Source organism: Scomber japonicus, chromosome 16, assembly GCF_027409825.1.
Source record: "Scomber japonicus isolate fScoJap1 chromosome 16, fScoJap1.pri, whole genome shotgun sequence".
Lineage (NCBI taxonomy): Eukaryota > Metazoa > Chordata > Actinopteri > Scombriformes > Scombridae > Scomber > Scomber japonicus.
This window is the reverse complement of record NC_070593.1, coordinates 25,393,352-25,527,249: the sequence shown is the minus strand read 5'-3', so window position 1 is coordinate 25,527,249 and position 133,898 is coordinate 25,393,352. Positions and strand designations below refer to the sequence as shown.

Genomic DNA, 133,898 nt, shown 5'->3' with positions numbered 1-133,898 from the left:
GAAGACCGGGAAACCCGCAGCGACCTCTCTCTCTCTCCACATCTCCTTTAAGCATATTAACTCAGTTGAGCCACAATACCAAACGCTATTTCATGGTGAATTAACGTGAAGTCTGTTTTAACTGGAAAGCATTATAATGCTACAGTAACAGTATGATATCAAGGCACATTTACATGGTATGCTAAGCTAACTAGCAAGTCACTAACTAACATCACACATCACGTCTTATCACTACAACAGTTAGTTACAGCACAAAAAAGAAGGCACACACCTATTTACCTTTTTTCGGATTACAAAAAAGTTACTATCAGGACCACGAATAGTCGACTTTGCAGATAAAACTTGAAATACTCTCTCTCTTCTAGCGAAAACCCAACACTGCCCTGGCCTACGCAACTTGTCCCGCCCCTTACCGAGGGAATGGCTTTGGTTGGCTGTTAGTTTGTTAAAGCCCAAATGACAATACAGAAACAGATTGACTGACATTAAACTCTAACATGTTAGGTTGCACGGCTGATTACACAGACTTTAGATCAAACAAACTCCTTTTCTCCTGAATAACGGATTTTTAAAGAAACATAAATCTTTTTACAAATATTTATTAAACTTTTTAAACTATAAATAGCATATTTTTTAAACTGTAGGTACACATGATATTATGCATTTTTCCAGTACATATTTTGGCCAGTTTTAGCATAATGATATTTTGGGTTTTTATACAACTATTTATATGCTGTGTTACTGATTTTATGCACTGCAGTCTGAATGATTTTAGCCAGGGCTACACCTGGAACTGTTCAAACTGGATGGACACAGATATGTTTTTTCAGTTTAAAGTTTTGGACAAAAGAACACACCAAAATGTCCATCCATTTACCCCTCTGCAAGCAGTTAAATATGTTGAGAAGTTGAAGCAGCACTAATCAATATTTTTTTATACTAGCAATGAATCAAATGAGTACTGTAAAATGTGAAATATTGCTGCAACCTAAATCGTGTACTTCTGTACTTGCACTTAATATTTTGAGTGCATAAGTGTGTTCACACTGAGACTTATGGGAAAATTCAGTGCACTATGAGTACCTGGATGTTGCACTCAAAACAAAGTTGAGTGTGGAAGTATGGACACTTCTCGCCCTCAATGGTTGCCATCTTGGTTATGGGAGGAATCACTTTTCTGGAAGTGGTTGTTTGATTTGAGACTATTTGTACACAAATAAGTACATAGTGTATACAGTGAAGTGTACTAACAGAAGTGTGTGATTTGAGATGTAGCATATGTCTCATAAAGATGAAATCATTGAAAAAAGAGCCAACTCTGCAGTTCGCCTCAGCTCAACAAAGCTTCTCAACCTCATTGTTTTGTTTCTCTGACCTGCCACTCACCCCTCATTAACCTTGTTTACAGCCTGTTTACAGTGAAAAAGCCTCTGATAAATGTGCTCCACACTATCTGGCCAGAACAAACAATAGCGTGTGGAGCACTGAGCAGCTAGAGAACCAGGCATTTAGCTATTTTCATGTATTACTCAACCCACATCTCAAACTAGTCTCAGGACAATGAGACAAGAGCCTTGGTATCAAAGCTGCATCTTATCAAAACCCTCCAGAAGTTCAATTTTATAACAACACTCATAACACAATTTTATATTTGGGAAAGGAAACAACTTCAACCTGCTGAATTTTGATAAGGACTGTTACTGCTCAACATTTCAGCCTCATCACCTTTGATATGACCAGGTGTCATAAATCATTCCAAGCTGCCAAACCACAATAAAATGGATTGTTCAGGTTTCTTTGAGGCAGTGACGAGAAGATCTACACATGCCCAGTGGAAAAGTCGTGATCAACAAACCTGGCAACAAACTCATTGGCCTAATTTGCAGTAATTGTCTCCTCAGGGGGTCCCTCCCTGGTGGTGGTGCAGTCAGTGAGCTTCAGATCCCTCCAAACAACCTTTTGTTGTCCTGAAAATTCCCTTCTATTTATATTCCCCTCTTTACCTGTCAAAAAGGCTTTTTCAAGTCTCTGGGTAGAGATTTAATCATCCTGTCAGGACCAGCTGCCCTATTTGTCCCAAATAACAGATGCTGCTTTTAAATAGTTTTAACATTTGTGGTAACCCATAGAGACACATGTAACGGATGCACATAGATACTAGCACAGAGATTCATCTAACATATTACTCTGTCAGATTCTTTGTCCACGTTATCCTCCACATAGAATAATGTTTGATTTAGTTATAAGAGGCTGCTGGATATGTGTTTTTTTATGTATGTTAAACATGCGAGACTCAAATATTCTATTCAGTCTAGTTAGGTAGATCACAAAATCAGTTTTTGTAGGCATGGACAGGATAGAAGATAATATGTTAAGGCTGAAATCTCCACTAATGATAATAACATAATGACATTTGTGTTGGTGGGGCCATTACAGCACTGGCTGACAGATAGCTGAAAACGACCAACAATAAAAAAGAGAATAAATTCACCACAGCCCTGCCAAAACATGTTTCATATGTCTTATTAATCGATTTAACTGTATAAACTTTACATTGTATCTCCATACATAATGGTCACCACACCCTCTCCACACTTCTATACTATTCTGTAGGAGAAATATTAAATTGCTTGTGTCTATTAACTACATTTAATATTTTATCCTAAAATTTTGAAAAATAACTCAATTTTAAAGCTGTTCTAATAAATATTTTTTAAATGAACAGCAGATGAAATGACTTTGTGTAATGTGAAGGGAGTCGCTGCTGGTATGAACCCACAGAGAATTATCACCCGGCTTCCCACAGCTGTGTGAAAGATTTTACTGTCTTTCACATTGTTGTTTAGGTTTTATCAGCCAAAAACATTACAGTTTGGTTCAGCCTCACTGCTTCCATCAGCAATGTTTCCAATCACAGCAGGCTGCTGTTTTCAGTGAAGAAGTTCTGATAAACCTGTACTGTACACCACATTCCCAGGCACAGACAGCTAAAAACAGAACAAATATTGTCCAGAAACAAGAGTCCAAATGAATATTAATGTTGCTCCATGTTGCTAGAGCTTTGTTAATAAGTTCAGGATATAAGGTGATAATACTGCATGTGTTGAAATGCAGCCATAATGACCAGAATGCAGGTTTTAAGTAGGTATTTCAATACTTTTCCATAAAAACAATGTATTAAATGTCATTGTGTAATATAAGAGACGTTAAGAGAATTATCAGTGACTCTGCAACTCCTCTTGGCTTTATGAACCTTTACAGCCAGTCTCAGCTCATTGTTTAGCTGTCTTACTGCAACTTTTCTTAGTTGGTTCACTCTTGGTGCTCGCATACCACCAAAAAACTCAATGTAGACTGCCTGCACAGCACCAAACAGCAAACAAAAAGCTGTAGACTACTCCGAAGCTGAAAAAAGAGTGAATATTGGACTTACATTCACCAGATGGACAGAAACAAGACTCTAAATGAATGATAATGTTGCATTGACTTTAACTGCTGGATGTGGGAATAAGCAACTTATTGCTAACAAGTTCAACATATCAATCCTAAACAGCCAAAGCAGACCACAAGCTACTAGAATCTGCCTTCACAATCACCATTTATTATTTCTGTGTAAAAGCTTATAAAGTGTCCCATTCCTCAAACAGCATTTGGAGCCTTCACAGACTGTTGCAGCCAGGATTTTATGTTGACATGAGTTAAAGTGAGTGAGGGTTCAGTGCTTAGAGTGGATGTTGTTATAAGGTTTATGTTGTTTGCTTATACCGACACTTTGGTAGTATGGGATATAGCCTCGAAGGGTCGCTTACAAGGTTTTGAAATTGTTTTTGAAGAGAATTAGTACCACTGATATGATTGATCTTGTTGACTTCATGATAGATGTACATTCAACTACAATATATCTGCTTGTGCTTATGGTTTAGCCATTAACAGAATAACATATTGTGTAGTGTGTTGTATAGTGTGTGTGTGTGTGTGTGTGTGTGTATGATGCATCGGTCTGTAGTTGAGCACTTGCTAGACTTCCACACCTGTGTTCCTCTTTCCCCCTTCAGTCCCTGATGTCATTCTCAGCTTTTGTTGTTTCCACCTCCCAACGTTTAAGTTACACTAATGCGATTTACGGCTGTAACTCAGCGCCAAATAGAGTGCTACATTTGACCCCTCTCCCCCCTGGAGGGACTTTCTCCCCCGTATGAAAATACCAAACTCCTTTCCCAGGTCTATTAATTGTAATTGCCAAAACAGAATGTATCCTGTCGCTGAAATATAGACAAAACAGGTCAACAGATAAGAGGAGTCATCCAGCATAGATCATCTCGGATACAGTGTGTTTGTGTGTGTGTGTGTGTGTGTGTGTGTGTGCGTGTGTGTGTGTGTGTGTGTTATCAGACTGAACACAGGGGGAGAGCAGGGCAGTGGGCTGAGAAGAACACACAGATCCCACCAAGTAATTGTTGCTGATAGGAAGCCGAGCTAATCTCATATGAGGACTGGCGGAGCGCCTTGCTGGCAGATGACTGACTGGCAGATGGGATGACTCAGTGCGTGACCGACTGACTGGCTGACTGACTGGCTCGCTGGTTGATTTGCCTGCATTCCTTGGTGGACACCAGCGGGGTACAGTCTGACCCAGCATGATAATCCCTTCGCTGCCAGGACCCCTAATCAGCTCTCCTGTAGACCCGAAATGAGCTAGCTAATGGGGGGAGTCGTCCTGACACATTAAAGGAATGTATGTTCACACGCACACATGCACACACTCCCACTACGACGCCAAATAGGCTATCAGTCTGCCAGGCAACTTTAGTATCTTTCTAAATGAACACAATCCTGAACCAGATAAATGAAGTTGAGGAATTTTCGTGTGAGGTGTTGAGGTTAGGGTTAGGTTAAATTAACAGAAACCCCAAGCAAGACATTGATGCTTTGAATACACATCTTCATCCAAACATGTACACATTAGTTTTTATTGGGGGAATTCACCTAGTATGAGATATCACTCAGGAAGGCCAAGCCAAAGCTACCGCTGTGAGCCAAACACCATCAGGAGTGTCGGGTTGATATCAGGCACAAAACAAAGGAGAACTTGTTTCTGTTGTTTTATTAAGGATTAAAAATGAAGTCTTTCAAGACTGCTATGTGCTCCTGTTGCGTGTGCATGTCTGAGTAGCATCTTAAATGTCCAGCTAGTTTCACAAGATGTCATCAAACAGAGTCAAGATAGAATCAGGCCCAGTGAAGCTCAACATTACCTCTTGTTGTTTCTACTGCCAACCTAAAGACTATAAAGATTGCTTGTACTAAAAACCAAAAGAATTTGGGTAGGCAGAAGACTGCTCTCAACATGTAAAACTCAAATCAGCCATTAGATGTCACTAATGCTACAGCTAGGGCAAGATCCCTCACTGACTTCCCATCAGCAAAATTGTATAAATCTTTTTGTTGGAATGCACAATCAAGTTTGAGGTACAGCTACAGAGAATCACAGCCCATGTCCAGGCAGTGGTGGATAAGTATGTAGTATGTATTTGTATGTGCCCTAAATACTTTAGCTTTAAAATCAAGCTTCTAAACTGCAGAGAGAGCAACGTCTACCAGACAGTCAGTTTCTAACCACTGAGACTTAAATCAACACCTCCTGGAGCAGCTGTATATTAAACGACTTCCAGTGGTTTAAGAGTGGTAATCCTTCCAGGAAACTCCAGGAAGGGTTTTGTTCATTTTGACAGAACATTAACACTTTGTTACAGCTGTTAAAGCACAGTAAAAGGGAGCAGATTATCAAAAATAGAGTTAAATAGAGCTGGGTATCGTTTAAAAAATTATGATCCCAGTACCAATCCAAGTTAAATTGAATACAATTCCACAAATGATCAATTCCAAACGCTTGCATTGATTGGCTGCGAGCAAGTCCATACAAATAGTCATATTTTCTAGCTCTGGGTGCAAAAGGGATTGATTGCAGGTATCATTTGACAGGAGACGTTCCGCTACTACTCTGTATCGATTTTTGACATTGTCGGTTGATACCTTAAAAGTATTGAGTACTGATAACACTAAAAATTAACATGGTGTGTGTAGTGTGTAAAACCTTCTTTTTTACTAACCCTAACCCTAACCCATTACAGCATGGGTGAGGACAGGGACCATCTATAGTTTGCCCTGCTTCTAAGCATAAGTATATATTGCTGTTACCTGTTGCTGTAAAGGTGCAGTCTTCTGTTGCTGAGAGTACTGGAAAATGACAGCTTTCTTTGGCTCTCTGTTGGGTCTAACATCCACCACAGGCTTGTTAAATGATATAGCTGGCTTTATATGGCTATATGTAGTGTTAACAAATCTAATGTGCAGAAATAAACCAGTGATGAATTAGTCTTACTTAGAAGTATTGTGTGTGCATCCAAACTATGAAATGATCTTTTCCTCTGTGTCATAGACTTCCCTTGTTGTCCGAAAAATATTAAAAACATGTCAGTAAGATACACCTTTGCACTGTTCATTTGAACTAAACATTTTTATCAGGCAGAGATATTTTGAAACAGACTCATCGGACATTATCTAACCAAACAGAAAATGACCAAAAAAAAGGCAGCATGAAAACTTTCCCCTTTGATGGTTTCCTTATCAGCACCAGCACAAGTTGGGACAAGTCAAACAATTCGACTTCTACATGCTATTGTTCACAGACATCTGGTAAAGACCTTGTTTTTGCACACAAAAGAACTTGGAGCGAATACATACACACACATCTATTAAGACAATACACAATGGTGCTACAGTAAAGCCATTCAAACGGTGATGACTCTTGGGAGAGTGAATCACAAGCTAATTGTGGTTAGTCAAAGCAGTGACTTCATTATCAAACACCAAATGTTTAGCTGACCGTACTCAGACATGGTTAAAATAATAACCCTTATTAAAAGCTCAAGAATCCTCTTCCAGTACATTTATCCTCAATAGAGGGCCCCTTTTAGTCACTGAGGCGCCAAAGATGACATCCAGTGCTACCTTGTTATAGCATGTCCATAATATGTAAAAGTGAAAGAGGGTTATATGGAATGAGCCTGGGGCTAAAGGGTCTCTAAATCATCACAGTAAAATGGTCTTTTACAAGGTGTCATTTCTCTGAAGGTAAATGGATAGCTATATATCATCTCATACCATAATTCCTGACCTGAGTTCAATCTACTTAACCTTTGACTGTGGATTTGTAGGCATGCTTGTATTATTTGACTGTCTAGAACTTTAAAGCTGCACTTATCAATAGTTACAGTATAAAGAGAATTCTACATGTCCCCTCAGCTCTTCAGAGCATTTTAGCCTATTTTAACTTGTTGCCTTGGTTTTACAGTCTATAATTTGCTTGTTGTGTTTTGGCTTCATCTCACTCTTTCATCAAGACTGTTTCCAGTCACAGCAAGCACCAGTTTTAAGAGGAAAAAGTTTTAATTAACCCACCATACACTACCTGCCGTGCAAAGCCGCAGATACGCTTGTTACTCGTGATTGAACATGGCAGCACATTTAACAGCTAACAGATATCTTCTCAGGAGTTGGAGGAGACCAAAACAGAACTAACAGGAGGAATATTGGTTTTGCTTCTTTGGAGATACAAGGAAGTGTCTTTACAAACCTACACCGAAAAGGGTTTTGTGGGTAACTGTACTGCAGGTCAAAGAGGCTCACAGAGGAGCTGACGCACACACATTAGAAAGTTGAATAGTTGATCTACTGTCTGTCTGGAGGTGGGTCTGAAACAGAGACAAAAAATCCAGGAATTACATAATTCCAGTCTAATAAAGAGCTAAGTAGGTGACTGGTTCAGGAAGAAACTCAGCAAATGGCCAGGTGAGGAATTACAGAATGCAGAATTATGGGATACTACAGAAAACACCCCAAAACTGTAGAGATTATGACACTATGTCCGACATATTTCTGTGAGGAGCTAACAAATCATTTTGTTCAAAATCAAACATGTAATGGGACACCTGAATGGGACAGATACATCATTAATGTCATTGTCATGTCATACATATGTGGCAAGTCTGTGAGAAAGGCTTATAGTGTGTCAACACACGTTCTGATATTTGAATACATTGCACAAAGTTGTACATTATAACATCTGTGTTATTATTTGTTCATCTCTAGTGTGTGTGTGTGTGTGTGTGTGTGTGTGTGTGTGTGTATGTGTGTATGTGTGTGTGCTGGCAGTGTTTTGGGGCCATAGACAAAATCTTGTTTAGGGCCACCAAAATCCTAGAGCCGGCCCTGCTGCTAATGAGCAAATAAGGAACAGCTGCACAGGCAAGTAATGATGACTCACAAGAGAGGTTAGGTGGTGTGTTCCTAAGAAAAAAGACAAAATAGTTTTTTAAATCCTAAAATTTGGCAAATGTTTGTTTAAATTACCAGCATGAAATCAGTGCTTGAGATTGCAAAATGTGTATGGTGTCAGTATGTGTACAGTATCCCATCACGCCAATCAGGCCCTGTTCAGACCTGTTATCTTGTCTCTAGATGTATCCACAATGTGCCTGGATTGAGCTGAGTTTAACTGCAGTTCACATCTGGCATCCGAATGTGTCTTAAATGTGTCTCGGGTGAAATACCAATATGATTGAATGACTTCAATTGCGTCATGTCAGATCTGGAATTTCATATATTTAACCTGTGTGACTAGCTGGCTTAACATTAACCAATGCCAAAAAGACTGATTGGGGACGACTTGTGCAATATGGGACACAAGTCATATCCTCAATTGAGAAAACACACATTTTTAGGTCAGTGGTTAAGGTTAAGGTTTATGCAAGCAGTGGTTATGGTTAGGGTTGGCTTAATTCTCCTGGAAATCAATGTGTGTCAAAGTAAATACCCCAAGAGCAATGTAAGTAAACCTTTGTGTGTGTGTGTGTGTGTGTCTGTGTGTGTGTCTGTGTGTGTGTCTGTGTGTGTGTGTGTGTGTGTGTATGTGTGTCTGTGTCTGTATGTGAGGCAAAGAATCAAGGGAGGATTGTCTGGATGTTACAGGTTAGAGCAAGCTGCAAGGCAAACACAGCAGCAGGAGGGAGGTAAACAGAGTGGGTGGGGTTGTCAGGCAGATATGTGGACAAAACTGTTGCAATTAGCAACCAGCAACTGGGTTTCTTTGCATAAATCATACAGAGCACAGAGAGAGGTGGAATGGAAATATTTTATCCATTGAGTAAGACCCAAAAACTAAACAAAGCTTGCTGAGGACATCCAGTGGATGAAAAAGGAGCCTGTTCACATACATTCTATTACTTTATAGAAGACATATTTCTCTGTGTTTTGCTGCATAAGGATTTTGTCACCATTAATTTACTATGTGTGTCGTGATAACATTGTGCTCTGTTTTGTAAAAAAGAAAGAAGTAGACCTATAAGATATATACAGCTGTATCTGCACTACCCATTTCCTCATGTGCTACTGTGGTTTATTTTACCACATCTTTGCATGCTGTTGTTGTGTGATTGTGTCTGTTGATCCAAATGTAGGTGTGGACACTATAGGTTCTTTTTTTTTGTTTTTGTTTTTTACATTGGCCAGCTGTGATATAGACCCGCACAGATTTGGGTGGAGCATTAAATAAAATGTTGTTATATAGCTGCCAGTGTGTTATGCTGTTTCTGTATGGCTCATTGTGCTATTTAGTAAAATGCTTCATGATTCAGTTAGTGTTTCTCAGATGAGGGTGGTTTTAGCTCGCATATGCACATAACCACAGATAGTGTCAGACAGGAAAACAAAACCCACCTGTGCTTGAGATGATTCTGTTCTAGAGGACACACGTGGGGGGATCAGAATGGCCACAATTTGAATTTCACTGCTCTTCTACAGTGTCTTCTTCTATGTTTCTTAATATCATTTTTCACCAGTCTTGAACCTAAAGAGCGTTCCAATAAATTAATCTATTCATAATAATAATAAGATACTCAGCATAGATGTGACCAGATAAATTAAGTAGTAAATATCTAGGTTTTTTTATTTATTTACTCAACATGTTTTTAAGTCAGAAAATGTAATATTTTAGGGCTTTGGCCAGTTACATACAATGCTGGTATCTGTTAGAATGAATTAGAGTAACACAATCGTTGGTTTACCTTTGATGGCTTCTGGTTTACCTGTTTACTTTGGCTACTTGTGGTGACATTTATCGGAATTGACATCTACACCCACCAAGAGGAAGTTTCTTAAAACTGGTATCCCACCACACAAAACATTAAAGACTGAAGAAAAGTGTGTTCATTCTTGAATTGAATGAGTTATAAATTTGGGATTTTGCAGTGTGTGAAGTTATTTTTGGATATTGGAGACCAGAAATCTGGAGTGATGGAAAGATCCTGTTCCCACTTTGAGGTTGAGAGAAAAATGTATATATCCTTGAGAGTAATTCAACAAGGTTGGAAATCTTTGAATAGTCATCTATGATAATTGTTTGATCTTGCGTGTTAAATGTATTGTTGATTTTGGGGAGAATGGTGGACTTAAGCTGTAAGTATTGGAGATATTAATTGTTACTAATGTCGAACTTCTAGATTAATTCTTGAAAATGGATGATTTTGGAATCCTGTACAGTATGGTGGAGATGTGTGATACCTTTGTATTTCCTGTTTATTGTAAAAATCTGGGTTGTTCCAAATTGGTGAACGAGTGGATGGTGCAACCGTGGAGCCGAAATATTTTCCACCAAGCTGTCAGAGCTGAGGCTATGGAAATATTCTGAAAACAAGTTTCTAACCAGTGTGAATCATGATGTGAAGAGGTGAGCCATTGTTTTAAGTATTTTAACTGACTTGACAGGTGATCTTAACCCTATCTCTAAGGCTGAGTAGTGTGATCCCCCGATAGTTGGAAGACACCCTCTGGTCCCCCTTTTTAAATATGGGGACCACCATCCCAGCCTGCCAGTCCATGGGCACTGTCCCCGACCTCCAGAATGTGAACTCTTATACTAGGCTTATAATGTTTACCACGTTCACATTCATAGTTTTGCGTTAGCACACTAACATTTGCTAATTAGCACTAAATACTTAGCAGGTTTAATGTTTATCAGGTTCACACTCATAGTTTTGTGTGTTAGTACGCTAATATTTGCTAATTAAGACACACTACTGCTGAAGCTGATAGCAATGCCTCTTTTTGGTGAGTGGTTCACCAAAGTTATAATAATTAATTCTGTGGGGAATATCAACATCTGAGCCAAATTTAAAGGTAATTCATGCAATGTTGAGATATTTCACTCAGTCTACAAATTGAATGGTGACACTAAAGGAAGTAAGAGGATGATCAAAGTTAGTTGGTATGAATGTCTGTACAAAATCTCATGGTAATGCATCCAGTTTTTTTCTGCACACTTTCCTACCTGACCATCTTTATCACTGACACCATCTACTTTCTCAATTCCGTAAAGCGCTACTGTGTCAAACATTCAAAGATTATCTTACATGAGGGTTCCTGTGTTGTGTTGTGGGAAAGCTGTAGTGTGATTGTGTGTTTGTTTCACAATGCGTTGTCACACTTCTCCTTTCTGTCATCTTATCTAGATGATCAGTAACACATATTTCCCTGAGAGTCGATGTGCAAAACAGATTTATGTGCCAAAGTTATCAAGTATTCAAGTATAGTTACAATTTAATTATCATGTAATGATTTAGATGATGATTTACTAAAAAATCAGCAACTGCATATGTTCAATGGTAAAATATGCATTAATTGTTATTTTTAAAACAGTTACTAGTTAACAGTTAACAGTTCTAGTCTAAATACCACATTATAATGCACATTGGTTAAATGTTAATGTTTATTCGCTATTTAATGTTTAAAAACACATGTTTATAGTACTATTTATGTAATAATTACCTTGTAAATATTCAGTCTTGTAAGTATTATAAATGCTTTTTAGACCAACTCCAAACATACTGCCTTGTCTTTGAACTAACAATGGCTCAGTTGTACTAAGGCCACATATGTGTAAGAATGCACTTTATGAGACACAGTTTTATTAAATTTTATTACACACTGTAAATGATACAAGAACATGAATAGGGTAGAAATATAGAGATGACTGTGACAGTCCAGTAAGATTAGAATTATAAAGCACTTTATGAAGCTACATATATGTTGTCATCATATTCATATACTACAGTATAAGGTAAGATAAGTCTCACTCCACATCAAGAACTAGGCTAATGTTATGAAGACATTGGTACAAGTCATTTACAAGAATGAAAATGTGTGGTACATCAGTTATACCAATTATAATAGTTTAGGTAGAAACAAATGAACAAAACCAGCCGTACGAGTTTGGATCCTAATCAACCAATCTTGGGATCTTTTTTTTTCACAGTTTATGATGCTGTGTATCAATAAGGATGTGCAGACATGTTGTTTTTTGCCCACTATAGACTGTAGAAGATTGATTCATCCGATGGAGTAGTATACACAAGAGCAAGAACAACAACAAAAAAAACAATTTCTGTGTAAAATTTGTAACCTGATTGGATAATACATAATTGACATATTTACAGGTCGTAATTTGTTCAAATTAAAGAGGTAAATTGTGACATCAGCAGAGTAGACATTTGGGCACTTTAACTAACTGCATTAAATAAGACTTCTACAATTGCTTCCTAGTTGATCTTACTAACATAACAGGGCCTTGATTCCGTCTTTGCTTGGGCACTTTTGGTAAATGGGGACAATGACATAAGATGTAACTTTGGGTCTTTGGGTTTTTAACTTTAATAATCATCCAATGCTTCATTCGATGTCATAGTATGTAGAGTGTGAGATTAGTTTCTAACATGTAAATGTTTCTTACAGCAGATATTTTAACTTGTTGTAATGGAAAACTGTGGTATTGCACACTGACATGGTTTACTGGGCTTTTTCAATGGACTAGGGCCAACATTGATATTACTAGTTACACCTGTTCTTTTCCAGCTATGACAAATCAAATCTCCGCTGTGAAAGTCTGATGGACTATATGAGATTATACAGCCTGTACAGTTTAGTCACAGAAACTGAGAAGCTTTTTAAGTAATAATATTTTTTTCTGCTTTTTTAAAGGGGAACTCCACTGACTTCCACTCACACGTAAATGTCATGGTCCTACTATAAAATGTGTTCGGGCTAAGCCAAAGTTCAGGCTTTTTTCAGAGAGTATGCATTGCTAACAGGGTCATTAACTTTGAAATAAGTGGTTTCCAGGCAAGAAGGCACTAACAAAAATATGCTTCCATTATAGGAAATATATTTATGGAGTTTGAAGTCAGGATATCTCAGCCTCTGCTGCTTTGATTTTTACCTTCTTTCTTTAAAAAAATAATCTGTCTCTTGTGAGTATGCCCTACATAATTGTCGAAATACCCTTTGTGTATTTCACTTTTAATCACGTCTATTGGTGTCATTCTGTTTTAAATCATACATATTACATTCATAGGCACTAAGCAAGAAAATGAGAAAATTAGATTTAATAATATTGTATTTCAGTAAAGGTAACTTGATAATGGTTTCTCAGCACACGTTATTTTTATAGCACTTTTTACACAGGTACATTCATCTCTACTTACGTCCATCTTCATTAAGGTAAGCTACCACTGAAGTGTCACGCACTGAATGATGACATGTTGTTTGAGCCATCTGAAGACTTGAAGGCTGAGACACAGAAATCAGATGTTGCACGTGACGAGCGAGAGGAGTAGATGTGCTTCTTCCCAAAGCACCACAGGTCCTTTATGATTTGGCAGAAGTGGCTCCTGAACTTCACCCCTATGAAGGCGTAGAGGATGGGATTCAGACAGCAGTGGAGGTAGGCTATGCTCCTGGAAAAAGACAGAACTCGCAGTTTCATCTGTTCTACGGCGCAGCCCCTCTCCTTAAAAAGAGACATAGTGTGGCTCAGCAGGGTCACGTTGTAGGGTAGGTGGCACATGATGAATACCACGACAACCGCCATAACAACACGGACAGCCTTGTGCCTCTGGTTGCTCTGTGTTCTCAGCAAGGTGTACATGATACTGGAGTAGCAGAACACCATTATCACAAGAGGCAGCAGGAAGCCAATGGCCATTTGAAGGCTTGGGACCATTACTTTCACGAGCTTTGCTGTCTCATTCTTGCTGAAAGACATCTGACACATCGCAGTCACAGTATCAGCTCCCAGACTGCTCTCTTCAAAGCGCTCAGTGTAGATGAGTGTAGGCAACGTTAGAGCCACCGCAAACAACCAGACAGCTGAGCAGATGATGCGGCTGTAGATGAGGGATCTTGAGCGAGTCCCAAAGGTGCGTCTTGCCTGAACTATAGCAATATACCGGTCGCCGCTGATGCAGGCCAGCAGGAGCATACCACTGTAGAGGTTGACACTGTAGGCAGATCTCAGAATCTTGCAAGCCACTACGCCCATTAACCAATTGTGCTGCTCGTTGTATATGATAAATGGCAGGGCTACCACAAAGATCTGATCGGCTACTGCCACATTGAAGAGATAGACATCCGTCATCGTCTTGGTTCTCTTATAGAATATGTAAGTGACGATTACAAGGGCGTTACCAATCAGGCCAAAGGCACAGATGATGGAGTGGATGTAACTTTGGGTCATGACCTCTGTGGGGTTAGGGTCAAGGTTGCATAGTTCTTCATCTGTGTAATCTTCTGCACTGTAGCTGTCTGTACTGAAGTCATAGTTTGGAGTCGATTCCATTTTTAAAAATCTGAATAAAAAAAGACCAAACAGCAGATATTTGAATGGAAAAATTACAGAAAGAGATGCAACATTTTAATAAGGCTTACAATATAAAAAGTTTATTAACTGTAACTCATGGTTAGATAATGTTTTTATTCTATAACTCATAAGTCAAACACTGTTAACCACTGATGTGGCCTTAGATGGAAATGACCATAAAGTCCTGACTAAACAATAACCCAGTAGGCAAAACTGATTCCTCTGTCACAAAAGCTGCACCCCACATGGACTAGGTACAACTCACGTCTCAGCATTCTTTCTGTATAATGTATAAAAAAAGGTGTTCTAGTTCAGCTCTTCCTCTGGTTGTCAATGACCCCATTTCTGCCACGTTAGTCAGTAAATGCACGCATAGGTAGGCTGCATGGTTGCACTCTGTGCTTGGTTGATCTTAGAAACTGATTTGATCGCAATCAGCGAGAAATCTGAAATCTAGAGTGAAAACAAAGAACAGTGTAGAAAGGTTACCGAGATGTATTAAGGTCAGTAAACACCAGGAGACCCAATGGCAATGCCAGTGAGTACCTCCTCATGTGATTTTTCAGTTTTACTTCATGAATATTAAGCTTTAATAAACATATCATGTGTACAAATAGTAGCATGTGAGAAACCTGTTGCTTGATGAAGTTACTTCTTCAAAAAACCTGGGGTAAGGAACAAATGTGGTGTAATTATATCTTTTGTTTCAGCTCTTTCACTTCTCATATATTAGCATAAAGAGATTATATATAGTATTGTACAGTAGTGCCGGTCAATGAGGAAGGTATTAGATTGTGCTCTTGGGGAAGATACAGCAATAAAACGGGAAAAGGACAGGTCAGAGGCTGCCTGTATATAGAAACACATTTTTGAGAACTTCAAGAGCTCCACAAATATTATTTTACAGAACTGTAAGTTCTGTAAAGGTGTTCTGTCTGTATGATTTTAATGTGTTAATATGAAGCCTTTTAAAGCTTTAAATCAATTTGGAGCTTTAAATCTGCACATGCACTGTGTTAAAGAATATAACAGTTTAATTGCCACGTTTAGATGCTACCAAATCAATAATACACAAAGAGTCATCAAAATACATTGTGTATTAACCAGACTGAACATTTTTGGAAAAATTATATTTTCTGTTCAGAACATACCTTCAGAATGTTGATTCTCACTCAGTTAAGTTCTTTATCCTGTGAATCTGATGTGTGCTGCCAAGTCAAAGGAAGGTTTAAAAAAAGATTAGTCCTTGGTAGTAGAACTTCACCTATCTCACAGCATTTTATGCAGAAAGAGTTCCGTGTGGGAGGTATACATCACAAATACTGTACGCTTCAAAAGTACCTGAAAGGAAGAAGATTCAGTTACGATGTCACAGGCTGCTGCTACTGTATGTTGTTTATCTGGTCTTCCTGCTTTTTGATCTCAAACTCTGTGTCTGCTGCCCACCCTTTTTTTCTTCTTAAAGATCCATCTCATCTGATTTTTCTGCATTTTGTCATTTAGCATACATATGGGGGTTTCCGACCGCACCATCTCAACCACTTTACAAAGAGGATGAGTTGTTTTTTGTTGTTGCCAGCCACTATATGCTGACTGTATTTCTGTCAGCATATTTCTTTCATATCACCACTGATATCTGATCGGTTTTCTAACCTACATAAGTCACACTTTGTATTTCATCAAGGTAACATCAAGAAACGTCCCACACACATATCAAGACCTCAAATCTCAGCTTGTTTTTCCGAGAACTAAAATTTTAAAACTGGAGCACACTAATTGACTTGCAACAGTTTGAGTTACTATGTCTTCATCAGAGTCAAATTAATTCACTCTCCTTATCCTGGTCAGTTTTGTTTTAATTTGTCCTCTTAGATCATTCTTCCTTTTATTTTTTGGTTTAAAAAAACGTTGTGTTTTCTTTGTCAATATTCAAATTAGTAGGCTTTGAGGGTTTGCTCCATTGATAGCTTACTGAGGCTACTTTTCCCAAGATGACCAGCAGATGGAGCTGTTACATCAGTAGATATTTGAAAATTGTTGGGCTTTGAGACTGAAGACACTTTACCTAGATTGTAGATGTGATACCCTATTTTGAAGATGTTATTGATGGTGATGTAGTGAAGGTATGTAACCAGCCACATTTTAGGCCTCACATCAAGCTTCATGATATGAGCTATATGTGGTATGCTGTAAATACATATAATGTAATTTCAAACTGAGTTAAGGTGCCTCTGTGGGAGAAGTTTTTTATGTTTAAAGTGCACATAAGCTTTATGACATCGGGAAGGTGGGAAGGTACTTTATTTGTAAAATCAAACCCTAATTTATCATAAGTTTCAACAAGTGACACCACAGAATGCAATGTAGGGCAGCTTTTATTGTTATGAAGTTCACTTACAGTAACTTTGGAGACAAACAGACACACACACCTACACACACCTACACACATGCAGAAGGTGAAAGCTGTATCATTTCACAGAGTGTAAAGAGGTAGCTAAAAGACAAATGAAGGTTTGCAAGAAGGTGAGACTAAATTAAAGGGCAAATGGTTTACCAGAAGGTGGGCCTGAATTGAGAAGGTTGTGTTGATGGATTCGGGAGGCGTGTGAGCTGTTCCAAGCAGGAAGGTGCGAAGAAGATGTTTGCCTTCAGAATAAAAGCATTTAAATCGGGAACACTTGAATACTGCAATGAAATGTGTGGGAATCAAGTCTATTAACATACATGCTCAATAAATTGCAACATGGTAAGATGGCCTATATTGTTGTTAAAATTAATTTCACCTTCTCCCACACAAAACAGCCGGAGCAGATCCTGTAAGCTGGACCCACACATTGTGAAACTTATAATTTAACAAAAAGCTGAAAAACTAGTCCATGCATTTGTTACTTCTAGGCTGGACTACTGTAATTCATTATTATCAGGCTGTCCTAACAAGTCTCTAAAGACTCTCCCATCTTGGCTTCACTGCATTGGCTTCCCGTAAAATTCAGAATAGAATTCAAAATCCTTCTCCTCACCTTCAAAGCTCTTAATGATCAGGCTCCATCATATCTTAAAGAGCTGATAGTACCTTATGTACCTACTAGAACACTGCGCTGCCAGCATGCAGGTTTACTTGTGGTTCCTAGTATCTCTAAAAGTAGAACAGGAGGCAGAGCCTTCAGTTATCAGGCTCGTCTCCTGTGGAACCATCTTCCAGATTTGGTCCGGGGGGCAGACACCCTCCCTACATTTAAGAGAAGGCTTAAAACTTTCCTTTTTGATAAAGCTTATCGTTAGGGCTCTTTGAGCTCTTAGCTTATGCTGCTATAGGCTTAGACATTCATGTACTATTAATGCATTCAATAACCTAAACTTCTCCTCCGGGGTTGTCTGTGCTTTCTCGTCTCACAGGTAATCTGGGCCTGTAGACGTCCGGATGACGGATTCCAGTCCCGGACCTTCTAGCTTCATTGTTGATTTTCATTGTGCTCCTCTCCTCTATCCTTCCTTTCTCTCTCTCCTCTATCCTTCCTTTCTCTCCTCTCAACCCCAACCGGTCGAGGCAGATGGCCGCCCACTCTGAGTCTGGTTCTGCCTGAGGTTTCTTCCTGTTAAAAGGGAGTTTTTTTCTTGCCACTGTTGCTCATGTGGGAATGTTGGGTCTCTTGAAAGACCTGAAGAGTTTGGTTTAGAACCTGCTCTATGTGTAAAGTGCTTTGAGATAACTTTGTTGTGATTTGGCGCTATACAAATAAAGATTGATTGATTGATTGAACAAAGAAGACATTATTGCCTAAATGTGTTATCATTGAGGTAGTAGAAGAGGGTCAGTCCTGTCAGTTCTGATTGAATAACTGGATTACATAATTAGATTACCTAGGAATTTTAGCAGTACTATACTAAAGTTGAAACTACTAATCAAATAATTGATAAGTCCATCAACAGAAAATGAATTATCAAATATTTTGACAATGGATTAATAGCTTCAGTAATTCATTAAGCCTACATGTCAAGCTTCAGCTCCTCAAATCTGAGTATTTGTCTTTGTGATATATGAGAGTGAAATGGAAATCTTTGGGTTTTGGACTGTTGGTCAGATCAAAATATGCTATTTGTATTCATCACCTTGGACAAAAGTAATCAATCCTGCTGTATCTTCTCTGTATAGATACTTGAATAATGAAAATTATCTAGCTGCAACCTTACATTATACAATAAAAGTCACATGTTATTTACACTGATTGCAGTATTTTTGAATTCAATATAAAAATAGATTTTTTTCTACCTGCTCCAAATTAATGACTCTCATCCAACATGCTATTTTCGACATTCTTCATTTTTAATAAGTGTAGAGAAAGCTTTGAAACACATTTAGATCTTAACTCGGCAAAATAAATACATATATAAATAATAGTTGCTAAGTAAATACAGTTGCTAAGTAAATACAATGATTGTATATATACAATATATATGATGTATAATGCAATTTTAGAAGAATATTTAGAAGAATATATCAACAAAAGTATGAATAAATACAATAAAATAACCTGAATGGATTTTATTATGAAAGTTAGGGGAAGTTGCACCTGTACCTGTGCTGCGGGGCTGGAGCGCCTCACAGCGGGTGTGTTGGCGTCCAACCCACAGTAGCAACCCGCTCTGCAGGTTGTCCCACTGCTTGCATCCACTGCTATAAGTAGGACAGCTCTCCTCATGGTCTGATCCTCCTGCTCACACCTCCAGACATCATGAGCAAGTCCAACTCGCTCAAAGTAAAGAACCTGTTTAAGATCAAATCTACGGACAAAGAGAACAAGGGGCTGAAATCGGGGGGCTCCTTCAAAGATGGAGTGGCGACTTTACCTGCGAACCTCGGTTCCTTCAACCCGGGAGACAACGCCACACTGCCCGGTGATGTTTCAGCCATCTCCCCGAAAGAAAAGAAGGGGAGGCGGCTGCTGCCCTTCAAGCTCAAACGGAAGAAATCGAAACGTAAAGAAGAAGCAGAAGGAGCAGAGGTCTTCTTCACTGATGAACTGGACAGCTTCAGCAGCCAGCTGTAAGATCATTCATTTCACTTGTTTGATTATTTTAAGTCATTCAAGCTGTCCTAAAGTTAAGACTCAGTACTTAAAAAGCCCATGAATTTAATCATTAAATAATTGTAAATGTGATTATGATACATTTTATGATCACAGTAGCTGTACATAAATAAACCACCAAAAATATAGAAAATATATTGTTATTAAATGTAATCTATGACTTTAATAATTTACTCTGCAGGCTGGGTGACACTAGTGCAAAACACACCAAAACAAATACATTCTCATATATATGTATCCGTTAAGCTTATGAGGCCCATAGAAACTCCTGTAGGGGCCCCTGGCAGCCCCTCACTCAGACCTCATTCCATAAACTAGTTCATCACATCTTGCGAGCTGACAGAAGTGATGGACGCAATGATATGTGTGTGTGTGTGTGTGTGTGTGTGTGTGTGTGTGTGTGTGTGTGTGTCTGTGTGTCTGTGCGTGTGTAAATGTGTTTCTGAGCGACTGTTTTACCCCTCTGGCTAACCACTGTGGCATTGAGCTGTTGGCTGAGCTCGTTTAGTCATGCATCCGTTTTTGGGTTTTTTTGTGCTGGAGTTTGAAATTTGTAGAGAGAGGTAAACGGATACAGAGTTGGGAGGCAGTGTGGGAGAGGTTGTTGCCTCCTATGTTTCCTTTTGTATCTTCTCTATGAGGGAAACTATGGAAAGTGAATGTGAGACGCAAACTGACTCCATTTTTAGGGTGTCCTTCATAACTTATCACAACAGTGCAGGACTGTGCTTGTATCAGGCAGCTCTGTGGTGGGAGCGCAGAGATCCGTGGTACTGTGAAGCAGTAAATACCCACACTGAGTCACTCTTCCCCGGATAAATTTAAGGTTCAAAAAGAAACGGGTTAACCTCAAGCAAGTTATAATAATGACAGAGAATTTTCCAGTGCTTTATTTATTCCAGATAACTCCAGCTCTCTCTTTAACGTTTCTTCAAGTATGTATTTAGATGCAGACTGTGTTCCGTGTCCAAACCAATTTGTTGGCATCTCTAGCCTGTGACTCAGGTGTTACTATGTCAGCAGGTCAACCATCACTGATTGATGTTGTGATATGTTGGGAGGCAAGCATTGCATAATAACTGATGCTTAAATTAAAAAAACAACTGCCCTGTGGGGTGTGACTCATTTCCTAGGTAGCTAGAATCACATGTGGCTTGATCAGACTGATATTGTGTTAGAGCAGGTCTGGATCTGAGTGTATTTGTCTTATACAGCCGCAGACATACTGTAGCTGTGCACACAGGTGAGAGAGGTGAATGGCACTTGTTTATTGACATGGGAACATAACAAACCTGTAGGTCACATGATTTACAACAAGCTGCACAATTAATTGCATAGTTGGTGTGATTATGTTTCTCTCACTGAGCTTGACTGGGTGTAGTATTATTGCTTTATGTGAGAGTGCATCAAATCACTGATTCCTGTCCCACTCTCCAATGCCATCCCCCACCCTTGCATTATTATGCTATTGTATTATCATTACATCAGTGGTATAAAATGATCTTCAAATGACAATAATATCGTTTATCGCGATTATTTCTAGGGCAATATATCGTCCAACAAAAGTAGTTATCGTGACATGCCTGCTTTATTTTATTAACCCTTAACCTGATGTGGATATATAAGTGCAGAGGACCTCTACAACAAGCTGACAGTATAACCCTGGCATGTTATCATCTCATTAAGTTGTTATGGTTAAGGTGTGTGGAGGTACATTGCCTGTCTACACATCCACAAACACTATCATCTCATTGTACTTGTGTTTCTGGGAACCCGGTGTGTCTTGCCACAATTCAGCCGCAATATGTTTACCTTATTTAAAACCCCCCTCCAGTCAAAAAGCTTGTTGCTGCATTACTGTGATAATTGAGCTTCACTTTGCAGAATGACTAGATGCCTGTTTTCTCATTAATCTGTCAAGGGAAAAGTTTCTTTAAGTTTCAACATAAATCTCAGTTCCAGGCGTACAGGTATGGGCATGATTTGGTTACATCATAGTTAGTTTGAAGCCATTTGTGATCCAGCATATGACTTATACAGATGTGATGTAGAAACTTGAAACCTCCAGAAGCCTACAAGAGTAATTTCTTAATGTCTTAAAACATATCTGAATAGCATATTTAAAGTATTTGATTATCAGTGAATCATTTAAGTAACTGTCAGTGAGCAGGACTGCTAAATGGTAGTATTTAATTTTGAATAGTGTTTGCATCTGTGTGGTGAAGTGCCATGATTCTTCAGGTATCTACTGGATTAGCCAAACAACACACATTCCTAACTAGTCATTTTCTACATAAACAGTTTTGTAATACATTTTTCCGAAAATGTACAATGTCATGATTCATGTTGTTATTGCAATTTAAAATTACAAATATCATGATAGTGGATTTTATTTCTATCATCTACTCATTGTGTAGCCAAAGTTAGACATTCCTTACTTTTCTGAGCCATAGAACTTCTTGTCAAGTCATTTCATGGCAAACCATTCAATAGTTGAGATATTTCAGCGTGGACCAAAGTGGTAGACTGAACCGATGGAACGTTTGACTCAGTGACGTTGCCAAACACAGAGCTGTGCTGCTAGCAGAGCTAAGTAGTACATATAAAACAGCTATTGCAATGAATAAAGTCAGTGTTGAAGATATATTCTCAACCTCTGGTTAGTAGCTCTGCATCAAATGATCTAACGTTGCCTCAGTGGTTTAGGAGGTTAAATGACTTCAGTGATCTGATTCAGAAACGTGTCACCACCACTGTGGGATTACTGATACACCACATCTTTGACCTCATGACAACCATGTTGATGTTTCAGTTACTGAAACTCAACTGCAATTGGTATCGAGAAAATCCTGCTGGCTTTCACTTGCAGTATCATTCAAAGTTTTTCAGATTTAAATTTCTCTTGCTCCAGAAGATATAAAGTCCCATGTTTTTTTGTGTGGTCCTCATGACCTGCTGACTCAGTTTGTTCACGAATGAGCAAACATACACACCTGGGACATTCAGGGGAAGGCCCTATATTCTGTATATATAGTTGGGGCATGGGAAAATATACAGCTGTACAATACTGTATATCAACGTGTTAATGAAAAATGATACAAAATAGCCTGTATGATATAAAATTAGGCCTATCTCTGAGAATGGTCTTACTATTGCAGTGCATGGCGCTGTTGTAAATGGTGGAAGTTTGTGGTCTTTGCTACAGATGAGACGGTTCTGTTGCTCATCTGATTTTAGAAAACCAAACCATTTTCAAATGACTGAACCACTGTTTTTCTTAAAGCAACATCAGACTATATTGATATAAATGGGACTGTCTCATCCTGTATGTCATTTGAAAATATATCAATTTACCATAAAGAGTCGACATACCACCCAGTTCTACATATGGTGTAGATACAGATACAGCACTGTACAGCTTATCAGTGAAAATACTATTTGGTAAGAGAATGAGATCATTCTAGACTTAGGCACGTCAAGCTAAAATGACAGATGTGAATTATGTCACAGTGCTTTTGAATTTCCAGGCCTGTGACTTGCTGGAATTTGAGCTGTACAGCACTTGAAAAGCTTCATGCGCTGAGGGAGCAGGGAAAGTACCGCCTATTCAAACATTCTGATGAAACTGAAGGACTAGAAAAGGTTCAGTTTGTGTTTGTGGTCTCCTTGTTTAAGTGTTTAGGTGTGACGATACATACTTGAGTCTTTTTTTAGAATGTGACTGCAACAATTAAAATTAAATAAAGAAAATTAAATTTAAAAATTAAAAAAAAGGTCTAGAGGTAGGTTAAAAAGCTATCCATTTCACTTGACAGGTCTATAACCAGACATAAAAGACAAATCTGATGCAGTGTTCTGAAATGAGTTAAACTAGTAGACGAGATAAACATGTCACACCCTTTCACAGAGGCTGTGAATTTCTTCCCTTAGAGTTTCTCTAGACAACCCCTAAGGCGAAGGTGTGTGGATGTTGAAAGCGAAAATGAGCAAGTCATAGAGTTGTGCATAACGCCTGTGGTTGTATAGTAATGCAAAAATTAAGACATCAGTCGCCCTTGCTATGCAAGAGTTGAAGATGATGTGAATGTGGTGATCATGACTCAAGTTTGTGTGTTACAATGTACGTGTGTACTAGCCTAGTTAGGCTTAATTAATTTCTCTTTAGATCCTTTTGTTTCCTAACAGGCTTTGATAGCCGTCATGTGTGTGTCTAGATATGGACATAGATATATTTCGATGATGATTTGGTTTACATACTAAAATATCAAGGAAAAGGAAATTTCACACAGTGTGAGACGTTCATGGAGTTTCTCGATTCAAGCAGCAGTTTTTAGGGCTGGCTAACATTAGACAATTTTCATCATAATGATACCATAACTTTTGTTCCAGAAGTAAGAAAATCTCATTCAAAATCCCATTGATGTAATAATACAAGTTGCATCCTCGGCGAATAACATAATTAGCAGTATCTTGTATCTCACTCAACATAAGATAAGGAAGGTGTTAGAAAAATCTAGTATTGTTCTATATCTGTATATCACTGTTCCTGTTTTTAGCTGCCTTTAATGAACACCATTTCCCATAGAGAAATATCTCCAGCTTGGCAGAAGTGATGAGTCATGTGATTCAATTGTCTGCTAGTCCAGATATATCTGTAAGATAACAGGGCGTCAACTCTTTATATGATCAACAGTTTTGGCACCAACACCCAAACAATACTTTTTTGATACATAACGTTGAGAAATAAAAATTATTTTTTTTAATATAATAAAGTAAGCCAAAGTTCTCATATATTATATATTGCCTAAAAACAAGCAGTGTAACCAGACTTGATGAAGTTTGATCACTCTGAAGTGTTTTCTTATATAGTTTGGTAAAATCATATGATTTAATCATGGCTACATATCAGTATACATGCAAATGAGAGAGTTTGTCCTCAAGAACTTTTGTAATAAACTTGAGCGCATAATCTGATCCAACTAATCACCAGCTGTGTGATAGTGTAATACTGAGATTAAATTCACTACATACTCGTGATTACAGCTTCTTATCAAAGTAACAGTGGAGATAGAGCTGACAAAGGATTCAGTGCTGAGCTGTTGAAAAGGTTTGCAAATAAACCTACAAACACCTGAGTCATGATAGCCAAATCCTCCAGACAGGTGCAACTGAGTTTGGAGCCCGAGACTGTTAAAGTGAAAGTGTTTTTCATGCATAACATGGACTGAGAAGCCTGAAGCTGAGTGACCTGGGCTGTGTCTCGGGGCTGTAAGTACACACCTGTTCACACCTGCTCATTCACATTCAAACAAGGACAAAACAGGTTTCCATCAGAGGAGACGTCGCACCCCTGCTGTTCTCAGACAAGCAATGACAGTTCCAAATATAGTGATGTTTTCCACATTCAATTAAAGGAAGTGGAAAGAGCTTCCTAAGGTAGTAGCTTCTACTATCAATACTCTGTATGTCCATACTTCCAGGTTGTGTTTAAGTGTTCAGATTGAACTTCTTCAAATTGGCTTTTGGAGTCTAGAAGTACATAAATTGTGTGTTTCAAAAACTGCATAAGTCTTGAAAATTTCAATACACAAGCGTTGGCATACATATGATTCAACTTTTAAAGTAAGAAATGCTTTCTCATGAATAATAAAACACACCCTTGCCTCTGGCTATTTGTAGTGTTCCTTTAGAAATGTCATGTTTGATATATCACTTAACGTAATGTTAACTTAATGTTAGTTAATGCATAGATATACAGTAGCTGTGTAGCTGACTTTATCACTCTTCTCTAATTGTGCTATTGGTAAATTATGTTGAACCAAATTCTTAAAATGTTCCCATTGTCCCTTGTGGCCACTGTCTGTCTCCAAGCCTCAGTGTGTCATCAGCAAGTGCCAACATTCATGCTAACACACGTAAACACTTAAAAAAATGAATGTTTTTTTATTAAAACTTTTTACCATATTGGATTTGAAACTGGGAATTGATAAGAACTAGAATTGATAAGCAGAATTGGAATTAATCAAATTCAAACAATACCCAACCCTTTTGATAAGCAATTAAAGTGAACAGTTGCACAATTGCAGCAATATGTTATGTGTGGATTAAAACAAACATTGCACACTCCCAGCACTGCAACCTTCATAGTGGAAATGTACACCACCTGCAGTTGAACTGGTTGCTACTTTATCTTTTACTAACAGTTGCCAAATGATCTTTTATCATTAACAGGAAGCGGCTCATCAATGAAGATGAGTTTGCGATGCACCGTAGCATCCCACTTTGCATGTTACTCAGCATGATGTGCCACACAACGAAACTGTGATCAGGGTTTATCCAGTTTATTTAAATGAACAAACCAAATAAGTTGTATTTAGTAATGGAAAAAAGCTGTTATGACAGTTAAGTTTGGTTAACTTGGAAGTCAAGTGGTTGGCAAAACAGAACTTTAGGTTGGTATACAAAGCCTGTAGAGAAACACGCAGGACCTTACATGAGCAAAATGCTGCTCTCCACGCCTCAACAGATCTACCTGCAGTCACTCTTGAGTTCATTCCTCTACCTGTTTTCTTTTGTTCTCTCTTGTACAGTCTCTCTCTCTGCAGGAATGCACTTACCCAGCAAAGATGTTGCCTAGTAGCCTTTCTGTAGCAGATCAGATGATAAGTAATGATGCCTTTTGATTTATTGCTGCAGTCTACTGTAATATTTTGATTTTTTGCCAAAACTTTAGGTGCATTAAAAAGATTCCTGTACCTAAGACAAGACAAAGAAAGATGGTTTGAAACGCAGTCATTTTTGTCACATGTTGCTGTAGCAGTGGCTCTTTATAGAGGCTTATCTCTTAAGTGGAAACATATCTACTAGTATTGGTCAGGTAGGTATTGAACGTTTGTTTTGACCTCCAGTGCAGTCCCAGAGGGTGGGAATTAGGCGAGTGTGGGGTGGGGCAAGAAAGGCATGTGCTGTAGGGAGCATTGAGAGGGAAAACAAATGAATTCAATCACATGGTGGATGTTGCTTCAGGGAGTACCTTATGCAATGTTTTATATGTTAACTGTTGAGAAATATTAGAAACAGGTTTGTAGGTTAAGAAATAGTAGTACTGTACAGAAACTGGGTTGTTAGTTAAAAATGTTTCTTTTTTTCATCCTGCATATGCCTTGGCTTGCATGTTCCATCTCCAGGTTATGCTGTTCAGTTTGATGATCTGTCTGTTAAACAACTTGCATAATGTCTAATGACTAACCAAATTTGTCAAGGTTTAAGCTTTTGTTCAGGCCTAATGAATCACATGTTTGTCTGTTCCACTGCCAACCTGCATAGTGACTGACAGGTGCAGTTCACCATCATGCACCAACTATAATCTAATTGATGAAAGCTGACAGGTCTATCTATAGCTGAATGAGAAGCAGGCCTAAAGGCACTTATATAACTTAATGTGTTCATTAATGCGCACTGTCCCTGTAACTTGAAACTGTACAAATAAATAAATGTACCTGTCATTGTCTAAATTGTGGAGACAGACCAGAGGTGTGTACTGACTCTTTAGAACATGGGTAAAGTACTTTTTAGACAATCAAGGGATGACAATGTGTGTCCACCTCTTTGGTCCAAAGAGAAAATATTCCATCAAACGGGGGAATGGATTGCCATGAAACTTTGTACAGACTCTCATGGTCCCCAAACAATCCCAAAGACTTTGGTCTTTTTGACCAGAGCTGCAACTATATTAGTCGACTAATCAGTGAGACCATTGCCAGAAAATTAATCACCAACCATTTTGACAATCGATTAAATGTTTTGAGTCTTTTTTTAGTTTTATCTTGTTCCTGCTGTTTGATGTGACTATTTTTGTTTCATTTAGTTTCCTTCATGACAGTTAACTGAATATATTTAGGTTGTGGATTGTTGATCGGGACATTTTAGGTCACAATCGTGACCGTTGGGAAACAGTGGTTGTTAACTATTGTTAACCATTTTCAATTTGCTCGAATTACTCAGCAAATATACAGGGAGAACTCTATTGTCAAAGATGCACTGATGCCTCTTTCTCAATAGACAGTAGTATCAGTAGTGGCTTAAGAGTAAAGGCATGTACCACGTCCCCAGTTTGAGTCCAATCAGGGACCTTTGTTTGTTATCATTTCACCCTCTCACCTCAAATTTCGTGTCTGCCTCCCAACTACATACTATCAATTAGATACCCAAAAGCATCCTCAGTAGAGCTGAGTGCAATATAACAGGATAACATTATCACTAAAGCACAACTTTAATAAGTAAAATTTTTCAACCAGTAAAAACTGTAGCTCTAGTTTGGAGTTTAGCCAGTGTGATTGCTCATGTCTTGAACATGTTAAACCCACAGCTGAATACAGCAGTACAAATTACAACTCTCTCCTGCTGGTCAAAGTCTGTGGTTAAAAGTCAGTTTGGAAAATGTAGGAAATCAAAGGTCTATTTCTGAAGTTTGGTAAGTATACACAGAAAACTGGTTATATATGTAGTAATTAAAACTTAATGTCGCAATCAGCTCCAGCTAATTGTTGTGCCAGGTGAAGATGATAGGTCAGTTTAGGAATGAACCAGAGTAACCTGTCTGCATTGTTTCACTTGGCTGCTACTTCAAAATTACACGCATCCTTTTGCAAAAACAGTTTTCTGCTTGGCTTGTAATTGTGAAAATGAAAATCATGAGTCAAATAGTCCTTGTAAGTGGGGAAATGTGACCATAATTTAAACTGTTTAAATTTTTAGATTTTCCATCTGATATCTGGTGGGAAAATATGATTTCTTGGCCAAGTATAAGCTTTGCTGGGTTTCTTAAAGGTTAAGTGATAGAATACTCTATATCAAATCTAAACTCTAAATCTGTGAACAAAAGCATGCAAAATGCTAATAATGACATCATTCTTTGGTAGAGAGTCATTTGACTACTGACCAGACTGCATCTAAGTCTGCTGACATTGTCCCACAATTTTAGCTTTGCTCTTTGTGGTTCACTGAGCTTTTAAGAATAAGCCTCAAGGAAAGGTTATTTCAAGTAGGCAGCACAACAGATGGTTGACAGTTCCTTCCTTAACTGATTTAAACACATGAAACTTTCACACAACTGATCAGATAAAGACACTGCTGGGTTGTTGCTGCTCTGCTGATTTTCTGAAAAAAGCAAAAAAAAAAAAAAAAAAAAGCACAGCAGCTGTTTTGGAAAAAATCTAATTTCTTTCAAATTTTCCATTGAAAATCAGTTTTGTCAGAACTTTTGGAGAATAATTGGCAGTTTAGTTGCAGGGATATTTGCCCTTTTGTTACCTACCTTTTCCAGTTTGGGTGTTTTTAACAAGGTTGCATGTTGTCAAGGTGCAGATTCACACAATCATCTCAACCAGGTGTGTCAAACTCATTTTAGTTCAAGGGCCAACTTGAACTAAACACAATTTGATCTCCAGTAAAAACCATGGTATAAAACCTATAAATAATATATATAATAACTTTACTATAACAAACCATCTATTAACAAAACAGATGAAAGGCCTGAGATGTGTAAAGAAAAATGAGTGCAATTTCAACAATATTAGATCTCAGTTTTTTTTTAGTGAGTATTTTGCATAGAAGCTGCTGATTGACAACATTTTGCACAATGTTCAATGAATGTTTTGAATATGAACACATTATGCATTCATTGTTTTTTCAGAGGATTGTTTTCCGGTCAGGGTGGAAAAATCTGTGCAGCAGCATTTTCCATGAAGTAGGCTCCACACAGTTAAACTTACTCCTGAAACCTGGCATCATACTTTGCAAATGTATCCAGTGGGCCGGATTAGATGCCTTGACGGGCTGGTTCTGTCCTGTGGGCCATAGGTTTGACACCCATGATCTAAACACTCCATATGTTGTGTGTTGTACTGTATCTAAATGGGGGCGAAACAGATTCATGTTTTAATCACACTGATATCATGTAGTTAAAGCTGTGTGGCGAGCTGTGTGTGGAGACTGCTGGAGTTAGATGATAATTTTATTAGTACAGCACATATTTTGTAAATGAGTCATACCTAAACATAATGAACTCAAAGCTGGCAGTGTTTTATGTGCACTTACTGTAAATGTGATTGTGCACACACTGCCATTTAATGACCCAGGCTCAACTAGATTAGTTGGATTCAAATATTAATCAGTGGATTATTAAAGTGACAGACTAACAACTACTGGAGCAACCAGAAATGCATCTCCTACAACAACTGTTAGCACCAGCTCAGATCACAATGTATTGTACACAGTATGTTCTACTACTGCGAGGAGGATAGAGATATTTTACTTGCTGTGTTTCTTGTGTTTCATGCTATAAAGGATGATTTATGGTCTTAAATCTAAAATTGACAGAATGTTGAAGTCTTAATTGGGGTAATTTGGTTCAGTATTACTTTTAAAGAAAGACAAGCAAATGTTGGCATTCAGATACTTAGTTGGTCTGCTAGTGTGTGTTCATGTCTGTTTGTGTTTACTTAAACTATGACCTATACTCTGCTGGCTATAAAAGCTGCTGAGTTTGTTCAGTTCTTTATTTGTTCAATTCAACTCATGCATGATATCGATAATAATTTTCCATTAATCTGTAGAAGGGAGTGTTTCATTTTGAGTCTTTCCTTTAGTTAAATTATTTGATCTTGTGTGTGCATATGTGTGTTGCATAAGCTGAGTGTCAGTATTTGCATGCTGAATAGATTTTGGTGAGTGATGGTCGTGCACTGCACATTGAATGACCAGGTGTTGACTCCAGCATGGGCATATCATTGTTGCCCTTTTGTGTTGCAGCCGACCCTCAAACACTGCCATTAAACTCAAGGTGAGGGAGCAGGAAACAAGCAGGTAGAACTAAAGTAAACATGACCTTGTTTTACACGTGTGCACATATGCACATGCATTCAGTGCTATGTTTCAAACACAAGCTGATATAACATACTGTACACATAAGCATGCACTCATGCAGAGTCACAGTTCTCACACAAACACACCTCCAGGACTGTAAAAGGAGGAGTGTTTTTTTTTTAACACAGTCCAATTGGGGTTATGCAAGCACTGTTGGCTTACACAAGTTTTTCCATGGTAAAACAAAGTTCCCATTGTGAAAAGACTTTGAGGAACATTGTAGTTCATCATCATTGTTGCGACATGCTGAACACATGGGACCGCATTGGGAAAACGAGCACTTTCATCTGAAATTCTTTGTTCCAAACCTCTCTTTTTTCCACATTGCATTTTTATTTTTGCACAAAACAAGAATAAATCTGACAGTTTTGGGAGAAGATTTTATGCATTCTGAACATGTAGAGAAAATGTAAAAGCTTGGCATCGACATGCTACATTACTGCATAATCTCCAATGTCCATCGCCAACGGACTTCAATAAATCCACTTAGAAATCGTAGAAAAAAGACACTTCAGAGCTTCTTTGAGAATCATCACATTTGTAAGTTTTCTTCAGTATTGACACAATCCAGTGAAAGTTGTCTGTACACTCATTGGTACGTTGCCAACAGGAACTGATTATCGCTAATGCAGCATACTTTAAATAGAGCCAATTTGCCAAAACATCAGCAAATATAGCGGTAAGTTAAAAACAGGGCTCAAAGAGGATACGAGTACCTGCCTTTATCTGACATAACAACATCACATTGACAAGCTTTTACAAGGTCTTGTTCTAATTTATTGTCTGTCATCATATTGGTTTACAGATAGATAGATGAGAATAAACATTTTTGATTTCCTTCATTTTAACACAGAAGTTGAGTTTCCACTTTAAAAAGGGTATTGTAGGACAACCAGCAAGTTCACAGAAAAACAGTTGGCCATTGCTGCTCTAATTATTACTGGAGTTGGGGCCAGTCATTGTCAACCCACCTTCCCTACAGAAACACAGTAAACCCAATCCTTACTTTGCAACTCGTACCTCCTAATTTGACTTCATATGTGTATCATCATATATAGGTATTGTACCAGCTGAAACTGCCACCTTCAACTAAAAGAATTTGAAGAAGCATGTATGAAATAGTGGGTGTGGAAAAAGAGAATGAGAGAGAAAATGGAAGTTGCCACTGTTTCCTCCTCATGCAAAGTCAACATGTAAGTCAAATTGTAGCTCTGTCATCTGCTTGTATTTGTACCACAAAAACTGTCAAGGTGACAGGAACAGTGATATGCTGTTTGCATTTATTACTTCTGTAGCACTTTGCAGGATGGAGTAAACATGCATTTGGCTCCATTCTTCAAGTGCAAGATAGTTTAGCTTCAGTTTCAATCAAACATGAATCATGTCTGTGGCTAGATACTTTCACAAACATGTTGGATTGGTTTCCACTGCACGCCGTAGGTTATGGGCCAAGTGGAAGTGTAGTGGCTTCAGCCTACTGGTTGTTGCAGACCCGCCCAGCATCTGGCAAACACTGGGCCCTGCAGCAGTTGTTCCGGGCACGCCCAAACGCACTCAGTCTTACAAACAAGGGCTGTTTTTTTTGATTCAGTGGTTCATGGAGAGCCACGTTGGAGCCTATTTTTTATCTTATCATTTTGTCACTTCATGTCGTTGCAATGCTTTGTTTTAAAAAAAAATGCATGAAAGGAAACTGCTGTGTTGTTGGTACATAAAACTGTCAAGTGAAATATTAGAAGGAATGCAGAGTGGGAGCTTGTAGTTGCCAGCTCCAAGCTTCTTATTGGGCAACTTGTCCTTGGAACAAATCCCTACATCAGGCAACAGTCCAACCATGCCCAATCTATTATAGCCTTTCACTTAGTCCTGTGCCTTTGCTCTTTTTGCTATGACTTTTCATTCTTATGATATTAGAGCAAGGTATCCTCCATCAACAGCCTCCTGTGACTCATTATACCCCTAATATGCCCTAACAGAGCATGAGTCAGTTGTTGAACCCCTTCCATCCCTTGTTGAAATGTACTAAGTAGCTCAGCACAGGTCTGCAGGTTCGCTGAGCTTAATAAAATCTGTTTGTTTAATCTACCTTTGTTTGTTCTTGAGTACTGAAAGATGAGTTTGTCTTGATAACCCCTTTTTGGCATCAGCGTGTTGTATCAGTGTGGTGTTAGTGTCTTACTTGGCTGAAGCTTGCAGTGAAATCAGTTGATTGAGGTCTGGTGGAAGTCGGCGCATGCCTGGGTGTTTTCCTAGTAAACAGTTAACACAGCTTCTGCGCAGTATTTGAGGTTTTATCTCTCTTACTCAGAGCCAACGAACAAGTTTTTCTAGCAAGGGCAAGGGAGGGTACCACTCTCATTCCAGGCCAACTATTTTATAGGTTTGTTTTGTTAGCTTCGCTAGCCTAGCGATTTCAAGCCAGCTTTCATGGTAACAAGTCATCCAAACTACAGCAAAAATGCCCTTTTTTCGGATCGTGACGGGAAATGAGGGAAAATGGAGAAAGAGGGTTTAACATGCACTAAATGTTTCTCAAATCACAATTCTGTGGTCAGCATTATAAATACGGACGAACAGATCTGACTTCTCACAGCGACCATAAGATACAGCAACGATTAATACAGCGTAACCTTTTCTAATGCACGTAGTTACATACAAACACGTAGGTACATACATGTATCAGCACGATCATAATTAGCATGATGTAAAATGTCATTTCCTCTTCGGTAAAGGCTGTGAACTATAAGACAGTCTAAATTTAACTAATCCTAACCCCAACCCATACTGTTCAACCTGACAGTTATCCTGTTGGGCATCTCTGCTTCTATTAGACCATTGGGAACATAGTTGTTTCAATGAGACGGGCAGCTTTATGATGATACTCGATTGTTGTAAAATGTTTGCATATGTGTGATGAAGAGTTTTAATTGATCAGAAAGTAAATATAAACTGTGAGAATCTGCGCTGGCTTCATGCTGTGTGTTTCATCAGTAAAGATGAGTTTTTAAGATGTGTGTTTGCTCATCATCTCATCATCATATTAAATTTAATTTGTAATTTAGACAACTTTTTATTCTGGAGATCACAAAGTAGTTAGATTATTAGGTTATTCAGGATAAAAAACAAAATGTATTTCATTAGTGATGGGAAACTGCTGATGTCAGTGTTCTGCAAATCATGGTCTAGACTAGAGCTGAAATTATTAATTGATTAATCAGTTAGTTGAATGACTGAAATCAGCAGCTAGTCTGATAGCTAAGTCATTAACTTCATATTAACCTATAAATCATAGGTAGGGCTGGGCATCCTTAAAAAAATACAATACCAGTGCCAATCCAAGTAGCCTCAAAGAGATACTGATACTAATTGAGTTTTGATACCCATCATGTGAATAGGAGCATTAAATTGCGACTTCACCACCACAGACGGGTTGCGTTGATTGGTTGTGAGGAAGTCCATACAAATAGTCATGTTTTCTAACTCTGGGTGCAAAAAGGGGTGATTGCAGGTATCGTTTGACAGGAGACATCTCAATACTTCTTGGTATCGATTTATTTCGGTACCTTAAAGGTATGGAGTACCGATACCCAGTCCTAGTCATAGTTGTAAAATAAAAGTCAAAATTCCTTAATTTCAGATTCTCTGTTGCAATGATTCTCTGCTTTTTGACTATTCGAATATCTTCATCCATCTTTATTCATCAGGCGATAAAGACGTTTAGCAAGATATCACCGTGCGCCATGTGAGTCATTTTTCATTTTAAAAGCCAAACAATTGCTTGATTGATGGAGAAGTTAATTAAATGATAATGAAAAAAACATTAGTCAGCTATTTGCATTATTTTTTGTTGATTGAAGTGTGGCCATAAACTACATTAGTGGGATCACTGGTTTTGCTAATGTAAAATTACAATATTTCTGTGCTGACACATTATTCCTGGTGTCACAGTGACTAGATTTACTAGCCCTCTTTGACAGGATGAGATAAAGTGGCAGCACAGGTGAGTTCGTTTTGCTGAACCTTCCTTTTTCACATTAGTCACTTCTCTTTCTTATCTGTATACTGTATCTAATATTACATCAAATCATCCATAGAACAGACGCCTGATGTCAGTTGCCATGGCATATCAACAGGAAGCATTCCTCGTTAACATCTTAATGATCAATTGTGTGCTTACAACAGTAGAGCTTTTGTCTGTGATTCAACAAAGAAAAGATTCAAACAAGTTGGAGCCTGTTCGCACCTGCATGCTGAAGGCTGATGTAGGTCGCTCAACATTTTTGATGTGTTGTTCACAGAAATGGTGTACTTTGACCTAAAAAAGTTCCTTTCATTTCGCCCACCTGGACAGTTATGTTATGTCCCGGATACTATCACATTTTGTCATGCATTATGATTAGGGCATTGTTACTAACATCACTATGTTGATTGTTGTTTTCACTGAACTCCCTTATTGATATTTTGGTGTGTAACTTTAGCTAACTGGTCACTTATCAAAAGTGTGGTGGGACCTACTACTGTATGAAATATTCTTGACAGAGCATTACAGAAAGACATTTCACCCAACTTTGCTTTTACAGTATGAGTTTTTAGGTTAAGGATATGTAGGTCACATTTTCCTCTCAAAATGAGCTCCTGCTGTTGTCAGATGGCACCTGGCCTTCAGCTGCATGTGCTTGCAGCCTAAAGGTTATGTGTCAGAGTCAAAGATCACAAAATGCATCGGTCAATTTTTCCCTTCACAGCCAGCTTTCATTGTATTAAAGATGCCCTGCCCAGTCCTTAAAGTCAGCCCTGTTTGATATATTTGTGTTAATTTTATCATTAGTTCACTTTTATTTGACCAGAAAGTTCAAGTGTTTATAGTGCAGGGTGCAGAATCACAGGCAAAGCCTTTGTAAAACAAAGCATTGGCATTGGATAATGCAATAAGAGCTCTCTAACTTAGAAACTAAAACTGTCAACATATTTCAGATTTAGGTCTCAGCAGTGGAAGCAGAGTTCATTTAAACCCTTCCCCTTTAGTCTTTATATGCTAAAATACCAAAAAAAAAACGCACATTTTAACAGTAACCTTATTAGATTGCAATGGAATGATTTTTACATGAAATTAATGGTGTGTTCTGTTTTTTTATGATGGGTTTATACTTGTGTGTTTGGGGTGTGGGTTGCATAGCTGGAGCAAACATGGACTCCTCAAAAATAATTTAGCTATGATAGAATGTGGAGACCACGAGTACTGTGATTAGTTAGCATGGGTTACTTACGTCTCCTCCTTCAAGGTTCCTATTCTGCTAGAGACTGTTGATCATGGAGAGTAGTTGCTACAGTAATTAAAGGTTAGTAATGTTCACCTTAATTTCAATGCAACTTGATAAATTTGTGATGTGGCAAAACTACAGCCTGATACTGTAGCGCACAGTTGCAGTGCACTCAACGATGTTAAATCCATGCCAAACATCAGTTAACAAGCAACAGGACTGTGGCACCAATCACAGCAACATTAATCCAGTGTAACCTTTTCTGATATGTGTAGTTCATGCAAACATGTAGGTACGTGCATGTATTAGCACAATAAGGGTTTGGTGTTATTACAATTGCCATATGGCTCCAGTCAAATAACAGCAACATGTTCATGCATATCTTTTGGGGTAGGCTGAGAAGTGGGTCAAATAAAATAGGAAATGTCAAACTCAGGTGAGGCGTGGTCCATTCACCAGGCAGCTCAGCCTGCACGTAGAATATAAACAAGGTGGAAAAAGTGTGAGCTGTCACACTAAAAACACAGCATAACCCTGACAGCTGAGATAAATCACCATATTTTGTGCATTAAACTACTTTACATTCATTCACAAATGAAGCCACTGTATCTCACTTAACACCAAACAACTTCAACGACTTCAAAGTCTTGGCACATTTTAACAGAGACAAACACCACAAAAGAATAATTCATGCCAGGTCCAGGGACTCTCTCCCAGCTGTCCCAAAAAACAGTCTGCCACTGCCCCCTTGTGGCAAAACGCAGTATTTCAAGGACTTGATAATTGTGCATGAGATTTAGGATAAATGTAACTCACTACAAGCATAAAGTAACCTCACTGTGCTTTCATATGATCTTTCTGGGTTTACAAAAATGATATCTTGGAGTACTTTTCCTAATCTAACCCCTACTGTACAGATGTTTGGATGCACTGTTTCTGCTTAAGTGAGCTCTGACATCTGGATATGATGCACTTTGGTGGCAGTTAAACAACATCGCACCTGAAGGCTGGCATTTTTTGTACCCTTCATAACAACAGCCAAACCTATTAGACTATCATGTGACAGTGCTGCCTTGTATTAAAACCACAGTATTTGCCTGGAGTTCAAATATAGCACGTCTACCGTGTAAATGAGGCGGAATGCTGTTTGGCGTGGTGTCATTGTGTCACACTGCTCCCTGCTCCCTGCTCCCTGCTCAGAGGACTGTTTTGGGTGTGATTCATCCTACTAGTTAAAAACGCTCCACCTTCATGCCTCATATGTGTTCCACAATCCTCAACGGCACTCTAATTGCTCTGCATCTGTGATTTGCCGTCGGGGAGTGAATGTTGTCCGTCAAGTGTCACATTGTCTGCATCCTATGTGTTTTTTTTCAAACAAAGGCAGAATGGAAAATGTTACAAGAGTTGTCAGTGTAGCTTAGAAACTTGTCTCAGAGCAGGCTGCAGCAGGGTTGGGTTTTGAGGTTTGAGGTTTTATTTGTATGTTGCTCATGAGAAACATAGTGTGTACACGCTGGGGATACCACCCTGTCCTATATGTAGGCTTTTCAAGTTTCACTTTATGTTGCATCAAAGGCCTTTAAAGTGTTCTGTCTATTACTTCACTTTCATTATTATTTTATGTCAGATTTGGAATTGAAAAAATGGTACATATTAATAAAGATAATATAGATCTATTAAAATTGTGGTGCATTTTTTAAAAAGTTTAATGACAATGAATACATGATAGCAATGGATCCACAATACAGTGAGATTGGAAACAAAGGCCAATGACATAACATCCTCTCGACCCCCGTTCCCCTTTATGTTCCCCATACCCCACCCCTCCTCTCTCTCTCTCTCTCTCTCTCTCTCTCTCTCTCTCTCTCTCTCTCTCTCTCTCTCTCTCTCTCTCTCTCTCTCTCTCTTCCTCTTTCCTGCCTTCCCTCCACCAGGAGTTTCGACCAGATGAGCGTTTCCACAGAGTGCAGTTTCCGGACTGAATCGGACTGGGACCCTAACTCCGAGTCCAGATCCATGATCAGCCTCGACATGAGTCAGCCAAACAGCCATTCGTCGTCCTCCAAATTCTTCAAGGTTTGTTTTTACTTGATGTATTTTTTTTTCACATTTGCTCAACTCAAAACTTCAATGACTTACAAATCATTACTCACCTTTATGTCTTAAGTGGAAGTTAGTAAATGATCAGCTGAGGTTAGGAAAGAGTTCAACTTGCAGTTTTTAATATTGCATTCTCATCTGCAAGCAGTGCCAAACATCTGTTTTAGATCTGTGTGTGTGTGTGTGTGTGTGTGTGTGTGTGTGTGTGTGTGTGTGTGTGTGTGTGTGTGTGTGTGTGTGTGTGTGTGTGTGTGTGTGTGTGTGTGTGTGTGCATATATTTGCTGATGTGATTGTGGATGTATCCGTGTGTGTGTGTGTGTGTGTGTGTGTGCATATATTTGCTGATGTGATTGTGGATGTATCCATGTGTATGTGTGTGTGTGTGTGTGTGTGTGCGTGGGTGTGTGCATGCATGTTTGCTTTTACAGTAACTGTAAAACGTTTCTGATTATTTTTCTTCAGGATAATGACTGATAGATTATTTTACAGACAGTTAACTTTGTGTTTTAATTGTTAATTGAAACAGTAATATTGTTTTTGGGCAGAAGTTCTTCATAAAGTCCAGGGCCACTATTATACTTTCTAAGAAAAGAACTGAACAATATATAAATATATAATATATAAAAGTTTAAGACTTAAGTTGACCTTAATAGTAACTATAGTAACATAAGTAATACTGTAACATGTACTGTATGTTTGGCCTATTATTGTGTTTTGAAGTTTGTTTTGGAGAGAAATCTTACATATAAAACAAATGATAAGCTTTACAAATTTGATTCATTGTCAAAGATTAAACATGATGTAAAATAACTTAAATTAGCTCCACTTCAACTGACTTTCAGAGTAAAATGCCAGTTTATTGCACTAATATAATAATCTATATAATAGTAAAACACTCACAGGAGCCATTTTCAGAAGTACTTTCACTTTTGATATTAAGTATGTTTTGTCAATGCTACTTATTTTTACTTCAGTGACACTTTGAGTGCAGGACTTTCACTTTTATTTTACTTGACATTATCTCAGTACAGATCTGAATACTTCCCCCACAGCGTTTTCCTGCTGTCAGATTTTAGATAAGCCAGTTAATAAGAATGTTGAAATGGCATTTTATTCTGCTGTTACCAGCATTTCTGCTCATTAGTATGCAAACATGTGAATAGCAAGAGTGGAAAAAACACCACTGTGACTCATAAAGAAATGTTAATGCGCCCACCACATTGTCTTTTACTGTCTATTGACTTCATACAGGACCTCTGTCTACATATCTCATGAATATAAAGCATGTTCAGCATTGTACGGCTGCACCTAGCAATTATTTTCACCGTTGATTGATCTGTTGATTATTTTCTTGATTAATTATTAGTATTATTAGTTACATAATCCATCAAAAAAATTGCTGATTCATTTAATAGTTGGCATCATTGCAACTCTACAGCACTGACCTCACAATATGCAAAGAAGGAGAAAACATTTGAATAAAAAAAAAATGAGATCATTGTCAGTTGAACGTGTTCTGATGTACGTGTGTTTTGTTTACTGTTTGTGTGTTTGGGCAAAATGAAGTTTATATCATCAGATTATTTGTTAGGTTAACAGTAGATGATATATATGGTATATACAGTAATACACATTGTATTCTTTTTATTATAGTGTTTCCTGTTCATGATTGTAACTCAAAGGAATTCTTGCTTTTTGTTATTAGCTCTTTAAACATGTGTCCCTTCGATAGCTCAGTTGGTAGAGCGGAGGACTGTAGTGGAACACCAGGTATCCTTAGGTCGCTGGTTCAAATCCGGCTCGAAGGAATGGCTTTTACCTGTAAGAGGGCCGAAAAGATATGTTGTTTGACAGTTGCTTTAAAATGATTAAAATAACATATAAATGCAAATGAAAGATTAAAATGTAAAGTGCTTTAAAAGAGCTCAATCATAAGCACAGGAGAAGAGAAGTGTTTTAAACTTAGATCTCAGAGCTCTACTGGGTTTATATTCTACTAACATGTCATTCATGTATTCTGGACCTAAAACCATTCAGTGATTTGTAGACCAGTAGCAGAACTTTAAAATCTATTCTATAGCTGACTGGGAGCCAGTGTAAAGACTTTAGAACTGGAGTAATGTGCTCTGATCTCTTTGTTCTGGTTTAAACTCGAGCTGCAGCGTTCTGAATGAGCTGCAGCTGTTTAATGCTTTTATATAAAGCACATTCACTATTGTACGGCTGCACCTAACAATTATTTTCATCACTGATTGATCTGTTCATTCTTTTCTTGATGAATCATTAGTATCATCAGCTGTATGGTCCACCAACATAGTTGTTGATTCATTTAATAGCTGGCAGCATTATAGCACTGACTCCACAATATGCAAATAAGGAGGAAAATGAGAATAATTAGATCAGTGTGTAGAAAGTGTGCTGAGGTGTGTTTTGTGTCCTTTTATTTTCAGCTACACTTCAATGGATGTGTGTCTGGGCAGAGTAAAGCATATATCATGAGAGTATTTGTCAGGTTAGCAGTAGATGACACACACAGCAGGTATATACAGCAATGCACGTTGTATTCATTTTTATTTTAATGTAGCTTTCTCTTAATTATGAGTGGAAAGTCACTCTGCATCGTTTGTATTAGTGCTTTCCACATGGTGTGTCCCTTCGATAGCTCAGTTGGTAGAGCGGAGGACTGTAGTGGAATACCAGGTATCCTTAGGTCGCTGGTTCAAATCCGGCTCGAAGGAATGATTTTTAACTGTGAGAGGGGGGGAAATGTGTTGTTTGACAGTTTATGAGAGTCTGCTCATGGATCAATGACGTTTTTTTTTTCGTACATGTGGTTTAGTCAAATTTAAAGGGGTAATAATGTGTTAAAATGTGAAAATACACGTATGAATTACTTTCCCACGTTTTTTTTTAATATTAGAAACTTATGGAAAAAATGTCTGAGTACCAAATAATTAAACTTGCTTAAAAACACTAAATTCTCAATAAAACACCATATCAACTAATTTGGCATGATCTTACATTATAACTTTTTATAATAAATAACGTTAATGGAATACAATTGTTCTAAATATTACATTTAATCTGGAGAATCATGGAGATCAGGAACCATTTAGTCATTATTAGTATAAGTCCACTTAAATACACTGTAGGTGGATAAAATATTATATATTTATCATTTTTTTGTAGTTACACCATTTGACATTTTCAGCAGCATTCAGTCTTACTTTTGGTAAAAAAAATTGTGCAAATGTCATTTCAAATGATATAAAACCAACACAAATACTAAATGTACATTTTAACAAACCTAATAATAATTAACAGTTGTGCTATCTACAGAAAAACAGTTAGTATTACAAACCCCTCCTATTTTTTATTAGATTCGTTTTATTGTGCTTTTTATGTGTACTTTGTGTATTTGTACCCTTACCAGTAAAGACATACAGTTCTGTTACATCCAGAGTACATCCATACTTCAGCCTTCATTTCCAATTGATTCTCCAAACAGCTGCACAACTAACCCTAACCCTTACCCTAACCCAACATGACGTCACTTTTCAACGTCAACAGTTTTCTCTTCTACGCCTGCAGGGGAAGGTGGTGAACGCTCACAGACTAGCCTGTCTTAGTAAGGCTGTAATAACATACACCAGAAGCATGCTTCACTTTAAAGACACACTTTAAGATGTATTTAATCCTATGGGATCCAATTGACCCTGGGCTATTTTCCTTCGACTCCTACCTGTCAAACCTGCTCGTGTGCCAGTGGGAGATGTTGAAGAAAAACACTTGAGTACAAGTACATGTTGATTTAAAGTTTTAAGGGATTTCAGCATGTTACATTTAGATTATTTAAATTTTAGATAGAAAAAAACCCCCACTTTGTTTACTCATTTGCATTCATATTGAAATATCCACTTCCCTTCACTATGTAAGTGTGATTAAGATAAGAAAAGAAGATCATTGTTCGTGTGTGTGTGCCTTCATTATTATCTGCTGCAGAGATCAGGGAATGGTGCAGAGGTTTGGCTGCCAGATAAGGAACTGGGTCAAAATGCACACAGATATTGTATTATATCTCCACCTTCCTGACATTTGTCATTGCTATGAGTAAATACACGGGGAATGCTTGGCGGAGAGCTTAAACTCATACCTTTGTGTGGAAGGACAACAGGTAACCATTCAAGAATTAAACACACACTGAGCACATCCTCTTCTTTGTACTGCTTGGATATGATGGATTTTTTAAAGGGTCAAAATGATTTGGAGGTACAGTATGACTGCTTTGACTGCTTTGACTGCTTTGAGTGAATATGAGACAAAAACCAAACATGATCTGAGTGTGTGAGTTTATTCAGGTAGGTTTCTGTACTTTCATTCTATTTAGATATGAACCAGAAAGCCCAGCAACGGACTGTCTGTACCTGCTGTTTGCTCAGTGAAATAATGTGAATGTTTAACGACACCGAAACTGGTTTTTATTACAGAAAACTTCCTGCTGAGACAGGAAATATTCATGTTTAAATGACTATATATTGGATCGGGCATTTATTTACTTACCTTTAACCCATTTGTCATCGTTTCTAGAATAGTTCCTCTCTCAGTGAAAGGTTTATGAGTCTCACCTGATACAAGCTGAATTCTTCTTAAATAAAGACGTGGTAGATAACAGATGTTCTATTGATATTTCCCAGCTTTAGAACGAGGAAGGGAAGGGTGAGGCATGTCCACACCCCTTAATTTCACTGTATTATGAATTCCTTTTCTCTTGTTGCCTATGTCAACCGTCTTTCACAATATTTTTTTTTCTCTTCATCTGTGATGCAAATGGCCGTGCCCTCAAGTTAGACAGCTTTTTTTTTTTCCAGTGTAGGGACACTTAACGACAGACGCACACAGAAAAATCGCAGCCAGTCCTGCCTGTCTGCTGGTAGGAGAGGACCGACTGATTCCTTTTTTTATGTAGTTCATAAAAGCAGCAGGATGCAGGATTTACTTTATGAGCAGCGCTGAGTTTAAGGATTATTTTAAAAGACATCTTCATCATTTCAACAGATTAGATTCCAGGAACTAAAAAATGGTATGTAACTGTTGTTGTTTTTTTCTTTTAATACTGAGGTCTATTTTTCTCGTCTGGACATGTGCTCTTTAGTCTGCCAGGTTTTGCTAGGTGTGTTCTTTTTTTATTGTCTCCTATCAGATGATTGCCTCCTATCAATCTGTTTTTGGACCTCAGCCTGTCTCAGTTTTTGGTCCTCAGCCTTCAGTCTTTCACTGCTTATTTACAGTTAGTAGCTGCGGTGAGCAACCGTTGAGCTGTGAAGTTTTATATCTGTCTAGTTAATAAATAGTGATCTACTCTCGCCTAAATATTGTCCTGGTGTGTTGTTGTGTGTGCCAGAGTGTTTAGTTTTTTATTGTGCAGTATTTTTTACAAACTCTTTAAAGTGATTGACTTCAAAAATAATTCATTAAAGGTAAAGTTAGTTTATCCCTTTATAGAGCACTCATTGAAATACATGTAAATTCAAATGTTCAACCCTAGAGAGTTATTGGGGGATATAACATGACTTTTTTCAAAATTGTACTTGTTTATGTTGCAAATAAAGGTCAATGTAGTTACCATATATGGTTCATTGTTGGTCTAGGGTAAAATATTTTCCAAAAAGTCTCTACATAAAAAAAACAGTTGGTTCTACAACCTCACAGAGAGGCATGTGGAGGCTATTTTGAATGTTTACGCAAGTTACCAAATATAGCTATTGGCCTGATAAAGGGTTATATCAGCAATACTGAACATGCCTTGCACAGTGGTGTGAAGTAACTAAGCACATTTACTCAACTGTGAGGTACTGAGATATGAGTATTTCCATTTTATTCTACTTTACGCTTCTACTCTACCATATTGTAAAGGGAAATGTTGTACTTTTTCACTCCACTACATTCATTTACATGCAAAACATATGATAATCTTATACAATATGATACATTATTATAAACTAGGTCGCGTGGCAGATCTGACCTGCTGAAGCTGTAGCGTTGTGCAAAACAATGCAGGGATTTACATGAGGTCACCAAAGTCCATGTGCTGATAAGAGGGAGAAAGTTTTAACTTTACCTGCAACAAAGATGAGATAGCTGTCAATAAAGCCCAGTCACCCCCCCCCCCCCTGCACAGTCCTGAGAAAAGGTGTATTCAGTCAAAATAAGTCCAAATACCTGTAGGCATGTAGGATGTGCAGGGAAATTAACTTAACTCAATGAGCTACATTAGTATATTGCATACATTTGAACCCATAATAATGAGTAATGCTTTAAAGTAAGGTATTTAACAGTCTGACAGGGCCCAGTCTGTATAGTGAATACTTTTGATACTGTATTTTACATTGGTAATACTAATGCCTATTTTTTTTAAATGATTTCATTTCTACTTTTATCTCAGCAAAGTATAGAATATTTCACTACTGATTTTTTAGTGTTCATTTCTCTCTCTCTCTCTCTCTCTCTCTCTCTCTCTCTCTCTCTCTCTCAAAGTCAGAGACAATAGGCTGTGCCACCTCAGCTGCTCTCCCCACCTCTTTTATTTATCTTACTGTCTGCTTCTTGTCTGTCCTCTTTCAGCATTCGTCGGAGAAGCGGGGCGTGTTTGATCGCGTCAGCAGCTTCTTCAACTCCAAGAGAAAGAAGAGCAGCAGCAGCAGCAGCAGCAGGCATCTTTCGGGTGCCTCGACCGATACGAGTTGTCCAAGTTCCCCGACGTCCCCCTCGTCTCCGCACTCACCCGAATTCGACCAGGAAGATGGGCTAAAAACTCCCACTCCTTCCCGAAAAGACTGCGAGCTATCGGAACCTCAGTATGTGTTGAAGGACCCCCGAACAGGAGCAGAATGTGGGGACAACCTCAGCCAATGCCCCAGCAGCACGAGCATAACAGATAGTTACAGCAGTGACCGATGCAGTGTGAAGGAGCTGCATGTGTGCAATGTAAGCACAACCAGCGCTGAAAGGAATTCTGGGAATGTGACACCCACTAATGTGGACACTGCAGAGACAATTCATCAGGGTGCTGATTCCACCTCTGAATTCAGCTTTGCAAAATCAGTGGTGGAGGAAGTAAGCAAAAGGTTGCAGGTCAATTTGGAGGAATGTGTTGTAAATAATACAGAAAGTTCCGGTGAGGGTGATGCAGGTAGCTCGAACACACTACCAACATTTAAAATCCCCTTTTCCAGTACAGCTGAGGCCCCAAAGTCACCAAACTTAACCTCTATATGCTTAGCAACAAAGAAAGTCTCAGTGAAAATTGGAGAGAAGGGCCACAGCACTACTTTAACAGGAATAACTTTAGGCTCTAAGTCTAAGTCCACCTCACAGCCCGTCATGTCTCAACAGCTGGATAAAAACTCTCCAGATGTAGTGAAAGAACATACTGGAGTGAGGAGGGGTCACATATTATCAGAGGAAACTGCAACCACTCCTCGGAGCCCCTCACCTGACAGAGAGCTATTGCCTGAAGGTGATTCCCCTGTCCAGCTCCACAAAGCCGTATGGGTGGAAACACACCTGGTAGAGGAGGAGGAAGGGGGGAGGGAAGGGGAGAAAGAGAGTGATATAATAAAAGAAGAAGGGGAGGAGGGCTCCACAGCGGACACGTCTCTTGTTCTGGCTGTACCTGTCATAGTGATTCCAGAGGACGACTCATTTGCAGAGAGCCCTGCTGACCAATCAGAGGTTTTGCTGTCCAGTGGCAGCTTGCCAGAGTCAGCCATCTCCTTGGCACCGTCTAAAGGGGAGTTCCAAACAACTTCTGAGCAGCCAGAGGAGGCTGACCCTGGCAAAGACTCAAAGGAAAGCTCCCAAAAGGAGAAACGCAGGTCGAGAGAACTTCGTGTTACGCGCAAGACTGTGAATCTGCCTTCGAAGCACAAGGTTTTTGCCCATAAGGTGTACGTTAGCCCGGAGCCAAGTTTGGATGGGAATGAACCAGCAGGAGAGGAGGACAGCAGGGAATCAACTTCAAAGACAGAGGGCGAACTGTGAGTATCTGTCTATTTAAATTTTCTGTGGTTATTGCTTAAAAGCCTCCTTTTGATTCTGGGAGAACAACACAAAGCAGCGGAGGTAAAGAGGGTAAAGCTTGTGTGCAACCCGAGCTCTGTGTTCCCATGCTCTATTGTACCAGAGGAGAACAATACAAGCTAAACCTGCACTGAGGCACTGAAATATTTATCTATCTAATTATACAGATAGTCAGAATTTAGAAGACATGTTACGGATGCAATTCTTGAATAGTAAATACATTATTTCACCATGCATTTAATGATAATAAAGTCAAAATTCATTCAATGTCAAGTTCCAACTGAAATCAGGTCACCTTTGCTGTGTTTACCTATGGTGTATATTCACTACCTGAATAAGTTAGTCATTACAAAACTTGAGGAGCAGCTAGTAACTACTGCCTGCATACTTCTGTTTGACTTTAGGATTATGTGGTTTACATTTAAACGCATGCCTATAGAAAAAGGGAAAAGGCAAGGCGTGTTACTCTTCTCAAATGACTGGTAAACTAAGAGAGGCATGTCCACTATTTTGAGTTACTGTGCGCTCCAGGTTATGTACGGTAACGCCTTAAAAATGCCTGAAGAATAGGACTGATTTATAGTTTTTAGAACTGCTGCAGGGTGATTCTTTTACGTAGCTGAAGTTTGACCATGCAGAGGTTTTTTTTATAGCTTTCTTCTGCCCTCCAGTTTGCAATCTAATGCAAAGTCTCAAGTTTAAGACGCTTAAAAGCTTCACAATATGAAAATAGATTTAATTTACTTTACTTGCCTGTAAGTATGTTTTCAATCCAACTCGAGATTTTAATAAATGTAGTATTTAGACTTTTCCTCCAGCATCACCATGAGGTTGACTTCTTAGTTATTTAAATACATACCTGAACAATTATTGGATGGATTACTGTAGAAATAAGTTCTCATATTCATGGTCCCCAGGTGATGAATTGTAATAACTTAATCTGGTCAAAATGTCATTTGGTCCATTTCTTTGGTTCCATCAGGCTGTGTTTTGTGCTAATAAATAAATGTTAGCATTATCATTGTGATGTCAATCAATTACAGCCTCATGAAAGGCATCAGCATGGCAGTAGACTCATAGTCTTGTCAATAGAAAGTCTGTGTGACAAACTGGAGATGTGGGATTTAAAAGAAGTGGGTATTTTAGGACGCAGAGAAGGTTTAATGAAAGACGTTATGGTGTCATAATGGAAAATGAAGAATGTTTTTGCAGCTTGAACCACATTAGAGACTTAAAGTTAGAATATTCTCTGCCTCTTCTGCTTTGATTTTGACCATTCATGTTAAAAGAAATCAGTAGCATACCCCTTTAAAACTCAAATGGGGTTATGAAAGTTATTGTGATAATGTTCCCCTCTTCCTCTTTTCTCACAGACTGCCAAGCCTCCAAAGCAACAACAATGTGGAACTCGAGGAAGCCAAACATGAGCAGCTCACAACAACAGATGAGACACACTCTGACACAGATACTCCTGCACAACTAGTCAAAGAAACAGAAACAGACTCAGAGGTCTTTGACTTAGATGATACCTCTGCAACTTCAGACATGCACAGAGTAAAACCTCAAGTTGTGGGGTCTGGGGTAAGAGGTCAGGGGACTAACCAGGCTACACCTTCCAAACGAGGGGTTAAAGCAGCAGCGGAGAGTCGGCATACCACAGTAAGTGGAACAAAGACCCCGTCCTCAGCAGCTGGAAGCAAGGCCAAAAATGTGACAACAAAGGCAAAGGGCTCCACAGAGGGCATGAAAGTGGGAACATCCAGCAATATACTACCACAAGGGGAGCATAGTTATGAGAAAACAGCTTCTATGTTACCAACATTAAAAGACCAAAGCACAAGTGCAACGGGCTTAAAGTCAAAAATCCCCAAAAGGACAACATCAGATGCTGACGTGAAATCACCAGTGACACCAGATAAAACATCAGTGGTTGATGCCTGGGGGTCAGTAGCCACTTCCAAGATTCAGAAACAACCTAGAGCCAAAGAACTGAAATCTCCTGTTACTATATCCAAAGCTGGCAAGAAACCAAGTTTTGAGGAAGCGAAGGGAGAGAAAGCCCTGCCAGGAGACATTTCTCCCACAAAAACAACCCACAAGACAGTAATAAAGCCTATTACAGAAAAGTCAGATGACATTGACTCTGTGAGCCTGGTGAATGGCATGGAGAAAGACCACGAGGAGAGTAGTATTAAAACAAGACGCCCAACTGTCAGGGAAAGCCTGGATGTCAAAAAACAGCAGCATCTGGATAGTAAGACTTCCTTGGCATCAAAGAGTTGGTTGCCTGTTTCATCTCCGACAAGAAAGAAGAACGATGAGGTACCTCAAACAAGTGGAACCAACAATAGAAAAATGACATCAGTTCAAACAGACTCCGACAGACCCAAGCCTGTCCAGAAGAGTCCAGAGCAGCAAGAACCAGCTCATGTGGAGAAACCTGCCAGTGAGGTCCCTCCTCCACTCTCTGAAAGCCCCAAGAAAGGTAAGACAGCAGTTATGACAAATGGTATGCTATACAAATTGATCAAATTTAAAATCTGAAACTTTGGCAATCAAAACTTTGTGAACACAAAGTTGTTGTTTTTTAGGTAAAAAAAAGAAGCTTGCTCATGTTTTAAAAGAAGAGTTTGACATTTTGAAAAATATGCTACTTGACTTTCTTCCTAGAGTTCAATGAGAAGATTGATATCACTCTCATATCTGTATGATAAAGATGAAGTTGGAGCCAGCAGGCGTTAGCTAAGCTTAGCAAAAAGACTCCTTTCTAACAAAATCTACATAACTGCACTTCTAAAGCTCAATAATTAACATGTTATATTTCGTTTGTTTAATCAATATAAAAACTGGAGTGTTAAAGAGACACACCAAGAGACCAAGAGGGCCAAGAGACCCCCCTCACACCCAAATTACAACCACAATATGTCCAGTGTTTTTAGCTTATTGTACAGATTAAGCTAACAAGTTAAAATGTGTTAGTTAGTGAACTTTAAAGGTGCTGGTACACAGATTTGGTTACCTCTGGAGAGAGCTAACATAAGCTAATTAGTTACACTGTCTCATTTCATATGTGCTGTACAGAGTGATATGAGAGTGATATCAATCCTTTCATCTAACTCTCAGCAAGAAAGAAAATAAGCATATCCATATCCTAAAATACCAATACAATGTAATACCCAGACTATTACTTTAACAGCTTTTCAAGATTGTTCTTTTGTTGTTTTAATGTTATGTGTATGTTTCCAACAGGAAGCATGCTGTCAACAAGACCATCCAAACACCTCTCTAAAGTCAGTGTTAACCATGACGAGAGTGACACACCTACTTGTGTGTCTGCACCTCCAACCAAGCAAGAGAAAACAATGTCATCAAAGCTCTCCAAATATAGCGACAATATCAAACAAAACCAAAAGACTCCAGTAAAGGATTTAGCTGATCCCTCTTCTCTAAGCAAACTTCCTACAAGAGGTCAGAAAAGCTCCGAAAAAGTCAAACCCAAAAAACTTCATCATTCCCCAACTAGGAATTCTACAAGCATGTCTACATCTAAACAGGAGGAAGAACACTCTCTAAAACTCACAAACAATACCAGTGAAATCAAAGTGAAAGACAAAGATGCTGTGGAATTAGAGCAAAGTGTAACCAGTCCTACTCATGAAGAGATTTCGAAAGTCCAACCAATACAAAACAATAATGTGATTATTACAGCGAACACTAAGGTAAAAGTAACAGATTCAGTAGTTGAAGGTGTGCCTAGCTGTGGGGTTCCTGATGTAAACAGTGCTCAGACTAATAGCCACAGAGAAAAAACTAAATTGGAGCCTACACCTGAAAATGTATCTAAAATTCAAAGTGACAACACCACACCAGAACAGCAAACACTGTTATCACCAGAAATATCTCCAGAAAAAGTAGAAGACAAGCTCCTTTTAGAGACAACCCAACTTATAAGTAATGCAAAACCGGATTTAATAAAGGAGAAAGGTCTTTCAGAGCCATGTTCTGCAGTGCTGGCTAAGGACACAATACCAGCTCATGAGGATGTAATGAATACATCCGACAAACCTGTTGTGGGTGACCACATTCACACTGACATAATGACCCACTTTGATCATGAAGGTGTTATGCAGGGGAGTGTTTTCCTTAAAGCAACAAATGAGCTCACCTCTAAAGAAAAGTCTGCAGGCAATAATCTTCCTACTAAACTGGCTTCAAAAGACTTTTCTCTTTTAGCTGATGGTAACATGGTCAATATAGAGCAGGGACAAGAAAAAGATACATTTGTTGATCAAACCACAAATATCACTCTTGAACATGATATGTTGCCCCTCATATTAGGCAGAGATTCAACAAGAAATGTTGAGGTAGAGAAAAGTAAAGAGGAGGTTGGCAGGGAACCAGCAGAGGCTTTGGACATTCAAACAGTCACTGTGACTGTTTGTGAATCACCCAAGAATGTTGAAAATCAGCTGGACAAAGAGCCTCTTTTACTAGAAGGAGATTCTGAAAGGCAGAAGAAAGAGTCAAAACCAAATGAAAAGCTGAATGACGCGGCTGTGGAAAGCAGGAAAGCCGAGGCTGTAACCATCGAATATAAAGCAGAGAAAGAAGTTATGAAACCAAAGAAACCAACACATCTATCATCAGTTGAAGAATGTTTACAGCCTGGCTTAGGGGAGGAACTGCAAAAATCAGTTACAAATGCTCAGGAAAAGAAGAAGAGTGAGGCAGAGCAAGCAGAAAAAATAAGTGGACTTGATAAGAATACAGCCAGTGTGTTGGATACAAAAGAGGAATGTGAGATCGCAGAGCAAGCAGAGGAGCAGATAAAGGCATTAACAAAGAAAAATGAACTGGAACCTAAAATACTTCAAACCAAAGAGAAGCAGGTCAAGGATAACAATGCAAATAAGGAGGACAAATTCAGTGATGTTAATGACAGCCAAACTCCAGAATTAAAAGCTGCAAGCACTGAAACTCAGATTGCTAAAGGTATTAAAAAGGGGGAAGAAACAAATGATTCATCAGTGAAAAGTTTACCAAATGAGATTTCAAATGAGACGGATGACTCTAAAGTTTGCAACCAAGAGAAGCAGAAGCCTGTAATTGTTAAAGAACAAGATGAAAACATGATAAAAACAGACAAGAAACTCAGACAGGAACCAGAAAAAGTTCAAACTAAAGTTCAAGAGAAGACAACTGAGAGTCAAACAGAAACTAAAGGCCTCAACTTGGTAAGCTCTGAAGGTATTAAGGCATGCAAGACTGCAACTGAGAATGCTAACACTGAAGTTAGCACCCAAAAGGTACAGAAGTCCACAATTGTTCAAGATCAACTTAAAGAGATAGAGAAACCAAAGAAAAACACTGATAAACCCACAGATTCCAAAGCTCCAAGTGCTAACCTCGAACAGAAACCAAAAACTGTACCAACAGAAGATGTCAAATTACCTGGTAAATCAAATGTTTCCACAACCAAAAGAGCAGCTTCTAAGACTGATACGAAACAGGAAGAGAACAACCTCATTAAAGATGGTGTTAAAGATGAAGTGACAATGCAAGAGGATTTGCAGATAAAGGCATCAAAGGCATCAAAGGCAGATGGCATGAAAGAATCACAATCTGATTTAAAAAAATATGTATCAACCAAAAAAGGAGACGGAGAACAAAAAGCTACAATACCCACTCATGCAGGCACTCAGAATGATAAAGACACCAAAGAAAAGACAAAAACTGAGGAGTCATTAACAGAGTTCAGTGCTATTTGTGGAGGACTGAAACAGGAACTGCTGACTGTAAGAGAAAAGAAAACCATAAACCTCAGTGATCCACTAAAACCTGCAGAGCCATTGCTCAATGACAGGTCGCCTCTTCCCATAGCAGTGAAATCACCACAAAGGCTTCAACTAAATAAAGAATCTCCATCTAGCTGGCTAGATGTGGAACATCATCAAAAACAGAAACAGGAAAACAAAAGAAGACTAGATGCCTCAGCCAGTGAGGACGAATCTCTTGAGGCTGAAGACTTGGATGATTTTATCAAGAGCATTAAGAAGTGTGGCATGCCTTTCTCATTGCCTACAAAGAGGCGCATTCGTAAAATGTCCCCATCTCCACCTTTTGCCATGCCGGCCATCAAAGAAGACCATTTTGAGAGAACTTTTGATCCTGAGAATTTCCAGTTTGGCTTAAAGAAAAATGGTCAAAGTTTGAGGGATCCTTCTCCAGCTATGGTCCTAAAACAAAAAGCTGAAAACAGGGAAGGACGCACTATGGGAAAATGTGCAAGAGACAAGTCCATACTCATGTCACTTGATATAGTAAGAGGAAAAGATGAAGTCAAAGAGGGAGATAAGGTTGATGCAGGAAAAGAAGAGAAAGAAAACAATGGAGAGGAGCTGGGGAAGCTGGGGAAGCCAACGTCACGACTAGGAAGGATATCCATTCTCTCTAGCTTACTGAGTTCCCCTCGGACCTCCAGAAAGACCAAAGAGGAAGCTTCCCCCACCTCAGATAGCACTCTCTCATCTAAACAACAGCAGGACCTGCCCTCGCTTGGAAAGCAAGCAGTTGTTGATTCACCGTTGCCTGGCACTGGAGCATATAAAGAGGGCGTGAAAGGTACAGATCCAGACGCTGCTGTGGGTGTTGGTGCAGGTACAACCACTGAGTCAGCACTTAGCCCCTCCTCTCCTCCTCCTCTGCCCTCATTCTCAGATATAAAGCTCCCTGATCACTTAGAGAAATACTTACAGAAGAACAAAACAGTGTCTGAAGTCTCCATGGATTCCAAAAAGGTGACTAAAACAAAACCAGATCCTGAGGGGAGTACTGCTATGGACAAGCCTTCGATACCAGGAGTACCTAAGGTTGATGTTGGCGTGAAAGGTCCTAAAAGTCAGCCTCCAACCAGCAAATCCATCCAGCGGACTTCTCGAAATGGACTTACCACTTCTAAAAAGAAGGTAGGCAATTGAATATTTGTTTTAATGATTGTACTTTAACATCATTTTTTTTCTAATTGGCAATCTAGAGAAATAACAACCCAAAGTTTGAATGGGTTTTGAGCGGCTAGGCTTTCAACATGCAGTGGTATCACAGAATTCGTCACATTGATATGCCGTGAATATACATGTCTCAGTACCATATCCTGCTCCTTTGTTTTGCATGGCTGTTGCAACAAAGTTATGAATCATTTGCAAGTAAGAACAGGAGGAAGCATGAGAAACAAAGCAAGCATGTCCTCTGTCAGGATAGAAATTTGTCAAGATCTGGCCATCTGAAGCTCAACTGTCACATGTCACAATAGGTTATTTGTAGTAACATGCAAATAAAGCACAAGTATGAAAGACATGATTGTGTTTTGATGGACAATGCACACAAAATACCTGCTGTACGAGAAGTGTTCATTTCTTTTTCCTTCAGTACATTGGTATGTTTCTGTTTCTTCCAGTCAAAATGTCTTACTTTATGTATTCATAAGTCTCAATGCTCCCTTATGCATTGGTGTATAATAAGTTTTTCTTATTTCTAGAAATAATTTGGTGTGATGTGGTGGCTTTAAAGTGTTTTCTGGTTTATAACTGAAGTATTGCATTTCTTTGCAGACACCTGTAGTAAGAGGGTTCCACAAAAGGCCTGGAAAGGTATAATTAAATGTTATTTATACACATTTTTTATTACATTTGTTCGGTTATGCGGTGTCACAGATTGTAATGATGTGTGTATTTCCTGTTCCAGATTGTCATACATGAACATGATGAGTTTCAAGGGGAGGCGGTTGAACTCTTCGGTGATGTAGAGGATGCCACAACGATGAAGCTGTCCCCTGTCATCTCGGTCAGAGTCATCAGAGGATGGTAAAGGGTCTTCTTGCTGTTCTAAAGACTCTGTAGGTTTAATACCATATGAATTGTGTTATTCTCAGAAGGCACAGGGGGTGAGCAAGATCCACTTTGGCATTGTTGGGTAGCTGATAAAGCACAATCATAATAACAATGCCAAACTGCCTGCACATCACTTTTTCTTGTATTCTGAAAATATCAAAAAACAAGTATCTACTTCAGACATCCACTGAACTTATGTAGCTGTTTAATTAGACCTTCAGCCATCTATCAACTAATATGAATGAGAATCATTTCTGATTTTTGGTGTAATTCTGTCTCTCTTTAGTTGGCTCATCTATGAAAAACCTGGCTTCCAGGGGCGCATCATTGCCCTTGAAGAAGGTCCCACAGAGCACATTGTGAACATCTGGGCAAACGAAGAAACACTAGACCAGACGGATCAGCCTGTTCCGACAGCACCTATTGTTATAGGTTCTATTCGATTGGCAGTGAGGGTAGGTTATTGAGCGCTGATGTAATCAACCTTGGATCATATTGTTATTGTTACTGTATGTCCTGTAATACTGTTTTCCACAATATGTCACCATTCTGTCGAGGTTTTATAGGTTGTGGCTTGAAAAAATAGGGCTGGGTATTCAACCTCAACACTCTTTTAGTGCTGACTATCCAAAATCTGTCATTTACGAAACGCTGACATGAAATTATATCTCAAAGTTGTACTCATGTTAACTTATTCTTTGATTAGACAGTTTCCAACTTAAATCATAATTTTCCCAATGTTAGACTTGTTGTCATATGCTGAGTTTCTGTATGGCTGCTTTGATTTTGAAATGTAATATTTGAAAACGGGAATCTTATCAGATACCACAGTCTTCAATCAATATATGCCTATTTTGTGATTTACAGGACTATGGTTTATCCAGAATCGACCTGTTTGCAGAGGTGAACGGCTTGGGAAGGATGTCAACTTATTGTGACGACACAGTAGAGCTCGGCTCCTATGGCATTCCACAGACCACTGGCTCCATTAAAGTTCATACTGGAGTGTAAGTTTAGCTGACACTTATGCTGAATGCTCTTTCCTGCCACTCATTTAAAGTAACAGAAAATGCAAGTAACTGGGAATGTTGCACTTTGGAAACATCCCAGTTATTTCTAATGCTAAATTACCTTGAGGCTACTTGTCAGGGTGACTGTTGAAGCATTGTGCAAACTTGTTTTTGGCATGTTGCATTTTTAAAAAGATAATCATTGTTGGCATTTTGGATTATTGTACTTTTAAAGCACACAAAGATGCAAACATTCTACAGACTGTACAGGAAAGGGTGTGTGTGCAGCATCTGTTGTGTATTTGTAAAGGAATGCAGGCTAGAACTTGCAGTTGTCACTATTTGACATAATTAAACTGCTTCTGAGGATTGATAGTCAGCACTTACATTTTTAAATTGGTTTATGGTGTAGAGAATGAAAATAATGTTATTTCTCCTTACATTATGTCAGGGTTAGGGCAGATTTGCATTACCAAACTACTGCAAAGGAAAAAGTCAATATGCGTATGTCTCATCTGCCATAACCATAATGGGCTAATGTGTTGTTTCCTCATCCTGTCTAACATGTTGTCTGTGTGTGTCTTTAGCTGGCTGGTATACAGCGATCCTGGATTTGGAGGTATTATAAGCGTGCTGGAGGAGGGGGAGTATCCCTGCCCAGAGAGCTGGGGTTTCCCTGAGCCTTTCATTGGGTCTCTCAGGCCCCTCAAAATGGTACAGTATATGCAAAATATGATATATTTTAGCATTACAGTGTGATTTTATCAATTGTGTCACTCTGACAAATGTGTCTTTTCAATGCAGGGAGCAATAAAGGTGGAACATCCATATGAAGTCAAGGTTTGTATATCTATCAATATTGACTGTTGATGGAAACTACATTTAGTTTTAGGTGTCAACACACTTTTGTAGAGTCTGGTTCAGAGGTAAGAGAAAGTTGAGGAAGGAAAAGTTGTTACAGATGAATCACAAGTTCAGCCCTGGCATATTTACTGTATCTGCTGTGATTCAGTATCTTGAGGATTTGGCTGTAATTCACACAGAACTGGGAAACAATGCAGCTGGTTCATGCAGGTTTATCACCTGCTGAGGAAATTATACAGAAACTGGCAGCAAGCTGGCATATGGTAGCAGTCTCTCAATTACTGTAGGACTCTCATTTATTTGTAAGTACCTCTTGATTCAGCCTAGAAAAAAAAAGCAGACTGAAGCAGTAATTTTACGTCATGTTCAAAATTGACATGGTGGTCAAACATAATGCTGGAGGAAACTGAGTCTTAGTCTTATGATGAACTTTTCACTGTGGGATTCCAACGTTCTTGTGTCAGGAGTTTGTAAGTTCATTAAATTAGCTAAAAAATGTTTGGCTTTAGTATATAATAGCCCTTTGGAGATCATGTCCAAACATCTTTTTACCTTGTGTCTCTGGTATGTTGACAGCTCTTAGCCCCTCGAGTCTTTACTTGTAATGTGTATACTCTATTGATGGACACGTGTGAGATATGTCAGGATTTATTGTACTTTGTGGAATGAGTGGCATTTTACCTCAGGGCGGGAATGGACCAGAAAACACATAAAAGGGCCACAAACCCATTTAAACAGCCCATTATGGTCCAATAATGCAATTATCAACATCATCATGTCTACATATTAACATGATATATAGACATTTACCTCAATTTTGCCACACTCTGCATTGCATAATTATGCTATTATATAATCATTATGTCAGTGGTATAAAATGATCTTCAAATGACAATAATATCGTTTATCGTGATTATTTCTGAGACAATATATCGTCCAATAAATATAGGGTTAGGGTTAGGGTTAGGGTTTTTGTGACAGGTCTACACACACACACACACACACACACACACACACACACACACACACACACACACACACCAGTAAGGCCTGTGTGTGCAACAGGGCCTCATCTTTAACTCCATCCTCTCTGTCTCATCCAGGCTTTAGTGTTTGAGAAGCCCAACTTTGATGGAGAGTGTATAGAGGTGAACAGTGACGTGTTCAACTTGACAGAGGAACAGGAAGAAGGAGAGGATGGGAATAAGAAAATACTATCCACCGTGGGGTCCCTCCAGATAGTCGGTGGTCTGTGAGTACCTGAGTTCATAGATGCAATTCATAGATTCAGCTGGTTGGATGATACTTAGTTGTATAAATATATAATAAGGAGGTAAAAGTGGGGAAAGTGAGGTTAAAATCCAGCATGCTCTGTTTTGTCCTTGTAGCTGGGTGGGTTATCAAGAAGAAGACTTTGAGGGCCAGCAGTACATCCTAGAGGAGGGGGAGTATCCTCACTGCAGTGACTGGGGAGGATCTGAGGATGGGTTCTTGTCTCTCCGGCCTCTTTGCACAGTAAGTCCTACTTCAAATATTCATCCTATATTCATCTCCAAGATCCTTGTTCAATCTTGCTTAAATCTTTCGTAATAAAGTCTGATTGCTGTGGTGTTTCTGCACGTCGGACCGCTTCTGTTGATTCTAAGTGAACTATAAACATAAAAGATTGAATTTCCTTTGTTTGCTTTTGCTGGAAAGCGAGAGCTGAAAAAAGGAGTGAACCGGGTTTTCACTTTCTAATTATTTCACCGTGTTATTATCTTCCCAAGGATTTCCTGTCCCCACACGTCAAATTGTTCACTGAGCGGCACTTTGATGCGCTGGGGCTCAGCATGGACTTGCTGGATCCCGTCCTCAACATGGAGGACACCAGCCATGGAATCAAAACCCAGTCCATTAATGTCATGGGTGGAGTGTAAGTGAGACTGTTACTATTTGAAAAAGACAACAACAAACAACTACAGAGAGATCTAGTTTTTCCTGTGAGCCCTTTAAAACCGTCGAGGGAGATCTTATGGTGCACGCCCTTTTAGTTTTGGGCGGGTGCTACTCACCTTACAAGCATGACTAAGTGTTCTGTCATTGCACAAACACATAAACACACACACACACACGCACACACACACACACTGCCCCAGAGGATACAATTATGCTATTAGCGAGTGTAATTAATCTGATTGTGTATTTGATTACAAAGGTTGTGAAAGGTTTCCATCTCTTGAGGCTGAGGATTTATATTGATATGGATGCACATTATTACAAACACCTTTCAAATGTCTTAGCAAAGAAAAGTGACAGAAAAAGCATACAGTAGGCAGTGGATTCAGTGTGGAAAGCCCACAGGTAAATTTCTCCCCAAACTGATGATAAAATATAGTAAAGTATCAAAATCTGTGAAAGAAAATGCTTTAAACAAATCAATGATTCATCTTGATTTAAAACATGGCTCACATGTTCAGTGAACAGATTTGAGTGAATCGGTTTAACTTTGAACACACCTTTATGTGATTGCTCCAATGTTTGCTTTACATCTGCCTCACCTGCTAAATCATTTTACAACCCCTTAAAAGCATGGACTCACTCTTTTTATGACAATGATAATGAGAGTATACAATTCAAGACAATAAAAGCAGTTTAATCAGGGAGACAATCTGGGCACCATTCCTCAAAGAGATCTTAAGGCTGATATGAATGTAAAAAATCCAATTAATAAATCTTATTAAGCTGAAGAGGTGTTTTTTCATTTAAATCTTCATTGTTTTTCCTCATTCTGAAGTCTAATCATCAACGCCAATGTCCTTTTCTTAGGTGACATTTGATATGAAATGTGTGATAATGTTAATAATGTTTAAGTTAGACTATAAAACTAAACTAACAGACGCAATTTAACTCACCAGTGGATTTGTGCAACTGTTCTTCTCACCTGATAAACATCGCTTCTAGCTTCTCTTGTGTTTATATGTATGATGTGTATGTTGTTTGCAAATGTAAATCTGCTGGTCTAATGCTGAAATGATGAATGACATTAACAATAGCCACTACTGCCTCATTTCAGTGTTAATATGAACATCTGAATAACATCTGCCTCAAAGTTTGCTTTCTTCTGCTTATTGAGAAACAGGGCCAAGATCAGTAAAAACTGTTACATTCTTAAGATTGTTAAGAGACACTGTTAGTTGTTTGTAATAAATGAGTTCTCTCTGTTTGGCAGGTGGGTGGCGTTTGAGAAGCCCCAATTCAGCGGAGAGGTCTATATCTTGGAGAAAGGCCTGTATGCAAATCCAGAGGACTGGGGAGCCCAGAACTTCAAGATAGCATCAATACAGCCCATCTTCTATGTAAGGAATTCTATCATGTCAAGCTTTTTAAACTGACTCTTAAGCCAGTTTCAGTTGTTGATCTCTCTTCCTGTCTGTTCTACAGGATACGCAGATGGGGACATCAAAATTCAAGGTATCTTCCTTTCTTTTCAGGCTTTATGTGAAACAGATTAACCCTTTGCTCATCTGCAATCTGAAGGACTGTTGAATCTCTAGTTGTATGTTCTGGCTGGGTCAGTAAGGCTGTTTGGATGTGTGTTCGTGTGCAGGTGCAGCTGTTTTCTGAGCCAGACTTCCAGGGAAAGCTGGTGGCTTTGGAGGACAGCGCAGAAACTCTGGATGAAGACTTCCTGCCCAGGTCCTGTAAGGTGCTAGCTGGCAGGTACAGTAGACACAACTGAACTTGAAATATCACATTATGTGTATAACAGATTGTGTCATGGCTGGCTGTTAATTCTAACTCAGCCAAATCCTCTTATTAAATGTCAAAAATCCTAAATCCTTATTAGAACAATGTTACATAAATAATGTGTGTGTGTGTGTGTGTGTGTGTGTGTGTGTGTGTGTGTGTGTGTGTGTGTGTGTGTGTGTGTGTGTGTTTATCTGTTAGCTGGGTGGTGTATGAAGGAGCTCAGTTCACAGAGAACATGTATGTGCTGGAGGAGGGAGAGTACCCCGACACAGAGGCCATGGGCTTCTTGTCCTCAGACTCTACCATCCGCTCCATACAGATTGCCGGACATGTGAGTGCTGTGAATATGTGTGTGTAGAAAAAAGAACATAAAAAGCTGTGTTTGTTCTATTTTATGATTGTTGGTGATTGAAAACGGGTTGATCGCCAAGTAGCTTCACACATACAAGATATTTGCCTTGGTGTTGTGGTGAACAAAATATAAAAATAGAAGGTAAAGAGAGAAATACTACTACCATGAAAGATAGGTGATATAACTGGCAATATAACTGTATAAATACAAGCATGCAATTAAAATGTGAACTATTGTAAATATAGTAAAAAATATATTATAAGTGATGAGAGCTATGGAATTGTACAAGATATATAAATGGTATATATATGATGTAATATGTACTTGTACAAGAATATAAATGGTACATGTCATCTGCAAATGTAAAATGATGTAAGTCATTCTGAATGAAATTATTGATTAAAGGTGCAGTGTGTAGAATTTAGTGACATCTAGCAAAACAGACTTGGCAGAAATTGAATATAATATTGATAAATATATTTTAATTAGTGTATAATTACTGAAAATAAGAGTAGTTGTGTTTTTGTTAGTTTAGAATGAGCGTTTATAGATATATGTAGATGCATAGGGAGTGGGTCCTCTTCCACAGAGCCCACCATGTTGCACCACCATGTTTTTACAGTAGCCCAGAATGGACAAACTAAACACTGACTTTAGAGAGGGCGAGTTTCATAGCCTCTGTAGTTCTCCTACACGCTTGAAATTTGGTGTAAAGGGGTATTCATTTAACTTGCAGCCTCACCACTATATGTTACTAAATCTCACATACTGGTCCATTCATTAACCCCTATGTTCTTATTGTGTAGGAGTTCTCTCTGCCCTCCATCGTCTTGTTCAGTAAGATGGGCTGCAGGGGTCGCAGAGTGGTGTTGACCAATGGAGCGGTGAACCTGCTGCAGGCCGGCCTGGATTCACACATACGCTCCCTGGTGGTGGAGGGAGGAATGTACGTCACCATGTTTAGTCTGACCCACAAGCAGAATAGAGTTACAACCTGCTATTAATCTAATATTAATGAACAGATGTTTCAACATAAAAATGCCAGACTTCAACACAATTTAAGTGATGTTTGAAGATTTGTTTTTTATTAGTTTTGTATGTAGTCACTCTAGTATTTTGAATTAGACTCAGCTAAGTAACACACACAATGCTGCTGTTCCATCTGTAACTCAAACTCCTCAGTTGTGTTTAAGAGAGGACTTTAACTAGAACCTAAACACACATTCAAATTTAATTATTCTTTAAATCATCTGTGTTGAGGTAATGCCAAAGTGACAGTGGCAAAACATTTATATTCCTGCAAAACGTTTGACAGGGAAGCATGAAATTCCCTTAAATGGTGTTAGCTTAGCTTTTAGAGCTGCAGTAAACATATCAGAGACGTGAGGAACCACAACAAGTCAATGAAACTGTAAATCAGGGAGTTCAGCTTGGAATATAAATATAGATTGTTCATTTGTCATTTGATTTAACCAAACTAAACTATAACAGAGCATAACTGGCTGCCTTCTGTCCAGGTGGGTGTTGTATGAAGGCAGTAACTACCGAGGTCGACAGGTACTGGTCCAGCCAAGCGAAGTGAGTGATTGGTACAAGTTCAGCGGCTGGCAGCGAATAGGATCCCTGCGTCCATTACTCCAGGTATGGATGAGATATAACAAACTACCCACACTTTGAAGTTTCTGGATTTTTTTTCTTCTTTTGTTGAACATTTGATTCCAACATTCATGCTAATAAATTCAGTCAGTCTTATAAAATAAACTTTAAATTGTTTCAACATGTATTTACAAGTCAAATCCATGTTTGTGTGTGTTTCTAATCAACAGAAAAAGATGTACTTCCGTCTGCGGAACAAGGAGACAGGATGTGTGATGTCACTGACAGGGACGCTGGAAGACATCAAACTGATGAGGGTCCAGGCCATGGAGGAGACAGGAGGGCTGGAGCAGGACTGGATCTATCGGGACGGACAGCTCACCTGCAAGGTACAATACTGTTACAACCCTGAGGATGTCTAGGGGGATACAGGGATTAACAATCAGGATAACCCGAGGGAAAAACAAAGAGGAGACCTGAAGAAAAAGTACAAAACTAGAGATTTATTCAACAACTTAGAAAAATATCATCTGAAACTCAGACATAATTAACAACCACACTAAAAATGAAGCCAAAAGTAACACACTCTGTAAATAGGAACATTATCGCAAACTCAAGCTCAAAGACACACAGCAACAGCCTCAACACTGCCGGATGGCCCGCTGGCACCGAGTCTAACTTTCCATGGAGTTTATATGCTAAGGGCGATGGCAATAGGGCACAGCTGTGTAGATCAGTGGAGGAAGGGGGAGGGCAGTGGAAAAGAAAACAGCACCAAAAACAAAAGCACTTACACCAACACCACACAAAACTACTGAAATAGTGGCATCTTGCATCTAAATTTGTCTTTTTATAGCTTCACATAATGCAAAAAATGGGCGTCAAAATTGTGCAAACAGCTCCCGCAGTGTAGTCACAACTGCAGTGTTAGGACTGAGTGAAAAGAGCAATAATAAAACTTGGGTTTCTGCAGTGATGAGAGATCATTTTGCACATATGGACCTGAAAATTTGAATTCAAAAAGTGTGATTATTTGGTGAGAAAACTGCTGTCATTTCCCTGTAGGAACTATTACAGTAGTGTGACAGCTTACAATACACACTAAAAGCTAGGTGAGCATTCCTGTGGAAGCCCAGTACTTAAGTTAGATGATGTTTTGACCTATCACAAGGCCGTGCCATCATAAATCTAGCATTCCCTACAACAGGCGACGACAGAGACTCTCTGGCGCTGTTGTTTTGTCCGAGTTGACTCTCTACATGAGAACAAGGATGTGATCGGGACAATAATCCAAAGCAGGAAATAACACACTCCCAACAGACTTCAATCAGTCCACACATGATCTGTGCTGCAGACTGTTTGTTCAGTCCTGATTGGTGTCTGTTAGCAGATAATCTCTAGACTTGTCAACAGATTGCAGTTTGGCTGAAAATGTAGCAATGGAACAAGAGCAAAATTTTAGCACAGCCACAAGAAGATTGTGACTGGCTTAAAAAAAAAACTTACGTACATATATCCAGTACAAGTATATATATGAGTGTTTTATAGGTTTGAGTTTTTCACATACAAAACAGAGCAAGAAAATTATGATTACAACTACAGTAAAACAGCTTATACATGCTAATGCTTCTCCATCTCTCTCCATCTCTCTCCACCACGTCCTTCCTGTCTCCAGATGGTGGAAGACTGTTGCTTGGGAACCACAGGCAATGTGGTGATGGCAGGCAGCCGGCTTTGTGTTACCCAAGAGCGAGGCAAAGACAACCAGCTGTGGAACATCACCCCAGATGGACTGGTGCACTGCCACCTCAAACCCGACCTGGTCCTGGAGGTCAAAGGTCAGATAGTTCTGTCTTTATCTACACACACATATTCTTGTCTAGTTACTTTTAATGGAGTAAACTGAAAAGGTGTGGTGCTGCCTCAGCTGAGTGATTGAGATTCAGCCCTGATACAACTACGCCACCTCCTGGTTTATTAGGGATGTGCAGTTTGTGCTGTTCAATCATTCCAATTCTTTTTTTTTAACCCCAAAACACGTGTACATTTTTATAATTCACTATATTTGTCTTATGTGTGCCACATGTGAGCAAAATATCACTTTTCAATTTGTCACTTTAACAATTGTTTTTAAGCATGTACTGTCTTTGTTTCACAGGTGGTCATCAGTACGATAAGACCCAGGTGATCCTCAATACTTTTGATGAGAGGAAACTGAACCAAAGATGGACATTGGAGATCCTGTGATGTGACAAGCCTTCACAGTCCTCTGCTGCAGCTCTGCAATGAGACTGAGTCCTGTGACGCAGCTCCACTGTGGAACCCACACCACTAAATACAGGGCTCTGAAGGGGATTTGGTGCGAGCGCTGCACTCTTTAGTAGTATTTTGACCCACTTTTGTTGAGGAGGGTAAACATTGACTGGACCAACATTATAACCAAACTTTGAAAAACATGCACTCTCTTTCTGTTATTCTGAATGAATAAATGTAAAAATATTGCTTATTTTTAACCACTTGATTTTCAAACACTGTATACCAAAGACTCCATGCACCCTTCTCATGTATTCACTGCATGTAGTATGAGAGTCCAGCCCTGTTTCAATGCTGCAAACCTCTTTTTACTTTTTTGGTACTTTCTACTACATGGTGTCAGTGTGTTTTCTGATCACACTGTCGGTAAATATGAATGTACACTGTATACTGAAGACTGTAACATGAAGTCTGATGTCCCTACACTCCAAACATGTATTTGTAATTACTGTAGATCAGAAATGATCTATTTTGCTTAAACTGTACTTTACTGTGTTAGGTTGTACATAAGCATCAAGTGTATAGATTTGAGTTTTAAATGTCAAAGTACAACAACAAAAAAGAACGATGCTGCCCGTTGTAAATATGTGAATGTAAAAGAGAAAACTGTTACACGTGAAATAAAATTTTTCTTTCTTGTACCTTTTTTTTTTTTTTACTCCTTCATGCATGGTGTCCACTACAGTGGACAGACGTTTTGAACCATTTAAGTTGTAGTACCATGTCCCAAACCCCATAGTGTTGTCTACAATTCCATCTGAATATCATTTTTGGTTCTTTCTCTCATTTTGGAATATTGCATCATAAATTAAAAATGGCGAAGGGGAGAGGAGATACACCAATTAACTCAGTAATACCTGTTAAATCCTTTTACTCAAAGTAAGGCTATAGCCTTACTTAGATGTAGGGGCTGTAGTAAGGCTATAACCTTACTTAAATGTAAACTAATCAGTTGTGATTTGATGAGTCATCCACACATTGATCTGATCAAGTTAAGGCTTACTTAAATGTAAGGGCTGTAGTAAGGCTATAGCCTTACATATATGTAGACTAATCACTTGTTGTGATTTTATGAGTCATCCACACATTGATCTCATCAAGATAAGGCTATAGCCTTACTTAAAATTTTAGAGGCCCCCCCAGGTTACCCCCAGGTTAGCCAGTTCATTAATGCACCCCTGGCCATGCCATTGTTAATTGAATAAAATGAGTTTAGTTTCGAAACATTATATGACATACCTTTCAAATGTCCTCTCTATTGTTGTTGTTATTCAATGTTACTATGTATATTCATACCATTTGATCTTAGTAAATGTTAATATCTTAATAAAACATGTTTTGTTAAAACTGCTGGATAAGGATAAATGTAGATACAGTAAGATTATTATACATGTTGGTGGAAATGACACCCGACTACGGCAGTCGGAGGTCACAAAAGTTAATGTTGCATCGGTATGTACATTCGCCAAAACAATGTCGGACTCCGTAGTTTTCTCTGGGCCCCTGCCTAATTTGATTAGTGATGACATGTATAGCCGCATGTCGTCATTTAACCGCTGGTTGTCGAGGTGGTGTCCAGATAATAATGTGGGCTTCATTGAAAATTGGCAGACTTTCTGGGGAAGACCTGGTCTGATTAGGAGAGACGGCATACATCCCACTTTGGATGGAGCTGCTCTCTTATCTAGCAACATGGCCGAATTTATTGACCCAAAACCATGACAACTCAGAGTCCAGACTAGGAGACAGAGCTGCAGTCTTACACGCTCCTCTGCGCTTCCATTAAAGCAGTTACCCACCCAATTACATATAGAAACTGTGTCTGTCCCCCGACCACCTAAACCAGTTAACTCAGCTTCAAATAGAGGAGCTATTCATAAAAATCTGATTAAAATTAATACCACTTCAGTAATGGATCAAAATAAGAGAGTTAAATGTGGACTCTTAAACACTAGATCCCTCTCCTCTAAAGGTGTATTAATCAATGACATAATATCAGATCATCATATTGACTTATTCTGTCTCACTGAAACTTGGCTGCGCCAGGATGAATACACCAGCCTAAATGAATCCACACCCCCTAGTCATATTAATACTCACATTCCTCGAGATACCGGCCGAGGAGGTGGAGTTGCAGCCATTTTTAACTCAGACTTAATAATCAACCCCAGACCTAAACTTAGTTACAAATCATTCGAAAGTCTTGTTCTCAGTCTTTCTCATCCAGCCTGGAAAACTCTACAGCCAGTTTCATTTGTTGTAATATACCGTCCTCCTGGCCCGTATGCCCAATTTTTATCTGACTTTTCAGAGTTTTTATCAAATTTGGTCCTGAGTACTGATAAAGTACTTATAGTAGGTGACTTTAACATTCATGTGGATGTTGATAATGACAGCCTTAACACTGCATTTATTGCTTTATTGGATTCAATTGGCTTCTCTCAAAATGTAAATGAACCCACTCACTGTTATAACCACACCCTTGACCTTGTTTTGACATATGGTATTGAAGTTGAACATTTAATAGTTTTCCCTCATAATCCTTCTTTATCTGACCATTATTTAATAACGTTTGAATTCCTATTACTGGACTATACGCCGTTAGACAAACATGTTCTTACTAGATGTCTGTCTGATGGTGTTGTGACTAAATTTAAAGAAATAATTCCATCAGTACTGAACTCAATACCATGTCTCAATACAACCGAGATGACTTATTCTGACTTTAGTCCCCCCCAGATTGACTGTGTTGTGGATAGTGCTGCAGACTCACTGAGAAAAACTCTGAACTCCATCGCCCCTCTAAAAAAGAAGGTAATTAAACAACAGAGAACAGCTCCATGGTACAATTCCCAAACCAGACAATTAAAACAAACTTCACGAAAATTAGAAAGACTATGGCGTTCTACTAAATCAGAAGAATCTCACTTAGCCTGGCAAAACAGTCTTAAAGCATATAAGAAGGCCCTCCGTAACGCCAGAGTCGCCTACTACTCATCACTGATAGAGGAGAATAAAAACAGTCCAAGGTTTCTTTTCAATACTTTGGCTAAACTGACAAAGAGCCACAATACTACTGATCCATGTATTCCTTTAACTCTCAGTAGTGATGACTTCATGAGTTTCTTTAATGATAAAATTGTAACCATTAGGGACAAAATCAATCACCTCTTGCCCTCAATAAACTCTGATTCATCTTCTAACACAGAATACCTAGACATCGCTGTTAAACCTGATACCTTAGACTGCTTCTCTCCAGTCAACCTTACAGAATTAACTTCAATGATTACTTCATCGAAACCATCAACTTGTCTCTTAGACCCGATTCCAACTAGGCTGCTCAAGGAAGTATTCCCCTCAGTTAGCACTTCCTTGTTAGATATGATTAATCTGTCTTTGGTGACAGGTTATGTACCACAGTCCTTTAAGGTAGCTGTAATTAAACCACTTCTTAAAAAGCCTACTCTTGATTCAGAGGTTCTAGCCAACTACAGGCCGATATCAAACCTTCCCTTTCTCTCTAAGATCCTTGAGAAAGCAGTTGCTAATCAGCTGTGTAACTTTCTCCATAGTAACAGTTTATTTGAGAATTTTCAGTCTGGATTTAGAGCTCATCATAGCACAGAGACTGCACTGGTGAAAGTTACTAATGACCTTTTAACCTCATCAGACAATGGACTTCTCTCTGTCCTCATCCTGTTAGACCTCAGTGCTGCCTTTGATACTATTGACCATCAAATCCTGCTGCAGAGACTTGAACATTTAATTGGCATTAAAGAAACCGCATTGAAATGGTTTAAATCATATCTATCTGATAGATTTCAGTTTGTAAATGTTCATGATAAATCCTCCATGCAAACAAAAGTTAGATATGGTGTTCCTCAAGGCTCAGTGCTTGGACCAATACTATTCTCCTTATATATGCTTCCTTTAGGAAACATTATCCGGAATCACTCAATAAATTTTCATTGCTATGCAGATGATACTCAATTATACCTATCAATAAAGCCTAATGAAACTAACCAATTATCTAAACTACAAAAATGCATTAAGGACATAAAAGCCTGGATGACCTGCAACTTCCTGTTATTAAACTCAGAAAAAACTGAAGTTATTGTGCTTGGCCCTAAACACCTTAGAAATTCACTATCAAACGACATAATTACTCTGGATGGCATTACTCTGGCCTCCAGCTCCACTGTAAGGAACCTAGGAGTTATCTTTGATCAGGATCTGTCCTTTAATTCCCATATAAAACAAATTTCAAGGACTGCTTTCTTTCATCTGCGTAATATTGCAAAAATTAGACATATCCTGTCTCAAAATGATGCTGAAAAACTAGTCCATGCATTTGTTACTTCTAGGCTGGACTACTGCAATTCATTATTATCAGGCTGTCCTAATAAGTCTCTAAAGACTCTCCAGCTGGTCCAGAATGCAGCTGCCCGTGTTCTGACAAAAACTAGAAAGAGAGATCATATTACTCCCATCTTGGCTTCACTGCATTGGCTTCCCGTAAAATTCAGAATAGAATTCAAAATCCTCCTCCTCACCTTCAAAGCTCTTAATGGTCAGGCTCCATCATATCTTAAAGAACTGATAGTACCTTATGTACCTACTAGAAGACTGCGCTCCCAGCATGCAGGTCTACTTGTGGTTCCTAATATCTCTAAAAGTAGAACAGGAGGTAGAGCCTTCAGCTATCAGGCTCCTCTCCTGTGGAACCATCTTCCAGATTTGGTCCGGGGGGCAGACACCCTCCCTACATTTAAGAGTAGGCTAAAAACTTTCCTTTTTGATAAAGCTTATAGTTAGGGCTCTTTGAGCTCTTAACTTATGCTGCCATAGGCTTAGATTGCCGGGGGACCCCCACCCCCATGATGCACCGGGCCTCTCTCTCCTCCTCCTCCCTCTCTCTCTCTCTACCTATCTATATCCATTAACACTCATGTTCTATTAATGCATTCAATAACCTAAACTTCTTCCCCGGAAGTTGTCTTTCTGGTTTCTGGTTTCTGGCTCTGCTTTCTCGTCCTACAGGTAATCTGGGCCTGTAGACGACCGGATGACGGATTCCAGTCCCGGACCATCTGGCTCCATTGTTGATTTTCATTGTGCCTCTCTCCTCTATCCTTCCTTTCTCTCCTCTCAACCCCAACCGGTCGAGGCAGATGTCCGCCCACTTCTGAGTCTGGTTCTGCCTGAGGTTTCTTCCTGTTAAAAGGGAGTTTTTTCTCGCCACTGTTGCTCATGTGGGAATGTTGGGTCTCTTTAAAGTTAAAACCTGAAGAGTTTGGTTTAGAACCTGCTCTATGTGTAAAGTGCCTTGAGATAACTTTGTTGTGATTTGGCGCTATACAAATAAAGATTGATTGATTGATTTTTACCTCCATTAATTTCCATTGAATCACTTTTCATACCGTTGATGCATGGTGTCGACTACAGTGGACACATGGCTAACTCCCTCAAAATACGGTATAATACATGATTTTTCACTTGTTTAAGAGTAAAAACAAACAATTAAAAAAATTATTACTCAGTTAATTAAGAATTCATGCATGAAAAGGTTGATAAAACCACTTGCCATTGTTTTTTGCTTGTAATTGCTGTCACCACATGCTTTGTTGTGGTGACAGCAATTACAAGCAATGACGTGTGGTTTGTGGCCTATTTGTGGCATTAAGCATTTGGTGTGATCAGCTGGTGCAATGAAATACACACTTTATATTTTGATTATTAGGCGGAAAATAAGATGATTGGCTGCCACTACTTTGTAAAATTCAGACAAAATGTGCACAAACCAAAAGCTGTTTCTAGTCTCCAACATCTAAGGTGCATAATGAGAGACAATTGGTATACATGTATGACACATTTCACAACATCACAACAAACTGTGGCTTTAGAAATAACTAGAGTTGCTACAACACCTCTCATAGCAAATTTCCATGCAAATTTGAGCAACAACAATGACAAAGTGTATTTCAGGGTGTTTATGCTGAACTGTATTATTCTGCATTCTGCATGGTGTTTTTGTTATTTTGTCCACCCCCTGTATTGTGTTTTTATTATATTAAGATAATGGTCACAGAGCTGCACAAACACTGCACTAACTTGTCAGGCTTAATCTTAAATGTCAGCAATATGACACCAAGCAGAGGTAGCAGCCACTTCTACTAAAGGCTATCATCCATCATCAGCTGTACACACACACACACACACAATGTATCAAACACTGACAATACAAGGATCAGCTCATCTTTCACACACACACACACACACACACACACACACACACACGATGAGCAAGTAACTCTTTTACCACAGGCATTTGTGTGTACACCTTACCACGAGAAAGAAGGAACAAAATATCAATATCAAGCAAAGAGAAGATCCAGGTAACTTTTGAAATGTGGAACAGTAAAGTTTGCCACAAAAGCTACAAATAATAAAAATGCTAATAATTAATTTAGTCATTGTACAGTGTGTGTAGTCATTTTGAGATCAACTGAGGTCAAGTTCCTATTCTGAGCTGCAGACGTCAAGTGAAATTGTGAAATGATCTGATGAGAGAGAATTCATGTTCACCTTTCTGGTAACATTTTACTTTAAGTGCCCATAATTAACATTTATATGCAGTACACATACATGTAATAAATGGTTTATGACACACTATAAAGTTTTTAGTATATATAAATATTTTGTATTTGTCAACTACTATGACTCATCATGTGAGCATCTACAAGTAAACACTGGTATCTAAACAGATTATGAATGGCTTAATGACAGTAATATACAGCTGTAATAACATAAAGTTCTTCTTAGGAAAATGTTTAACTGTTGTCAAATACCGTACACTAATAAGCACTTATATATCTACAACTACATTATAATGTGTTATAAACTGTTTACTAAATGTAATATCATAAATTGTATATGTAAAAATGATAATCAGTTAGTTGTTGGTGTTTTGAGACTTTTATTCAAGCCAATGTAAAAATGGCAATCATTTTAAATCATACAACAGCAGCTGTAGTGCTTTCATGTACATTTTAAGCAGCTTAATATACAGTGAAGCTGTACAACCCACACACAAGAGAAACAGAAGCTTGTTTATGTGCCTTCTCTACAGACGTGGATAAATTAAGCTGACACCTTTCATCCAAATGATCTCCTTTTACTTTTTTACAGACACTTTGTTACACATGATAATACAGAAAAGTTTCCTGAGAGTCGGTGCTATAAGTCCTCTTCCCCCTTGTTGATCTGGACCACAGTCTTTCCTCGGGCGTGACCCTTCTCCAACTTCTCAAAGGCCTTAGGAACCTGTGAGAAGCTGAAGGTCTCCTCCACCACTGCGTGGATCTGACAGAGAGCAGATAGAAGAAGACTGAGCACAGGGACTCATCTCTCAACTCAACTCAACTGAACTTTATATAGCACTTTAAAACAACCACAGCTGAAACAGAGTGCTGTAGATAAATACATAAAACAACACAGGAACATAAAACAGGACAGGAAGCTTTGTTTCACAACTATTAAAATGATAAGATCAACTGTTTAAGGCTTAACTATTTGTGCATGAACTCTATGAACAGAATCTTTTCTAAATGATTTTAAATGGAGCTTTTCCCAACAGCACTTTTCTATATTCTTTATTTTAAACCATGTTTGTGCAAGCTAATGCTGGGTGTTCTCTGCATATAAGGCACGATAAGCCTCAACTGAACTACAAGATCACCATCTTTTCATTTGTGGAGATGTCAAATGCATTCAATGATTTATGATGTATGCGACTCATTCATTTCAAGTCATGTACCTCTAATAATTACTATTTTTCACAATTCATTAGACTGAAATGTGCATAATTCTGGTTTAAAAAAAAACTAATGTGCACACAATGCTTTGAAAATTGGAGGAACAGTTCAGGGGGTAGAAATGGTACCATACCTGTCCTGCATCTACTATTTCCCTTATTTCATCCAGTGCTGGACCACTAGGTGCAAAGAATCCCCAGCGGTAGTGCACTCCTTTAACAAGGTGCTGCAAGACAACAACAAAAAGAGAAATGGCATGAAGACAACTTGTGAAACTTCACTTTTAAAGATGTTAACATGAGATTGCAAGATAGAGTTGAGGAAGTGGATAAGAAAGCTAGAAGACAGGTGTGTGGAGCCCATCACATATGAAAAATCTAAATATGTAATGTTAAATATTCCAGTTGTTCTGGCTTACTTCCTCACAACATTCTACCTGACTTTGTGCCTCTGCTGTGCTAGTTCCTGCCATAAAAGATAAATCAAAAGTAATGTTAACTGCCTGTAGCTAGAGCTAGAGCTAGAGCTAGAGCTAGAGCTAGAGCTAGAGCTATAGCGTGAATTCTTATGGACTGTTTAGAAATATCTTCATAAATGTTAATCAACGGGGTTATGTAATATTTCAGATATGTAATAATACATTAGTTGAGTTCATAAGCAATAAAATTAAAAGATGTTGCTGCTACAGCCTTACTTGGTCTGATATGACCATTAATACTACTAATATTAGCTAATAATAAATTGAGTTAGTGTTTTGACTTCACGTCTCCTCTCTGCTTGTTCTACTGTTTTACTACATTTTAGCAATCAGTATGTAATATTCAGCTGTTTAGCTAAAGCTACATTAAAAGGCTAATTGATTTGGGTGTTGCAATTGTTTCTTAGACTCACTTCAGACTTTCATTACATGAATGTGAAGAGTAGCCACAAATCTACTCAGGATTTCTGCATATTTGTATGACCGTCAGGCCACGCTAGTTACATGGGGTCAAGCTATATTGGCCTATTTCCATGTCAGTAATTGGGGTCAGGGTTGAACATTATCTACATTCTTGTTTGACTTGTATGTGGATGCTTGTCTGAACAGCTTTTCTACTCCCAGTATGGCACGGACTTTGACATCAGATATAAAGCTAAAAAAAAAAGAAGCAACATTAGCATCATTATTAATGTCAGTAGTGAAAGGTCAGTAGTGAAAGGTCATGCATTCACTGGTGATGAGCAACTTTTTGGAATAAATTAGTGCATTGAAGTGGCGATTCATTATTTGAATGATCAAGTATATGTAAGCTCACACATATTTTCTTTTTTACAACATGTATATATAGTAAACAACACAATTTAAAATCACCCTGGATGCACAGAATCACTCATTTTATATCCTTTGTACATATATACAAATGTCATTATTCAACACAGACTTATATCCAAAGGGTCTCATGTGTGTCAAGTGTCTGTATGGAGCAGCCCATTTTCCCTTACACCTTTAACAGCAGGATGCAACGCATAACAAAAGCAGAAATGAGTTGACTCTGTCTTTTGTTATGTTTGACTATATGTGTGTGTGTGTGTGTGTGTGTGTGTGTGTGTGTGTGTGTGTGTGTGTGTGTGTGTGTGTAGGGATTTTCAATATAAAAGAGTTACTTAACGTGTTTCCTTCAGGCCCATTTGGAAATGGGGGCACCGTGACAATCAAGCCAGCTGTCGGCGCTATGGTTTTCCTTTTACCAACAATGTACACAGTGTGTGTGTGTGTGTGTGTGTGTGTGTGTGTGTGTGTGTGTGTTTCAAGGAGGTATGAAACCTGGGAGGTGCACACTCTCACTTTTACTTTGAGGTGTCAACGTTCTCCTGTCTCCTGTCTGTGCACAACGAATTTTGGGTGGATTCTCTAACCTACACCTAGTCAACGTTAACAATCCATCAGCAACTGTAAAAAAAAAAACACCTATGTTGTGTCAGTCTAAATAAACTGTCTCAGATTATGGTTCTGATTGGAGGATGTGTGTGCTAATGAGGGTCTTTTTTTGTCATTTTGTCATTTGTCATTTGTGTGACCATAAAAAAAAACTGACCACACTTCTATTGAAGGGAATTCAAGTGAATGTAAACTATGGGTTAGTGGGCCATTTATTTGAATGGAAATATAAATAGAACACTTATCTAAGGTGCCATGAAGGTGTCAGACTATATGACACACTATCCTATTTGGTTACACAAGAAGCAGGAAAGGGCTTGACTGGACTGGTAGCAGAGAGAAAAGGAACTGGAGACTTTGTGTTTGCTTGGAGGGAAGTGAGGAAATCGAAAAACTAGTGCAGGAGTATTATGTACTGCGCAAATACGCACCTAATACATTTTTAGCCTATATTCACAGACAGTCTGTTTCATGTCATACTTCTGATTGTCTATTCACCTGCTTTAACCACTTGGTTTAACAGTCACGTAGCTCTATATTTAGCAAGAAAAGGGAAAGTTAGTCAGGGGATGCAAGGGGTACTCGGAATTTTCATTAGCAATTTAACTAAAGAAATGAACTAAATGACAGTTAGCGACGAGGAAGTCAGACACAAAACTCCATTCTACTGTACAAAGTGTCATTAAATTGCTTTATAATATTTACTTTGTCCACTATTTTAGTTTAGCATGTTAGCATGCTAGCAACATTAGCTAATTACCACTAACCAAAAAGCTCTGCTGAGGTTGATTGAAATGTCACTAATTTTGTAGATATTTGGTCATAAACCAATTTTGAGGATCACCCCAGTCATTGGGACACCTGCTGGACAGCCCAATAAACATTTCCATCCTTTGAACCATGCCATTTGTGAAAAATTAAAGCACCCAACTATTTAGAAAATTACTTTATAAAAATTGATCTATATATTTGTGATTGATTGGGAAAGATTTACACTTCTGGTTCATGAGCCAAATATGGTCATTATTGCATCCCTTACTGTCTGGGATAATAATTGACCTGAAGTCAGGCAACAAGCCAAAATGCATAAGTCCATTAAAAGCTTTTACTCTCAACAACTGCTGTTGTTGAATTACACTTCAACAACAGCAGATGGACTTGAGGCTTCAGGTAGGGTATGGAGGGTGGAAAGAGACTAATTGCTGGGGTTGGTGTTTTTATAGGATTTATAGACAAAAGAAAATCACAGAACACCAATTGTAAATGTTAAAGTTTCAAAAGAATTAATTGATACCTGATTCTCCATACAGCAATGATTAGCTATTTAACAAGCTGCTATTGATTCCAATTGTATTACTTTTGGTTCTTGAAAAACTTGGCAGAAAGATATTGTTTTGATTTTTTATGGTTTTAAACCAGTTTCCTTTTCATCTGCCAGTGGCTATAATTCATTTTGAAGAGTCCAAGTATGAGCCTATGGAAACTTTTGAAACTTTCTTGTGATCACACAGTAACAACTTTCATATGCATTTCCCATATTACTTCCACAGGATGTCAGTTGAATGACAGTTTCCTTGTTACCTAGAAAATGTGACTGAAGTCATTTCCAGGTGTTCTTATGTGTCTCATTTACGACTGTTGTGTACTTGTTGGTCAATGATGAGTTAAACTCCCAAACATTACAGAACTGTGACATCAAGTGTTCTTTAGAACGTCTGAACACCTATTATACCTATACTTTATTATTATACTATACATCTGGAAAGTCTGGTTGACTACATTGCCAGACCAACACTAATAAAAATATATATTGTATCAATTTGACCTACTGCAAAAATACTTCCACTGCGAAACCATGAGTTTCTTCTGGTGGATTGTGTGGTTCAAGACTAGAATGGAAAGAGGCAATGAGAGACACACGCTAGCATGCCACACCACAAATGCACTAGGGTGCAGGGTGCAAGCTCTGCATCAGACTTCACCACAGTGGTACAGACAGGATGCTTCTTACAATGAATGTACCGAGCTCTTCCACTTGTTCGTAAAGACCCTAGGGCCTAGGCCAAAATAAGCACCGGCTGTAGATAACTCTCTAATTACCTTTTTATTATTAGTTTAATGAAGAATTTAGTTCATTAGGTTATTTATGAGCATGGAGATGAGGAATGCAGTACATCAGTTAAATAAATTACATTGCTCAAGACATAATAACATTAACATGTAAATACCATAAATACCATCATAAGAATAAAGTTTTACGTTACTGTAGTGGACCTGCACAATCACAATCTGGTCATAATTCTGGCATTCACTGAAAATGCAACATTTAGTAGTCCTCTGACTGCTTTGTTGTTTAGTTAGGTGATTTATTGTAAGTTTTGAACAATAAGGATAAAGTATATAGGCAGTTTTTCATGGTTTGGATAGGACACATAGCTCATTCTAAAGTAAATTTAAATGCTACAGCATACCTCTTTTTTTAACAGGCTCCTTGATAAATTTCAATTGGGTGGTTAGGGTGGGTTATAGCACTGAGGCAGTACTTTTGAATGATATTCCTTTAGTAGCTGCCAATGACCAAACATCTGTTTTATTGTTTTAGATCCTATTACAGCTTTTGATTCAGACAACAGTGATTTTAATTGAATGTCGACATATCATGTACAGTTTTAGATTGGTTTTATTCTTATCCTTCAAATAGGAAATTCAGTGTGGCCATCGGTGACTTGAAATCCTCCACCTCTCAGCTACTGAAGGAGTATTGACTGTGCTCCTCCTCCTTGTTGCTGTCAGAAGTCTTACAGGACAGTGTCTATTGCTGGTATCTACTGCTGCATTGGCCCAGGGAAAGTGCACAACTGGAAGCTGAGCAGTACTACACTGTCTGTGTGTTCGAGGCCATTTATTATTCTCCCTTTAGGTTAAATCTTTCAGAGGTACCAGATCAGTCTCCCTCTTTATGCAGATGACTCCCTGATCTATTTCTCTTTTGAGTTCAACAACAAAACATAAAAAATACAACCGTCTCACAGCGGTTAAAAATTAGCTCTCTCAAAACTTTCTTCTGTTAAACTCAGATAAATCAGAAGCCAGTATCATAGGTCCAGACTCCTCCAGCAAGCACTATTCTCCTCACCTATTATTCATGCACTATTCTCCTGTTATCTTTGACAACAAACTTATCTTTGGCCAACGGATGATGTCACTTGTTTCTGCACCTTCAAAATATCTGATTGTTTCTATCCACTAAGAACCCGGAAACAGTCATTCAGACTTTCATCACATTCTGCTTGGATTACTGTGATCAATGCAACCTCTCTAAACATCATCCATAAAAGAGTCCACTAGATGCTTATTTTAGCATCCCTACACTGGTTACCTGATTTTAAAATTCCATTGATAACTTTTGAAACACAGTTTACAAAATTTTGTTGAGAGCCTGAAACCAGAAATGTGGAGGCTATTATGACATCACATTAATGCAAATAGGAGTGAGATGCTCAAAAAATATAACTGGTTGCAACAATGGCAGATGTCCGCCCACTTCTGAGTCTGGTTCTGCCTGAGGTTTCTTCCTGGTAAAAGGGATTTTTTTCTTGCCACTGTTGCTCATGTGGGAATGTTGGGTCTCTTTAAAGTTAAAACCTGAAGAATTCGGTTTAGAACCTGCTCTATGTGTAAAGTGCCTTGAGATATCTTTGTTGTGATTTGGCGCTATACAAATAAAGATTGATTGATTGATTGATTGATTGTCCACATACTTTTGGCCATATAGCTGGATTGATATTGAGGTTTGCATGCAAAAAGTTCCCCCTTTTCATTGTTTGTCTGTGAATTTTATTCCTGGCATGGTGGACTAAAGAGGTACAAACCCGAAATATGAGATCACACCATTCTTATAATACTTCTACAAACTAATTGAGATTAGTTACAAACTAATAAAAGCAGCAATGAACACTACTTGTGCATCCTTTTTGGATTTTCACAATAAAATTATGTGGAAAATAATCACCTTGAGGGCTTTAGTGGTCATGGTGGCAGCAGTCTGCAGCATGCCGTCAGCAATACCCAGCAGATCAGTGTTCTGGAGGAAGGGTGTCACAAGGGTGACATACTTGGCGCCGCACCAAGGCTTAAGCAGACCCAGTGCCCATTGTTCCGTGTCCCCCCCGACATTATCCAGGATCAGGTCAAATCTTCAGGTTGGAGAGCGGTAGGGTTGGAGAAAAGAAGAGACACCAGCAAAGATATATAAGTGTTGGAGATAAGTGGGTGTGAAAGACAATGTAAAGGAGAGGGAGAATAAGAAGGTGTGGGAAAGATGATTGGACAGTGGACAGAAATGGAAGAAAGAGATCAAATCTGAGGGCAATGAAGTTCGTTGGATAATTAAAGGGCTCAGATTTCCCACACTAATGAGCATACCGCAGCTACAGTGACTGGGTTGCCATGGTAACACGGGCAAGTCTGATGTACACACACTCACCATCTCCAATTAAAAAGTGATATGAATGGAAAAACAAGTGTAAGTGTCTGTGTGTTTGTGAAACTTCTCTCACTTCTCCAAGGCACTGAGAGGCTGCTCAACAGGTCCGGCAGTGTAGTCCACCACATGGTCAGCCCCCAGCCCCTTTACGAAGTCCTCGGCATTCTGGGAGCACGTAACAGTCACATGGGCCCCCCACGCCTTCAGCATCTGGACACACAAGTTCTATCAGTCCTATCTTCAAAAAGACAAGTCCTTTTTGTAATATTTATGTCATAACTACGAATAAATATATGTTCGGGTTACTGTATTGAGCAGAATGTTACGCAGTGTTTTGAGAAGCATGGAGGATGTATAATTAATAAGGTCAAATGTTGCATCTGTAATGTGAGCTGCAGTATTCAGGTCACCACGCTATGTGCACGGCCCAAGCGTGAAACCAGACAGCACAAATAGGCTTTATTTCCTGATCAGTGTTGATTAATTTCACACTGTTATCATTCTGTGTATTTTTGCATGTGTAGATAACAGTGGGGAACATTTTTTTGTGTTGAGAGAAGCCTGATGAACTTTATAAAAAAAAAAATCAGCTTGTGAATCATCATCCACCTCTTCATCCGTACCTGTATGGCGAATGTTCCCACTCCCCCGGATCCTCCGAGGATCAGAATCCTGTGAGAAAGAAGGAGAGGAAACGACACATTTCAACAATGGCGCCCGCTCTGCTTTCCACACCACCGCTTGCACAGACTCTCCCTCATTAGGATTCATGTCAAATGCACTTCAGGCTTTAGCGTGTCAAGTTCACTGCCGTGCAAAAAAAAAAGGAGCGTCTGAGCCTCTGCCAGAGAAGTAGAACGCAACGCCCCAAAAGCTCATTATAGAGCGGGCTAAGAGGGACTAAGCTTAGAGGGAGCGGCGAGTGGAATAATTGGCTAGATCAAAGAAGAGGATCTTTAGGTTGGACAGGGAGTGGAAATCGTGTGTGTGTGTATGTGTGTGTTCCCTCACCGCTTCTTTGCGCAGTTGTCTTTCGTGAGCCCCCCGGTGTTGACGAGGGCCGACCAGGCAGTGGTCGCCACGTAAGGAATGGCTGCGGCCTCCGTGTGACTCAGCGACTTTGGTTTGTGAGATATCTGTGATCAAAAGTTGCTGAGTCATTCTAAAAACACATTTGAATGTCAGAATAACTGTGTCACATCTTTACAGTTAAATGAGATATGCTTTAATCATTTGCATGCTTCAATGAGAGGCAGCCTGTTTTTTTAATCATAGAAGGAAGAAAAAATAACATGGTTGATAAGCTCATGTTGAAGCTGATGCAGTGTGCAGCTGATAGAAACTACACCAACAAAGAGGAAGCACTGATGATAAGCGACCTTTATCAAGTGTTGAACTTCCAGGCAGATAGGAGCAAAACTAAATACCTCATTGGCACTCAGCACAACAAACTCAGCCAAGCTGCCCTGCTTCCATGGAGGGATGGCTGCCCACACCTAAATGAGAAACAGGAAACACACACTAATAAGAAGGGTCTTCATTTCTTAAATGGTTTCATTCTACAAGACTAAAATAAAATGACCTGCTAAAACAGGATTATTTAAAGCTCCTGTTTGCCTTTCACACAAACACACACACTCACATATACAGGGTCAGTGACCACAGAGAGGTAAACGGGGTGTGACCTGAATTGAAAACATAAATAATTACTTAGAATTTTGATATGTCTCATTATAACAATGGTGAGGTGATTGGGGAGAGTTAAGGGTTTGACTGGAAAAAAAACTCCAACAAGAACTGAAACTCAATACTGAGTGAAACCAAGTGTGTCTGTCTAATAATACATATACAACATAAAATCATATTAAATGATTAACCTTTACATACTGTTCACCCATTTTTACATTTGAGAGCTGTAAAAAAAAAAAAACACACATTCTTTTAGCTGGACTTTTGTTAATGTGAACCACGGTATAAAACATGGAAATAAAATACATAATTGTTGTTTTTTGCGGGGGCAGCTGATAAACATTTTTTTTATATGCAAATGTACAAAACTGATCTGTGTTTATTAAAAATAAATAAATCAGCATTCAAACATGCTGCTGTATTCATCATGAAATAGTGATTGTGAATGTCTTTTTTCCATAAGATGAATCAAACAGAATGATTAATCAAACATTTATTATTGACTGATTTACGAATGTGAATTGGCGTAGAGACTAATTATGAGTCAGAATATGAACAGTATGTAAGGGTTAAAGATTCCATCTGCTTTGAATAATGATTTGTGTCTGAAAAAAGGTTTAGTAACCTCATTAAAAAATTCTTTAAAATGATATCTACTAATTCTTACTCTTAAAAAATGTGCAAAATCTATGAATATATCACTTATGTTGGTTGTTATGTAGGTTTCTTCAAAATAGGTGTGATGTCACAAATTCTGCTTGTAGGTACATACCTTAAACTTAAATTCAGATGAAGGCAGTTTAATGTTAAAACAAACTCAAGCTCAAACATCCGACTGAAGGAACAATATGCAAAACACATAGGGGATTTTAATTTAAGATACAAGTTGTGAAACTAAAAAAAGGATCAGGTGAATCCTGTTTATGATTCAAACAGCCACATGTGCAGACTGCATTGATAACATCACACAGCTTCCTGCAAGGGACCTATTTTACCTCTTCTAAATCATCTTCAAATCATGTATCTAAGCCTAGACTGAGATGACGGGGCATGATCCTAGCGTAACTGTAGGCTGTGGATGAACTGGGTCAGCCCCAGTGTTCAGACACCCTTGTGATGATTATGCTCCCAGCATTAGAGAGCCAAGAAAAACACTCCCACATTATCACACCACCCAGCTGTTTGCACCGGTGACACGCAAACACCTTCCCTGTCAAACCCTGACAACAGAAAACCAGGTTACCATACATATTTCTGTTTACAGCAACCTGGCAACAAGCTTTACACTCATACTTTATTCATACGTGACTCAGAGTGTGGAGGAACGAGATCTTTCCGTAAACAAGGGGCATCACCTTTATGCATAATGAAGTGGTTGCCGGGGTTTTACGAGCATACGCCTCCACTCTTTTACCTCGTCTCCTTCATTGAAGTACTTCACGTCCAGGCCGCGCTCCATGACGACCCCCGACACGTCCCTCCCCAGGATGAGAGGGAACTCGCTGCCCGTCTGCTTGATATTCAGAGGATCTCTCTTCATGGACAGTGTTGCAGAACCGTAGCCACCTGACAGCACAAGAGGAAGAATAAAGAAGAGGATTGTGAGAAAGATCAAGACTGGAGATAGCAGTAATTCTCCACTTAATAAGAAATTAGATGAAAAAAGATATCTCAACAACTACGTCGTATTTTTTAATCTGTAAGGAAATCTGTATTATGTGACCAAAAAAGACAAATCATTTCCAATGTGTGACCGCATTAAGAAGGTTATCAGTTACGCAATGATCTGTTTATCTGTGGGTGGAGGAAGTTCACATGGTACTCAATTGTATGTGTGAGTGGCAAAACTGTATCTATGAAATAACTTTTTTTTCTTTTTTCCATTTCCAGAAATGATTTTTTATAAACAATGTGTTGAATTGCTATCTGAAACCACAACTGACTTTGATAGTCTTATTATATTTGATGACTTAATATTAATGTTACAGTTCTGCCAGTCAGTCTGTAAGATATTCTTTTATTAGTCACACGGTGGGGAAATTTACAGTGCATAGCAACAATAGAAGAGCATCAATAGAAAGAATAAAGTGTTCAATGATAATATACCTGACTCTAATATTGTTGGTGCAGAGATTTTAAAGTAAAAACAAATCTATATAAGCTGCAGCTGCTAAGTGGAACTAGGCAAAGTTTGGCATTTTAGTTTTTAAATAAGAGCGATTTAAGCAATTAATCAATATTCAAAAGAGTTGATGATTAATTTTTTGGATGATTGGCTGATTAATTGATTGAACTAAATGTGTCACCCCTTGTGCTACTGAAATAAAGAGACTAGAGAGGAGTGTATTTAAGTCACTAGTGACATTGATCACAGAGATCATATTTATGGTAAAGGAGGCAGGATCTCAGCAATGTGGCTCTCTACACAGTTTTACAAAAGACAAAGGTCAAATTACAATCTAGGAAGTGACATTTTTAACTCCCACTGAGCGATCATTGCTGTTGCCCCTCACTATCTACCTCCGCAAACTAACCGCTCACCTCCTCAGAAACACTGAGAGAGAAAAAAATCATTTTAAGTAACAGGAAAACCACTTTTGTGTCAGCTTTGACTCAGTATCATCTGTTTTGCTCACACAGAGTAAAAAATCATCTCCCACCACTTCATCTTGCCTATGCACTCACCTCACATATCACATTTGTTGTCATAATCATGCATTCATTACACATTATCCCAGCAAATATGATCCACAGAGTTATGAAGGTATATAACATTCAACCTCACCTGTCACTCACCTCTCATGCTGACATCAATGGGGTTCAGTGCTGCTGCAAACACTCTGACAATGACCTCATTGGGGTAGTGGATGATGGGAAAACTGGCATTTCTAGTGAACCTTAATGCATCATTACTCCCATATTTATCAATGACCCAGGCAGGCATTATAGTCATGCAGCGGTTGGAGGTGCTGAACTGTCTAACATGGCAGGAAACACTCGTATTCACACTTGGTGAATTACTACGACATAACAACCACTTACTGTGCATTAAATGTCTCACAGCCCTCATGTTTCAAAGCTTAAATAATATCAAATAACACGGTGCGTTTAGTCTCTGTTACAAACACTGAGCTAACTCACTCATTACACGTCTATATGAGCCACTGCTACCTTCTGAATATAAACATGTTCTTCTTATACGAACATATCTACTTACACCTTTAAACAACATTAAATAACCCCTAAATTTATCATCATTTCATAACGTCCTCTCCGTGTCACGCTACTTCCTAAACACCGGTGTTAGGGGCGGGGTTTGTCACAGCGTTCGGCGTCTTCACCAATCAGAAGGCCGTTTGCTCAACAGCGATCCAATCAGAGAATGCGCTGTTAGATGTCGATGACAGGAGCAAACATGGAAGCGTAGAAGCTTTGCACGCTGTGGGAAGGTTGTTGATGATTTGAAAGGTTGTCTTCAGAAGTACTGTGAACATGCTGAGCCTGACACTGAGGGAGGTTTGTACGACTATTGACGAGTACAGTGAGATTGAGTGTGTACTGTGTGCGTGCTGCATGTAGCTGAGCAGAGGACATGTTGGTGTATAACTAGCTTAAATCTGACATAATATTTATCCTCTCCCTTACAGGCAATAACCTAAATATACAGTCAGCAAACATCATACTGCTTTCCGTATATTGAGGGAAACTGTACTACCTTATTATATGACTGTAGTAGAAGACATTGCAAGACAGGGCAGCTACTAATAAACTCAATAACTGTCTTAACTGTCTTCTCTAGTTGTTAATAAATGATGTTGGTCTGCAGTCACCAATTACAAAGTGTAATGACGCACATGAAGGACAGGTTCAGGTGTACATATGAACATTAATTAATCATTCCTCTTGTTCCTACTGACTATTAAAAGATCTCCTTCAAATGTGCTTTCAATGGAAGTGGTAGAGGACAAAACCCACACAGTCATTTAAAAGTAGATGTGAAGCTTCTGTTCAGCTTCAGTAGGCTGAGTTAGTCATATCCAGTGATATCTGACACATACAGGTTTTTTTAGCATCAAATTCCCTCTTAGTGTTTCCCTGTTGAGCTGTGGTGGAAGTATCGTAACAACAAGAGGGACTGTGGTTAGGCCTGGGCCGGTATGAGATTCTGGCGGTATGATAACCATGAGCAAAAATATCACGGTTTCACGGTATGGCGGTATTTTAGATTACAGCTCTAAAATGTTCCTAAAAGGAAGAAAAATAAAGACAGACATGTTCATTTAACCTGAATATACACTGTAATGACAGTGTGAGGGGCCGTGATACTCTACACTGCAGCTGCACCACCTGAGGGATTTCTGACCAGCACTTCCTGTCTTCAGACAAAAAACAGCTCATACCTTAGGAACGCTATGACAGAAAATTTGGCGGTTTCGGTTATTGTGGCTTTTTCATATCGCGGTATACCTTGAACACGGTTATCATCCCATGCCTAACTGTGGTACTTTAAACACAGTGACATTGACAGATATCTAGTTGATTTGACTCATTTGGACGCTGAAGCTTCATATTAGCTTCACATCAACTTTTAAATACATTTTTGCACAGAAGGAGGACTGTGGATTTTGTCCCCTATCACTTAAATTGTAAGTTCATTATGAAGGGATCTTCTAATGGTCAGTATGAACAGGAGGACACAAACAAAATTCCATAAAAATACAGTACTGTTGCTTCTAAGGCAAAGTATTGACAGCAAATTGTACTAAGGTGATTAATCAATGAGTTGCCAACTATTAAAATAATAACCAATTATTTTGATAATCGATTAATCATTTCATGTCATTTTTTTAAGAAGAAAATATCAAATTCCCTAGTTCCAGCTTCTCAAATGTGAATGTTTTCTGGTTTCTTTAGTCCTCCATGTCAGTAAACAGAATATATTTGGTTTGCGGACTGTTGGTCAGTACTAAATAAGAAATTTGAGGATGTCACCTCAGGCTTTCACCATTTTTTGACAGTTCATGGACCAAACAACTAATCATTTAATTCAGAAAATAACACATTAATCAATAATGAGGATAATTGCTAGTTACAGCCTTAATTATAACTGATGCAGCAACATGTAAAAAGCATTTTAATATAAAAGTTCAGCAAATTTTAATTATTTGATGTGCTGTTGAGTAGTACAATATATAGCAATGCATCATCTGCAAAATAACCAGTAACTATGTCATCAAAGTGCACTGGAGTAAAAAGAACAACATTGTAGTACTACAGTGCATACAGTATGAACTGCTGAAATATTGCAGAGTAAGTGCTGTATAAAGTATCATAAAATGTAAATGTTCATGTAAGGAAGAAGTATTTTTAACCACAGAACTTTAGTGAAATTACTCCCTCCACTGATCCTTCCTCATTGTTCTCCAGGTGTCCTTGGCTCTTCGGGAGGGAAGGATCTCCCCAACAGAACTTTGTAGGAAGTGTCTTAACCGCATTAAGAAAACGCAGCATCTAAATGCTTACATCACCGTGACAGAAGAGATGGCACTGAAGCAGGCGCAAGAAGCAGAAACCAGACTGCTACAGGGTATGGACTAGGGCTGGGTATTGTCAATGAATTCCTGAATCGATTCAATTCCGATTCACAGGGTCCCGATTCGATTTTCGATTCGATATCCATTCAATTTTATGTTCCCAGAGTTTCTGTTTTGTAAGTCAGACAATATTTTTAACACGCAATCATGTGTGGACACCAAATTCTTCAAGAGTAAAGTTAAATCATGAGTCTGATCCATGACTGGGATCTAGCATGATAGCATCTATGTGGATTTACCCTTAAGACCAGTGGCATCTTAAATCATGTCATTTTGAATTATGTTGTCATCGTGTAACCAATGATTTTCAAAAAATGCACATAAAAAATCGATTCACAGAATTTTGAATCGATATCAAATTTTTAAATAGAAAATCGATATTAATTGATGGATCGATTTTTTGGACATACCCCTAGTATGGACCCATGAGTGTGTGTTTCATCTGATCTGTGTAGAGTCACCAGTGTTACTGTTTGATCTTGTCTTCTTTTTTAGGTGCTCCCAAAGGTCCTCTGGATGGAATCCCCTTTGCAGTCAAGGACAATTTCTGTACAGAGAATATCAAGACCACATGTTCTTCCAGGATGCTCAAAGGTTACTTCAGTATAAAGTTACTGTGTCTCATTTTCCCATTAATATAAATAATTAGCTCTAATGATAATCTGACCCTACTTTTTTCTACAGACTACAAACCACCATACAATGCTACAATGGTCCAGAAGCTTCTTGACCAAGGGGCTGTTCTCATGGGGAAGACCAACATGGATGAGTTTGCTATGGGGTAAGACCATTGTTATAAATATCAGAGGTGCTCCTCATAAATATACAATGAAGTGACAGACAAAAATTCTGAAAGTGGACTCTATTTATCTTCCAGTTCAGGCAGCACGGACGGGGCTTTCGGTCCAGTGAGGAACCCTTGGAGCTACGCTGCTTCCTACATAGAGCAGACGGGGGCGACACCAGATTCCGACTGGGTCATCACAGGAGGAAGCTCAGGAGGAAGTGCTGCAGCCGTAGCTTCCCTAACCAGCTACCTGTGAGGGAACACAATCAGATTCATGTTCATTGTCCATTCTAAAACTGTTTTAAAGGGAAATAGAGATATAGATTTTAAAATGATATAAACAAGTTTGGTCCATTCCTGGCAGGGCTTTAGGTTCGGACACAGGCGGTTCCACCCGTAACCCAGCAGCACTGTGTGGTGTTGTGGCTCTGAAGCCCACCTATGGCCTGCTGTCCAGACATGGCCTCATACCTCTGGTCAACTCCATGGACGTCCCTGGCATTATGACCCGTAGTGCCAGTGATGCAGCCATCATCTTAGGTAGGAAACTGATGATGACCTCTTATTACAAAGGTGCTTGCGCTACACTGTAAGCTAATGTATCTGGCTGCACATATTACCCTGATTTACTGCACAATCATTGAGTACAACGATCCAAAATACATCCCAGCTCACATATAACTATCAATTTCTGTTTTTTCTGTTGACCAAGGAGTATAAAAGACACAAGAAGTGGGTCTAACCTAATAAAATATTTTTGATGAGGTACATATCACACTTTGTCATCCACCTCTCTGTTGTCTGTTGCCATACTTTCTATCTCTCTTCCAAGTAAAACAAAACCTCAAAGGTTTCACCTCCTCCACATTTCCTCACACATCAAGTTTATGTTTCAACAGGCGTGCTTCCTCATATACCGCATAAAATACTGACTGACATTTGATACAAATGTGTGTGACATGATAGAGGTGTATATATATATATGTATGTGTGTGTGTGTATATATATATATATATATATATCCACAGTGTTGGGCATTAATGTGAGATTTTGTTGATATGTCACACAGGTATTCTCCAAGGCCTGGATACGAGAGACTCAACAACAGTCCCGTCCCCATCGCCACCAACAGAGTTGCCTCAAGACTTTGACGTCAAGAACGTCCGCATAGGCATTCCGAAGGTAGATTTGTTATAGTTATTATACTTATTTTTCACTTCTTCAACTGATTTTAAACCAGATTCATGTACAGATATGTAGGTCTTAGCAAAAAGATCATCAACTTTATCCTTTATGGAAATCAAGATTACTCAAGATCAGATATCTTAATAAACTCAGATAAATTAAGTTGATAAATCTGCTTGTGTTTCCTGTGTGTGATTGTGTGTTTTAGGAGTACCATGCCCCAGGGCTGTCAGAGGAGACTTTAGCACAGTGGAGTCGTGTGGCTGACATGTTCGAAAAGGCGGGTGCGCACGTGGAGCAAGTTTCACTCCCCCACACCCAGCACTCGATTGTGTGTTACCACGTCCTGTGCCATGCCGAGGTGGCGTCGAACATGGCACGGTTCGACGGCCTAGAATACGGTAGATCACACAGGAAATGTGCCAGACTGTGTCAGAAAGTGTGAAAGTCAATAATGAGCCCAAATCATGACAGAAGATGATGTCACTGATTTGCCTCTCTCTTCTCTCAGGTCACCGTAGCAAGGTGGACAGTTCGACAGAATCCATGTATGCCTCCACCAGACACGAAGGCTTTAACGATGTGGTGAGGGGGAGGATACTGTCTGGCAACTACTTTCTCCTCAAACAGTAAGACAATAGATTGAGCCTCATCCCACCAATCTTATTCAATCCACTGACTCCAGACCCTTTATTGCTTTGACCTTTTCTTTTCAGGTATGAGCCAATTTGGTCGTTTTCTTTCAATTTAAGAGAGTAAATGTTGATTTCATTTTGCCTAGAAACTACGAGCACTACTTTGTGAAAGCCCAGAAGGTTCGCCGGCTGATCGCGGAGGATTTCAAGCACGTGTTCAGCTCAGGCGTCGACGTGCTGCTGACACCGAGCACTCTCACCGACGCGGCGCGGTACGCCGACTTCTCACAGGAAGACAACCGAACACGCAGCGCACAGGAAGACGTCTTTACCCAGCCTGTCAACATGGCAGGTACAGAGAGATAAAAAATAAGGCAGTCACGCATGCATAAGTTAACACGTGGGAGGATTCAGGAACTTTTTTTTTTTTTTTTCTTTGTATGCATGGATACACATACTAGAGACACACATCCACATTCCAGTAACTGATACGTTTCATTCATAACTACGTTATATTATTTCCTTATTCTACACCAACGGCCCAGGGCTTCATAAATGTTGAAGTGAAATTCAAAAAGGGGAAATTTAGTATTTGTGAAATTTACAAGTTCTCTCTTTTGTAATAACCAGTGAAGGGCACACTTCATTTTATCTCACATCAAAGTAAACCTCAGAGCTTTAACATGGTGTTTGGCATTCAGTTAAACTTTCTCCAGCCTCTTATCGCTCTCCAAACTAACTTCTAACTAACCTTGAGATCCTAATCATTGCCTTTTGTGTGAGCTTACCTTCAACTGTTCTTTTGCCGTCACCCCAGGTCTCCCGGCTGTGTCCATGCCAACTGCTTTATCAAGACGCGGCCTTCCCATTGGCTTACAGCTCATAGGCCCAGCCTTCCAGGACAGGAAGCTGCTTAGTGTTGCCCAGTGGATCGAGCAGAGGGTCGGGTTTCCCTCCATCGCTGACTTCGGAGACTCCAGCGAGAGCAGGATTGAGGCGGGTGTGACCAAAAGGGAGCAGACTTCAGCTGTATGAATGAGGCACACTTACTTAAGATGGACATTCTTTACTCTTAGATGCTCTTTCTGGACATTTTCATTGGAATTATGGACGTCACATCTTACATGATAGCTTTAAGCATCCTTAATGGAATGAAACACAATTACAAGAAGTGTCAAACTGTCTTATAACATGCATCATGTTTGAGTGGAGAATTATGTTTTTTTAACCTGTGACATGCTGCTGTATTTCTGCTATTAAATTAATGCAAGATGGGTGGATTATTTTGAGTGATATTTCTTATACGGTGTCCATGAAAACTCATCACACTTTGAGCAGAAGAAATGTGAAAAGTCTTCCTCTTATCAAGTGGAGGGGTACTTATACAAATGAAGATCTTTGATTGCTATAAAAAAATACATAAACATGTACCGTATTTCCTGTTCCTCTCGTGAAATTTTAATAATTCTTAAATCAACTTTCCTGACTTCCTTCTGCTACATGCACATGATTAAAGTTTGCAGAACAGGTCATTTAAATGGATTTACCCCATATCATATAATAAGACATACACCCTGAGGAATTGTCTATATTTCAATTATAGAAGCTTTTTTTCCAATTTCCACTCTCCAAACTGCACAATTTGTGGAGATAACTTGAAATGAATTAAAACACTATCCATATTTGTCCAAGTGTTATGCTTAATTTAACAGTCTGCAGTGATTTGGTACTGCAAATGATAACGCAAATCCTAACGTTAATTAGGTCTACTCCATCGCAGAGGAGTTGAGTAACAAACCATTTTAGCTCAAGCAGACACTTGCCCTGAAATGTTAAGACTGTACACTGTAAAGTCTTGAACTTGAGTTAAATGAATCCAGTCAGCCAATTACAGCAGCACTGGAAACTGTCCTAAACTGAGGTTCAACAGCTCCATGTAATCCTGACCCATTTCTCTGCAGGTGAGGATCTATACTTGGTACTCATGATTAGTTCTAAGAATATTTTGTGCAAAACTGTGAACATAATTCTTTACACACAAGGTCACTGTTTAGTTTTTTTTTATTACATATATTTACATATGGTTTGTGTACTTCCTTGTATAGTAGTCATTGATCTGTGAACTTTTGATGAATTGATATCATAGAGATTGAGCAGAGATTTTGCATAATTTGCTCGCCAAACTGCTACTGAATAACAAATGGCAAATGGATATGATTACTGTATCTCATTTCCCTGTTCATTGCTGTGAAGAGACATGATGTAGTCTTCCTGTCTGGTTTTCCCCCTCTTTACCAGCATCTATTTATAAATAAATTGTACCCACTTATTTTTGAAAAAATAAGTTTCATTTACTGAAGTGATACTATGTTTCAATATACTGGGTCATACTTCCTTTATTCTGGAAAGTATGACCTCACAACCACATGTGTGTCTGTGGGTGTGTGTGGGTATGTCGGTATATGGGTGTGGGTGTGTGTGTGGGGGGTGGGGGGTGGGTGTACGGGTGTGTTTGTGCCAAGAAATCAATGTGTTCTAATATTTTTTCAACCTGTTTTTAATAGAAATTATACTATTTACTTTTTTTCTAGATAGAAAGAAAGAATACATTAGGTTGTTGCTCTTGAAACAAAACAATATATATATATATATATATATATATATATATATATATATATATATATATATATATATATTACAATACTCTCAACTAATTTATTTGCTTTTGGAAATAAGTTGATGAGGTTGCACCAGTAGCACTTCAGCATGCTGTGTACTGAAGTACTCTTTTCTCTTAAGAGTTGTCCACCAGTTCCACCATTCCCTAATTGTGTTATAGGCTTGCACCCCAAATCCCCAAATCCCAGCTCACTGTTGCTACAATTAGGATGCAGATAGCATACTTGCTAATTTTAGACAACTCCTGCTGAGAAGAACACAAAGCAGTTATGGACTACTCTACTGTATTTAAAGTAACTCTGGATTCTGCCAAGGGGGCCTGATTAAGACAATTAAGAATAGTATTAGGCAACTTAGGGCTTGTGCTCGTCTCTGTTAAATCATTAACAAGCGCTTCATCTTAAAAGGAATAGGTTATCATTTTGTGGAAATATGCTTAATTCAGCAGGGAGGGGCCTTTAAAATCCTCACCTTCAACCCTATGCATTGGTCTTCCATTGCTGTGTCTGAGGTATTATGACGTATTAATCTTATTAATAATGTTTTATAAATATTTGAAGCAGAAATACACTCAGACAACACCAAAGCTCAACGTTGTAATGTTATACACTGTCACTGACAACCACATATAGTTTTGGTCTTGTACTGTATATGGGATTAATTGTCGTTTTTAACAATTACATCAGAAGGATTTGCTCAATGAGATAACATTTCAACACACAGGTGTAGCTCTCTCTCTCTCTTACCTGTATTGACAACCACTAAGCGACACACCTTAACTTACAAAAAAAGAGTGCCTAAAACACTGTTTGAAGGGTGCGCTCTTTGAGGTATATTACAGCTCATAGTATAAATTCTTACCTGTTCCCTCCTCTTTTCTTTCCCTGCCTAGTCTTGGCTTTCTCTCTTTCTTTTTCTGTCTCTCTCTCTGGTGTTTGTGTTAACAAAGCTAAATGAAAATGAATAGAACTTCTAATTTGCTATGCAAATTATGAAAATGAAGGCAACTTCTGTCCAAAGATAGTAAGTAACCAAGTAGATGCTACTGGCAAATGTTTTTTGCTGATAGATGTAAAGCAAGTGAGCTCAGGCTTTTACTACATATATAATGTAGCTATTTAATTTAGCAAGAAATAAGACAGAATGTCTCTCTTTTTCTTGATATACATGATGCTTATCCTGACTAATTAAGAGGAAATATTGTAGGAGATTCAAGCAGTCATCAGAAAATAATTAATTTAAAACTGTGGAAGACAGAATAGCAAATATAAAAAGTATAATGCCAACATTAGAAGAATAAGAACAGTTAATACTAACCAAATCAAAAGTAATTGCGTAAAATCACCCTTAGCACACCCTGTCACAACATTTAGTTGTGTAGCTAACTACACTACCTGTCACTATCTGTTAGCTTAGTGCGGAATATTTGTCTCCCCCTTCTGACAGTGAGAGTAATTACATAAATATTGTCGGTATGGTTGCACTTTCATTTATATGCACAATTCCCACATTCCAGCTTTAATATAGCTAACTATATTTTTATTTGTACAGTTCTAACTCTAGCAAAACTCTAATAATTCTCGGTTGTTAGTGAGTTAGCTAGCCTGGGACAGCTGTGTCCTTCATATCAATGAACAATTATCGTATTTAATTTGATACTAGTACCATAACATGACATTCATAGAAGGTAAAACACCTGTGACACAACAGCATGGATTTTCAAAAGTGCACTCTAGCAATCACACTTCCCATTTATCTTATAACCTACTGGCCCTTAATGCACCCCCTCATTTCAGCCTCTGTCTGAAACAGGCCGTTATAGCTCCTGTCTCTTTAAGGCACACCTTCTGATTGGCTGGTTTCAGGTAGCTTCTTCTGAATCTCAAGGCTTTTTCAACAAACCATAGTAGCATTACACAATTTTTTCTTGTTCTTTACTAAAACTCAGCTTCTCCAATCCATTAATGTTGGAAATAGAACCAAGATATGAGACTGGACAACAAGAACAACACATGGTACAACCTTAGTAACAAAAGCCCATTTATGTGCATGCTGACATTGGCAGGGTAGAAGAATGTGTCGAAAACAAAGTGTTCAGAGTAGGTTGAAACCCTGGCTTTTGACTTTCTATATACTTTAACCTTAAGTTTTGGAACTCTGACCATGTTTAATATAGATATCTGATCATAACAGGATATGAATAACAAAGTCACCAAAATCATAATATGTCCCTTTTAAATATAGGGCTTAGGAGAGTTAGTCACACGTATTGAGCTAGCTGTGTTGTTTCCAATATTTTACACACATAACACAAACACAAAGCAGAACACGAAGGGCCCATGCCAGGCTCTTGTTTCCTTTGACATTCTCCTCTCCTAATGTGTGGATTTGCGTGGTATCCCTTTCTCCTTTCTTTCATCCTCGCTCCATCCATCCCTCCCACCTGCCCGACTCTTTCCATTGCTTCTCATTTGATCCTGATCCCTGCGCGCATTACGCAACTGTCGCCCTCGCTCACAGCTGACAGAGAAAGGACGTGCTAATGAAATCTCAGAAAAGCATGGTCTCCTCTCATATACACATAAGCCATCTTCCACCCACACTCACACAATTCTGATACACTCCTACGTAACAGGTCCATATAAAAATGTATGCAGTGTATAGCTTTGTATGCCTTTGACGTTTTCACATTGGCCACAAGACATCAAATAATCTGGTTATGGATACTGAGGAATATCACACCTCAGAGATTCTTAGCATCATAGCAGCGATGATTTTGGTGTCATATTTTTTAGTTTCAGTGATTGTGATGAGTGATAACAGACAGCCATCCACAGGAGAGAGGGCATCTAAACAATAAATATGCTTTTATTGGTTTAAGAAAGAATTGTATTGCAAAGAACAAGACATGTCTTCACCTGTCCAGTGGAAGTCTCTTATATATAAAAGGAAAAAACAAGTAGTAGTTTGTGGTGTGTGGTAGGGTAGTGGTTGGTAGTGGCATGTTTCTCTTTAAACCAAATGATTAGTGTCACAGCTGGGTGTTGCCATGTGAGAAATTTCCACAAGCACAACTTCCTTTAGCTCACTTCACCTTTCACAGATTAACTTCTGGTTGCATAAGTTCAGCATTCTTTAAAAGGCTGTTTTTGGATCCAGTTCAAGGTTAAACATCACATTGTGTCTATATATGTTAGCTCTGTGGCTGGTCCAGGATGTACCCTGAGCCATTTGCCCAGTGCATGTTTGGATAGTCTCCAGTTGCAAGGCTGGATGGACGGATGGACCTGGTTAACAAAGACATATTTGTTTTCATCATCAGTATCAGTAGCACATAACTATAAAATGCTACTTTAAATAATAGGCCACAACTATTGTGCTAAATACCCTCTGAATATATAACCGATCTGTGAACATTGGTGAATTTCAGTAATGTGGGACGATTTTTGCATTGGCACTTCAGGGTTTATTTCAGTATGAACATTATATCCAAACCCAATACCATTCTGAACTTCCCAAAGTGTTTTCTAATAGTATCAGAAAAGAGCTTTGTCTTACTTGGATTACTCAGTATATTATTAACAAGCCCATTATGCTAATTAATCAATAAGACAAGGTCAGTTACTCTTGAACAATGTCACTCATCAAACATTTTCTAACTGAATTGGTAAATACAACTCCAACAACCCCAGGTGATGGTGGCCTATAAGAGGCTAACATCATAATGTCAGTTAAACAGCAATATATCATATCTCATGTTAGCTAGAATTAGGCTCCATTAGCTACCAGTCAATAGATCAACAAAGACTATAGCCCCCCTTACTGTGTTGAATGCATGAAGAAAGAGATTACTTATGAGTTTAACTTCTTCTTCCTCTAAGGAAATGAATGTTATTTTTTCCTTCAAAAGTTTCATGATCTCACTTTAAGAACATTTTGTAACACAAATTGCGCTAAAATAGATGTATCAAGTACATCCAATATCTGTGGTTGGTAGGTTTAGAAAGTATAGTAGTTGTAGTATAGAAAGTATTTTAGATACAAAACATGTTATGATAATCTCATAAAATTGTATGTGGTAAATATTGAATGTTTTACAGGTTGTGATCATGTAAAACAGGATTTTCACTTGCTCAAATGCAGCGTACACATGTTAGCTGGTTAATCCAGCACACAATAGAACAGAAATAACATGTTGTGTTGATGAAAGGCAAAAACACATGAAAACATATCAGTTTTTCCAGATACACGGCTACGTGTGTACATGTCCTTGGCTTAGCTTAACACAAAGACTGGAAACAGGGGCACAGCTAGGCTAGCTAGCTAAGCATATTCTTGTTTCCAATGGTGACAGAATGTTCAGTGAAGACCAGCCCTACTCTACCTCTGATTGGCTCGCACTTGTTACCTTCATTGGTTAGCTTAGCTAGGTTTATCATGAGGTGTGAGATGGTCAGGGTCAGGATAAGTGTATCAGGGTCAAAGCCAATCAAAGGCAGAGCAGAGGCAAGTCTTCGCAGAACATTATGTCACCGTCTTCTGGGGACTTGTGACCAGTAAAACTTGCCACTTTTACACTTCTGTTTGTGTGTTTAGATTCAGTACCAAAATAAACTGTATATGCTGCACATATATATATATATATATATATATATATATATATATATATATATATATATATATATATATATACATATCTTATACTTAAGATATGTATAAAAATCAACATGTCACTTTTTGAAACTTTCAATATTTATCTCAACATTTAAAGTCTGGTTCCTTGTATGTTAACATACTTAGAGCAGAGTCCATACTGAGTCCATACTGAGTAATCCAAAATGTCAAACTATTCCATTTTAAACTAACACATCAGTGAAACATGAGTAATGCTGTGCCCTTTTCAGACATAACACACTGTTACTGAAATGACTTTTGTCATTCATAGAAGTATCAATTACATCAATGTTAGTCCTTGTAGAAGGACCTTAATATTCAAAACAATATTTCACACCTGGTGTCCTTTATAAACTATAAAGCAGTGTCAACACCTCATTTCTATGTTCCGTGTATGACGAATATTGTGGATAAAACCTCAAAGCACTGCATGCAAAGTAGGTCACGCAAGCTGTTCCACAACAGACTGCAGGAATGGGACGACTTCACCCTCACGGCTACGTATGTTGGGCTTTGAACTGGGAACACACACAATGAATGTATTAGAAAGGCCGCACATGCCGTGGAACATCATGAGATAACCAAGTGACATACAGATGGTTTCTGTGGTAGCCAGATGATTGGGTAACCTCATCATACACGCTAGTATTTCTTCCTCATTTAGAAAATTATGTTTGATAATTGGATCTCCATGCTTGTATGTTTAATACATAAAACGGGAAAATGTTATCTTATGGTGTTTAATATTCCAGGTGTCAGATTGGACAAGAACAAAGAAAGGAGGATGTATTGCCTGATTTGCATGCATCATTACCTTAAACAGAACTGGAAACAGAGTGCAGGCCAGGGTTGGTGGGTACCATTTAAACACAATCAAGCGTCACCCCATAAACTTCAATGAACATAACAAAAGAGAATTGTTTGTTATTCTTCATTGTCATGTTAAGAAATCATACATTGCATGTTCATGGCAATTGTGAAATATTGTGTCACATCTCAAGTTCTGCATTGTACAGGATGTAATGATAGAACAAATTGGAACTTCCCTTAAGCAATGATGCATGTCGTGATGGCTCATATCAGCACAATGAATATGATAATAATAATAATATGATCTTTAGAAAAATGAATGAAAAATGTTATTCAACCTCTGTATAGCTGTACCTCTGCTCCTGATGCTCTATACTGTGATGTGTGTTCCCATATCTTCTATCTGACTGATCCAACACACTATACACATATACCGTGAACCCTCAATTTACTGGCCAATTTGTGTGCTTTCTGTCAATGCTTTGGCTCACAGTGAGATTGTGCATACATTGGTTTCAATGGGGAGACATGCATTTTATTTAAAACAATAAAACACAACAGGGAGTTGCATCCCTGTCATTATCTGTGCAGCCATTAAAGCTCACAGGAGACCTTGTAATAAGATCTCTCTCTCTTTATCTCTGTCACACTCACCCATGTGTAGATAGTGTGTGTGGTTGTGTGTGTGCATATGCTTCTCTCTTTCCCACGGGGTTTTTGGAGGTGTAAATCATCAATAGCTTTAAATCAATAAAAGTAATCTATTATTCACTTTTTCCTTTTGAATTCAGTGTTTCCTTGAATTGGTATAGACCATAATTAATTACAATAGAGCACATTGCATAAGGTTAACAGTAGCAGTATAATGATTCAGAATGTAAGCATTAAAGACAATGAATGGTGTTGATGGAGCTCGTACAGTTTAGTGCAGTTTCATTGTTTCATTATTCTTTTTCCTCAAGCTGTGATGTAATTTGAGGAGATTTTGCTGCTCTTGTGGTGATGTCGTGATGATGTCGTGATGATGTGTTTTGGTCTGTTAGCTGCTCTGAACTTTGGCAGGGGTATTGAGAATTCTTGGTAGTTTAATTGTGGTCAGCCTTTACTAGAAGTTAAACAGTGTTTATCTGTTGATCTGTAAGTGGGTTACAACACATTATAATGATATTTCCTTATATACTGTATCAGATATAAGGAGAGTTTTAAATGTTTGTTAATGTGCAGTATTTTGTCAACACTTAAAATTTGGAACCAGGGATGTTGTGTATATGACGTGCTGTAACCACTAGCTGACTAGGGCGCCACTGTATGTTGCTATTTTGTCTGATTGCTGACATCTTCTATTTCTATATATCCGCTGCAGCTGTATATAGCGTGTGCATGCACAATAGTGTGATTCTCAGCTGCTCTCGAATGATCTTCAGCTGCAGATCGGGGACAAATAAGATGTCACTCAACAACAAATCATTACAGCATTTTAAGCAGGAAATGCATCAGCTTCTCACCCCCTTAATTAAAAGCATGACTCACTGTGAAACCAAAATGAATGTGACATTAATGACTTCACTGATTCTGCAAACATAGAAGCACACGCTCACCCTTCTCATAGCTGTTAGGTCTCATGCTGGGAAGCTTCAGTAAAGGGGTAGTGATACCTTTTTCCAACACATGATAGTCTTTGACTTATTGATGAGGAGCAAACCTTGTGCTATTGTTTTAGACTCCACAGAGGAACTGTATAATAGATGCTGAGTCATTGCTGAGGGATAAAAAAGTGCTGCTGAAAGTGTGACGCATTCAGGTAAAATGGTAATAATGGTAAAAAGCAGCTTGGACATTTAGTGGTATGTCAGACTACTTATCTGATGCTTCAGTGTCAGGGTTCTTAACTAAGTTTTGTTTTCAACAGCAGATTCCTCTGAGCTAGAGAGGAGGTGAAGGAGCTGCACAGCTCAGTGATGAAAGCTTTGGAGTGTCCTTCACCTCCCCCCGAATGTTTCTACCACCCCTCTCTTTTATTTGCTTCCCCTTCTTCCTCAAAGCTAGCAAACACCTATACCTGAACTGGAGGTTTCTCCTTACATTTCAGGAGGAGATGGGTGGAGTGGTTGAGATGGGTGGAGGAGGAGGAGGGAGGAGGGCTTTAAATGGTCACACTCTGGCGATCAACTAAAGGAGAGAGCTCTTCTCTCGATCACCTGACCGCACTCCTCGGGGCATTTAGGTTTCACGGCCGCACTGCAGGAATGTGGCTACTGCTCCATCAAGCCTCTCCACAGTTTTGGATTATGAGGTAGTGATAGGAGGAAAAGAGATGGAAAGATAAAATAAAGATTCAAAATAAAAGAATATGTATGTGTTTATGAGGAAGAAGCAAAGAAGTATCTGGAAGAATGAGAGGCAGGCTGACGGTGCAAAGGTCCTGATCTGAGTCTATAGCTTTTGGAGGAGATAAGATGAGCCGGACAATGCGACCATTGTCATGTGATCAGGGTGGGATGCAATTCCCACACAGATTAGGAGTGGGTGCACAGAGAGGAGGAAGGAAGGGGAGAGGGGGGATGGTCAACAACAGGTGAATTCTACCAGTCAGTCTTTCAGATAGAGAGTCCCTTTGATGGCAGCACCAGGTGACGGAGGAGACACACCTCACCCAGCTTTTGAATTATTTACCTGCTCTCCATTAATAATTTAAGTGTTTTTGTTCAATGTGGCTGGTGCTCACAACCTCCTGCGTTTGAGTAGTACTTACAAATACTACACAATAAAAGCTCGTCCTATACTGAGGGGAGACTGCCAACATGTTAGTTGCTGCTGTGGAACAGGACACCCAACAGCAAGCATTAACTTAAGATAGCTTGTTTTACCTGTGTTATTTCACTTGATGTCATAGCTTAAAGGCTGTTTTCACATATGGAGAGGAAAAGTGTCCGTTCACTTTAAAGTCTGAGCTCATATGTACCTACAGGAAACTGACAACTTGTGATTCAGTAAACAAGTTTAAATTGAGTAATGCAGAGTTTCCTGCTCTGTCAAGATTTATTTATTTTTTTTAGTCTCAAACTAGACTACCATTAGGAAAATTAGATTTAAGATTGATCTTTAAGTGAGCATGATGTCACCTAAAAAGCAGTATTTAACACTTGTGGGAAAAACCCCTACAAATTAAAAGCATCCAGTATTTAAACTGAAGAATCTTAAGAAAAAAAAAGGGAGTGGTGACAGCCACATGATAGTTCAGGTTTCGTGCCAGCAGGGTTCCGGCTGCCAAAATTTAAGTACATCAGCTTTGACAAATAGACAAGCTTATTGTCCACAGCATTGGAACTTGTGAGTGTTTACTAGCACTTCAACTCATACCAGAGTAAGAGCTTTAGAGTTCAAAGTAGAGCTGGATTATCCAAATGTAACTGATAGCTACTTGACCTTTCTTACATGAGTTATATATACAGTTAAACTGGCTTCCTTACAACTGTTTTAGCCCCTAAAAATGTTTTATAGAGTTTAATGTGATTGAGGGCATACCGTTTAATCTGTGGACATATTGTTTAATCTGTGGACGCAAGTGCAAGTGAATATAAATCTGGCTTTAAAATTAAACCAATACCAGGAAATAAGTTGAACATTTCCAGTTCAAATCTTTATTACATACAAAAACACGAGCTAAAACTTACATTAAATCACACGTTTTTGATAGAAAACCTTTGCAGATTTTTTTTTTAACAATCATTATCAGATCTGTGAAGCCTGCAGTATTTTTGCTTCAAATAATGTCCACCCGCTATAAAACTGCAGCCACCAAGGAACTGAATAGTGTTCAGTCCATACAGGTCTCCTGAGAGCACATCAGGACATAATGACACAGGAACAGCAGGGCGCGTAAAAGGCTGAAACCGGCGGGCGGGCTACGGTTGCGCACTCCTTTTATAATTAGTTCCCAGTGAAGACAGAATTTTAACGGTGAAATCCAAAAAAAAAAAAAAAAAAAGTGATCGAAGAGAAGGATGCATTTTTTTTTAAAGTGGACTGCTCTTGGAGTAACGGTAATGCCTTCTCAATCCTGCCTGGACGTGGCAGTGCGTGTGTTAAGTGCAGAGGACCCATCAGTCAGGTTCATAAGGACCAACTGTGGAGGAGAGGGGCCGTTAGTGCCAGTGGCAGCAGCAGCGTGAAGACGTCGGTCCTCCCGCACCCGCTCTTCCCTGCGGTCGTCATGTTCATTGCGCTGGTTGGCGTTACGGTGGCGGTGTTCATAGTTCCGTTCGTGGTCTCGTTCATGGCAGGTGTAGGTGTAGCTGGTGTAGTCTACAAAAAAAAAGATCATTCAGTTAATATATAAGCACAATTAAGTTCCTACAGGACTGTGAAAGCATCAGCACAGTGAAGTTATGTACAGGTTAATCATTCCTCATGAATGGAGCTTTACGCACAGATGCGTAAGCTTCGAGGACGCAGGCGAGGTGCCAGAGATGTAACAATTTAAAAGATAGAAAGCAGGGTACACATACTAAACCAAGCTTCGAAACTACTGATCTAGAAGTATTTACCACAAACACCCCAAAATTCAGTTTGAAAAAAATATGTTCAATGCAAGTAGTCTAAATTTTCCCCTGAGCCTATGATATGAAAAGTTGAGGCTCGATAAAAAGTCCTAAAATTAAAGAAAAAAAAAAAAATACTGCTGAGGATCAAATGACAGGAAACCCCCGAAACACTGCTCTACAGGTATAACCTATTAAGTTACAAGTAGTTGCACCTGTCGCTTGACTTCAATAGTCCCCCCCCCCCAAAAAAAAACCCAACAAAAAATAAAAAAATACAAAAAGGACAGTCCTTTCTCCCCTTCTTACATCTATGCTGTGCTATACTTCAACATATTTACACAGGCCACTAATTTAAAGCAAAAGCATCCTTTAAATTACAATTTAAAACCACCTGTGGCATAAGGGCTTGGGGGGGGGTTGTGTCCTCCTGTCTGAATAACACTCTTACATATTAGATAATACTTTAAAACTAAATTCAAGGAATATCATGAATTGAGTGAATAAAACCAACCTGTGATGAAACATGGAGAGCTAGCAGGAGAACTCCAAAGTAAGCGACACACATCTTCATCATCATCATGTCTATGTGGAGTGTGAACAGGTACAAGGCTCTCTGCTTCGATCAGGTCCGCTGCAGACTGACTAGATGAATGAAACTAGAGATGCTTGACTTCGGATTTTTTTTTTTTATACCCCTGCCCTGTGACATCATCAGCCACTCAGTACAGTCTATGGTATCACCTGCTGAAGCAATGCTGCGTTCAAGTGTTGTAGGAAATATAGGGAGCATATATGTTCAGATGTATTTTATTACTATCAGTTTGCTTATAATCAAAGTGTAGTCTGAATGATTTGCCCACCTGACATGATTAAACCAAGCACGAGGTAGATATGAAAAGGCTGCATACAAATATTTGGAGTTTCCCCTATGCTCCTGAAGCACACACAACGCTCACTGCAGTGTCAGGTGATGCGTTCAAGTGCCAGGTTGAAGCTCTGATATTAGGTTTTGGCAGGTTGACCAATATTAATAATTAAAAAAACAACAACAACAACAACAACAACCGGATTAATAATAATCTATAGCCTACTATTATTTCTACTTGACTGTATTGTAGTTGTAGTTGCTTACAGTGACCACCAGAGGGCAGAGAAAACAAGCAATGAGAGCCCATTAAACAGCCTCTGTGTGTGTGTATTATTAATAGCAATATTAACCCTTAAACAGGCAGGAGTGAAACATTATATGACGTCACTAGTTATCTCATTTGCACTGAAGTAAAACATTTCCACACATATGTTGTTTTTTCATATACTTGGCATTTCATGAGTTGTATGTCCAAAAGGATACGTTGCCTGCCCCTATTAATGTATTAAAATGGTCATAATGGTAAATAATTGAATGAAGTGGTACTTTCTTGCCTTCCCTGGTCATTAATACTAATTTCTAAACTGATTTTTACCATTTATATCAAAGTATAGACCTACAACAAGCTTCAATTCTACCAATCCAGTTCTATCAATTCAAGGCACATACTACTGAACTATCACCTTAACCAATCATGCTCCTAACAGGCTGCTAAAGAGTCCGTATCTCCTGGTGCACGTTGCCTGTTTAAGGGTTAACAACCACATAAATTAACGTAGTATCGTAGTATTGTTTCTTTAATATCACTTTCAGATTTATGATACATTCATTTTGCTTATGAAGATAGAAAAAAATGGCAATTTCACAGATTTTTCCATTGAGATAAAAAAAAAACTAGACTCAAATTTGTAAAATCTCACAGTTTCATATTTGTGAAACCTTTATTCCTTATATTCACTATAAGTGATTAAAAAGGGGGAATCGTTCCAGCGTCGTTCATCACATTAGGTTTAAAAACGCGACTGCGACTAAACCCACTGGCTTGCCGTAGTTGTCCTCTCCAATATTTCTTCCGGTAGAAACACAGCATTGTAAGAAGGTGGAACATACCAACAAGAGACCTGCACACTGTCACAACAAGTGAAACAGCCGTACCGTTTTTAGTTTTTTTTAGCTATTTATTTCAGCTATTGACCACAGGCTTCCTCCTCTCCATGCTGCTGTGCCGGGTTTCGGCAGTGGGCCAGACGCTAGCGAGATGGGGCCGGAGGTCACAGCGGGGAGACGGCCTCCTCCAGCGGGCTGTCTCCTTCAGCACCGGCCGCTGGTGTGCTGTCAGTTCAGGAGAAGGTAACGCTCAGCCCGCAGAGGTGGGTTCTGCTCAGGGCCTGTACCGAGACACAGTGCTCCTGCCCCGGACTGACTTCCCCATGAAGCTGACCGGACAGAAGCTTCTGGACAAAGAGCTCCAGATTCAGCAGGTATAAGGATATATAAGAGGCTGACCAGACTCCATTCAAAAAACAGTCAAATTAATCTTCTTCTTGCTTGTAGATGGCAGAACACGCTTTGTAGCAAATCATTAAAAATATTCTATTATGTTTACAGTCTAGTCTTCACTTCGGCATGCATCACATCTGTTTAGAGTTACTTATTATACTCTTACAACCTCATATTGAGACTGACTGAAGCTAATGTGTAAGGCTCTGTGGGTGAAATACAGTGCTGGGTTGCATTTCTACAACACATCCTGTTTTGATAGATAATCATGGTTACAGATTGCTTCATAGTCGTGATGCTTTGTGCCAAATCATAACATAAACCCTCTCTACCTGTGGATTGCTTTGTAGGAGTGTGGATTTGCAGAGTTGTACACCTGGCAGAAAGAGAGGAAAGCCAAAAAGGAGTTCTGCCTTCATGACGGACCTCCGTACGCCAATGGAGACCCTCATGTAGGACATGCACTCAACAAGGTAGTCATTTTTATTACATATTTTTTTGTCATTGTCAGAATCCAGTATCCAACAGCAGCTCAAACACTGTCCGTCATCATCCAATCTACTCTTATCTTGTCTGATCCAGATCCTGAAAGACATCCGCAACCGTTTTGAGATGCTGAGGGGTCGACAGGTCCACTACATCCCAGGATGGGATTGTCATGGCCTGCCTATCGAGCTGAAGGCCCTGGGAGAGCTGGGTACCAGTGGCCTCAGTCCTCTGCAGATCAGACAGAAAGGTAAAGAGGGAGAGGAGGAAGAAGGTTGAATGTGAGCTCTGTTATGCAGCTGCTGTAACGTTTTGTTTTTTTATCCCACCCAGCGCGGGAGTTTGCAGACGGGGCCATAGCTCGTCAGAAGGCTGCTTTCCAACGCTGGGGGGTGATGGCTGACTGGGACCAGTGTTACTACACGTATGATGGAGCCTATGAGGGGGCTCAGCTCAAAGTCTTCCAGGATATGCACAGCAAGGTGGGCAAAGATGCTTGACCAGACTGAAGAGCTTCAATAACTATTCATCTAAATAGTAACATTAGTAACAGCTATGTTAAACTAGCTGACTCCTGTCTCTCAGTGGTACATCTGTACAACAGGATATAATTAGGTTTCTTCAGTCTAACATGGTTATTCTACTTTATTGTATTTCAGGGGCTCATCTACCAGGACTATAAGCCAGTGTTCTGGTCTCCATCATCAAGGTACTAGATTAACTTTTGTATATTTTATTGTTTTTGCTCCTCGTGTATGCTTGAATTCTGTGTCTCTTCCTCTGTAGAACGGCCCTAGCGGAGGCAGAGTTGGAGTACAACCCAGAACATGTGAGCAGGGCCATCTACGCCACATTCCCCCTGGTCACCCTGCCTCCTAACATAGCCTCAGAAGCAGGTAATGCAAATACACACAGGTACAGGTAATTCAGAGTGTTTTAAAGTGAAGATTTCTGACACTGTGTATGTGTGTGTGTTTGTGTCTGGTTCGTGTACATCAGCAGATCTGAGCGGGGTCTCTGTGTTGGTGTGGACCACCCAGCCGTGGACTATTCCTGCCAACCAGGCCGTCTGCTACATGCCCAACGCCCAGTAAGAACCAGCACCACTAAATGACATTAACACAGTCCCAGTCAGTCAAGCTCAGCTCTCTGCTGTCAGCCAGGGCTCCAACCTTCATTACTCTAAAGTGCACTTATCATCATTAACTGCACTACCTCAGTCTATGTAATGATAGAATACATAATTACTGATGAGGCATTTTCTCACACTAATGATGTCTTAAAACCTAAACTGCATTTCCCATCAGCCCTGAGTTTTCTGTCACAAAGACAGTTGCAACATACTTCTTGTTGCTGCTTGTGTACGTTGGTTGTTGTTGCAATGCATTTGTTTTGAGATCAAAAGGAGGAAAGAAATAGTTAGTGACTTTTCCAGATTTTCAAAATAAAAGTGTTATCTTTAATTGCAGTAGTTAAATGCTTGTTGCTGCAGTACATTTGGTTTTAGATCAGAAGGAGCAGAGAAATAGTCTAGTGAGTTTTTCCAGATTTTCAAAATAAAAGCGTTATCTTTAATTGCAGTGGAAGAACAATTTTCTCTCCTTGTGTTTTGCCGTTAAAGCATTTGGACTTGTCATTGTATGGAAAGTGCAGGTGTTACTAATGGCATTAACAATGGCTCTGTTCTATTTATGCATTCCAGTAAGTTAGGACTGTGTGACAGCAACAACTGAAGCAGCCGTCGTTAATTAGATTATTCACACCTGCGCTTTTCATGCTACATGTCAAAATGTGTTTATTTGTTACTGTTCAACAGAGCCTGACAGTGTGAGGCTTCTGCTGGATTATGATGTCAATATTTGAGAGTTAAAAATGTCAATAAGTTTTTGCATATATATAGTCCTGGTAGATGAGCATATATTCACATAGTTGTGTTTTTTTTAACATAATCTTTAATAAGGATGTCTTAAATCTGGTTATAAAAGAGTTGTGACTATTTCATGTAAAATGTATTTTAGAGTTTAAAAAAAGGTGTAAATGTCAGCATTCAATAGTGGACAAACTATGTGATGGAGAGATTCTAACCTACCTATACATACATATACATATACATCTGGGATCAGCTAAAATCAGCACAGCCAATAGACAATTGTTCACTCCTCCCAGCAGAAATAACACTGCTGTAATCAATCACATTAATAACTGCATTCTATTCACTGGACCAGCTTACTGAGGCACTTTAGGAATGGAGCCATTGTTAATGTTCTTAGTTCAACCTGGAAAGAGGCTTACAGTCCCTTACTGATGGGCTTCTTTGCTTATGGCAATTAAACTGTCATTAGATTAATACTGTAATTATTCATTGATGTTAAAATACTAGTTGTGGCACCTTGTTATTCTTAATAGGCAAATTATAAAATGTAAAGTGAATGTAGAGTTACATTTGGAAGGCTTCAGTAAGTGACTTTTTTCTATTTGCAGGTACTCTGTGGTGAAGAGGACTGACAACTCTCAGCTGCTTTTAGTTGCTACTGAGCGCATAGCCAGCATGGCAACACTACTGGGAACAGAGCTGGAGAGTATAGGCACATACACAGGTAATGCTCATACACACACACACACACACACGCACACGCACACACATATACATGAAAGAGTCTATAGGTTGAGTCTTAATGTCCCCCCTGTCTTTCTTCTCCAAGGCTCCCAACTTGAAGGCGGGGTCTGCAAACATCCCACGATACCTGAAAAAGAAGTGCCGCTACTGCCGGCCAATCATGTGACTATGGCGAAAGGAACAGGATTGGTCCACACAGCCCCAGCTCACGGCATGGATGATTATAGCGTTGCTTCACAGTTTAAACTGTCTGTGGTACGTTGGGAGTAAAGAAAAGCATGTTTGTACCATTAAAGATAATATTTTATTTATTTTTTTGTTTATATTGTAAGTTGAATATCTAAAATTCAGCTCTTGAATTGATGATAGAACAAAACAAGCAATCTGAGGATGTTACTTTAGGCTGATTGGCCTGTTTTTAAATACTAAAAAACAAATTATACATTAAATGAATAATTAATTAATCAATAAAACAGTCCTTGGTTGCAGCCCTAATAATGTTTTAAGCTATTTATTTAATAGCTACTGTATGAGGTTTGGATAGGGTGCTGAATTCATTTTGCACTTTTGCATCCATATTAAATAGTTTGTATGTTTTTCTATCACCTAAGGAGTGTATGGTGGATGAGGATGGTAAGTTCACTGAGCTGGCCGGCCCTGAGCTGAAGGATCTGTCTGTGATGAGCGAGGGCACTGAAAAAGGTAATGCGTATATGTTGAAAGATGCACATAACATGGATGAAAGCAATTTTTTCACATTTCTCTGCATGTTTTGTTGTTGTTATGTTTATTCAATCACCTGACTGCCTGTTGTAGTGATTTCCATGCTGAAAGAGTGCGGGGCTTTGGTGAAAGAGGAGCAGTGTGTCCACAGCTACCCGTATGACTGGAGGACCAAGCAGCCTGTCGTCATCAGGCCCAGTAAACAGTGGTTCATTAACACAGCCTCACTCAAAGACAAGGCCACGGTAAAGCTGATACATTTTTGTTGAGCTTCTTTTTGCTAAAAAAAAACAAACATAGTCTGTAGTTGGGTTTCAAGAGAGTGATGCATTTTACATGTGTGTTTGTGTTGGTGCAGGATGCGCTGCAGAAGGTACGTATTTTGCCAGAGTCCGCACGGGGCAGTTTGTTAGCCATGCTGGACAGACGGACCTACTGGTGCATCTCCAGACAGAGAAGCTGGGGCGTCCCTATACCAGTCTTCTACCACAAAGAGACCGGAGAGCCGCTCATCAACAAGTAAGCCAAAACATGCAGACAAACTGGCTCAGACACATATTTGGATACACACTGCCACATTTTTAGAGATGTATCAGAGAAACACATTGTCTGTCACACACAAACACACTAATATGTTATATACTAAACATTCTTCCTGTCTCTGGACTCTGCAGACACACAGTGTCCCATATAGCAGAGCTCTTCAAAGAAAAGGGCAGTGACTGTTGGTGGGAGCTTCCTATTGAGACTTTGCTGCCAGCAGATGTGATAAAGAAGGTGAGTTTATGTTTGTGAGAGTGAAATTAAGTTAGATGGGTTAGTTAGAAGCAGCATCACTGATACATTAGATGATATGGACCACAAAATAAATAAATGGGGTATGGACAGTATAATCCTCTATTTTGATTACTATTATAATTATTAAAACTATTTGTGTTTTTTTCATTCATTCAGAGTATAATTGATTGGCGTCAGAGCCTTAAGTAGCATTCCATATTGGCTCTTAAAATGTCAGCACTTGTCAAGATGATTAAGGTCTATAGTGTGGATTTGCATGTCAAAGTGGAACTTTGAAATGAGCTTTAATTTCATTTTATATTTACTCCTATATTTACCATGTGATTGAGTCTTCACTCTCTACAGTTTCTAGATACAGAAAGTTTCAAGTAGACATTTTCAGCAAACCCACAGTACTGTACATCTACCCAGCAGACAGATAAAAGACAGAAGTTTGAGGTGTAAATGTTGGACTTTTCCTTCAAGCAATCAATTATCAGTCATAGCTAATCAATTAGTATAAATGTCATTTGATTGACTCTGACTGTTAACTTCAACTTTCATGTGTGTGTGTGTGTGTGTGTGTGTGTGTGTGTGTGTGTGTGTGTGTGTGTGTGTGTGTGTGTGTGTGTGTGTATATGTGTATGTATGTATCAGAGTAAAGCAGGTCCAGTCACAGACTATGTTCGTGGAGAGGACGTACTGGACATCTGGTTTGACAGTGGAGCATCATGGGCTGCTGTACTAGAAGGTACACCTGAAATGTCTTCATGTTGCCCTCTTATGCAAATCATGTTGATTCATATGAATTTGGATATGTTTTAGTGGAATCAGCAGCACTAATGTTTGTCTCCCCTTCATCAGTTAGATACTGGATCAGGGTCGCTGACCAGTTAATTCTCCTTTCATTAGTTTTATTGTAGGAAAGCTACTTACACCTGTCTTACGTAGTCCACTATCCCAACTAAGTTGTTTTGCAGAGTATCATTAGTAAAAGCACTAGTTTGCTGATCACAAACATGGATTAGCAAGTCATGCAGTCTCAGTATTCAGGGTCACACGTGTTTTTAATTCAATGTTACTAGAACTGCAGACAGTAAAATCAGTGAATGCATTTTCATCACAGATACACTGCCACATTGCTGTCTCATTACTGTGAAATCGTTCATCATAACAGGTCATTTTATCCAGAGAAGTTAGACGCAGTGATGTTTTAACAGGATATTAATTAAATAATGGTAAATTAAAAGTTGCATTATAAACACTGGAGATGTTGGTTAGTCACACTTAAATATCTCATCTGTTGTCGATTAATTTCTGTGAAATTTAGACATTCAATCATGGTGTCCAGAGGATGAATTCTACTGACTTTGGTGATCCTCTGACTTGTCATGTAGTGCCAACAGCAGGTCCATCCAGTGACTACATTATACTTTAACATCTACAAGATGGATTTGCACAAAGTTCTGCTCAGACAAGCATGATTCCCAGAGGATGAACACTTATAACCTTGGTCAACCAATGGGTTACTCTCCAGCACCACTATGAAGTTTTATACATGTTGTTTCAAATGAAATGTGTTTGATTAGTTGCCATGAAACCTTGAGTCATTCATGTCCCCCTCATAATCAATTGTAATCTTTTTAGTGATCTCCTGAAGTTTCATGTAGCGCCATCCTCAGGTCAGAATATTCATTTGTCCAACATTTTGGTTTATGACCAAATATCTACAAACTAATAACATTCCCATCCGTACTTTGTGTTTATTGCTAATTAGTAAATGCTAGCATGATAACATGCTAAACTATACCAGCATGTTAGCATTCATGTTATTGTCAGACATTAGCATTTATGTCAGTGTTGGGATTTCATTTGATGATCATTTTATTTCATAACATTTATTAAGTTGGTAATGCATGTAAGACAGTTAATATGGACAAAATTGAATTAAAAGAATATAAGACATTTTCATTTACATATTAATTCATAAATTAGAAGCTAAATTTAGAAGCTAAACTAGCGAATGTTAGCATGCTAAACTATACCTATGTTGTACTTGCCAAACATTAGCATGTTAGCATTGCTATTGTCAGACATTAGCATTTATGTCAGTGTTGTGATTTTATGATAATAATAATATGATAATTTTATTTCATAACAGTTGTTAATAAGTTGATAATTCATATTACACAGTTAATTTTAGAAAAATTGATTTATAGGAACATTAGACATTGTTATTTACATAATTTATCATTTAGAAGCTACATTTAGAAGCTAAGAGTTAGCACTAGATGTTGTTAGTTAGCAGTCGCCACAAGCTAACATGTATGGCTTCTTTATATTTACTGAAGAAGCATATGTGATTTTAAGTCCAGAGTCTTGTCTCGTCATTTTTGAAAATAGTTAGACTAAGCTACAACAGTCAGAGCTGTACTTGCTCAGCAGTGCTAGCATGGTTGTGGACTCTCAGTCGTATTGTAAAACAGGTTGCGAGTCAGCAGATTATGAGCCGCTATAAAGTGGACATGTTCTCCATTGTTTTTGGTTGTGTTGTCATTTCCAGAGGAGATGGAGGGAGAGTCTGAGGAGCCTGAGTCACGTCTTAGCTGGCTCCCTGCTCGGCTACGCAAACCCCTCATCACAGGTTATCTGACCACCCACCTACTGGCCCACACAGCAACCCCTCGTCTTCCAATGTGTCTCTCTCTCTTTGTTTCTCAGGCTTTTATACCTGTTGTCTCTCAATATCTGGTTCTTCTTCCTCGCTGTGCCTTCAAATGCTCTTGGTTAAGGTGAAATTATGAGTTGGGAAATGTCCCACAATACCAAAGCTAGCCAGATGAACTTTGTCACTCTGCTACTGAAAGTCATAGCACCTCTCTAGCAGTTGATGATGACTACAATTAGACATTCACCTTCAGTAAGCATTTGAATGTGCTTTGAATGAGGAATATTAATAAATATTGGACATGGAAGTAGGAGATTATGAGGAACTCCTTATGACAGCATGAATCTCAACCGTTCTCTTTCCTTTACTCTCTCTGCTGCATGCAGGATTTAGACAGAGCCCCTAGTTTGGGAGAACACAGTTTGTTTCTTTTTCCAGGATTGACCCAAACTCTGCACTTCTTTGCTATCTGTACTGCCTCACTGTGGATTGTGGATGGATTCAGGGTGGAGATGGGCAACTGAAAACTGTCTGTGCTTGTGATGCCATGTTACAAACATCTGGCTGTCTATGTGAAGCCTCTAACCATCTTGAGTATAAAGACGACTTGTACACAGGATGCATCGGGGCAACTTCCCCAACTAACACTGGCTGACCTCTCATGTCTTTTCCAGACATTTCTGTCCTCTGTGGATGAAGTCTTCACACATACACTAACCAAGTTCCTTGTGGGGTTTTTTATGTGTGGTTGAAGTGTAGGAATAACTGAACTGAGCTCTTTTCTTCCTGCAGAGTCAGACTCCAGAGCAGATGCATACGTGGAAGGGAAGGATCAGATCGGAGGCTGGTTTCAATCCTCGCTACTCACGAGCGTCGCCATGAGGAACAAAGCGCCTTACAAGTGAGTGTCCCCCATGCACAGGCTGCTGTGTTCACTCTGAGGACCAGATGTGTCATCAGGGTGTCTATAGCACAGTGTATCAAAAACTAAACCCCTAAATCTGCTACCGAAATACACAGGAATTAGTAGTTTTGGGTGTGTTTATTTTATACTGATGGCCCTGAGTTAAATACTATTTATGTTAATGTTATGTTATTCAGGCAAAATTCAAAAAGATTTAACATTTTATATTTGTGAATTTAGGCTTCCTTTGTTAAATAAAAAGGGTTTAGTAGGAAAAATGCTTATATTTCCATAACTACCAAACCTCAGCTATAACATCTGTACTAGCATAACATTTTTTGAGACACTACCCGACAGGGTATTCAGTAGGTAGAGCGGGACATCCATTAAACGGAAGATCGGTGGTTCAATTCCCAAGATACAACGAATTGCTACGCCAACAGTGTGTGAATTTGTGAGTGAATGATAGTTTCCTGCAGGTTGGCATCTTGCGCGGTAGCCCCTGTCATCAGTGTATGAGTGTATGAGTGTGTGTGTGTGAATGGGTGAATGTGACTTGTAGTGTAGAAGTGCTTTGAGTGGTCAAAAGACTAGAATAGTACAGTCCATTATCAGCTCATACAAGGGATGTTTTGAGGAGAGAAGTATCTGGAGGACTGCAAGAACTCTCTGCAACAATAAAAAATATGAGAATCATCTGCATCTCTGGACAAATTATCTCAGGCTTTGATCTTAATCTGTGTGTGTGTGTGTGTGTGTGTGTGTGTGTGTGTGTGTGTGTGTGTAGGTCTCTAGTGGTCCATGGCTTTACTATCAGTGAGAAGGGAGAGAAGATGTCTAAGTCTCTGGGGAACGTTGTGGATCCTGATACAGTCATTAATGGAGGGAAGGTGAGATCAGTGTTTAAGTCTCCTTGGAAAGTCTGAAATGATCTGAACTGAATATTGTATTCATTAAAATGCAACCTTTCTGAAATTTAAAGGATCAGTTCACCCAAATCACAATAAACCACATTTGACTCGTAGTTATGTGTAGCTATAATTGTTTTTTTTTTCTCTTTGTTCCTGCCAAACTTAAATAAATCATAGGTGAATGGAACTTGCTTTTTTGTCACACTTTTGGTAAATTAAACTGAAATCCTCTGAAATGTTGCCAGCAGACCTGCAACGATTAGTTGATTAATTGATTGTCAATTAGCAGAATATTAATCAGCAACTATATTGATAAGCAAATAACTTTTTCAGTCAGTTAGTTAACAGTAACAGCTTTGGATGTTAGACTGTTGAACAGATAAAACACATTTGAAGATGCCACCATGAGCTCTAAAAGATGATCACGGTTATTTTTCACTATTTTCTGACAAATTTGACATTTTATGGACAAAAAGATGAATGGATAAAATAACCAGCAAATTAACCAGTAATGGAAATAGGAAGGAAGTGGGGAAAGTGTATGTTTTTTTTAATTTTTTTTGGGTGAATTGACTCTTTAATTGTTGAAGATAATGTGATTTTCTTTCGAGGGTGCACTCAATCTTAATATCTCATGGCTTTCTCATTACTGTTTTTAACACCAGCCACCATTCATTCATCTAAACAATAAGTCTTATTTACTGACAGCATTGTTTCCCTCCCACACAACCTGCCCCTCTTTCCTTTTGTCAGGACTCCAGTTGTCCAGCGTACGGGGCAGACGTGCTGCGCTGGTGGGTGGCAGAGTCCAACATATTCTCTGAGATTCAGATCGGGCCCACTGTGCTAAACTCAGCCAAAGACAGCATCGGCAAGGTACCAGTGAAGTACAAAAAGCACTTAGTTCAATTGAGTGGTTATTCTTTCATGAATGCTACTAACTGCTCTTCTTTCTCTCTCTCTCTCTCTATCAGTTGAGGAACACTCTGAAGTTCCTCCTCGGTAACCTGCAAGGCTTCGACCCTCGAGTTCAAGCCGTGGACGCCAAAGAGATGCACTACATCGACCAGTACATGCTGCACCTGCTGCGCGAGTACGGCATGAAGGTGTGTTTAGAGTTACCTACCTTATTCCAGTCCATGTTACTTCATTTGACTGAAATAAAACCACTGAAATATATATATATGTGTGTGTGTGTGTGTGTGTGTGTGTGTGTGTGTGTGTGGGTTTGTGTGTAATTGCAGGTGACAGACGCCTACAGTGAGTTTGATGCAGGCAGGGTCATCCGCATCCTGCAAGCCTTCATCTCCAGAGATCTCTCCAGCTTTTACTTCAGCGTCATTAAAGACAGGTAACAGTTAAAAAACACAGTTCCTACACTTTGTTTATCTGCACCTGCTTTACTTTGAGTCTCCTTTAACCTCACATATCATTAATTCATATTTAATACTGAAACTAAGGCTATGATATCATTATCCAGATGTAAACTGTCTCCAGCTACTCTCATTCACATGCTTGGGTCATTCTGGGATCAACCTTAAAAATGTATGATAGATTTGAAGCAAATTCTTTAACAAGCATTTTTAGTGTTAAACCAGACAATAAGGATATTGTATGAATATTGACAATGCTGTTGCATTTACCAACTTGTTAGTCCCATGGCTTATTATTGTCTTATCTTATATAACTGAAACAAATCCAAAGCACACTTTTCATTCCAGGTGGCTGAGAGATATCACATCATTTTAAAACTAGAGAAAATCAAATATAACATGTGGATGTCATTTCATAATTTGTGTTTTTCATGATCACTGGGATAAAGATAAAGAATACTGCAGATATTTAATGTATTTTTAGATGTATTTGTAAGTAATTTATTTGTTTTTATATACTAAGTCTTATGGTTTATTATCATATATTTTAAATGTATTGTTGTAGTCTGTTGGGTTGTGGGATTGGATAATACGGTTGGGGGTTTTTATGTGTATATTTTGATATTTAAACTTTATAAAACTATATATAAATATCTTAAGATTGCATGTTTCTTCATTGTGTCTCTGTCTGTCAGGTTGTACTGTGATCCAGAAGACTCACTGGGCAGAAGATCATGTCAGACGGCCTTGGAGGAAATCCTGGACGGGCTGACCAGATCCATCGCTCCCATCCTGCCACATCTGGCTGAAGAGGTTTATGCATATGCACCAGGACATGACAGTACGTGCACGTTTAGCTTCATGTGAGGCTTCAGGAGTTGATATTTAACATTGTTCAAGGCTGTAGATAAGCTGCCTTTTGTTAATTGTGTCTGCAGAAGAGGAGACGCTGTTCAGGAGCGGCTGGATCAAGAGCAGCTCTGTGTGGAGGCGACCGGGGTTGGAGGAGGCGGTGGAGGGGGCGTGCGCCATCAGGGACTCCTTCCTGTCGTCCATCCCGGGCAAGAACGCGGCTCAGTATGACCTCAGCATCGCCATCGAACCCGGTCTGCTGTTTGAACTCATGGAGGTAGGACACAGGAAGTTACTGCATGTTCACTCGACCGTGCCTTTTAAATTAAAACATTTTTAATTAGATTTGTTTTCTAGTCTCTCCAAGAGGAGCCCTCCTCCACCTCCTCCCAGCTGGCTGAGCTGATGATGGCAGCGCGGGTCAACCTGAGTGGCCAGCTGCCCCGCGACCTGCCCGACGATGCCGTGCTGAAACAAGGCAGCTTCCTCATCAACCTGGAGGGTGAGGAGCATTAGCACCACTCACGATAATAATAGATACATCTATCATTTCTAATATACCTGATCATCATTAGCACTTCAATACAGCTGCAGACCTATAAAACTGTATGTGTGTTTTAGGTGGTGTTATCCGGGAGGACAGCGCCTACAGTATAGCAGCGGTTCCCACGTCCACCGCCCGCTGCCCTCGATGCCGCCGCTACACCTCCGAGTCGGCAGACTGCATGTGCCCGCGCTGCCAGACCGTCGTCTCGCAGGCTCACTGACAAAACACCTAGTCGCCGTGACGACAAGTGGACATCACCTTGGCTGTTTTTGGTTTTTTTCCTCCTGCTGCTGCTGCTTCGGGTGGAGGTGGACACCAGCTTTCACACTCCCACATCAGCTCGGAGGTTGAGCTTTCTGGCATCGCGTTGGAACGTCCTAACAGCTGATAGCCTGGTTCTCATTCTTGATGCACTTAACACGCTTAAACAGCAGGTGTGAACTATAAACCCAAAATTGTCCCGATACAGCGTGAGGAAGACGATTAACTGTATTTATAGATGGGAATGAAAGGTGTTGACTTTACTGACAGTGAACGAGGGAAGCCACTGTTTTTTTAAGTAATGTTTAAATGTATAGAATATGGAGGAATTCACTACAGGTGTCACTATGTGATAACAGAGAGTTGATCTTGCATATAACGGTGAGTTAAATATGGGTGAGCTGCTTATCTTTGTATTATAAACTCAATATGTATATGTGAAAAATATTGAATGATAAATAAATTGAGTTTGATCTCAGAATGTGTTTTAAATGTCAGAAAAAAAGGTAAAGAAGACATATGTCAAAGCGTTTGAGAAACCTCTTTATTCTGCATTGAATTAGCCCAGTGGAAGCAGCTGGACGGCGGTGGGGTGGGGAGGGGGGCAGAGGAGGGACTACAGAATAGGAGGCGTACAGGCACAGCTAGTACAGAACTGTCTGCATATATATAAATAAAAAATAAGGTCCATTTCTTTATGATACATCACTCTTGTCCATGTGAGAAAAGGAAAGAGGAAGGAGAGAAGTGTCGGAACTGAACGCTGATATGGCACACAGGCAGGAAACCCACACAGTGACGTCTGATGTGACAGTCAGTGAGGTGGAAGTGGTGACAGTCAGACGGTGAAATCCGTCATAATGACAAAGAGAAAGACGTGCCTCGTTCCTTAATAACCATCTCATTAATGTATCCTAACGATACTCTTCAATAGCAAGTATTCAATATAATTTATGTTACATGCACAAAAATATCAGGGATTAAAAAAAAAAAAAGAGTTAAAAGCCTATCATATCCCCTCTTTATATTTATCATCGCCTTCTACAATTAAGTAAGGAAGATTTCATCATATTAATATCAGCTGAATGATAAAAGAAAAAAATCTCCATGAGCATGATGTGTGTGTGTGTGTGTGTGCTACTGGACTCCACGATCCAGATTCTGAAGTGGCAGGACAATGTCAACAGTGGATGGTGGAGGTGTGTGTGTGTGGGGGGGGGGGGGCGTCTTTCAGCAGTGACCATATTATTATATATATCTCTGCTTCATGTAGTCTCCCAACACTCCTTTCCTCTTCCTACGGTCATGCCTTCATAGACGTCTCCACCGAACCCCTCCCCCTTCTCCCTCTGAGGGTCAGTCCTCCGTCGTTAGGGCCTCCACCGCCTCCAGCAGGTGCAGAGCCAGGCTGTACTGTGCGTGGTTCTCCGGCAGCATTTCGATCAGGCGGCCGACCAGCCTGCTGGTCTGGGAGAGGGGGACCAGGGGGCACCGCAGCTCGCTGGGGTCCTGAGACAAAAAAGATCAAATCATTACAAAACTGTAATCTTGAATTTGATCATATAAAAATGTACTTAAAGAAAAACTGGGAGAGAACTTAAGAAAAATTGCTATCACATGCCTCCTCTTTATGTGTGGTTTAATACTTAACAGAACCAAGAGTCTGCAACACGTAAGCTCTGTGAGTTAAACATGCTGATATAGCAGGTATAATGTTTACTATGTTCAGCATCTTACTTTACCATATTAGCATCATAGCATTTGCTTATTGAAAGGGGTAAAGTATGACTAAAGGTGATAGGAATGTCAGTTGTACACAAATCTGCTTATAAACCAAAGTACTGATGATTTGGGAAGTGAAAGTGTCAACACAGTTATTATAATTCATCCTGAGTGGAACCCAAATATCACGACGGTCCATCTGACAGCTGAGACATTTCTCACCATAGCCTTGAGCCAGGTGCAGAGGGTGGGGGGCAGGCGGGCCAGCAGCTCCATGGCAGGCTGCGTCTGGCTCTGACTGTGAAGCAGCAGGTAGCTTAGCCTCTGGCCGGTCAGCACCAGCAGCTGAGAGCCCAGCACGTCCTTGTCTTCCACCTCTAGCATCACCTGCATGATAACCACACACATGATAAGAACTACAGCTGCAAAATCCATACAAATACTGTCTTATGATTTTTAGCTTCTGTCTGCCAAAGAGCAAACCAGATGTTTTGTCATGCTTTGGAGCCATTCTCCACTGACCTCCTCTGCTCTCAGGTCCAGGCCCTGGTTGTAGAGCTCGCACACGAGGTGCCGTCGCAGGATGTCGGGGTTGACCTGCAGCAGAGAGCCCAGCTCCAGACACAGCGAGGGCCACCAGTCAGCTTTGGGGCCGTTAGAAGGTAACGGAGAGGACCCGGTGTTAGAGGCTGAGCTGGAAGCATCGTCTATAGCCTGCACCCAGCCGGTTAGTACCCGCAGGAGGAACTGAGGCAGAGGAGGAGAAGGTTGGAAGTATGAAGAATGAGGAGATACGATGAGATTTGTTTTCCTTCTCTACATCACAGTTCTCACCTCTTGTCGTAGTGAGATCAGACCCGGGTCTGAGTCTCCAGAGGGCATCAGCTGGATGCTCGTCAGATCTCTGAAGAAAGCGTTCTTACCCTGAAACCACACACACACACACACACACACACACACACACACACACACACACACACACACACACACACACACACACACACACACACACACACACACACACACACACACACACACACACACACACACACACACACACACACACACACACACACACACTATTAGTATTCAATTCAAAATTACCCGTAGACATAAAATAGATGTTTCTATAAGATTTAGGCCATTTAAATAATAAAATAAAGAACTTTTTGGAAATTTGATGCACCAAACCAGCATTTAATAGTCCAAATAATGGCTGTGATGGAACCCAGAAACATATTTAATGATGAAGTGTAAGATAAATGTGTATTTGTGCGTCTACGACTCCCTGCCTCTCTGTCCCCTCACCTTGCTGTCAAACAGGCTGAGTGGTTTGACTTTCAGAATAAAAGTCATAGCAGCGTGCATCAGGGAGGCTAACAGGCAGTGGTGCTGCACCAGAGGGAAGTGGACACCTTTCTGTTCCATGGCCAGTTCAGCTATAGAGGCGGGGCCCTCCGCTCCGCACCACGCCTCCTCCACTGACAGCTCCGGAGGGGGAATCTCCTCCACCGCTGAGTCAGCCTGGAGAGGGAACAGAAGACGTAGGTGGTGGTTCATTCTTCATTTTAATGTCAGCTCATAGTTTAGTTAGAATATAGAACATGCACGCACTGTAAGTGAGCCAGCTGGGTGATACATCAAACATCTAAGTGTGTTTGAGAGTTAGGTGATTTACTTAAGAAGGACATTAAGAGCCAAATTAAATCAGAGTTAACATGTCAAGGTATTATTCTTGAATTGAATTTAAATACTCATTTAAAGGAGGTGACCAAAAACAGCTTTTTTATCAGTGTATAAATATGGCCAAAATACAGCTGTTCCTATCCCAGATGAATATAGCTATTTTTATTGGACTACCAAAACACTCACTTAACAAATTACAACTCATTCAATATTGTGTGCTGCTAGACTTTTAACCAAAACAAGGAAGACTGAGCATATTACTACAGCTCTACACTTCATGGGATCCCTTTATCTTTTAGAATAGATTTTAAGGTTTAAAGCAGCCGCTACAATAAGGTACCTTGATCTGGACCTCGAGGGTCTGTGGGATACAATAAGGTTGAACTCACTCACTTACTGGATTATGTGTAATGGCATTGTTTTCTAACAATCAAAAAAAAGGGATATGTATTGATTTAGCTGTTGGCATCAATAAATACTGTTGTATTAATTGATGCCAACCCATCCTTCCCTATGGGTTTATTTTGGTGTTTGTGTATATATTATTTGTATTGTATATAATAATATTCTTAAAAAGAAAAAAAAAACTTGTTTGTAAAGATTCACAAGCTCTCTATAATAATCTACTGCTGGCCTTTTTAAATATAGAAAATAGGAAGTGCAGCATATGCTCTACCTAAAGCTATAAGACTATTAGTGTCATTTTAACTTATTTTTATTAAATGTCTGATTTATACAAATTATCTAATTTTATCACTTATTTTAAAAATTGATTTATTTGCTGTAGTTTTATTATTTTCTATGTAAAGCACTTTGAACTACATCCTTTGTATGAAAGGGAAAAGGGAAAGCTCTATAAATAAAGTTTATTATTATTATTATTATCATTATTCAATAACAAATGAGTGGTTTAGTAGTAGTGACAGTAGTGATACTACTGGTAACAGCAGTGAAATGTTGATAATTAGTAGTGACACTACATTAGTAGTAAAAGCTGTAGTAACATAAACACTTTCAAACTTACTAACTTCTACTGAGATACTAATGCATGAATTAATGTATTAATGTATTAATAGCAACATACCCAGCATGCTAACTATAAACTTTACTTGGAATGACATTCATTTAAATGTGTTATAGTCATTATTAGAAGGCACAAAACTAAATGAATAAACATAAAGTCATTATATCTGCTAATGCACACTCAGTGAAAAGCCTTAAAACTTACACAAGCTGGAAGATGCTGCAATTTAAATGCAAAAAGTCAGGGTGCTGTGTATAATACAATGTTTTACTCCATGTCAAATTCTCAAAGGAACAAAAAAAAACCAACAAAGCATAGATGGAGCTGGAGCTGCTAGCCTCAGTCACTGTCCATGCTTTGTATTGGATTGATGCAAGCTGCTGGTCATTCTCCATCATGCTCTGTAATGTCTTCTCCTTACTTACATAGTAATTTGTAAAATACAAAGGGCTCTTATTGTTAACCAACAGCTCAGTCACCTCCATGAGGATCTGCAGCAGGTGGACGCAGCAGCCCAGGAACGACGTCACGGCTTTGTCTCCCATCCCTACGTCCTGCACGCAGTCACAAACATATAACACTTAATACATTTACTGCAGTACTTTACACTGGGAATCCATAGAAATAGTCATTAGTCACTTACTCGCCGAAATAAGCGATCTTTGGGTGCTTTCCCCACCTAAAAATAAAGAGTGTGAATATTTTTAAAGACTCAACAGTAGGATAATAGATGCACAGACATGACTGTATAAGTGTGTGTGTGTGACTGACCTTCTCCATGAGGAAGGCTGCTGCTGAGAAACGCTTGACAATGAATGTACTCCACATCATCGTACAAATACCTGTGAGAAAAAACTCACTATTAACACACAGCTTGTAGATGAGTGCACAACAGGATCAATCTGACCTTTATTAATTAGTATGTATGAATATAATAAGTATTTGAGCCCCTCACCTAGTTGGATATGTGGACTGGAGACCAGTTTTAAGTGCTCCACAGCCCAGCCCAAGTATCGACCCTCCTGGGAAGAGAAGTAGGTGTAAGTCCAGATTTAAATAGAGAGGTGATTGGTTCTGATAACACATTAAACATATGCAAAAAAACAGAATGGTGTAATCACCTCTGGGTCTTTATTCCACTGCACCACATACTCCCAGCAGCAGTGGGCTAAGAGCAAATCAGGTGAGAGGGAATGTGGGAACCTCTGGCACACTGCCACCAACAGCTCTGGAAAAACAGTAGAAAGTGTTTCATTTCAGGGTTTAAAGATGTTCCATGAGGTTCAATATCAATCTACCGACACCCTTACACTGACTTGTACTGTACATATGTCTGACCTGCTGTTCTGTCCGTATCCTCTTGACTTTTCTCCTTCTCATCCTTTCCTTCTTCTCCTGTCGTCTGCTCCGGTTTGTCTTCTGCCTCTTTGTCTTCTCTCTTCTGCAGGATTTCCTTCAGTCGCTCTGGAGCCAAGTTATGTCTGAACACCCACTTGGAAACACTGTCGGTAATGCCACCTTGGAAGAAAAATGAGAAAAGAAACCGACTGAAATATATATTTTATTTGATTTTTGTGTGTTCTCCTCTGTGTGAAGCACTTTGGACCAAATATATTGTGTTTAAAGTGCTATATAAATAAAGTTGAAGTTGAAGTTGAAATATAAAAGTATGTGTCTTAAGTAGGAAAAAAAATCTCACGTAGATTAAGGGAAAAATAAAACTTACATAAAAAACATGACAGTAATATATTGTTGTTTCCAGCGTACCTGTACCTCCCTCCAGCAGCATTTTGATGGAGCACTGTGGTGCAGCGCCCCCTGCTGATCCCTGTGGTGGAGGCACCAACAGCAGAGTCTGCAGCACCAGCACGTCCTCCAGCTGCCGAACGCACACCACCCACTGCTCCAGCTCCAGGGACACCGTCTCCCACTCCTGCAGCTGTCAAACACAAATACATGCAGAGGTGTCAAAGCCAGTGAGTGTGTTGTTGTTGTTGTTGATGTGAGAGAGAGATGAGAATGAGACATGAGGACGGAGGAATTCAATTGAAAAAAAATAAAAAGACATCCTCAGTCATTCCAGCATCATTTGGAGGAGACAGTAAATGTTCATGATGCACAGCGACTGTCAAACATGTACAAGTTAAAACTACCAGAGCACAGGTGTTGTAAGCATGGCCTCCTTTTCAAGCTCAGGCTGATATTATATGACTAATATTAATGATAACAATGACAGGTTATAACTTCACTGATGATAAAAGTGTATATTTTTCCTGAAGCAGAAATGCACTTGGAGCAGGAAAGAAATGGAAAATAAAAATCTTTTGGCTGATGAAGAAAAAATGAATAAGTAAAGTATGAACAAGACTGTTTTCATGATTCAGATTCTACACACAAACTATTCCATAAAGGATCATGTGGCTGCAGGTTTTCATTCCAACCAATCAGGAGCACACCAGACTTGACTTGTTTAATCAGCTGATCTCAATCTTCAGACAGCTGATTCATGTGTGCTCCAGATTGGATGGAACAATAACCTGCAGGTACACAGCCCTTTATGGAATAGTTGGGACATGTCTGACCTACAGTATTACAGTCATGCAATATTATTAATATTACAGTAAAGCTGTTTCCACACAGCCTGGCTGTTTATTTTACTGTCTCTCAGATCAGCTGATCAGCTGGTACAAACATCTGCATAGGACACAACTGTGGTTCCTCCTTCAAAGCCAGAGAGCCTCCTCACTTGCTTTTAAAAAGGCGTGGGGGAAAGAGGAGTGAGGATGGGAAGAAGCATTATTAAGCAACCATGATATGTTAAGGACAGACATACAGTAGCTGTGATGTCACCAGTAATTCAGAATGTCTAAATGTTGAAACAGAGTGGAGTACTACCTTTATGCTTCAACACTTAAATTGGATTTCTTGCTTTAAAATAGATTCCCTAGATTAAACTTTTCTTGTGCTCCATTAATTCTCTAGATTGATTTTTAATGGTACTGCTGGATGAGAGCACCAGTGTGATGAGACTTCTCTACCTTGCTGTCGGCCCGGCTGGTGATGCTCGCCTTAGCTGCACGATGAGCGACGAAGGCGGCTAGTAGAGAGGCGGCAGCGTTGTGTGACTGGACGCATGTACATCGGACCTGCTGCCACCAGGGGGAGATAGACTGAGTGTCCCATGACTCCTCAACCGCACCTGATGAAAAAGAGAATTTCATCTTGCAGTCATACTTTTTCACCTTGTGCTCCACAAAGCTTCACACACTGAACAGAAACACACACCTTTCATGTTGCTGAAGGTGATGAGTAGTGTGTGAAGGTTTCTAGTGTAGTCCTCTGGTTTTTGTAGTACCTCCTTCTCTCTTTGCAGCCACACACTTAACAACAGAGACTGGCAGAAAAAGCAAGAAAGATTCAAAATGACATGTTAAAGTCGATAATGGGAACAATTATTTAACATCTACTTAACTTAACTCATTCCCTCTATCAGTCATTTCCTCCATCTTACCAGTAGCTGCTGTGGACTGATGCCAGCCTGCTGTAGTGTATCACAGACTTCACGCACGGGGCTTTTTCCACACAGGCAGCCCCAAAATAAGAAGTTCCCTATACAGAACACACAAGAGCAAACCATCAGTCATTATCACAAATAAGAAATGAAACAACAGACAAAAAGGTCACTTTTCTCTTTGTTCTGACATAACTAAACCCTACAGAGAGACAGTGTTTAGTTATTAGGCTACAAACAGCTGGAACAGACATCTGGATGTGTGGAAATGTTTAAAAGGAAACTCAAAACCTCCCTGTTCAGCCTGGCTTTTGAGAATATATGGCTTTTTGATTGTTTGTTTTTGATGTTTTACTTTTTTTAAAAATCTTTTATTTTGTCTACTTCTTGTCTACTACAATTTTATTATTTCATTCTATAGTTTTATCTTCTTATCAATTTTATTAGTCTATTTCTTTTGTCTTTTAATCTCTTTCTTAACCTAGCTTTAGTCCAGCTTTTATTTAACTTTTTAAACTATTTTAGCCTTGTTTTTTTACTCTTACTTTTAATAAACCTTTTCTCTTATTTTACAAATTTTTAAAATTATTTCTATCTATTTAATTATTTATTTTTACTTATTTTAAACATTTTTATCATTATTATTTTCTCATGTGCATTTGTCTCAATTTTTGTCTTTAATTTGTTCTTTAAAAAAAAAAAGAAAGTAAGATTTTTTTCAGCATAGACACCTTTATTCAATAATAGACAGACAGGGAAACATGGGAGAGAGAGGGGGGTGTGACATGCAGCAAAGGACCTCTGGCCGGGATTCGAACCAGGGACAGCTGCGTACGTGGCATGCGCTCTAACCACTCAACCACCTGCACGCCCTTGTTCTTTGTTTTTATGAATTTTTTTTATTTTATTTTGTCACTTGTTCTGTCTCATTATCAGCTTGTCAATCCACTAACTGTGAAGCACTCTGAACTACGCTAGTCTGTATGAAAGCTGCTATATAAATAAAGTTTGTTTGATTAATACAGATACTGGATCTATTATAGTATCAGTGTGTCATAAACTTGTGTTGCCTTACCGAGCTTGTTCCACTCAGTTTCAGAGCCGCGGATCACGTTCAGCTGCCCTTCCTCAGTGTACTCCATCTGGGAGAGGAAGGCTTGGGCGGACAGGGGCGAGTTGGGTGAGTCCTGGGCAAAGGAGACGCTGGGTCTGGAGGTGAGCTGGGCGTAGCGTTGTAAGGTGGGGCCCACGCGGGACAGTTCTTCCTCTATACCCTCGAGAGATTCCAGCTGGAGGAGGAGAGGGGGTTTTATTGTGGGGATTATGAGGGATAATTAACTGTTAATTTACAATAAACCTTCACTCAGTTTACATGAGCACAAATATTTATGTGAGTATCATTAACAAGCACTGTTTGTGTGTGTGTGTGTGTGTGTGTGTGTGTGTGTGTGTGTGTGTTCTCTCACAGCTTCAGAGCAGGTCTCTGTGTCTGTAGCAGAGTGCAGCTGCTGGATGTCAGTGTAGAGTTGGAGCAGTTTCAGCTGTGAAGAGCAGAGCTGTGCTAACACTGAGTCCAGTCCTTCAGGGTCTGTGATGAAGAACACACCATGAAGAAAAATGTAAAAAAAAATACACATATAACCACACTTAGGTTTTAATGTGACAGAAAAAAAGTCTCTTAGAAATGAACTGCTGCTTTACCTTGTTGTTTCAGAGTGTCATTTAAGGCTGATGTGATGTTAGTGAGACAGGAGACAGGAGCGTTCTTGTTAGCCAGCAGAGACTCAAGAGCCTGGTGATAGAAACAAAGATTGGATTTAGAAATGTGGCTGTCACTGTCATCCAATAAAGTGTTTCTCTATGATCGTACCTGCTTCTTAATGGCAGGGTGTTTGATTTCCAGCAGCACGCTTTTGGCTTCACTCTCCAAAATACCTAAAAAAAAAAAAAAAAAAAAGATTTAAAAAATTGATCAAAAACTCTCTCATCACATCTTGAGCTACATCTATACATCTTGTATTTCTTACCAGGCTCCACCTCTCTGCTCCTCAGTATAGTAGTCAGTCTCTTTAACAGGTGCATGTCTTTGGCTCGCTCGCTCTTCTTGTCACTGAAGCAGAGAGGACACACGCACACGCACACACACAGAGATGAGATTTGGATGGACTGCTGCCATTAGAAGGGCACTGAAAGGACATCCTTAACAAGCTGTAGACAGACTGGAGGCTATTGTCATTTCATTTTATTTTGGCACTGAGCCTCTCTCTTGGAAAAACTCCAAAATGTCTCAGTGCCATTGTGTTACAGCAGGAAGTTCTTTATGGATTGAGTTATGTTGAAAAATGAAGTTTGTTCAAGTTACTTACAACTCCTAAAGCAGTGCATATATGCTCCAGCTGTCAAGTAATACCTTTAATACACACTGGATTCAATTTTGTTTAGAATGTGAGGTGTTCTGTGTTATCTATGCAGTATCCTGTATTGTTTAAATGTATGATAAGAAAGTAAAAGAGAATAGGAAGCCTGAACAAACATATTGACATTGACAAACAATATGAAGATTGCATTGAGTCTAGTCTTGTAGACTGGTTGCACAAGGCAGTTAAGATTTGTATCAGACAAAAAGCTGGTGTATGTGGGCAGGGTGTGTCTGATGTAGATAACACCGGTAAGCTCCAACCACCACCCTGAGGAAGGTGGAAAGGGTGCTGCTCAATAGAAGCTGACTGGCTCCAGATTGGGACCACACTTTAAGGTGGAATGCAGTGTTTGGGTGCAGCACCACTCTAGCATCACCAAGCAAGAAGCAGCAGTATTCCTAATGCACTGTAAGGGTATGGAGTTCACCCATTCCTATAGCTGACACAACTGCCAATAAGAATACAGACTTGAGAGAAAACCATGTCAGCCCAAATGCTTCCAGTAAATTAAATGGTTTATGCTGACAGCAACATCTCCAAATTCCATGGGGCAGGGGGCAGCTGAGGGTTGACCTACAGTGTTTTTTAAGTTTAATGTATGTGTATGTGCTTCTCTGTCTGTGTGTGTGCCAACCTGAGAGCCAGGTGGAAGGGGATGTTCACTGTCCTCAGCGCTCCTGTGATGGGATCCAGCAGACACACCTGCTGAGTGTGAAGCTGCCAACCTTGACTGGTCACGCTGTTCACCCCCATCAGACGGTAGCCGGCATACAACAACCTGGAAGAGCGCACACACACACACACACATCAGAAGATTGTAAGTTCTCTGATCTCTTATGTTTAATAGTAATAGAAACTTAAAAAGGGAATGAGAGTGCATAGTGTGTACCTGCAGTGTTTCCCCACGTTAAAGGCTCCAACTCGAGGTCCCTGCTGCATCGCCCATACCTCCAGGATCCCCCTGCGAGGGGCGTAGATCACCAGGAACAGAGCGTGGCGTCTGGGATGGGAAGCGGTGGGGGAGTTCTGCCTGTCGCCCCTCTCCTCTGGAACCTGGAGCCAACCAAGCTGAGCATCTCTGTAACCTGAAGTTTAAAGAACAGGGACACAGGGGACGTCACAGCTGATTTTCAACAAAGAACCGATAGTTATTGAAGTATTGATACAGGAAGGAAATAACAGCTCTACCTCCTTAGCACAAGTCCTTTCTTTATCTACTCAATCTTTTACAAAGATCCTATATTGGTGCCTTTAACTCAACACTATAAATCAAGCTTTATTCCATGTTCTTCTCACCTTTCCACATGCGGACGGCGATGCCCCGCGCCAAGTCCATCAGCGTGACTCGACCAAAGTCGTCAGTCACTCCGGCCAGCGTGTTGCAGGGTGACAGGCAGATGGACTCGCCGTGGCGACGGGAGTCAGGGAGACCGAATCTGGAAGAGAGAGAGAGAGAGAGAGAGAGAGAGAGAGAGAGAGAGAGAGAGAGAGAGAGAGAGAGAGACAGAGAGAGAGAGAGAGAGAGAGAGAGAGGTCAGGTTTAAGAGAAAGGACGAGCTTCATATTGCCAGCACAAAAGGAAAACTGCTGAGATATCATGACTGGTACCTGACTACTAAGGGCGTTGCAGGCTCCACTTTGGGTTTCTGTTTCTGGACGGTCTCCTCTTCATTTTTGTTTTTGTTCCAACCTAACCATCCACTGAGAGTGATGGCGAGGGACGGAGAGTGAGAGAAGATAATGAATCCATGAGAAATAGAAAAGAGGAGGGTGAGAGAGTGAAAGGAGACTCGAGGGAAGATGAAAGCAAATTGTGCTCCATTATGCTGGCATTCTGGAGAGAACAGCCTACGATTCAGAGTATGGATGAGGTTGCATTGTGCTGTTACAGCTGTAGAGTTCAGGCTCCAAGTGTGTGTGTGTGTGTGTGTGTGTGTGTGTGTGTGTGTGTGTGACAGCAATTAAGGGCACAAACAAGCACAAAGAAACACTGGAGACCTTATTTGCTCTTTAAACAATAAGGGACACAAACTGAGCCGTGCTTGTTAGTGTTGCCCCTCTTTGTCTCATGAAACTCCAAACTGCTTTATGTTTCAGAAAGTGTTCATTCTGCATACACACACACACATGCACAAATACACACAGAATACCACACCTGGCAGCGTTGAAGAGGGCTGAGGTGAGTTTACTGGCCACAGCCATTGCCACATGAGAGAGAAGAGGCTGGGAGCTTCCCTGAGGAGAAACAGAGAGAGACAAGAAACAGCAACATTTATTCATCAAGTGTCAAAAATGCACACTTTGTATCATATTTCTCTGCAGATTGACATGTTTAAAGGCTGATTGTCACCTCTCACCTCTACAGCATAGTAAAAGCCAGTGTATGGCCCACCTCCCACAGCGACATACTGGCTCATGGCGGGGGGGCTGCCCTTAACTGAAGCGTTAAACCCCCCCAGGATAGATGCATTCTTCATCTGATCAAACACACACAGCGTCATGACACCTAACGAGAGAAGAGAACAGGAATGAGCAGAAAGAAAATGACATGAATGACTGAATTGAATACTATTTATTATTCACTCAATATACTTTAAACAAGGGAATTTTTACTAGCATGTAACTCAACTCTTTCTCAAGTCAGTTTTTAGTTTTTTGTCACCAAGTCATATGTGCAATAGAAACTGATACAATAATAATTCAGAATGAGCTCCAGTCAGTGTTAGAAATAGTCTCTTACCCACACTACTGTGGTCCACGATGGTGTCCATGTCCTGAAGGCCCCATTTCTTATAGGCCAGAGGAGGAGGCTGGATCACATCACTTCCTGCTGCTGCAGCTGGATGGACAGGGAAAAAAAGTATTACCAAAGATTGTAGCAGAAATGTCATTATTTGTTGATGGCTTTTGGCTAGTAGACCAGCCTCACATTTAGCCACATTTAAAACTGTTGTACTGCCCTTTAATAGTACCAAAGAGTGCTTTAAAACATATTTATGGGTACATTAAGCACACACACACACATTTGTCATTATATCCTTGTGAGGACACTCACTGACATAATGCATTCCCTAGCCCCTAACCTTAACCATCACAACTAAATGTCTAAACCCAACCCTTACCATAAACTGAACCTAAATCCAATTCTAATCTTAACTTAAAACTAAGTCTTAACCCTTAAATTGCCCTTTGAAGTTGTGAAGACCGGCCAAAATGTCCTCATGACATAGATATGTCCTCACAACGCTGGTTCTAAAATTGGTCCTCTCAAAGATACAAAGACATGCACACAAACACACACAGTACTACGACACCCAGCTGAAGATTGACTAACCCTCTACAGTCTATAAAGGTGTGCTTACAGATGGAAGTATGTGTCTGTCTCCTTTGTACCTGCATGTTTTGTGGCAATGTCTATCCACCCAGCCAGCAAGTGAAGAAAACATCTTCTGTTAACACACTGCAACATACTGGAATATTTAACACTACAGCCCTGCAGCTCTCATACGCATGAAAACATGAAAACACACACACACACACACACACACACACACACACACACACACACAGAAGTAGCAGTACCTCTTGCCACCTGGTTCCTGCACGCACGCAGAGACTGAAAGAGGCTGAAGCCATCGATGGTGACCAGTGCAGCAGGATAGAGGATGCTCAGCTCCTCGTGCTGTGGTCAAACAAATCAATTATCATACATGTGCTGACATAGAACGCAGGATACACTTTAATCTCCACACTCAATAATAATTATACTTTTAATTTGAACAGGATTCCCATAGTTGTGAAACAGTGTCTGGGATGTGTTATTACCTGCTCGGTAACCGCAGGATGGCGAGGGATCTCATAGGTGCGACACTTGAGTCTCAGCACGGGGTCCTCGTGCAGAAGCTGGGCCAGCAGTAGAACCCCATTCTGTAGAGAAACAACATGTCATTCCTGATTATTTAAAGACCAATTTTAATTTTTTCACTGCTATCTGTGCATGAAAAACAGAGAGGTAAAAGTATTGTGCATTGAAAAGTTACCTCTGTGTAGAAGCGGACGTATCCAGAAGTGAAACCCACTACGACACATGTCCAGTCAGGCCGTCCTGTGGAGCTCCTACACATACACAAACAACAAACACACACTGTTAAAAGCAGCTCTTGCCACATGTACTCCACACACACACACACGCACACACACACAGGCATGTTGACACTCTGCAGATGTTTTCTCCCTCACCAACACTGGCAGTTCTTACCTCTTCTGGCTTGCCAGCGGTATACAGATGGAGCTGCTCACACACTCCCTGCAGAGAGAAAACACACACACACACACACACACACACACACACACACACACACACACACACACACACACACACACACACACACACACACACACAGAGTAAGATGAAGTATGTGCGTGTCAGAGCACCCTTTGCAGCTCTGTCTCCTGTTTCATTAGTTCCTCTACCATCCCCTTTTCAATGTGACCCCTCTTCATCCTCATTTTCTTGTCATGCTGAGGTTTATTTCTAATCCCCTGCCTCCCATTGTTACTCCTCCTCGTGTGAATCTAATTCACTCTCACCCTTCGTCAGTGCTGAGGCTTCCAGTCCAAGACACAGCCAGGGTCATCTCCTCTCTGCCGCTGTCATCCGTGCGCCACTTTGCTGTAGGAATCAATAAGCGTTAACACCAAGACACAACTCCTCTGTTTATTTAGAGAGGAGTGTGTGTGTGTGTTTTAGAGTATCTGACCTGAGAGGAAGACAGCTTTCTGTTCACGGGCCACCACTAATAGGTCAGAGCAGGGTGACAGGGACACGATGCAATCCTGCAGCCAGGGTCCGCTCTGGCTTGTGGTCTCCTCCTCCTCCACCTGCAGAGCAAAGAGGAAAGAAAGTCAGTGAGTCAGTGCCCCACCATTGTGTCATCAACTGTATTGAGAATCTTTTTATTACAGCCTAACTCAATGTGAAATAATGGAACAACGTGTGCAATACTGCTTTCAAACTGCTTTTATATATTTATTGATTTGGGATGACTGTGTACATGTGTGTGTATTTATTATTGTTATTATTATTTTTTTTATATTCAGGCATGGCACAGCAAATTTCGTTGTACTTCTTGTGCAATGACAATAAAGTCTATTCTATGGTGAGCAACAACCACGCAGCACCTTGAGTTCAATAAATGTGAACAGAACTGGATATTTTTGTTATTTAACTTTGGGAATATTTCCCCCTCAATCTTTCACTAATTTACAGTTTCCAATTTCCCCTAAACTTGAACCCTAATCTTGGTATTAAAATTCATCTGGCGGCCCAGCAACAAAAATGTGATCCCTCACCAGCTTCCCACCAACCAAAACAGAACCAAGTCGAAGCTCCTGCTGTCATTCTCTGTGATGATGGTTGAGTGTTTTATCACTGAACCACACGTGTAATCTCTGTTTGTAGCTTTCTTCAACATCAACAGCTACTATTTTGGGATAATTTATCATAAAATAAAGGGTAAGTATTATAAAGCAAACAATACTCACATATATTATTGATCAGTTCTATAGGATTAATACTGTCTTTTGCGTACAGTGAGAGTAAGCTTAGTAAAACCACTGGACATCTGTTGCTGAGTATGGGAGGGAAGAAATGAAAATATGACAACACATAATGAAATACAAAAAGGAAGACAGACCGTTGTTGCAGGAGTGGCTTCCTCCTCTTTGCCATCGCCAGCATCCCACGCTGCCTCCCAGTCAGAAGTGTCCCAAGACAGCTCATTTTCTGCTGCGGATGAGTAAAAGTGAACAAACAGAGAAATTAAATTAAACTGTTTTTTCTTTTGTGAAGTCATGCTGACAGAGCAGCTTGTGCAAATTATAGGTGAAGTCTTTTTATTCATATGACCAAGCACCTAGAGGCAGGTTATTGACACACAGTGAATATGTTTCAGTTCTAAGAAGAGGGATGTCAAATTACAGGCAAAACCAAGACTGGGTTAATGGATGTGCTTGATATATTAACAGAATAAAGAAAAAGCAAAAAAGCTAAAAACTACCGCAGAAAGGATAAGAGGGGAATGGCTGGCACAGGCTGCACTACAGGAGGATAACCTAACAATATCAAGAGTGGGTGGAAGACAAAGTGACAGAAAAAGCAGCGCAATCCATGACGAAATCCTGTTGCCATGGACATATGGTGCAGTGTGCCTGTGGGGGGTCACTGTCAATGTGCTGGAAGGCTGCGGTGATGACACACACCTCGCCATCTACGCAACTACCGCTTCGACGATTAATGAAGACACGTGCAAGTGTGTGTGGCGTATGCCCTTTTAGTGTGGATGTTCTTTTTCTTGTTGAGCATCCTGCAGTGATGCGTTCAGGTGCCTTCGTGCAGGATGACTCATAGCAAAGAAAGGCAGACAGATCTCCTCCTCCTGTGTCAGTGTGGCTTTACAGTATTGCAGGGCACAGCTGAAGCTCCACCCATCCTTCACTTTGCCACATTGGATTTAAAACAGGCAACCCATTGTTTATGAAGTTGCGCGTTTTAAAATTCAATGACTTGTTTATTTTAAAATAAAGCAAATAATGTACAGAGCTAAAAAAGGTCACTGCCGGAGCTGGTACAAAGTCTCTTTTCAGTACAGGAGTGTAAATATGGTTTAAGAGATGTTTGTAAGTTTACTGTTCCAAAAAACAATAAAGAGATTAAAAGGAGATGTATTTCTGTTGTTGGGGTTAAACTTTGAATAAGACTTACTTTTCAAACGGAGGGCTTATAGGGCTATTTTTGAGAGTCACACATTGAAATACGTAGTCTTTTCAATTTTCTTTCATTATCATTTTTTGGTGAGTAGCTTAATTTAATGTGGGGTTTTACGTAGGATAGGCATATATAAGCATTAGGCTATTGCCTATACCTTTTCAGTCATTAACATCATAGATGAATTACTTTATGCTGTTATTTAGAATCTATGCCCTTATTGTATACTGGAAGTACTTTTCTGTTTGTTGTGTTGTGATGACTGAATAAACACTACTGCTACAGTATAATGTACCTGCATCTCTACAGTCAGACCATTAGAAAACGTTCTTATGAGAGGGATTTATGCATGAATAGTTTAAGTACGCCTCAGATATGCAGGAGTTTATTTTGTACCACATAAAAAGACTGATGGTTACATGATGTAGCTCATGATTATTTATTTTTCTCCAATGTTAACATGTGCCCAAAAATGTCAGTCCCCCTCCTCTACCCCACCACCCAATCTTGCTTACTAAAGCAACTACGTTAGTTTTCTATATGTGCACATTATAGCCTTAAACTTATATATAACTTAGTTTAATTAGCACTACATCCACACGTAGCTAATACTTTTCCGTATTGTAACTCTATACTATGTGTTAGTCAGGTGTTATGTCGAAGTCTGTTCCCCCACGAATAAGATTCTCCTCCTGTTAAAATTGTGTTTCTCATTGCACCACACACCCGTAGTTGGAGTTAGTTTATGGTTATAGTTAGCTTGGTTGAGTTTAAGGTAAGCGTGGAGTTAAGGTTAAACACTCAGAAGATGACAGGTTGGGGTTATGAAGAAGCAGGAACACATATCGACAGGAGAACACACTTGGACATAACACCGGTCTATCGAATGACCATTATTACCTGCGTGATTCTTCTCCTCCACTGGCTCGCTTTTCTGGTTCTGGAACAAGTAGTCCCTGACCGTTTTGAGCTCTTGGAGCCGACAAAACTCCAATAAGCTGCAGGACATCTCTCTCTCCCGTCCCGTCAGGGGCACAAGCAGACAGGGAATGAGCCACTTAGCCTGCGTGCTAACAGTCCAGCTGGAAAAAAAGATCAACGTAGCTTAGCAGTTCGAGTCCGTTTACGAGTTGTGCCGTCGTGTTAACATGAATGACAGTCTGCTAACAAAGTTAGCATTTGTCACTGGTTTAAAACTGGCCACTAAATAAATATTTACAAGTGTCTGGTGCTCTTATTTTCCCTAATATTCGCAGTTCCCACCCTTTTGCTGGTGTGTTGTTGATGACACATCGCTAGCATAATAACACTGAAGTGTTTCCGGGTGACGGCTGAGTCGATCTTTTCAAAATAAAAGCGGAGTAAGCTGTTTACAAAGGAGACTTGAAATGATTTGCCAAAATAAAACGTTTAGGGTCTAACTGAAATGGGGCACTTGCAGTATAATTTACTGTATAATTTAAAGTATAATTTACTCTTTAATAGACAGTGTAATCTACAGTATAATT

At 39.4% G+C, this 133,898-nt stretch overlaps 6 protein-coding genes and 2 non-coding genes across 10 annotated transcripts; 5 read left to right on the top strand and 3 right to left on the bottom strand.

Moving 5' to 3' along the window:
• Positions 1–13,630: 13,630 nt before the first annotated feature.
• On the bottom strand, positions 13,631–14,728 carry ccr6b (chemokine (C-C motif) receptor 6b). The gene has a single exon (XM_053335861.1). It carries the CDS (start codon positions 14,726–14,728, stop codon positions 13,631–13,633), a length of 1,098 nt encoding a protein of 365 aa, XP_053191836.1.
• Positions 14,729–39,849: 25,121 nt separating this feature from the next.
• On the top strand, positions 39,850–39,935 carry trnay-gua (transfer RNA tyrosine (anticodon GUA)). The gene is given in 2 exon segments: positions 39,850–39,886; positions 39,900–39,935. It is a non-coding gene; the product is annotated as a tRNA-Tyr (tRNA).
• Positions 39,936–40,779: 844 nt separating this feature from the next.
• Positions 40,780–40,865, top strand: trnay-gua (transfer RNA tyrosine (anticodon GUA)). Its single transcript is given in 2 exon segments — positions 40,780–40,816; positions 40,830–40,865. It is a non-coding gene; the product is annotated as a tRNA-Tyr (tRNA).
• Positions 40,866–52,223: 11,358 nt separating this feature from the next.
• crybg1a (crystallin beta-gamma domain containing 1a) lies at positions 52,224–64,400 on the top strand. The gene is made up of 19 exons (XM_053335205.1): positions 52,224–53,171; positions 53,814–53,852; positions 53,947–54,065; positions 54,379–54,547; positions 54,960–55,099; positions 55,690–55,816; positions 55,907–55,942; positions 57,070–57,218; positions 57,355–57,481; positions 57,736–57,881; positions 59,178–59,304; positions 59,390–59,419; positions 59,556–59,668; positions 59,897–60,029; positions 60,857–60,996; positions 61,568–61,691; positions 61,877–62,035; positions 63,322–63,484; positions 63,805–64,400. Exons 1-19 carry the CDS (start codon positions 52,269–52,271, stop codon positions 63,891–63,893), a joined length of 3,033 nt encoding a protein of 1,010 aa, XP_053191180.1. The 5' UTR covers positions 52,224–52,268; the 3' UTR covers positions 63,894–64,400.
• A 6,525-nt stretch (positions 64,401–70,925) lies between these two features.
• rtn4ip1 (reticulon 4 interacting protein 1) lies at positions 70,926–83,141 on the bottom strand. Its single transcript, XM_053335661.1, has 9 exons — positions 82,663–83,141; positions 81,281–81,432; positions 79,605–79,673; positions 79,189–79,313; positions 78,801–78,849; positions 78,251–78,387; positions 77,704–77,887; positions 71,907–71,999; positions 70,926–71,321 (listed from the first exon to the last, which is right to left on the bottom strand). Exons 1-9 carry the CDS (start codon positions 82,934–82,936, stop codon positions 71,196–71,198), a joined length of 1,209 nt encoding a protein of 402 aa, XP_053191636.1. The 5' UTR covers positions 82,937–83,141; the 3' UTR covers positions 70,926–71,195.
• Positions 83,142–83,276: 135 nt separating this feature from the next.
• On the top strand, positions 83,277–89,351 carry qrsl1 (glutaminyl-tRNA amidotransferase subunit QRSL1). The gene is made up of 11 exons (XM_053335681.1): positions 83,277–83,382; positions 85,294–85,453; positions 85,956–86,054; positions 86,145–86,241; positions 86,338–86,499; positions 86,612–86,787; positions 87,317–87,429; positions 87,641–87,833; positions 87,944–88,061; positions 88,214–88,419; positions 88,885–89,351. The coding sequence occupies exons 1-11, from the start codon at positions 83,359–83,361 to the stop codon at positions 89,100–89,102; spliced, it is 1,566 nt and encodes a 521-aa protein (XP_053191656.1). The 5' UTR covers positions 83,277–83,358; the 3' UTR covers positions 89,103–89,351.
• A 13,376-nt stretch (positions 89,352–102,727) lies between these two features.
• On the top strand, positions 102,728–115,756 carry iars2 (isoleucyl-tRNA synthetase 2, mitochondrial). Of its 3 annotated transcripts, XM_053335378.1 has the most exons (24): positions 102,728–103,123; positions 103,493–103,615; positions 103,725–103,878; positions 103,962–104,110; positions 104,288–104,337; positions 104,415–104,524; positions 104,628–104,718; positions 106,110–106,225; positions 106,331–106,500; positions 106,857–106,947; positions 107,062–107,213; positions 107,327–107,487; positions 107,643–107,745; positions 108,403–108,496; positions 110,309–110,389; positions 111,206–111,314; positions 112,105–112,207; positions 112,982–113,104; positions 113,203–113,334; positions 113,473–113,579; positions 114,297–114,442; positions 114,540–114,730; positions 114,811–114,955; positions 115,075–115,756. In XM_053335378.1, the coding sequence occupies exons 1-24, from the start codon at positions 102,857–102,859 to the stop codon at positions 115,218–115,220; spliced, it is 3,114 nt and encodes a 1,037-aa protein (XP_053191353.1). In that variant the 5' UTR covers positions 102,728–102,856; the 3' UTR covers positions 115,221–115,756. The 3 variants fall into 3 exon arrangements, with proteins under 3 accessions (XP_053191353.1, XP_053191352.1, XP_053191351.1); XM_053335377.1 differs by lacking the exon at positions 110,309–110,389 and having other exon boundaries at positions 104,631–104,718; XM_053335376.1 differs by lacking the exon at positions 110,309–110,389.
• Positions 115,757–115,796: 40 nt separating this feature from the next.
• Positions 115,797–133,683, bottom strand: rab3gap2 (RAB3 GTPase activating protein subunit 2 (non-catalytic)). Its single transcript, XM_053335101.1, has 35 exons — positions 133,291–133,683; positions 131,321–131,412; positions 130,385–130,505; positions 130,215–130,296; positions 129,883–129,930; positions 129,665–129,740; positions 129,450–129,551; positions 129,207–129,306; positions 128,365–128,463; positions 127,982–128,130; positions 127,780–127,859; positions 127,233–127,325; positions 126,921–127,060; positions 126,514–126,709; positions 126,259–126,402; positions 125,232–125,314; positions 125,075–125,139; positions 124,906–124,996; positions 124,671–124,792; positions 124,280–124,493; positions 123,205–123,302; positions 122,979–123,087; positions 122,732–122,892; positions 121,461–121,632; positions 121,032–121,211; positions 120,815–120,921; positions 120,649–120,715; positions 120,465–120,535; positions 120,337–120,372; positions 120,173–120,247; positions 118,292–118,507; positions 117,818–117,907; positions 117,506–117,730; positions 117,206–117,370; positions 115,797–116,770 (listed from the first exon to the last, which is right to left on the bottom strand). The coding sequence occupies exons 1-35, from the start codon at positions 133,397–133,399 to the stop codon at positions 116,618–116,620; spliced, it is 4,131 nt and encodes a 1,376-aa protein (XP_053191076.1). The 5' UTR covers positions 133,400–133,683; the 3' UTR covers positions 115,797–116,617.
• Between the last annotated feature and the right edge of the window lie 215 nt (positions 133,684–133,898).

Bases quoted from the DNA above. Each gene is read 5' to 3' on its own strand.
- ccr6b (XM_053335861.1), bottom strand. From the start codon at position 14,728: ATGGAATCGACTCCAAACTATGACTTCAGTACAGACAGCTACAGTGCA.
- crybg1a (XM_053335205.1), top strand. From the start codon at position 52,269: ATGCCTTTCTCATTGCCTACAAAGAGGCGCATTCGTAAAATGTCCCCA. The intron at 55,817-55,906 runs GTACAGTATATG...TTTTCAATGCAG, and splicing joins CTCTCAGGCCCCTCAAAATG to GGAGCAATAAAGGTGGAACA. The intron at 57,882-59,177 runs GTAAGTGAGACT...TCTGTTTGGCAG, and splicing joins ATTAATGTCATGGGTGGAGT to GTGGGTGGCGTTTGAGAAGC.
- rtn4ip1 (XM_053335661.1), bottom strand. From the start codon at position 82,936: ATGAGGGCTGTGAGACATTTAATGCACAGTAAGTGGTTGTTATGTCGT. The intron at 81,433-82,662 runs GTGAGTGACAGG...TTGTGCTGTCAG, and splicing joins CATTGATGTCAGCATGAGAG to GTGGCTACGGTTCTGCAACA. The intron at 79,674-81,280 runs GTAAAAGAGTGG...TTTCTCATTTAG, and splicing joins ACTTCAATGAAGGAGACGAG to GTGTGGGCAGCCATCCCTCC.
- qrsl1 (XM_053335681.1), top strand. From the start codon at position 83,359: ATGCTGAGCCTGACACTGAGGGAG. The intron at 85,454-85,955 runs GTATGGACTAGG...CTTCTTTTTTAG, and splicing joins AGAAACCAGACTGCTACAGG to GTGCTCCCAAAGGTCCTCTG. The intron at 86,788-87,316 runs GTAGGAAACTGA...TATGTCACACAG, and splicing joins TGATGCAGCCATCATCTTAG to GTATTCTCCAAGGCCTGGAT.
- iars2 (XM_053335378.1), top strand. From the start codon at position 102,857: ATGCTGCTGTGCCGGGTTTCGGCAGTGGGCCAGACGCTAGCGAGATGG. The intron at 106,948-107,061 runs GTAATGCGTATA...TGCCTGTTGTAG, and splicing joins GAGCGAGGGCACTGAAAAAG to TGATTTCCATGCTGAAAGAG. The intron at 114,956-115,074 runs GTGAGGAGCATT...TGTGTGTTTTAG, and splicing joins CTTCCTCATCAACCTGGAGG to GTGGTGTTATCCGGGAGGAC.
- rab3gap2 (XM_053335101.1), bottom strand. From the start codon at position 133,399: ATGTCCTGCAGCTTATTGGAGTTTTGTCGGCTCCAAGAGCTCAAAACG. The intron at 131,413-133,290 runs GTAATAATGGTC...ACTCATCCGCAG, and splicing joins GGAGGAGAAGAATCACGCAG to CAGAAAATGAGCTGTCTTGG. The intron at 120,716-120,814 runs GTGATTACACCA...TTCTCTTCCCAG, and splicing joins AGTGGAATAAAGACCCAGAG to GAGGGTCGATACTTGGGCTG.